This window comes from Chrysemys picta, unplaced genomic scaffold (genome assembly GCF_011386835.1).
Source record: "Chrysemys picta bellii isolate R12L10 unplaced genomic scaffold, ASM1138683v2 scaf64, whole genome shotgun sequence".
Taxonomy (NCBI): domain Eukaryota; kingdom Metazoa; phylum Chordata; order Testudines; family Emydidae; genus Chrysemys; species Chrysemys picta.
The window spans coordinates 9,001-152,214 of record NW_027052771.1 but is presented as its reverse complement, the minus strand read 5'-3'; the positions used below and the strand labels follow the sequence as shown (position 1 = coordinate 152,214).

The window sequence follows — 143,214 nt, the reverse complement described above, 5'->3', positions numbered from 1 at the left end:
ACTCAATTCGACTCCCACTGAATGGAAAACTTGTTGATGACAATGGGCATTGAGTGGGCCCAACGCTCAGGATTTATCCACTGTCAGTGGAGCCAGCTGTCCGAGTCCTGAACTCCCGACTGACTTTTCACTCACTAGTCAGAGACAGAGCTCCAGCAAAAGTCAGATTTTTGCCTGAGTAACTGATTAGGGCCACAATTTTCAGAAGAGCCTAAATTCCTTTGAATTTCAAGATGAGTTGGCACTTAAAACCAAAGGCGACTAAAGGAGTTAACTCAAGTTGGAATTTTCAAAGTGCCAAATTCTGCTCTGATACTCAAAAAGGTCCTATTGACTGCACTGGGAGCAGCACACAAGACTAGCAAGCCATTCAGTGATCTTTAGTAATGTGGGTATAAGTACAAGACATGACAGAAGTCTTGTACCATCAGCTATACACGGCAGCATTGCTAACACGAATAGTTTGATTTGTACCATCATTCTGCTTAGGAGAGGTCTTGCCTTCAGAAAAGCATAGAGTGATCTCTCCTCACAGGGATGTTCAGTGTCAAATAGTTTCAAATGCACACTATTAATGCGCCTTTGATAATTTAATTACAAAATTACAAACCAGAAGCTGAAAGCCACTGTGCAAACATCTATATTCATGAATGGGATAGAGTGTGTTACCATATTAACAAGCATAAAATAAAGTTAAAATAATCACTGAAGGAAGAAGGTCTAAAGCTTTGGGCATTCCATCTGTTAGATGCTTAGCTATATATCAATATAATATAGTATAATAAATGCCAGGAGATAGATTCTTTCAGCACACATATTTAAAACCTAATAAAGCCAGATACAAATCCCAAGTTATTGGGGAACAAAACCAGGAGAGAATGTATTTAAAAAACAAAATAAAAACCTTTTTTTTTTTTTTATTTAAAGTCAAGGGTGCAAAGACTCCACTCTGATTAGGGAATGAGAATATCAAACTCAGATAATTTGCCCCCTTGATGAGGAATTCATTCACTATACAATTTACCTGCACTAATGCTTTGGCTACTTTTAAAAAATAAAAGTATTTAGATTTTTCCAGCACCAATCCAGAAGTCTTGATGCTTTTCACTTTAAACATTTAAAGTTGGGAAAATTTGGATACCCCTACAGAATTGTTCACTGCTCAATAATTCAACCAAATAGCAGCAACTCAGGATCCAAGTGCACTATATTACCCAGCTACATGTTGGCAACTTCCGAAGAGATTTGACTTTGTTCCCCTTGTGCGCACAAAAGTCAGAGCTACATCAGTGAAAATGGAAGAATCAGGCCTTGAGGTCATGATTAGGGATTCCCCCCTCATGCAGAGAGGAAGGAAACTTTAATGTTTAGGGTATTAGCCAGGAATTTAGGAGACCGATTCAAATTCCAGCTCTGCCACAGGTGTGATCTTTGACGAACCTTAGTCTCTGTGCCCCAGGTTTCCATCTGAAAGAACTATAACAGCACTTCCCTACCTCACAGGTCTGTACCTAAGCTAGGACTGTGCTGAGGTTGTCGTACTGACTAGCTAACTTCAAACATGTGATTAAGTCCCATTGACGTCAATGGGATGTAAGCAAGTGCTTTGCAGAACCAGTATTTCACCTACCAAGTATTTATTCCCTGGTCTAGCCCAAGAAAGATTGGCAAACGTCCAGGAAAGTGGTAGGAGGGTTAGCTTCATCCTCAATGCTTCACCCCTGAAAGATGATCCCAGATCTTCAACTGGTGCTGCTCCATGGACTTCAATATGAGCAGAGTTAGGCCAATGCTGAGTGCTTCTGAAAATCCCATCCAGCATGCCCTGTAGTGGAGGAATTTGTTAAACATTTGCACAGCATGAGACCCAGTGGCTCACTGTGCCAGTGAGTGTTTTAATTGCTTTATTATTAACTGTCAATGTTGCAGTGTTTTAGAAGCTTTGCTGTCACAATTCAAAATAATGGATGAGGCACTTGTCAGAACCTACATTGCGGCTGTCATGTTTAGACTCCATTTGCTTCCAGTTGCTATTCCTCAGGGTCCAAAGTGCTTTTATTTCCTACAAGCAGGTTTTATTTTCAAATGATTCATACCATTGTCACATACAGCCTTGAAAATATAGCATCCACCTTTCCATCCTGTAAGCTAGCCCTACAGGGAATAGTGTCAAAACTATAATGGTGTTTTATTTGTTGTCACTTGAAATAGAAATCCAGAGAGAGAGAGAGAGATTAGTGCTTACTTCAGATATCCTCAGTAGCTTTCTGGACAGATTTTCACACTTAAATCACATTGACAGGAATCACGCTGTCTTTGGTTGATGTACATGTGCTGCAGAGATCACCACTACAATTGATGTAATCTCAGTTCTGTTAATATTAAGTGGACCTGCTCTGGTTTACACTAGATGAGGATTTGGCTGCTGGTTCTCATTTTTAAAGAGTAAATAATGGTTTTATTTTTTTTAAATAAAAGTGAATTTGTAACATGGTACTTTCACTCTGACTCATCCAGGGAAAGGAAATGGTCTGTCCTATCTTCCCACTGGATGTATAATGCAACAAGTACTGTGAAGCATTGTGCTATATGCTAAAGGGAATGGTTTTCTGAAGTTCTGAATGCCAGTGTTTGAAGCACTGGTGGACAATCAATGCTGTTAGAAAGTCTGGAGGCCAGATCGCCAGCTAGCATTAGTCAGCATTTCTCCCTTAAAATTAATGGAGCTATGTGGCTTTACACTAGCAAAAGGATCTGGCCTCAGGTCTCATCTTCTTGCCTATGATTAACAGGGTTCTCGCCAATTACTTTTTTTGGGGGTGGTGGGGAGAAGAAGGGAGCTAGTCATCCACTTATCCTCCATTAACATCAAAACTCCCTGAAGTCTGCTTCTCAGACAATTGGTCCCTTCATATCCCAATTATGGATGTAGACAGGAACATTTACTTGTACCATAATAGCACCTAGAGGTCCCCCAAGATCAGCACCTGATTGGGCTAGGTATTTGGTACCAAGAGGTAAGGCAACTTGAGCAAAATCACATAGGTGGTCAATGGCAGAAACAAGACTAGAATGAGTCTTGTTTGAGTTGTAGTACAGCATCCTCTCTCCCAGGATGCACCATTACTTATTGCCATTTGAGAGACCCATCTTCATTTAAACCATGTCTGAATCTCCTGCTTACATCCATCATGAAAGCAGAAGTATTCCCAGCCAGCACTGAACAAGCATACTGATTTCCTGCAGAATTGCATTAGCCCAGGCTACCAAGTTAATGAAGGCAGTGCAGTAGAGCAAGTCTTCGCACATCAGGGTTCTGCTTTTTTGGTTCCATGTGGTATATATTGTATTAGAATACTAAATTTATGACTTATTTGCATATTGAAGAGTTATTTATAAATAACCTCTGTTGAAACAGATTAACTGACCTGAATATTCTTCTGTCATCATATTCCTCAAAAATCTCCACTCTCTCTTTTCATCTAAGCACATACTAAGAAACTGGAAGTATTGAATGCGATATAATTTCAAATGAAATTAAGTGACAACATTTCCATCTAGTCCAGGGATAGGCAACCTATGGCACATGTGCCGAAGGCAGCACACGAGCTGATTTTCAGTGGCACTCACACTGCCCAGGTCCTGGCCACCAGTTCGGGGGGCTCTGCATTTTAATTTAATTTTAAATGAAGCTTCTTAAACATTTCAAAAACCTTATTTACTTTACATACAACAATAGTTTAGTTATATATTATAGACGTATAGAAAGACCTTCTAAAGATATTAAAATCATAGAATCATAGAATATCAGAGTTGGAAGGGACCTCAAGAGGTCATCTAGTCCAACCCCCTGCTCAAAGCAGGACCAATTCCCAGCTAAATCATCCCAGCCAGGGCTTTGTCAAGCCGGGCCTTAAAAACCTCCAAGGAAGGAGACTCCACCACCTCCCTAGGTAACCCATTCCAGTGTTTCACCACCCTCCTAGTGAAATAGTTTTTCCTGATATCCAACCTGGACTTCCCCCACCGCAACTTGAGACCATTGCTCCTTGTTCTGTCATCTGCCACCACTGAGAACAGCCGAGCTCCATCCTCTTTGGAACCCCCCTTCAGGTAGTTGAAGGCTGCTATCAAAATGTATGACTGGCACGTGAAACCTTACATTAGAGTGAATAAATGACGACTCGGGACACCACTTCTGAAAGATTGCCAACCCCTGATCTAGTCTATGGATGTTGTGGGAAATCAGATTACCACTGAAAATTCATTTACTGTAATTTTGCATTTAAAAACTGATCAGTGCTTTTATCTGAAAGGACAGACAGACCCTTCCCTTTTTAATGGAGGCCAAATGCAATTGAGAACGTTGTATTTCTAAGCTAGATATTCTGCACACTGCTATTTATAGCCAACAAATGTCTGATACAGGCATCAAAGATTCTCTATTTTCTGTGGTATAAATGGTCAAAGTTTTCAAAAATGTCTAGTGATTTTGGGTACCTCTGTTTTTTGGTGTCCAACCAGAAAATCTGAATGAGGCCTGATTTTCAGCGAGCAGGTGCTCAGCACTTTCTGAAAGTGGGGGTTGCCTTAAGGTGTCAAGCTGAGCACCCAAAGTTTTGGGGCACCCTAAGTCACTAGTGATTTTTGAACATTTAGCCCAGGGTGTCAATCCCATAAAGGGCTGGGTATTCCTGTTAGCTACCAAGTGCCCTCTGCTCCACCTGGAGTCCAAACTGTTGGAGGATATAAAGCTAGGAAAAAGGAACAACACTTCTCCCAACACCTGCTTCATTCCTCTGCAGAGCGACAGTATGTGTGCTTAGGCCTTACATCTCAGCTACCCAGTGGAGGGGGGAAAAAGTGACATAAGCTTAGAATATGTTCTGACCCTATTTTGAGCTACATGGTTAACAGTCCTGGAACAGAGAGGGACAGGGCAACCCTCTTTCTGGGATTACAGTCCAACACCACTGGTTGGTTTGCAGGGAGCAACTGTGTCAGTTATCACACACACAAGACTAGTCGCTAGCACAGCTCCTTCAACCCAAAGATTTTATAGCGACAAAACCCACCACCACAAGCAAGTCTTCCAAGGCTAAACACTTAGGGCAGGGCTACACTTGCAGATGTAGAGCTCTGAGTTAAACCAGCCTTCATAGAGCACAGTAGGGAAAGCGCTGCAATCTGTCCACACTGACAGCTGCAAGCGCACTGGTGTGGCGACATTAGCAGCTCTTGCAACAGCCACAGAGAGGAGTGCATTGTGGTAGCTATCCCAGCATGCAAGTGGCTACAATCTGCTTTTCAAAGAGGGGTGGAGTGTGACAGGGTGTGTTGTGTGTAGGGGGGGAGAAGAGTGGGGTTTTGGGGAGCTGAGAGAGCACACACATTCTCTCATGGTTGCTTGGTCTCGGTGCAGATAAGCATGCCGGCTGTCAGAAACTGAGCTTTCAAAGGGCATATCCACATTCCTTGGTTTCACTGAGAATTAGTCTCCAGTGTCAGGAGTGAGCGGCAATTACTTTCCCTCTAAACAGTCATCTTGCCATCTCAAGCCAGGCCCAAGGATGGCTGCTGCCACTCCATCAAGTGGTTACCTACTTGGGAGCAAAGCTCGGCCATCGCCAGACCAACTGGCTTCACCTGGAACACCCCAAACTGAAGAGCTTTCCCCACACCAACTGGCTATGAAAAAACAGTTCTGAGCCTCCTGGGGAGCAAACCCTTTGGTCCTTCGTACAGCTGTACTGGCCCTGGTGTTTGCTGCAGCTGAATGCGGAGCTGCAGGTCTGTGTGCACAGCTGCCTAGACTTTGCTTGTTGACATGGAGCTGAATTCACCCATTTGTATTACTAATGGCTGCTTGAGCTGTACCAGCCTGCTACGTGCGCTGGCACATTAGTGAACGAACTCTGCCAGACTTTTGATGAAATGCCATTGCCGTTTTGTCTGCCTGGAGATTGGATATAGATGAAACCAACCTATTCCATCTATTGACAGATGTTCTGCTCCCCAACAGGGAACATATTGGGCCAACTCAAAGGTCTGCTCATGTTCAGGGGAGGTTCCCACACCTGTATTGGGGTGTGACACTGCAGCTGGTCTCTTGATACCAATTTGCTATGGCAACTCTAGCCCTGTTTGACAATAGTGTTACTGTCCCGGACAACCAGCACTGCTAAGGAGACAGTTACATCCTTACAGAGTGGAAGCATTGGTGGGAGAGAGTAATGCTAAGTACATTCAAGAGTCCAATCACTGCACCTGCCTCCATCTCCACTTGATTTTAAATTGTGGAGCAGGCTCGGATTACTCTAGCTCAGCCATGCACCAGCTTGGTCTGGTTTCCTCTCCATGCTGCAATTGTGGGGCAGCACTACAGAAAATAACTCGTGGTGTTAGGGTGCCCAACCTGACACCTGGAGAGGTGCCTACAATGCCTCACCTCCCTTGGGACAGAGGCTGCCCTCTGGTTATGGAACCTGGACATAGAGCTCAGACATCTGCATACGAGAGGCCTCCCCAATCCATGGATTCAATTTGCAGCATAACACAAGAAACTGAATACATCTCCCATCATTGTCTTGCTGTAATAAGTATACTTCTAGAAGGGAACTGCCAGAATTGAGCCTTCCCGGCACAGTGGCATGTGTTGTCAGTCATCATGGGATAGAGATGACAGCTGCATGTGACACTGCACAAGAGGAAAGACTATTCAAGGAAATCCACTGGTGTCCATGGAAAGTGTGGTCAGCAGTGATAAGACTACTAACCTGCCTCACTATCTCCAAGCAAGCCTCCTCAAACAGAAAGGAGAGGATCTCTTGATAGTTACCCATACCCAATGAGGTGTCTGCCTTCCCACGGTTGAGGATACAAAATAACTCCTACATGTCCCGTAGTCAATTTGATCCAGAGCAGAGACTAAATAGTGGTCATAGAAGAGACACTTGCACTTGGATGCACGTTGACCTATTGATGATCCATCCTGTGTTTCAAAGTGATGTAGCCACGACATCTCATGTATCTACTGAGAGACACAGGCAATATGCACTACCCCTCCAGGAGAAGTCCCATCGAATTCCTTAGTGAGAACATAAAAGTGATCCATAACTATCAGTTGACCCCTGTCTTAGATGTGACTGCCTGCCTGTGTTTCCAGTCATACAAGACAGCTTTAGTTACTGAGGCAACAAGCTATGATGTATGCTAGCTCTCGGTGACCATCCATGACAAGACAGTGTAGAGTGCCAACTTTAATCATAGTAGACCTGACAGTACTCAGCCAAATGCTCATAGAAGGGGAATCCAGAGGGCTTGTTCCATGCTGAATACAGGAGTGGGAACCACGGGGGTTGCTTTAAGGAGGATTGGCCAAAGGTGTTTCAAACAGGGGACCTTCTGCTATACCCAAGACTTACTTCACTATGAACACTCATGCCAGAGAGATCTTTTAGCCTGCTGGCCCTGCTCCTTTGCTCACCTACTTCACTTTTTCCAGCCCCATAGCTTTTTTGCAGAGTGATCTTTCATCCACTCCAACAAAAAGCAACAAGGAACCAGAATAATCAAAAACAGTTAGAGGGTGTGAAAACCTGAAGCAACTGTACACTTGACAAAGGAGGAAGATGACTCTCCCCACAAAAAAAAAAAAAAAAAAAAAAAAAACACAAAACAAAACAAAAAAAACACACACACTAATAAAAATAAGACATTTTACCCATATGACCCTGCTCTGAGGACAATGGAAGAGGAAAAGGAGGCCTCCTCCTTTAAATAGCGCAAAGCTTGTGTAGTGCAGTAAGCACACTGGGAATGCAGAACTTCATGGGATAATGGTTCTGTGTCATGTGGTCCTGAGGTTCTCCACCCCCTTACCAAAGCTGGTAGAGAGCATTGTTATTGTTGCGTGTTGTACCTGGAAGCCCCAACAGAGTTCAGAGTGTCATTTTGCTAGGTGCTGTATAGACAGCAAGTGAGAGCCCCTGCCCCAAAGATCTTACAATCTCAACTATAGCAGCTTTGGATGAGTTGACATGTGGGGAGATGCTAAAGCACAAGGCAGCAGGATACGAAATGTGAAAAGAGAAAGGTAGCAGGTCACAGCAAGGGTAGATGGTCAAATTTTCTGATTACTGTTTCCACCAGATACAGCACAATATAAGTTTGACTCAGAAAGAAACATCCTACCCTGAATTTTATTACAAATAACATAATACACTGGAGGAATGTTATGGGGACAAAGACTAAGTTTGGCTAATTGCAGTTTTGATTAATTCAGAGAATTTGCAGTGTAGTGAAAAGACATCAGGGACATGACCCTATTATATGGAACAGGGAGTTTTGGATCCTTGAGGCTGTACTGTATCTAGTTTGAGAAACTTTATATTAAATTTGGCTGGCAATAGCTCTTATGTATAGCAAGATGTGTTGTGCTTATATTTCCTTGATCTTCCAGGCCGATACCTAAGGGACATGTATACAAAGCACATTTAGTTACGAAGAAGAGTTGCTAGAAAGGACTACATGCATCACACATCTGAGGTTCATATAGTACACCCCAGAGGAGATTTCTGGATACTGCATGGTGGTACAAAACACTGCAGTCTTCCTCAGTAAAGCAGCCCACTTCCTGAACGGGCCAAGTTACAAGGAGCACTTAGTAGTAGTCCAGACCCTCTCCACTGGCTTCCTGGCTGCTATGAGGTCCAATTCACAGTCCTGATTCTGGTCTTCAGAGACTGGCCTAACTCTTAAGTTACCTGCTTGGCGCTCCATCCTCAATGGCACAAACTGGAAATACCCAGAGGGAGTCTCGCAGGACATGGAGGCAAGGAATTGTCAGTGCTGGGTCCCAGGCAGTGGAACACCCTAATAGAGAAGATGTTTCAAGTGGGCTCTGCTCTGACCATCTTCAGAGTCAGATGCAAAACTTTCTGCATTAGCCAGCCCAATCTCAGAAGATTATGGGCCAGATCTTCAACTGGTATAAATTGGCAGAGAAGCCTTGATATCAGTACAGCTACATAAATATATCCTAGCTATGGATGGATGTAATTAGATCCAAGAGGCTGAAGTGCACTGATTATCAAATTTCATCTATCAAGCATGGCACTAATTGCAGTGTTTTGGTCTACTCCTCAGAGCGTCAGTTAGCAGAGAAACTGCCAAGGAAGGCTTCTCTTCATCTGACTAACAGAGGGATTGACTGTCATTTGTGCTGACTGCAAGGCAGGAATTCTTTTGTTGCAAGTTATTGGTCATGGAAAGTGTGGCAGCTTTCTGCTTGCCATTTTCCTGCATTGACTTTCTTAGTAGGTTTCCCAGAAGATAATATAAGTTGAAGTTACGGTTTTAAAATTTATCCGAGCTGAACCACAATTTCACAGTTCTCAGGAAATTGCAGTAAAGGTAACATGTCACATGCCATCTAAAACATAAGTATTTATCTACAGGGATTCATCCCAAGCAAAAAAAGTCCAAGCTTAAGGAACTGACAGAACATTCAAAGGAAATCTAAGATATTTGGATACCTAACTTCTTTAGGCACCTTTGAAAGATGGTGCCAAGAACTCAGCAATGGGGAAAAAACCTTTCAAAGATGACAGGTGTTAGATCTGCCATTGCCATTCTCCTTCCCTATAGAAGCTAAATATCCAGGAATGCTTTTTGAAGCTATACATGGCTTTGAAGACTTCCGCTCCTTCCCTCATGTATATGACCTGACAGGAACCCAGGCTCACTCTAGCTTTTAAAAAGTTCAGTTTCAGACTACAGTAAATATTCAGATAAAATTCATGTACATTCAGGGGCAGGGTGGAGAGAAGAGAAATCATGAACCAAAGCTACTCAGAAGTATGACAGTAACCATGATCTAAAAGCTCAATGAAGTCTTGTGAATTTTCCACCCATATAATAAGCTTTAGATCAGGCCCAATGAGAATAAGCTCACCATAACTACATTATGAAGTTTTGCTAGTTGATCCTTTAAAAAAAAAATTCAACATTCAGTTTTGGTAACAGCCACATAGTGGATTTGTCTGCTATTAGTGATGACTAGTCTAATCCCAAACATGGGTTTTCATTATCTAAAGCCAAATTTTGAAAATTGTTCTTGTCTTTATAATTAGCGAAAACCTCCATTCTGAACAACCCCAAATTTTAGGGATGGTCAAAATCAAAAGCCAGATGCAAACTTTGTAGTTGGGCTCATTTCTAGTAACCAACAGGCTACCAGTGTTACTGACCAGAAAGCCAAAAAGACAGTTCATTCTACCATCTGCAGGTGGGACTAAGTAGTGCCTATTTCAGAGCAAGCCCAGTCATTACACCTTAGTTAAGGCTGTAACATGCTAACAAACTACAGTGAAACAAAGGCATAATTCCTAAGAAAGTTAATCACTGGCTGCATTAAGCTCTGAAAGAATTATAGCAATGATTCTTCAGGTAGTATAATTTATTCTGTTTTAATTGGTACCTCAAGTGATCCCAAATAGTTTCATAAATCCTCAGCCTAAGAGGCTGTCTAGCTCTACATAGTATAATGTAGAATTTCTCATAGGAGCTTTCCACTGGACAATGGTCAGTGTGATTACTATTGATCTTGTTAAACATAGTCTTTTGTCATTTTCAGGCACAAATCTATTAAAGCTTGGATATCAATTTTTAATTGGAATCAAAGCTATGGGGACACAGCAACATTTCCCAGGTCCTGTGTGTGTGTGTATATATTTCACACTATAGCTAATTAACTGGTGAATAGACATTACTGATATCGAAACTAAACAAATTAGTTGACTAAGAGTTGAATTAGAGACAGAGTCAGCAAAAGATTTCCCTGCTAGTTTGGCTTATCAATGTCAGAATCCTGTGTGTAAGATATTGGAAAAATATTGCCACCCATTTATTTAAAAACAATGTTTTCATCTATTGTTTTTCCTAATGACCCATGTATGATCATTACATCTAATTAGCTCTAGTGAAGTGACCCATATCTTCTACACCCAACCCTGAACACTGTGGAAGAATTTAGTCAGCCTTTTTGCTGGTTGTCTATGGCTGTTTCTGCTCTAATAGAGAATTTCTCTCACCTTTTGGAATTAGAATGCTGTCTGAGTTCACCTTCTGTGTGTAATTCAGCAAGTGGGGAATTCATTTCCAGCACAGTTATAGGACTGCAAGTTCTACAAAGAGCATCTGCCAGCTGAAACATGTTTTTCATCTCTACTTTTCATCAGCTTTTAGAAAATCCCCCCTCCTAAAGTTTTACCATATTCATAGACAAACCAGCTGTGGTCACTGGTGGAAATGGCAGCTGTCCAGGACTGCTTTCAGCCACTAGCATGCCACCCCCAGTTGAAGAGGTGTTATGGTGAATCTGCCTCAGTTTCCCCTGATTCAGCCAATAGCTATTTGGCCCCAAGTCTGGTAGTTCCTTACTATGACTCCAGCCAGATAGCTGTCATAGTGGAGAAGAGTGGAGTCAATCAGGAGGCCAGAGACCGTAGAGAAGAGTCTCTCCAGCCTCTCGGCATTCAGAGGCCTTTGCTTCGCAGGCTTTTAGTGACCTCTCTGTTGGTGTTAGTAAAGGAGCCCAGGCTCACCCACTCCTCTGGATTTTAGTCCAGGGATCCCATGTGAAGCATTTGGAACCACTTTCTCCTGATTAATTTCTGCTTCCCTGGACTGCTTTCCACCAGGGCTCTCTAACTGGTTGTTAGACAGACTCAGAGTCTCTTCTGGAGGTCCAACCACCTGGGCAGCTTCCCACCAGTCTGGTGCTGAAAGACATTGATCTCAATGGTTCCTCAGCCTCTCTGGCAGCCACCTCTCCCTTCTGAGCTGCAGTCTTTTCACCTCCCCAGCTGTTGCAGGGCCACCAATCAATGCCAGCTCATCTCCTTGTTAACCCTTTCGCAGATGGGACAGCATAGGATCTGTACATGCTCTACCAACATTTCATTCTTGTTCAGTCTTCAGAGTCAGTTTTTCACACACACACACACACACACAGGCCAAAGAGTTTAGCCTCCTAAACAGAAGCCCCTACGTACTATGAGCTTCTGAAGAGTTTACATTCTATTCTCCTTACGCCCACAAGGAATGTTTTGTCCACTGTGGGCCTGGGCTGTCCACTGACCTAAATGGGCTTAAATCAGTCTTTATAACTCTGCTTTGATAGAGGTTACAGACCTCTCAGTGGAAAAGCCAAATACTTAGAATTTACTTCTTCCAGAATGCTAGAGAAATAGTTACCTATTAAACATCTATTGATATACAGAAGCCCAAGGGTAAGAGAATAGCTGCACACAAAAGAGTGGACTCACTGCAGGTGTATCCCCTTGTGGCCAGGCATGGTGTAGCCACTCACCTGCTCACCCTGTGCCACGAGAAGCTCCAGTCCTGTTGTGGTCACCTCTTCTCACAATTCAGCCTTCTGGCCAGAGCACAATTGAGTTCCATAGTCTTTTTGGGGTGCTTTACTCCCAAGTCCACATAGAACAATACCCCAAATTCCAGGCTCTTCAGCCCCTGAAGAGCCACAGGTCCTCACCCAGTATCTTCAACATCAGCTATTCAGTGTAACTAGAAATATTTGGGTGAGAGGTCCTTTGAACTCCTAGTACTTTACCAGTCTCTTGTCTCCTCCCTCCTAGTACTCCTTCAGGCTCAGGTCTGTATTAAGCTCTCTTTCAGGCCCACTGCAACAAGAATCACCATCTACTATACCCTCTGCCATGGAGCGGTCTGGGTTTTCCCTTCCTCTAGCAGCCTTCCCTAATGCCCTTAGCTTCTAGGGCTTCCTTCCCATTCTAACACCCTTCTTCCTAGAGCTCAGCCCATAGACTATAAAGTTATTTCCTGCTCTTACTTCAGCATTTCTAGGCTTCTCTCACCCACAACCCTCCAAACATGAGAGAGAAAGAAAGGAAAAAAAAAAAAAGCCCCAAAACACTCCCCTCAACACCCTCCCCATGCTCTGCTCCTTCCTTTATGAAGACAGCTCTTCCCCAGCTGGGTTTGATCATCAGTTAGTCCTAACACCCCTCCAGATGCCACAAAGTGACCTGATTGGCTTCAGGATCCCATTAAACCCTGGCTAACCTGTGTGGGCTTTATACAGCCCATCGCACTGTGGTGCTGACACAGTTAAGATACATACTTCAGAAACTATATATAATAAAAAGCCTAAATCAGTGACAACAAGTTGGACCATTATAACAATTAAATTAGTGGGCCAAACTCTACTGTCAGTTAGAATGCTAAAAATCTGGAATAACTCCTTTGGATGAAAAACTGGCCTTACTGAAATCAATGGGAGTTTTGCCTTTGACTTAATAGAGCCAGAATTTCAACTTTTTGACTTCAGTGGAGTTAAACTGGGATTCACACTGATACACCTGAGAGCAGAATTTTATCCAGTGTAAATGTAAAAGTATGAACAAACTGTTAGAAGACACTACATACCTATATTTAAAATTGCAGGAAGAAAATACAATATTACGTAGCACTATAGAAGAAATAGCGTGTAGTCATGTAATTAAACACTACTGTAGTACATACACAAAGGGGCAGAGTTAAGATTGCATATTGCACCTTAACTCCTTTATGTCCTGACTTTCAAACAAGCGTGCATCTGGGTACTTTTGTGTGTACACACAGACACTTATATCATTGACATCTTTACTTTAGTAATCTCCAGCCTAAGGTGGGGTTTTCAAAGCTATTCGATACTGGTCTAACTCTGCTTTCATTGAAAAAATGGTAACAATGTACGGGGAGATTTTGGCAAACCAGTAAAGTGCCTGAAACCACTATTGCGTATTGCTAAAAGCAGCCAACTCAGCAGACCGTAAAGTGGCCATGCAGCAGGCTTAGCTTAACCAAGGAAGGAGGGGAGGGGGTTTTGGGTGCCGCAGAAAGGGCGGCTTGACCCCCTGTGTCCTTCCTAATAAGAATTGTGTTGAAGTTCCTGATACATGCATTTTAGAAGAGCGGGATGTGCCCTCAGGAAAGCGTCTATCAGGGTCTCAAGGCTGCAAACTCTGGGAAAAAAAACACACCTGGTTAATCAATAATCAGAAGAAAACCTCTTGCTTGACTGCTTGCTTAACAAGTTTTCTTTGAGGGACATGTCATTGTATTACTATGTATAAATAAAGGGGAAAAGTTTGAGGTAGTTGGACTGGTCTCTCCCTCTGGATGCATCTTGTGTTCCCCATCGGCAGACGGGCTGCCACTGTGCCACTCGAGAGTCACACTCAGCTTTGGTAATTATCGAGGGTTGGGGGTGTTTTACTAACCTGTTGCGGACATGTGTAAGTGCTTGAGACTAAGTAAAGTTTAGCTTTAAATGAAAGCACTCTTGCGTTGTCCTGTTTGTGCCAGCCATCTATCGGTCGGACGGCCATGTCTCCCCTGATTTATTTCCTGGCACCACCTCACATAGAGTAAAAGTTACCAAGAGCTTTGGGTTGAAAGAACCCTGGGTAACAACACTTCCATTGACTTCAGTGGAAAAAAAGTTAAGTTAACACCATGGGCAGTGGGTGGAGCCCCCCTTTGGGGAGGCTAACCTCAGCTCGGCTCCTTCCGCCGCCCTCCCTCCCACGGCTGGAGCCACAAGCCTCCTCGCCCCCCCAGCCTGGAGGAGCCCTGAGCATCCCCCCACCCCCAGAGCCCCGAGCCAGCTGCACCATGCCTCCCCAGACCCCAGGCAGCCCTGGGGAAAAGCTCTCACTCTCGCGAAGAAGCTTTTGATATGCCCCATACAGGTTCTAAGGCAGCTGAGGAGGTGGTATGTGCTACTCAGCTTCCTGGGTTCATAAGTAATCTCTCTGGAATCCAGGGAGATTACTGATGAACCTAGGAAGCTGAATAGCACATACCATTTCCTCAGCTTCCCTGAAACCTGCATGGGGCATAATAAAACAAATTTCCCCCGCCAAACCCCACAGCTTGGGGTCCAGCAGCCACTGCAGTGCCAGGGGAGGCAGAGCCTCACATGCCTATTATACCTGCCACCCATGGTTAATGCTGAGACTCAGATCCTCAAAGGTATTAGATACCTAACTCCCACTGAAATTTGAACATCTGGGCTTAAGTGCTTTTGAAAATCCCATCATTAGCTTGGAGAGGAACTGTACCTATTGGGTTCCGGGAAGTGGGCGGGCGTAAGCCCGCCCACTGCTAAAGGATCCCCCCCCAGCCTAAGGGGAGGATCCACAGGGCCTGGAACTCAAATAATTACGGGGGACAACTAATGTAAAAACAGGGACAGGAGTGTGGTCAAAGGGTCAAAAGAAGAGAACCAGACGGGGACACCGAGCAGAGAACCCCGGACAGCGCCCACTGCTCCTCAAAGGCTTCAAGGGAGCCAGTGGATGCCGCCCAGAGGAACTCTGCCCGGATACGTGAACGGACAGAGGATCGGAAACAGGCCCCGCAGTCACAGGAACCTCCATCGGCCAACCTCCTCTCCCTGGTTTTATAGATGGCCTGTTTAGCCAGTGCCAAGAGGAAGTTGACCAGGAGGTCCCGCGACTTTGTGGGGCCACGGATAGGGAGTGCATAAATGAGAAGGTGAGGGGAAAAGTGTAACCAAAAACGTAACATAATATCGGTGAGGAGCCGGTGTAGGGGCTGCAACCTGGCACACTCTAAGTAAACGTGAGCCAGGGTCTCCCTCACGCCGCAGAAAGGACAGGTGTCCGGGACTAGGGTAAACCGCGCCAAGTACACGCCCGTGCTCACGGCCCCATGAAGGAGCCACCAGCTGATATCCCCGGCGGGCCTCGGGACCAGAGTGGAATAGAGGCTGGCCCACCGGGGCTTCTCACCCTCGACAGGTGGCAGGAGGTCCCGCCACTTTGTATCGGGGCGGGACACGAGGGTGAGGAAGTGAAGAGTGTGCAGCACGAGCGTGTATAGATGTTTCCTTGGCGCGGTCAGGAAACGAACCGGCTGCAAGTCGTGCAGCCGGCTCACGGAGAAGGGGCAGAGGGGCCGGTTGGGTCCACGGGGCAGGGGCCCGATGAAAAGGTCCGGAGGGCCAGGGGTGGAGGGTGGGCGGGGCGTGCCCTCATGCAGGATCCGGTCGAGGCAAACCCGAGCAGCGGGCGGCAAAGCGGCCCTCACCTCCTGAAGTACGCGCTGGGGAGTACAAGGCCTGGAGAGCCCCATGCGCCGAGCGAGCGTCAGGGGATCCAGCCAGTCTCCCCGGTCGTAGTCCAGGAGGTCTCCGACTCTAGTGACTTCTGCCAGGACCAACCTCTGGCGCACCGCGGGGGACTCCGCCACCTGCACACGGAGCTGGGGATTGTGTAGCAGGGGCTCCGCGAGGAGATCTGCCCCCTCGGTGGCCGCCACGGACCTGGTCGCTGAGAACAGTTTCCAGGTCCGGAGGAGGTCCTGGTAGAAGACCGGCAGCCCGGAGAGGTCTCGCGGAAGCCCTCTCGGATCGAGATAAAAGAGCTGGCGGTCGTATCGGAGCCCTCGGAAGCGGCGCAGGAGAGGAACTGTACCTATTGGGTTCCGGGAAGTGGGCGGGCGTAAGCCCGCCCACTGCTAAAGGATCCCCCCCCAGCCTAAGGGGAGGATCCACAGGGCCTGGAACTCAAATAATTACGGGGGACAACTAATGCAAAAACAGGAACAGGAGTGTTGTCAAAGGGTCAAAAGAAGAGAACCAGACGGGGACACCGAGCAGAGAACCCCGGACAGCGCCCACTGCTCCTCAAAGGCTTCAAGGGAGCCAGTGGATGCCGCCCAGAGGAACTCTGCCCGGATACGTGAACGGACAGAGGATCGGAAACAGGCCCCGCAGTCACAGGAACCTCCATCGGCCAACCTCCTCTCCCTGGTTTTATAGATGGCCTGTTTAGCCAGTGCCAAGAGGAAGTTGACCAGGAGGTCCCGCGACTTTGTGGGGCCACGGATAGGGAGTGCATAAATGAGAAGGTGAGGGGAAAAGTGTAACCAAAAACGTAACATAATATCGGTGAGGAGCCGGTGTAGGGGCTGCAACCTGGCACATTCTAAGTAAACGTGAGCCAGGGTCTCCCTCACGCCGCAGAAAGGACAGGTGTCCGGGACTAGGGTAAACCGCGCCAAGTACACGCCCGTGCTCACGGCCCCATGAAGGAGCCGCCAGCTGATATCCCCGGCGGGCCTCGGGACCAGAGTGGAATAGAGGCTGGCCCACCGGGGCTTCTCACCCTCGACAGGTGGCAGGAGGTCCCGCCACTTTGTATCGGGGCGGGACACGAGGGTGAGGAAGTGAAGAGTGTGCAGCACGAGCGTGTATAGATGTTTCCTTGGCGCGGTCAGGAAACGAACCGGCTGCAAGTCGTGCAGCCGGCTCACGGAGAAGGGGCGGAGGGGCCGGTTGGGTCCACGGGGCAGGGGCCCGATGAAAAGGTCCGGAGGGCCAGGGGTGGAGGGTGGGCGGGGCGTGCCCTCATGCAGGATCCGGTCGAGGCAAACCCGAGCAGCGGGCGGCAAAGCGGCCCACACCTCCTGAAGTACGCGCTGGGGAGTACAAGGCCTGGAGAGCCCCATGCGCCGAGCGAGCGTCAGGGGATCCAGCCAGTCTCCCCGGTCGTAGTCCAGGAGGTCTCCGACTCTAGTGACTTCTGCCAGGACCAACCTCTGGCGCACCGCGGGGGACTCCGCCACCTGCACACGGAGCTGGGGATTGTGTAGCAGGGGCTCCGCGAGGAGATCTGCCCCCTCGGTGGCCGCCACGGACCTGGTCGCTGAGAACAGTTTCCAGGTCTGGAGGAGGTCCTGGTAGAAGACCGGCAGCCCGGAGAGGTCTCGCGGAAGCCCTCTCGGATCGAGATAAAAGAGCTGCCGGTCGTATCGGAGCCCTCGGAAGCGGCGCAGGAGAGGAACTGTAGCAGGATGGTTACCCCACTCCTGCAGAGGGGTTTAAAACAGCCCTGGCAGAGGGCTGGGGCAAAGGGAAAAGCTACTGGGCTGATTGGGGAAGTAGCCACAGCTGGGTCATGCCCCAATCAGGCCCCAGCTGGGAGCCTGTATAAGAAGACTGGGAGCCAGGCACTCAGAAGAGTTTCTCTCTGAGTGCAGAGAGAGATGGGCCTGGCTGTAGCAAGCTAGAGATAGCATACCTGAGTAGAGCAGGGCTAGGGACAGGCTGGGGAGCTCCAGCCTGGATAGCCCCAAGCTGCGCCCTAGCGGAAGGCCAAGGGGTACTGGGGGTTGCAGAGGGCAGCCCGGAGCAAGGCCAAAGCAGCAGGTCCAAACCCTCCTTGCCAGTGATGAGTGGCCTATACTGCAGTCTGCCTCAGGGAGTAGGGGCTAGTTGGTGACTGGCAGTGGCCTAGTGCTGAGGCAAGGTGGGGATAGTGAGTGGGGATTCACCTGGGAGGGGAGACCTAGTGTGTGGGTACTGCCAGGGAGCAGCACCCAGAGCAAGGGGCACTGGGGTCCTGGGAGGGACATGGGAGCCTGAGGAAGAGGACAGGCAGATCACTGGCCTGCAGAGGGTGCTCCAGAGGCTGGAGAGCTAATTCCCTGGACAACCAGCAGGAGGTGCTGCGGGGTGAGTCTGGACATCTTACAGGAACCCAGAGGTGAAAGTCTGTGAACCTGTGATGGGGTGTACTGCTGCTGGAGGCCTTGCGGTCCTACCACCAGGGCCAATCAGAGGGGGGGGGGGGCCAGGAGGGCCATTTGGCCTGGGCCTCAAGCTCAAAGGGGGCCTCAAATTTAGACACTGGTTAATTTTTTGGCATTTGATAAATTTTGCAACTTGTTTTTATGCACATCCCTATCGGACCAAAATGTGACACACTCTCTCAGCTTAGAGCTGCAAGTTTAAGCACATCAGAGATGTGGTTTGGTAAAAGACATAATTTTTTGGTTAACAGATATAGATTTTGTCATATTCAAGAGTTAAAAATGTTCATAAATATTAATAAAAATACATCTGTTCTGATGGCACATGATTAGACCATGTGTTGTCATTTTATATTTTTATTATGGCTTGGGGCCTCAAAAGCTGGAAGGCCCAGGCCTCTCTGGACCTCTGAGAGGGCCTGCCTACCACACCCCGCCCCAGAAAGGGAGCTCAGGACCTGAGCAGGAAGCAGAAGTTTGTGAGACTCTGTAGGTGAGGAGGCCTGAGAGAGATGGTGCTCAAGCAGGAAATAAACAGAGGACTCTGAGGTAAGGGTGACGTGGAAGGGGCTATATGGGAAGTGGCCCAGGAAATAGCAATAGCAGTAATAATTACGGGAAGCAACATGTGGCTGCTATTTATAGGGTCTCTGCGTGGGGTCCGGGAGTAGTGGGAGAGCCTGAGTCTCCCCACTGGCAGGGCGGCCTATCACCTGAAAAGGGGATAAGGCTTGTTTAGAGGCCCAAGTGAAGGGCAGGACTTAGAGTCTCTGGGGAGAAACCCCTAGGGGCACTGCTCTACACCAGAGCAGGGATGGATTTAAAACTCGCCCAGAAGGGGCTGAGAACTGAGCCCAGAGACCGGGCTGCAGACATTGCCAGCGGCACAAGGATAGGCCCTCTTGGACCTTTTACCCCAGAAGGCGTTTGTTTGTTCGTGTGACTGTGTGTGACTTGGCCAGAGGGCTGAGCCACTGCAGAAGCTGATCGGGGGCACTGTGAAAAGAGAGTGCAGGTTTGTACTGTGAAAGTGAAATGAATTATATTAAAGAAATAGAATGAATTAAAGAATGCTGTATGTACCTTTAAGTAGAAATGAGAAATGCTGCAAGCCAGGGGGGCAAGAAAGCAGACATTAACTGCTTAACTTGCCACTTAAGGGCAATTGGTGAAGCATTAGTCTTAGATCGATAAGAGTTAACAAGGAAGCAGGATATGCATATTATGCTCCATGCATATTTTACAATTTTGCTCTCTCTGTCCCTTTGTTTAGTTCGCACCCTTTTATCTGTATAAATGAGACTGTTTGAATCTTGCATGGAGGCTCACATTATCTGAATGTATTAGTAGAGCGCTGTGCTAATAAAACAGAGTGGTCTGACAAACTATGAGTCCTGAGTCTAACTTTGACAATTTGGAGGTTCCACCGAGATGGCAACCGTCTTCACTGGGGCTGTGTGATTCCTGACCGTTTTTGTAGGACGACCGTGGTAGCCGGCACCTGGGCATTTGGCCCGAGCGGTGGTCCTCCTGAATGGAAGGGTGCACGATCACAGTGAGGTCTACGCCATCGAACCTGTTGGTTCCCACTCTGTTCTGGTAGGGATCCCGGGATCTGACATCAGGAATCTGGTCAGGTAATTATTTCTGTGTTTTGTCCGGACTGAGGACTGTTCTGTCTCTGTGTCTATCTGTCCTCCTGTGGAGTGTTTGAGTCTGGGTGCCATCTCCGTCCGGGGATCGGCCGACCAAGGGGTTCCTGTCCCCGCGGTCTGAGTGAGTGAAATCTGCACAATCGCAGCCGCACCGCACCTTGGGTAAAACCCTTGGTGTGATAGCAAGGGCGATTGAGTCAGTAGCCTGTGGGCTCCTTTTGTGTGTTGCACCGGGCATCGCTCTGACGAACCCGAATTTCCTTCTTGTGTGATTGATGTGTGTAAAGTCCTCCTGTATTGGTAACCAGACGTCTAAGTCGGGACAGTTCCCTAAAGGAACGCCGGCTCAGTTTTAGGAAGGGTCCGGACTCCTGTAAATTTCTGGAAAAATGGTCTAGGCTAACTCAGGGAGATCCCAAAACTCAGTGGCCACTGTTAAAACCTTGGAACAAGGACCGAGTGGACATCTTAAAAAAAACAAACTCGGTCAGCCTAAAACTAAATTGGCTAAAGGAGAGGTTAATTGTTTCATGCAGTGGTGGGAAGAGGCAAATCGTAGGTGGACAAAATCAAAACTCACCTCTCTCAAATATTCAAATAATAAATTAAAAGCTTTATTAAAAGCCTCCTCTCCCACCACCAGACTGAGCGCTCCCCTTCACCCTGTTCTCTGACAAAAAAAAAAAAAACAACAACCCCGGATCGATCCCAACTCCCTTCATACTCCCCTCTCGTTGTAAAAAGGATAAAATGCCCCTTGTTCTGTTCCCCTTCATTGTCTGCCTCAGAAACTGATTCTTTAGTGTTCCATTACCAATTCAGCAAGGAGGGTGGGCTCCTCAACTAGCCCCCACCCTTCCTGGGCCCTTTCCTTAAGCATTTCTTTCAAAATTGTGAAATGACCACAATATCACTCACAAAAATGGTTCATTGGAAAAAGCAGGATTGGGCCCAGACAAGCAGGCAAGCAACAGATAAAGAAACTTAAAAAAAAAAAAAAAAACAGGTTGGAAGCCCTAAGGGCATAGTGTCAGGAGTAAGTGCAAGTATGAACCCCTGGAACAATACTTAAAATGGTGAAATCTGAGTTGATAAAGGTATCATTTTGGGAAATAAACAAGTGATTTAAGGAAAGAGAGTGAAAAGTTCTCTCTACAGAGACTGGAGAGAATTAAACAGTTAAACTTTGTGAAAATATTAAAAAGGATCTTGTTAAAAGAATTCTTGGTTTCTTTGCAGCCATTCTAAAGGAAAAATGGGCCCTTTTCCAGAGGAATGTCTGTAAATAATCCAGGTAAAGAGACTACCTAATTAAAATCATTTGACTATGGACAATTGAGTCAAATTTGCTAAAAGAACATAGGGGGGGGGGTTCTATTGGAACTTAACTGCCCCAAATGTATAAAGGTAATGTACAGCTATGTAAAAACAAAGCAGTGTAAGAGGGATGTTAAGGGAGAGAAAATGTGTATGTATCTGTCTCTGTGGGAATATGTGAGGTTTGTAAAACTCCTGTTTTGTAAGTTTAAGATAAATTGGTTTTGTTTTGTTTATAATGCCACTAAAAATCCATTTGACTCTTTAATTCAAAGCTGCAAAACTGACAGACCTTTTTGCCAGACACAGGTAATCAGTGTTGGTTGACTTTGAGATTTGGTATTTAACCCTTAAGGGGTAACTTGATTCTTTACAAAATTTAAATCTTTTCAAATAAAGACCAAGTCATGACTGCAGCAGGACAGTCAAAATCAGAAAAATAGGGAGAGATTCTGGATTCTGTTTGTTTTTTGTAACAAAATAGCAAATGAAAGCTGTAGGAAAAGAATAAAATCAGTAAGAAGAACAGGAGGACTTGTGGCACCTTAGAGACTAACAAATTTATTAGAGCATAAGCTTTCGTGGACTACAGCCCACTTCTTCGGATGCATCCGAAGAAGTGGGCTGTAGTCCACGAAAGCTTATGCTCTAATAAATTTGTTAGTCTCTAAGGTGCCACAAGTCCTCCTGTTCTTCTTTTTGCGGATACAGACTAACACGGCTGCTACTCTGAAATAAAATCAGTGGCCCTCTGAAGCAACAGCAGGGGTGAGGTGCACAAAACAAAAAGAAGAAATGTTAGAAACACTGAGCCTTAAAATGGCTCTGTGTAATCAGACTGTCACTTTGATAAGGGTAAATAAAACTCTGTAAGAACAAAAGAAACAGTTACACTTATGTAAAAATTAATATGGCTACTGTTTTAAAAGTTAAAGTATAGAAGGAATGTGCAGACATGTGCAGTGTATATTATAGAGGGGGTAAAAGAAATGCAAACGAAACATGCTACTTAATTAAAATCCTATTAGGGCTCCAAAGGAGCCACAATAGACTGTGTGTTCTTTTTCAGATCTGTGTGTGTTTTGGAAGCAAGAGTTAAAAGTAATCAAAACTCTGGTAAAAGTTAATTGTGTTCCTTTTAAGACAGAGTCTCTGAGCTCTGCTAATGGTTTTGAATCCAAAAGCCAAGCCTGTGTGGATGCAAATTATCCAACTGATAAAGGAAGTGAGAGAACTGCCAGCACAAAGAAGTTGCAGATAAAGAACATACCTGGTCAGCAAACAAATTGTCTAAATAAAAGGCACGGTATAACAAGATACCTTTAATTAAAATAAATGTAATGTTACTACGTACCCCTGTAACAATGTATAGTGTGTATGATTTTTGAAGAAAAAAAATCCTTTATGGTAATGATGCTTTTCAGCTGTTACCTGTGAACAAACTTAAAGCTTAATACAGCAGGAAAGACATTGTAACCTTGGTCTGCTGTAAAGGGAAAACTGAGGTACACCACCTCATGGATTTAATGACTGAACAGTGGGATAATTTCCCCATAACTCTTAAAAGATAGAAGCCATTAAAACCTGGCCTGCCTATAGAACAAAAACACAGGAAAATATGGAGGTAATTCCTCTTGTTTTGCCTGCAATCAGCAAGGGTATTTGTAAAAGAAAGGAATATTTTAAGCAATAATGAATGCCACCCCAAAAGGGGTAGAAAAAATATTATTTTTGTCTTTCAGGAAAAGCTAATATCAGCTACAGGACAACCTAATAAGAAACAAATAAAAGTGGGTATACTTATCCATGCCTGTTGCTCCAAAGCCCTGTAGTAAAGACATCTCACTAGGATCCTGTATGTGGGATAAAATGAATAATGAGACCAAAGTACTGTATAATGGGCTATGTGTATGTGTTAATTCTTGGGGGGGAAAAGTGTTTTAAAAGAATGGAAGTGTTAGCAACCTTCCAATAGACTAATGTAAGTACTGTGTTTACAAAAGATAAAAAGGTAATATAGTTCCTAAAACAAACAAAAGGGCAATGTGGGAAACCAAACCATTCATATTATACATGCAAATGGCAGCATGTTAAGAATTGCCACTGCAGAAAGACATAACAGCTTACCATTGGTATAATATATTTTCTGAATGGTCTCCCACAACTACTGGCGTACTAATGTTACTAACCCTAATTGGTTTTGATTTTAAATTGTATGTGTTTAATTGTAACATTTAAAATGTGCTGTTGGATAAAACAAATGTATGCAAAGCTAGAGCCACAGGCCCAAATCACCTCCCAGTATTTTCTATTACGTGGACTAAATAAGAAGTGACACTGGCGATTAATAATCTTGGTGTCAAAAGGGGGATATGTAGGAGCAGGATCTTATAATGTCCCATAGGAATTAATGTATGATTTGATTTCATCCCTGTCAGCCACCCTTTTTGAATAGCAGAAAGGAATGACAGACCAGAACAATCCTTATGACTGATTATGGTCACCCTTTTGTTTTAGAATAAGTTATAATGTCTACTATGGTTTCCTATATGTATTACAAAGTAGGCCTCTAGTTAAATATACATTTCTTTGTTTTAAGGTTTAGTAAGTAAGAAACAGGATTCTCTATTGTGTCTATGTTAAGTAGATTAGAGGAACATTGAAGGCCTGGGTCTCAATGTAAATTGTCTTGGTTATTGATTGTAAAACTTAGCAAGGTTTAATTTGCAATGCCTTTTTTGCTCCATATAAAATACTACTGTTTGTATTCTCAATCTGTGTGAATAAGGAATGTATGCATCAGGAAAAGATAAGGTGTGAAGGCCATTGTTATAGCCAGAGTCCAGGAAGAAGAAGTAAAGAGACTTAAAGGACATCAAAAAAATCATCAGGTACTGCTTTAATCCAGATGGCTGTTAAACTGTCTGGCATCACAGCGTGCATGGCATCACAGCGTGCATACATGCTTCGCAGTGTAAGAAGGCACCCCCCAGCAAACCAATCACCTCAGGACCACGCAGAGTCAATTTTGACTCCAGAAAAAGACGTAGAGGAACAGCCTGCAATACCTTACCATCTACGCTCTCGTAAGGGTTGCCAGAAGCAGATGAGGACCTAAAGCAAGGCCCAAAAAGAAGCAGTAGTGAGCCTAGCGCCTGCTGCCTGGTGGATGTAAAACCGTGACTGCGGTTCCTTCAGTTGAGGTTGTCAGAACCGGAAGGGCCTTGCCTGCAACATGTGCCTCTGGTGGCGCCTGTTCCTCAGCTGCTGGTGTCTTAAGGTCTGGGGAGTCCACAATGACAATTCTTTTATCCAGCAGCAAGTGTGGATAGCTCAGACTCTTAATATTTCTAATTGCTGGGTCTGCAGCCACATCCAGCCCACTCTCAAGCTGGTGTTCCTGTCCTGGCAATCCCACTCAATTCCCCAGACCTCACTGGAGGACCTCGTCCATTTAACTGAACATGGAACAATAATGACACTTGGGAAGCAGTGGGAATAAATGTATCTAAATGGATAAGTGTGGTGGCGGGAAAAGGTCATTGGTGTTGGGTGTGTAATGGGACAGGGCTGGATCTGGGAAAAAGTCATTGCCTTCAGCATATTGTGGCCAATGGTGTATGGGATTATTCAAACAAAACTAAAGAGTGGTGGGCCGGGTATGGGGATATGAATTTTTTTCTCAACCTGGGATCAAACAGAAAAATCAAGCTCATGTTCCCCCTACAGTAACCTTAGTGAAAACAATACAATCTTTCAATGCCATGCAAATAACACCACTCCTCGTAAGGAGAATTACCCTGTGCCCTTCGGAGGATATTATTCCTCCTTTGTAGGCACCTATGTGACAAATGGGTGCAACCGACCCTTCCCAGCCTTAATAGGCCATCATTGGGTTTGTGGAACCAAAGCTTATACTGTGTTACCAGCTAACTGGTCAGGTATCTGTTATCCCACCCGACTCTTCCCACAATTCCGAGTGCTAGGGTCCTTCCCACGAGAACGCCTCCATAATTTCAGGCGAAGAAGAAGGGACTTATCAGATGCCCAATGGTATGTAAATAACATAAGCCCCTTGACCTGGGAAGAGGCCATTGGCGGTTCCCTTATCCCACTTGGGGGAGTAATACACCATGCAAAAAGGCTCCTAAGGTTACAAGCAGTAGTTGAAATAATGGCAAATGAAACCGGAGAGAGTTTAAAGACCCTGGCCAAAGAAACAGGGGTGATCCGACAGATGGCCCTCCAAAACCGTCAGGCATTGGACATAGTGCTGGCGGCCAAAGGAGGGACCTGTGCTCTCATTGGAAAGAATGTTGTGTGTTCATACCTGACGACACCAATGAGGTAATATTGTGCTAGTCACTTAGAACAAATTGCATATCTTCCCCATGAAGAGCCAAGTTCTTTATGGAAGTGGCTAAGTAACCTATTCAATTTCTCTGGCACAGGAAACTGGTTGTTTCAGGGAGCCCTGACTATCCTGTTTGGAATCCTAACGATTTTTGTATGTTTTCAGTTAATCTCCTGTTGTATCCAGAATTGTGTAAGGTATGCCACCCAGGTGACTACCCCGAAACAGAGTGCTAATATGATGTTAAATATCACTGATGAACGAAGAGATAAAGAACTATTAATATGTGGAACCCAGTAATTGTTGGTCTTTGCGTAAGCTTGACCAAAAGGAGGGATTGTGAAAGTGAAATGAATTATATTAAAGAAATAGAATGAATTAAAGAATGCTGTATGTACCTTTAAGTAGAAATGAGAAATGCTGCAAGCCAGGGGGGCAGGAAAGCAGACATTAACTGCTTAACTTGCCACTTAAGGGCAATTGGTGAAACATTAGTCTTAGATCGATAAGAGTTAACAAGGAAGCAGGATATGCATATTATGCTCCATGCATATTTTACAATTTTGCTCTCTCTGTCCCTTTGTTTAGTTCGCACCCTTTTATCTGTATAAATGAGACTGTTTGAATCTTGCATGGAGGCTCACATTATCTGAATGTATTAGCAGAGCGCTGTGCTAATAAAACAGAGTGGTCTGACAAACTATGAGTCCTGAGTCTAACTTTGACAGTACCCACCCAACAGGAGGGGCTCATGAGAGGTGAGTGTGCACCATCCTAGGCCCCCACTACCATTTTTGAGACATCCAGTATTCTGCTGATTGTTCTCTTCAGTGCTCTAGAACGAGTGCTAACTTTGCTTTCCCATTTGTCTTGGTGTTCCTTTCCTTCATGGAAGTGTAATCTTGAGTTATGAGGGACTCACCAATGGAGGAACCCAATGACTGAAAATAGTCAAAATGGTGTGAATGCTTAGCCAAACGGTCTCTTTCAGAGATGAAGTTAAAAGTGACACATCCTCAAGAAAGTTAAAATATTCTTAAATATGCCCTTAATCATAATCTTCAATGTCACTTTGTGACCCTAAGTGACATTTGACATTGTTCAAACACAGGTTGAATCAATGCTCTTTTGATAGTGTTTTCTTTGAGGGTCTCTTGAGACCCTGAAAGAAATGCAGTGAACTCTCTCAACCAGGCAGTGTCATTTTATTTCCTCAGAATCAGCACTGTAAACTAGGCACTTGCTTTGGGCCCAAATTTGTGGTGGTGGGGGTTTCCAAAATCATAGGCCAGTGTCTTTTTTTTTTTCTTCCTCCTGAGATTGCGACCCTAGTCCTGGCCTGGCAGGGGCTGCCTAGAGCGCAGTGATGGGTTAATCTGGCCCTGTATAATGTTAATGCTGCTACCAGAACCTGCCTGGGCACTGATAACCATTTAAAATGGTTACAAACAAAATCAAGTAGCCTCTCCTCGCTGATGATATTTGGGATGCAGCGGCTTAGTGCTGCTCTCCACGATGATGAATAGTATCAGTCTTGTAGCCTGCTTTGTGTGGCGTTCTCTGACTGATTTTCAATGTGATCTGATCTCATCTAGACTGGTGCTTTGCTCTCTGCTCTGCTGGAAGCAGTCATGCTGGTATGCTCTGTGCTTGTTCTGAGCATTAGAGCCCTGCAAATCTGCGGATATCTGCTTTATATCTGGGGATGGATGCGGATCCAAATTTTGTATCCATGCAGGGCTCTACTGACAGCGGTGGCACCAGCACTCCAAGCGCGGGCCTGGGGCGGTAAGTCTCAGAGGGCGGCCTCCCGGTTCCTGCGAGGGCGGCAGTTGGGCAGCCTTCGGCGGCATGCCTTTGGGAGGTCTGCCAGTCCTGCGGATTTGGTGGCAATTCGGCGGCGGGTACACTGAAGCTGCGGGACCGGGGACCTCCCTCAGGCATGCTGCCGAAGGCTACCTGCCTGCCATGCTTGGGGCGGCAAAAAAGCTAGAGCCGCCCCTGTCTACCGAGCATACTCTGCTACACTACTGATTTGCAACCATGTCTCCTACATGTAGTGTGGGTGCATATATTCTGTGTACCTTCTGGTAATGCCACACTGTGCCCTGCCATTTTCTAGCCAGGTCCACTTGCCTGCCAGAGCCCTCACAACTACTGGAGTTGTTTCACTACTGCCTCCTGCAATGGAGAAAGGAACATTCCACTATTTTATTCAGTGGATACTCAATACCACTGGACAATAACTGCTAAGAAACACTGCTCATCCATCTCATGCCAGGTGCTGCCTGCTATAAAAATATTGATGATCACCTTACTGTGCTAGAAACCTACTATTTGCTCTGATTCTACAGACACTACACTGCAGGTGCTCTCATTCCCTGCCAGTCACATTTTGCCCTGGTGCATTTTCCCAAATCAGGATATTGGCCACATTAGATGAGCCCCCCCACGAATCTGAATCTTGTACAGTAGGTCTGAGGCTGGTTTTAGGAGAACACATTTACTTTATTTCTGATTTCCTCTTGCTGGGGAAAAAACACATCGCTAGTGGCACTGCCTGTCTTAGTAGCTGCTTCTAGTCTGTGTGAGCAAGAAAGTATCTTTGTGAGGCAACAGAAATTATGGTGCTGTAGAGCTTCGTGTAAGATGTGTCATAACTTCTTACATTCCCTGCTTGCAGCCACTTCTTTATAGCAAAGATCATTGGAATCCAAATACCAGCCTGTTTTCTCATGCATTTTAAGAGAATAACATTTTTAAAACATCAGAAATTTGTTACTCTTGCATGTTTCAACTTTATTCATTTACAGAAATGTCCTTTCAAACCCCGCCCCCCCCCATTTACCTGATGTGTTCTTGATGCACCTCCCACCAAAAGCACTTTGCTCTGTTAATTATATTTTGTTTGTATCCCCCGCTGTGATGGTGTGTGCACCCCACACATGTAATGAAAGGGTTAACTGAAGCTGGAGTACTCAGTTAAGACACCTGGTCGCACCTGGAGGGTGGGCCAGGCCTAATTATTCAGGAACTCCATGGGGGTGGAACTGGTGGTAGTACAAAGAGAGGAAGCCCAGAGTACTGAGAGGCTACAGGGAGGGAGTTTTGTAGTCCTTGCATCCCTTTGCTCAGGGCTCTCAATCATCTTTGTCCCCTTCCCAGGAGCTGGTACAGGACCTACCCAGAGAGGGGAAGAATGGTGCAGTTCCCCTTTGGGACCTGAGACTGGGAGGGAGCCCATGGAAAGACTTGGCCCTGGGATTCTCTTCTCAGTAGAGGAGTCTGATAGGAGACCAGGAGAGGAGTGGGGCAAGCTCTGGTGGTGAGGTACCCTGAAAAAAGGGCAGGATTAGGGTTTCCCAGGAGATAGCACTGGGAGGTGCTCAGCAGAGGATCAGCGCAAGGAGAACTTAAGAGGCATGAAAGGTATCACCAGGTGGGTGGAGGTTCATTTCAGTTTACACTCATGGCTGGGGAATTATTGCCGGGGGAGAGCCCTGTGAGTCCTGGCCCTGGAAGAAGAGTCAACAGGCCAGCTAACAGACTATGGTAGGTAGCAGCAATGGAGCAGACCTTGGATGTTGGTTTTAGGGTCTCTAGATAGAAACCCAGTGTCGTGGGAGGACCTGGGCTCTTGTACCAGTCCCTGGGAAGGTGGTGTGAAGGCCCTTGGGAAGGAGCTATGGATGAATGACAGCACAGAGAGGGATGTGAGAATCACAGGCCTCAGTTGGGGCTGAAGACCTTTTGTGACAACATTGGGCTATTTGTTGGATTTTCTGTTACCTCAGAAGGGGTGGACTTAAATGTGACCTGGCCAAATCTCAGTAGAGGACAGGCCACCATGGCACTGGAATGACTGTTGGCAGAGGGTGCTAGACAGGAAAGCTGCTATGCCATGTCCACCCACAAAGGGGTGTCCGCTATGAGGAGGGAGGGTGTGTAGAAGAGTTTACTTCTTGTGTATTTTGGGGGTATCATCTTGTCACTTTCCTTTGCTCTACCAAGAGCTTCATGACCAGAACTTGATCAATATCTACATTTAAATGAAAGGCTTTGTGTATTGTGTGTGCCAATGTTGTTTAAATACTTGGTTCTGCTGTCCTTGCCATTGGAAGTACAGTGTATGGGAGTGGAGTGTGATAGGAATATGTATTTGAGGCTGATCAGAAAATAAGTATTTTCTACAGAATATTGAAAGAAAATTACACTTAAAAATCATAGAATCCTTATTTTTTCATTGAAACAAACTAATATTTTAAATTTGATTTGAACGGAAAGTTTCATTTTCATTTGAACCAGAATGAAAATAAAATTCAATAGAGGGGGTGGTTTTGTTTTTTTAACCGTTTCTCTTGTACTTCCCCGGTGTTTTCCTCCCATATGCAGAGGGGGTAAAAAAAAAAAAAAAGCCAAAAACATGAAACACAAAAACCAAAAACACAATTGAAACAGAACTTTTTAAAATTTTGAACTGAATTAAATGAATATTTTTATTTTTGTTGCATTTAGGCCGAAGAGCGAAGTCTATCCCATCGATCACTGAAAAAGCTTTCTGGTGAAAAATTAAACCAGCTCTAATTATCTTATCAGTAAAGACATGCCTGACCTGGGCATTCAGATCCAAGTCAGGGTGCTTGGTGTATGGTTCTGGTTTGGCCCAGTATAAAGATGGGAACAAGCCATAAAATCTGTACTCCTACCCAGATCTGAATTGTGACATAGTCCCTTTAAATTTGGGGTTTCTTTGGCTCTAGGATCTTGTTTTGATGTAAAGAGATGCCCCAAATTAACCTTGAACTGTAACCCTTTTGACTAAAATTCTGTTTTTAAAATATGAATGCATTGCTATACATTTACTTGAAAAATAAAGTCTGTGTACATAGCACCATCTATCAATAGACATTTGTATTGCAGGTAGCACATAAAATTACAGCATTTTAGTTTCCTGTGAAGTTCGATATGTGAAAAAACCAACGTTAACATTAGTTTGCCTGAAGTCTAATTATCTTGGGGTATTTTGGAAATCAGGTGGAGAGCAGAAGCAGAAAGACATGCTATGGCCAAAACAAACAAATCAACAAGATGGCTACGAAGAAACTCTAACCAGAACTAAGCAAGAGATTTCCTGCTCTGACAGATATATTAGTCCCTTGAAGTCAAACTAAATTTCTCACGAACAGCTATATTCGTCAATAAAGTTGAAATTCATGAACCTCAGTTTTTAACAGCACTAGGAAATGTTTTGTAACTTAGCCTATGAAATGTGAGGCTCTTTGGCAGGAGAGAAATTGGCTCTATTTCTCTCAAACTTCAAAAGTTTGGTTAGAAGACAGTGGCTTAAGGGCTTCCTAATGAGAAGTGAAGCTTTTACATCTAGTTCGCTGATTTGAATCCAGGCTGGTCGTGGCTGTATGTAGCTAACAATGGAGAGCTTTGTCATGTGCTAGCGGTCTCGGTTCAGTTTTGTTTAGCTAAGTGTCCACATAATAAAAAGTCACACTGTGATTGCTATGCAATTGCAGCCTCATTGGCACATGACTGGAGAAGACTAGGAGTAGAAATATGCTTTTCTCTAGCTAAGGAGTCAATCCACTTTCTCAGGTGAGGAAACATGCATTGCATCTGCTTGCTTACTGCTCTCTGGAAAAAACATTTTCATCTCCAGTGATGTCCATCTAGCACCTCTTGCAAGTGCTTATGGTTGGGACAGTTCATCACAACCCCCGACACCTGCCCCTGCAGTGTGCCAGGCCACAGCCCCTTTTATTGAGGTTCTGACTGTCCTTCTTCCCTCACCTATTCTTCTCTGACAATATTAGATATGCTCTATGCCCCATGAAGCTGCAAGACTTGCTCATCAACCTCCTCTTGGCACTGGCCAAAATGGCTGTCCTTCCATGGCCAGGAAGCTAAGTCAGATATCTGAGTGTGAGGCTTCATTCATGCATGCTTCCATCCAAGTTCCTCTGGGCATTGTCCCCTCTCCCCTGGGATTCCCTTTTGGAACAGTGGATGACATCAATAATCTCTACTTGGCGTCCCCTCCTGGCTCCCTTGTTTTGACCCGGTTCCTCTTTTTGCATTCTTTGTCTTCTGTGACTAGTTAAATTCTAATTTTTATGGTCCCACACTCATCTGAGGAGATGGCCTTTTGTTTTAGTCAGCTTCACCTGCAATCTCAGGATTTAGATAGGTTAGCAACTTTCATGGGGATAAATGTTCTTCCTTTCCCTTCACACCTCTATACTTCCTAGTTTCCACAGGAAGTAGAAGCAAAATAATTGAAATGCTGGATGAAAGATTCTCTTTGATGTGTTTTTTCAGCTTGACTTCACTTCTAGACATGTGGTACCAATAAATACACCAAAATATCCTAATATTTGGAAGCTTTTTTCTAACCAAACTTCTGAGCCTCTAAAACACAGCCCCTGCTTAACACTAACAGTTTGAAAGCCCTTGGCATAGCAAAGTACTGGATGTTACACATTATAACTCTTTAGCTTTGTGTTGTTATTTGAGTAGAGCTAGTGTATGAAAAATGTCCATCAAAGTTTGTTACGACCCTGAAGTTTAAATCATGTTCAGAGGCTCTCAAAACTAGCTCAAAGTTAAATTGCTGAGCTTTGGGAGAACCTAGGCCACTTTTTAGTTGCAGGCAGAAACTGTGTGAAATCATTTTGTTTGGCTTGGATTCAAAACCAGGCCCAAACTGATAATTAGCTTGAGTTTTGTAGTTCTTTAAAACTCAGTGGGGGTGAGCACACATGTGAACCAAAACAAAATGAACTGAAACCCCAACCCATGATAATAGACAAAATAATGGATCACATGAACCACTACAAATTGAATCAATAGATTAACACATAATCAGAGTTGTTTAAATGAACAATATTAATATTGTCATCTGTCTTCCTGCATAGAAGAGGAAAACATCATTTTCAATGTACAACACAGATGGTAATAACTACAACAAAAGTCATTGCTGTTCTAATCATTGTACAACTTTTGGGTGGGAATTTCCAGAGCACTCAGCATTGGTCTACCTCTGAGCTTATTGAAATCAATGGCACTTTTACCATTAGTTTCAATGGAAGCAGAGTTAGGCCTGCATTCACTTGAATGGGAGCAGGTAGACCATGCCATTTACTTTTGTAAATCCCACCCCTTACGTTTCATATTTTAAAAAGCTTCTACATAGCCAATCTGCTGTTAAGGATGCCACATGAGTCACTCTGAGTAATGCAGAACCATGACAACAGTACATATTATCAGCAGAGTCAGCAAGGTGATGTAGGAGGTGAGTTACTGCAGAGAGAAGTGGGCAGCGAACTGCAGGATAAGTGTGTTTTGTTCTCTGGTTTCCCTGAAGAATATTTCACAAAGTGGGTGGATGGTTCTGTATGGTGCATGTCATTCCTAAACATGCTTGTGGCCAATGCTTTGTGATTGGCATAATAGGTGTGTGTGGTCAGAGGGATGAGTAGGTGTGGCTGTATGCATAGATTTGAGTTTTTCATGTAGAGCCTAACTGAACAAAAATAGGCCTAATTCTCCTCATGCCAGTTTGATATCAGTGTCACTCCACTGACTTATCTCACCAGTATCAGAGTAGGATGAGGCCCAAACACATCTGGCACTGTGGAAGCCAGGAGCCAATGTTTTGTGGCCTTGAAGGTATGCCCAGGTCCACCATTCTAAAAAGCAAGCGGATGTGTTCCCAATTGGCCCCTTATCTAGGCTTATGTGTGTCAGTGTTTTCTGTATGTGAAGGTAACTGCAGGTGATGAAGGGCCCTGGAGATGATAAACAGGCCAGGGGGTGCTGAGCACATCACTGGGAATGGCTCAGTAGGAGAGGGAGATGCTCAGCCTCTTGCTGGATCAGGCCTTGGGTCTGGTAGATCCATTACTTGTTACTGTTCTCTGTTGCCATGAGGGCACTCCTGCGTGGTGATGGCCCCTCGTCTCTGCTTGAATGGTGTTGAAGTATATAAGGAGGATAAAAGGACTACCGCCTGCAAAAGGAAGGAGAAAGAAAATGACATTTGAGGAGCAAGGAGGAGAACAGGTGTTCGTGTTTAATGTAGGTTTGGAAGGACCCAGGAGCCTTCCCCCACCTTTTACCCTTCCATGGCTTATGTTGCCCAGCAACATTCAGGACTCAGAGCAATCACATCTCCTAGTCCACCACCCTCATTCCACTCTTGGGAGCAAAAAATCGAGCTGAAAACAGTGGAGAAGCATCAGGGCTATGGCCTTACCACCACCCTGCTGGCCCACTGTGCTAGCCACATGCAAAGAATGGAGCAGGCTGTCTTCTCTGAAGGGATAATGCAGCTTGACCACTTCACCGGAACACCGCAAGCCCTGGAATGGATGCGCATGGATGCAACTTTTACAGCTACAGCAGGCCCAGGCATTAACAAAATGGTGAGCTGTGGCCAAAAGCTGTCAGTTATCACCGTGGAGTTATGCCTCCCTCAGAGTCCCCAATGCAGTCACAGCAACCAGTGCCTGGCACAAAACCCTACTTTGAAGTAACTTCCCCTGAATGAGGGACATGCTGGTGCCCTAACAAGATCAGTTTGGGGTCAGGTATTTGCCATGAAATTTGGGACAAGTAGTAAGTTGCTTAGCTGTTTAGGGGAAACCGCCTTTTCCTCTGCTTCCACATGCTAGGGCCCTACAATTGAGCTACCTGGGGGCTGCAGTGGTTCAGCCACAAACAGGCAGCCAGTGGCCACAAGGAACCTTGCAGTAACTCCACTGGGAGAAGCCAAGCCCTCCCCAGCCACAGACTAACTCCTCAGTTCTGCCTCCCCCACCCTTGCCTAGAACTGTGGCCCCAGAACATCACTCAGCAGATGCTAATCATCTCACTGAGACTCCAGTTCAGCAAGGCACTTAAGCACATGCTCATCTGTAATCTCTGAATACCTTTTCCAGAGCTGAAGCAGATCTCTGTATAAGCTCAAGCTTGTCTCTTTGTAGGCAAGTGGACTCACCCCTGCAGCACCTCCTGCTGGTCTCTTCTGGGAATTAGCTTGTCCAGCCTCCGGAACACCCTCTGCAGGCCAGTGTCCCGCTGCTGCTGGGCCCCCCCCCCGTGTCCCTCCCAGACCCGGTGCCCCATTATCTGGGGTGCTGCCCCCTGGCAGTAATCCCTTTCTCTCAGGGTCTCCCCTCCCCAGGGAACCCCCAACCCTTATCCCCACCTCACCTCAGTATAAGGCTACTGCCAGTCATTGTCTAGCCCCCATGCCCTGGGGCAGACTGCAGTATCAGCCTACTCATCACTGGCAAGGTTGGGTTTGGACCTGCTGCCTTTGCCTACCTCAGGCTGCCTTCTGCAACCCCCAGTACCCCTTGGCCTTCTGCTAGGCTGCAGCCTAGGGCTTTCCAGGCTGGAGCTCTCCCCAGCTCCTCTGCCTTTCCCCAGCCCTGCTCTACTCAGGTCCTTGCAGCCAGGTCCCTCCTTCTCAGAAGCTAGAGGGAGTCTGCGGAGCACCTGGCTCACAGCCTTTTTATAGGGCCAACTGTGGCCTGATTGGGGCGTGGCCCGGCTGTGGCTATTTCCCCAATCAGCCCAGGTTTCCCCTACCATAGCCCTCGCCAAGGGCTGTTTTAAGCCCTTCAGGGCAGGAGCTGGTGACCACCCCGCTCCATTCTTTCACCAACAGAGGTTGGGCCAATAAAAGATATTAATCACCCACCTTGTGTCTCTTGTATCTTTCATCACAGTAGTCAGTCCTTAGTCTGCTTTGAGGAATAGGAGATCATTGCTGAAGACATTTAAAAGTTAGGCCTTGGCTTGAGTGTTTTGAATGAATGAGGGCCTTAATGGTACCAAAGTGAGGGGCAAAGTACAAGGACCTAAATAGAACAGAAAGGGCTAGAAACAAAAATTTGAGATTAGCCCCAACACTGAGCCTTAACAGATCCCAAATTCCTGTTGTATTGACCACTCTGTACAACTTAACAAGTGGAGCTGGAGGAAATTTGACAAACTATTTTTGGTAAAAAATGCAGATTTGGTGATACCCAACCTCACATCTTGTGAATTCATGTCAATTTCACTGAATCATTTCAGTGGTGGGAAAACAAAAAATTGCCAGTGAAATGAAAAATCCAATATTCACACAGCTCTAAGGGCAAGTAACTTCTAAGTAGTATTCAGTGCGAGAGGTCTTGCATTCAGTTTGAAACTCTCCACTCATGATGCACCTTTTGATTTCCAAATCCTGTTGTGTCACTGCCTTCCAGGAGATGTCAGCAAAGTGCTTCTGAGCTTTATTCTATTCTGCAGTCGATCTTCCAGTGACTCACTTGTTTTTGGTCTTTGTTCTAAGTGCACTGTGGGAGGTACAATTCCTTTCTCTTTTTGAAAGGTGTTTTGAATGTTCGAGAACAGAGTGATTGTCCTGGCATTTGCAACAACAATCTAATCACTGAAAAAGTCTGCATTCTTAGGTTAACACACTGTACTTGATTTCATGCAGATTTTTGGAATAATACAAAGAGGGTAATATATGCTATGGGGATATAAAATACAACATAATGACTAATAATTATGTTTATACATAGAACCTACTAAATTGCACACATACCATACTCTTTAAATACAATGGAGGAAAAAGAGGCATGATATGTATAGACTTTTTAGGCCCTGATTCAGTAAGGTACTTAAGTATATCTCTCTCTATGCATATGAGTGATCCCAATGGCACTGTTCAAATGCTTTAAATTAGGCATGTGTAGAAGAACCTTAATGACTCCGCCTCAATGCTGATCAGAATAATAGCTGGTATGTACTAAATTCCTGATCCAGCGCCCATTGAAGCCAATGGGAATCTTTCATTGACTGCAAAGGGCTCTGGATCAGGCTCCAAGAGTGGTTTTTTTTTTTTTTTCTTCTGAAATTCCTTTTAAATATATACAGTTGACGTTGAAAACTCATGAAACAGTCCCACCGAAAAATCAGAACTCCGCCTGAGCCTGGAATTGTTGAAAGCTAGGATGATAGAGGACAACACTAGGTTAAAACAAGAAAAGAAGAAACCTAAAATTACCATAAGCTTCTGCATATTTTAATTGCATACAACAGGTTTAAAATTCCATCTCTCCTGCAGAGAGGCAATGCCTATTTAACAGGAACCCAATGTTATTCAAAGGAACTCACCTTGCAGGGCAAGAAATCTTAGATAAGGAAAAGTAGTGTTTTAAGGCTCCATGAGTGTGGGTAAAACTTAACGTGCTTAAGTTGCTTTTTGAAAACGGGACTGAGGCTTGTTTGAAAAGGTTACCCTGTATCTACAAGTTTTAACTACCTTCTTTGTCTGTTCTTGGAAAACTAAACAGCCAAAATATTTTTACCTCATCAAGATTTTAAGTCTGAAGGGATCAGTGATCAAGGTCATATGATCCTGCATATCAAAAGCCCCAGAACTTCACCCAGTGACTCCTGCAGCACGTCCAGAGCTTGACACTTGTACTAACTAGAACACTTTTCAGAAAAGACATCAGGTCTGGATTTAAAGCTTTCAAGTGATTTATGACAGCTAATTTTTCTGTACTCTCATAACAATGTTCAAGTCATATGTTGGGTCACAAATATTAACCGATTTTAAACCTCACCTTCATTCCCTGAACACATCAGTTTTTACTGTAGACTATGTCTAGAGAAAAATCATTTATAACACAGGAGAAAAAAGTTTTCATTTAACATTCATCATAGCTGTCACGTTGGTCTCAGTCCCGTCATCTTTACAAGAATTCTTTTGGAGATGTCTGTAAATGTAACCTCAAAGATTTGTTTTCCAAATTTAACCTATTTCCTTATGGGTGACTCTCAGCTTTATTGACACTGTAAAGAGTTCTCATGTGGGATGGTTTGATTTGGTTTTCCTGGCTTCTGAAAACAAAAGTGTGACACATTAGCTCAGGTGTGGTGGGTCAAAGGCAAAAAGACTAAAATCTTCAGACCAGGTTTTGAGTCACACCAGTTTAGACCAGCTGAAGATCTGGCTGTTAGCTATGTGCTTCTGTACATGACCGCAGACTAGAGGATACTCAAACTGGACCAATCCAAAGGCAGTACTTTTACCAGCTGAGGGCACTGAAAGCCTCTATTGACCAATCCAGAAGGATCTGGGCTTAGCTTGTCTCTCCTGCAAGTCACTCTTTGCATCTCTTACATGACCACTCATTGGTTGGTCTGGTAAAGTACCAAATAGTAAACAGCCATAACCTACAGCCCTGACCCTTTAAGTTCTTGTGCTGCACGGGACTTCCAGCCCAATCAAGTGATTTCCATTTACATGAATTCTGTGCAGGTTGAGTACAATTGAGCACAACTGTGCTCCTGTTTTTTTAAAAAACTGGAGCAATCTCCCAGGACTACAGGAGAAATGTTAAAGTGCCAGAACTATGGCTAATTTTTTTGATCTTTCATATTTGCCAACCAGGAGGTTGCTCTGCATTTCACGTTAGCTTTGCATGGGAAGGTTCAAGTTTCCCTCAGAAATTAAGAATACCACAGTCTTTAATAAAAACTGATTCCTTAGCCTATGATTTGATCTATTATTGAACTGCATAATAGCAGACTGGAAAGAAAAATAAAAAGTTTGGTCTCACAATCTACATGCTGGGAAAACCTATTGGTTAGAATGTATGCACAACATATTCACACTGTTAACCTAAACTAGCTGTACATTCTTTGTCATGACAATCTTAAGAAATGCATTGCCTTGGTTTTGAGAGATGTACTTGGGAAGAGAAGATACCAATGCACGTCTGTCTTTTTTCAAACTGTGGCAAGAAGTTCTGAACACTAGATAGTTCACCTAACTTTTGGCCCTAAAGATTTACCCTCTAGTGCAGGGGTCGACAACCTTTCATACGTGGTGTGCCGAGTCTTCATTTATTCACTCTGATTTAAGGTTTTGTGTGCCAGTAATACATTTTAACGTTTTTAGAAGGTCTCTTTCTATAAATCTATAATATATAACTAAACTATTGTCATATGTAAAGTAAATAAGGTTTTTAAAATATTTAAGAAGCTTCATTTCAAATTAAATTAAAATGCAGAGCCCCCCGGACCAGTGGCCAGGACCCGGGCAGTGTGAGTGCCACTGAAAATCAGCTTGTGTGCCACCTTTGGCACGCGTGTCATAGGTTGTCTACCCCTGCTCTAGTGATTTAATGATATATCTTTTTAAGATCAGCTCAAGCAGAATTGATCCATTGGGACTAAATGCATATTACTTGGAGGGGCCTTATGGATGAGATTGCAACATTTAATTTATTTGTGTTCTTTTTTTTACCAGTTTTATTTCCTAAAAAAACCTGAAGAACTTTATTGACCTTTTCATCTGGAAAGGGAAGAAAGCTAAATTTTAAATAGATTTTTTTCAGTGACTTTCCTAAATCACAGGGAGGTTAGAGTTTCTGGACTTTACTGGGCAATAGTCCTGCAAATGGTCTTTATATCCTGTAGAAACCCTCCTTCAAGTCATTGGCTGAAGATGGAAAGATTTTATTTGAAGGATTTATTTCCCTTATCAATATATTAACTGTCCTATGGGGGAAACCTGAGGTGACTTTCTATTTGTGGCCAAGTTTTTGGACCAATGATCTTATTTTGAGAGAAATTCTCCCTTTTCTCTTAATGCAGTTGGACATTCTATACAAAAACAAAGCAGCTGTTATTTAATTTCTAAACTACTTAAAGCGGCCCTTGAAGCCATGTCTCAGTTATTCATTAGTAATAACTTCATGCCAGTTCAAGCTCTCCTTTAAACATTCCTAATTGCAATATTTAGTTACAATATTACCTAACCTCAGTTACAAACAGATTTTTTCTCCTAGACCTCCTAAAAGTATGAAGAAGATTCTGTAAAACCCAAACATATATTGCAGTTATCATAAACATATTTATTATTGCAGCTAGAGGACCCACCTGCCCTAGGGGGCCTATTCTGCTAAGTGCCCTACAAACACATAGGGGAAAGTCCCTGACCGAAGAACTAGCAATCAAATGCACAAGGCAGACAAAGAGTAGAAAAAGAAGAATCAGCTCCATTTTACAGCTGGGGACCTGAAGCACTAGGTCGCACAGGAAGTTTGTGGTATATGGGAATAGAACCTAGATCTCTTTCGTCTAAGTCCAAAACCTTGGAAGCAGAAGACCTACAAAATTATATAAACTATTAGTTGCTACTGTAAGTAAGCCAATATTTAATCATATAGTCCAATGGCATTTAACTATAGTTCTCCAGGAAGAGCACTCTAGTAAGATTTTTGTATGATTACAAATATTCTGAATCTTATATGGTGAGAGAAACACAAATTAAATTAGCTTTCAGATCATATTGTACCTCACATAAGTTGTCAATTTTCTCAGAATACTTTGTTTTTGTTTTGCAAGCCAGGTAGAGAGGTTAGTGTCTAATTTTCAGGCAACTGCACCTGAATCCTGCCCCCCTCCATAGTCCACTCCAGGAGCATCCAGTCTGGTCTTCAGTCTCCAGCGGACTCCTGTCTGTGGGTAGGGACTCTTGTCCCAGTCCCTTCTGACTGGTGGGTTTTAAGGTTTGCCCAGCCCCCTGCGGTACCCTGTGATATCCCCAGCAACACCCCTGAGAAGTTGGGTAGTGCTGTTATTGCCATTTCACAGCTGGAGAACTGAGGCACAGAGCGGCTAAGTGACTTGCCCAAGGTCACACAGGATGACTGTGTTGGAGCAGGGAATTGAATCCAAGTCTCCTCTGTCCCAGTCGAGCATGCAACTACTAGGCCATACTGTCTCTTACCAATACCTACCTGCTGAACAGGAATGCTGTGAATTTTAATTCATTTGTCTGGAAATGCTTTGAGAACAATGGATGGAAGGTGAGATTAGAAGCAAAGTAATATTATAGTAGGCAGCAGCTGGAATATATAACTGTTGCAGTTGTTGTTGGTGATGCGTTTACTTTGCTTCAGGAATACAGCCAGATGGCATTTCATTCAGACCTTAGAACTCTGTTCAGACAAAAAAAGTAAACTTCAGCACTTCTAGTCAGAGAGCATCTGCATGACTTACACCACTTGGTTGCAGCAAGACCCTGCTTAGCATTACTCCAACAGAATTCAGGGTCTAGGACTTTAGCAAGTACCCCTGACTAAGGCCAAGCTAGAATTCATGCCCTGCATTTGCCATGATTTTAATGACCATCGCTGGTTAGATCTCAGACTCAAAGAAGCATCTTAAAGTAAATCACAAATATCAACACAACCAAGAGGGTGTTGAGAAAGACAATGGCTCTCCCTAAAAGCAGGGAAAACTTTCCTTTAATGTCGGCTTAGGCCTTGATTTCTAGGCGCCTGATGATGATATCCCCACCCCCTAGGACAAGCTTATCTGATCTATGACTGGGTGTGGATAGGAGAAGAACATTTTCTGCTCTTTTACCTCTGCCAGGGTTAGGGGAACTTCATATCCATTTCTTATCCAGTTCCAGCAATTCCTGTTTTCATCAAATGAAAGGGCAATCAATGCCCCCCACACTGTGGATGACCACTCAGGATTATGCCCCTTCAGGACAAAGTGTAGAACTGGTGTCTTGAGCTCTATTACCAGGCAGTCACTTCCTTATGGTTCTCCTAGGGCCTTTCCAATGAGTCTTTCCATTGCCAGCAATGGGCAGTGGATCAAGCCCTTGGCTCCCTAGTGCCATTGTCTAGCATGGTTTGCCTACCAAGACAACGCCTGTTGCAAAACATTCTTTTCCTCACCCAGGCAGTATAAATGGCTTTTGGCACAAACCCACTGCAATGCAGCCAGTTTGCTGGCAGCCCATAATGCCTATTTTCTTGTTACCTAACCGACAATTTTCAGCGACTATAATTTCTTCAGACGAATAAGTGCTGAAGGATATGCTCCACTGTAAGGATTCATCTGGTGTCAAAAGTTCATCAGTGGTACAGAGGGCAGGCTTCCTGCAGAATAAATCACCCACCCAATGTGATTCCGGCTGCCCATCCAACTCTACAGTTGCCTGGCAACCAGGTGTTACAATAGGCATCTAACCAATACTTGAGAGGGCACCACAGCATTTTAGACATAAGAGTCTGTGTATGTTCACCAAGCACGCCTGTGAACATTATGCATCCCACTCAAGAAGGTTAAAATGGCAGTTGGCCCTGATTTGACCTAACAGGGATGTGTGGTCATTAGTTAACACTCACCGGGACTGGAGCATTTTGCAAATGTCGGCCATGCTCATTGATTTCTTTGGCATTATTGAAGGAAGAGGTAGAGAGAAACCCTTTGGGTTTTCTGGAGGAAAATCCTAGTCCAGTTGCCCAAATAAGTTTCCACTGCCTAGTGAGATTTCTTAGGCATGTATCAGTAGCTTTCAACTTCTTCATGTAGAAGAAGAACATGTGTTTTTTAAGAATATTGTCCTTTGAAAATGATCTGCGATGAGCTGAACATGTCTGACACCCCAGGCCATGCCACTTAAAAGCTTGCCTGCCCTACACTGAAGAGGGGAATATGGGGCATCTGTTTTACAGGTACTCAGGGCTTCTCTACAGCAGAAAATTTTGCCACTTTAACTATACTGGTATCGTTAATGCTGCAAACTCTCCTCCTATTGTAGATGCAATTATACCAGTATAAAAGTACAACTTAGTCTGGTTTGGGACACACCTTCATACTAGTATAACTGTATCCACACCAGGCTGTATGCCAGTATAGCTGTATCAGTAAAAATCACACCCCTAACTGGTAGAGCGATATCACAGGAGCTGTAGGTAGACCAGGCCTTACTCTACACTCTGAAGAACTGCCATGCTGTTTCCCGTTCAGTCTGTTCTTAAAATCCTACTGACTCAATGCTGTGTCACCTGACTTAGTTCTATAAAGAACATTGAAAAGGGACATCAGCTTGTCTAATATAGAGAAGCCATCCATGGCAATCCCCTTCAGAATTGGAAGCCTTTATGTGATATGGTCTGTAGATGGGGTAGTGGTTCCTTAATGTCAAAATGTTAAATTCCAAGGGATCATTTATCTGTACAGCACACTGAATCTTTAAGTGGTCAAATATCTTTAAGGGGGTGTTGAATTTTGGGTGACTTGCCTGAACTGAACACACCCTCTGAGTCTGAGCTGGTAAAAGATGCTATCTTATGAGCAATGAACACCTGAAGAATGAGCATAGTTAATAAACAGTGTATTATCTAACAGAACTGGCAGGATCCCAGAAAAATTGATTAGTTGAATCAATTTTACATCAGGAATTGGCAATATTTTTTGACATATGAATTAAATGACTAGGATCTGATCAGCTTTAGGATGGGGTTTCCAAAAGCACCTGACTTAAGAGAACAAGTTAATGGGACTTGTGCTCCTGGGTCACTTAGGGACAGTTTTAGAGTGGGAGTTAGGAACACTTGCAAATCCCACTAGATGCCTATTTGCATCTTTAGGCACCAAAATACCTTAAGTCTGGCCCGTAGGCACTTTTGAATATTCCTGCCTATCGTGTCTAAGCATTATTTTATATTGCCTCCTAGGACTTTCATCACCCAATGCAAACACAGTTGGAAAAAGAGACCCATGGCTCCCAGATTGACCAAACTTCCCCCCCCCCATCTTATAAACTCTTTGTATGAAGGTTTAATTACTAGAAATCAGGGGTGCTGGAACAATTTTTATAGTTGGGGTGCTGATGATGGAAACATTATTACTACTACAGGCCAGGGCATGCAGCAGCACCACTAGTAGAAGTAGGTTCGTATAATCCAATAGCAGACTTGTGAAAAAATGTACGTTTGTAATTTGAAATGTAAAGTTGCCTTAAGTGATCTTTCAGATCTTGTAACCTAGAGGTGAATACGTGGGTGAATACGTGAATCCCTACGTGTGCTTTAACATTGAATTACCATTTGCTACAGAATGGAAGTGATCCCCAAATTAAACCCTGGTTACTAGTGTTAGGTTACACAATGTTTTATCAATGTGAACTGCAAAAATATCCATATACTTGCTGTGGGTATTGATTGGTCTGTCTGCAATAGTGACACGTTTCATCTCTTCACTTCCCGTTTATACTGCTGACTGGCTTTATATCTTCACATAATGTGATTACATTTTGGCAGTGTTGTGAAAAGGGATGCTTCTGATTCTACAGGATACATTGCCTTTTGATTCCCGTAGGCCAGCATGCATGCAAAAATAAGATGATATTGTGCTTTGGGCAATATTAACTGTCTGGAGTTCAGTTCAAAATGCAACAGCTGAGTTTAATAACAATTCATTTGAGCTTGTCAGAAAATTCTCTGAGCTTCAACAGAATCCAATAGAATTATAATAATAAGGATTTTAAAAATAACCAAGAGTTTTGGAAGGGATGTAAAACCCCATGCTTCAGGGCATAAAACAGCCTCTAACTAAGCAGGTCAGGAGGGAAATTTCATTGGGAAAAGTTGTTTTAGGGTTCTTACACTTTCCTCTGAAGCATCTGGTGCTGGCCACTGTTGGATACAGGACACTGAATGAGACCAGTGGTCCCTCTCGTCCAATCTGGCAATTCCTAAAACTCTCCAGAAGCATATTGAATGACAGCATGCTCAACCAAAGAAACACTAAGTTAGATACATTACATCATCAGATCAAACTTTCATTGGCTGATCCTACTAAGAACGCTGTTCCTTACGGCTTCTGAAAGCTGTTCCCCCCCCCCCCCCCTCTGCTCCAGAATATATCCTTTTCATGGTTGTTGCAAATCCCAGAGCCATATCTCACCAGCCAGCAAGACTAGGGCTCACTTATCTATCATACATCTTTCTCTCCACCATATAAGAAAATCAAGAGTGACCCTACATAACACAGCAAGTTGTTCTATTCAGGAGTGCTTCAGTGAAGTACAGATGAGATTATCTACACTGTACTACTAATGCATGCCAGTCTGACCTTGGGTGAGCTGCTGCTTCAGAGAAGGGAGAAAAATCAGTCTCCATGTTAATTCAGTCCTGAATTTCAACAACCTCCTCAAAACAATGATAAAGGTGGGGATTTGTGCTGGCCTTCTGCACAGGGGTGAATTTCACCCTGCCAGAATATCCAAGGACAGAATTTAGCCCATGTCACTCAATATAAAACATTACTGGAGTAATTGTTTGAGAATAGTCATCCTTCCATCAAAGCCAGCATGTAATGCTGATAAAGCTAGTGAAATCCCAAGTTATCTGCTGTGTAACTGTCAGTCATGCAAGTTAAAATGACCTTGTCTGTGTAGCTATGGTTTTGTGAGTACATCTACATTTTGTGTTGATGAATGAATGCACTGGCTGCTCATCTGGACCTGATCCTCCCACTTTTCTATTCCCCCCCCCCCATACACACACATCACACACACTTCTTTTTGGACGTTCTCATCCCTTGCTGTGTCATAGACGTTGTACGTTGACTTCTGCTGTGGCTGAATGGAGATTTTATGCAAATGAGACAAGAGGGAAGCTGAGTTCAATCATTTTTCCATCTCATTTATGCTAAGAAAAAAATGTAGTGGGCTTTAACTAGGTGCAGATTAGAGTCCTTTGGGCCCATTTTCCCCTCTCAACTAGACTGGTGTAAAATCCAGAGCCATATCACTTTCTTCAGTGGAATTATACCAGCATAAATGAGAGCAGAAATTGGCCTGTTATCTCTAAATAATAGTCCAGGGAGACTAGGTAATTTATATTATATTTAAGGCAAGAAGTGGCAGTTATAACACCAGTAGATATGTGTTCCAAGGACCCCCTTTTTTTTTTAAGATGGGGAGAATTTACTGGGGAACTTACCCTGGTCAAAAAGACCCCATCACAATAATGCAGATTTCCATAATTGTTATTCAAGCTACAATAATTTCAAATTTCTATATCTACAGCTTTTAATTAAAATAATTAGTGCATTTCTTTAGGACTCGTATTTATATATTAACCACAGTAGTTTCCTTGATATACAAGTTCAAGAATGTGTGTCAGTCAAAATGTTTTTAGAAGAAATAAATTAGACGTCTAGGGGGTGGTAGCATGGTCTAGTGATAGGGCACTGGCCCGGGAGTGAGGAGAGCTGATTTCTAATTCTGCCTTTCCCATTAAAATGCTGTCTGAGACCTTGGGCAAGTCACTTTACCTCTCTGCCTCTGTTTTCCTTCCTGGCCTTTGTCTGTTTTGTCTACTTAGATGGTAAACTCTTCAGGGCAGGAAGTATATCTTACAATATGTATGTACAGTGCCCCAGCACAATGCAGCCCCAGTCTTGGTTGGGGGCCTTCAAATGCTACCATATCACAAATTATTATTATAATAATGAATTTTCACAAATCGGAGCAGGGGTTTTAACTGTGACTGCCATTATGTCAACAGGACCTGCACACCATACTGAACATGTATCAATTTCGCGATCTACTTACTGCAAAGTGAGTCGAGTCAATATACATACTGCCTACTATTGTGATAGGAACTATTTAAAATTAGTCTATATGATGTGTTTTGTTAGAGCTGATCAAAAAACCAGAAATTCTGTCCCATAAGAAATTCTGACACTCGTTTCATCCTCAGTTGGGCAAAAAGTCAAAATATTGAAATACATCATGGAACAAAGTTTCAAAACATTTTTATTTGGAAAGGTTTAATTTCAGTGGTTTTGATCAAAACTAAAAATTTCTACATCCTGGAATTGACACATTTCATTTTGGTCTCTCTCTCTTTAATGAGGAGCTGTGGCAGCTCAACCATTGGGATAGACAGTGGTGCACCAAGGGAAATGTAGTCTGCATGGCAAGCAGGGACCATTGGGGTTAATGGATGTATGCGGACTACAAGTCCTTGAGGCACTCTGTTCCAGGCAGACATAGAGAAATAAAGTTGATTCAAAACAAAATGTTTTGTTTAGATGTTGCTGACAGAAAATCCAGCCAAAATCTATCTTTTCCTATGGAAAATTTAAATTTCAGGAAAACATTCCATGTGAAATTTTTTGACCAGGCCTATTTATATAATTTCTGGGGTAAGAATGCAGAGAGTGAATTTGCTCTGGTTTCTTATTATTCAGTGAATGTGTCTCATGGCTTTACTATCTATAATCGCCATCAATTACAGCCTTAAATCAGGGGTTCCCAGACTTGTTCCAAAAGTTTAGACCGTATCTCATCTTCATGAACAGACTGTCTCATGCATGCGTCTCCTTCCACTCATGAGTGCAGAGACTGCTTACTTGTGTTCAAGTAGCGTCCCCATGGCAAACCGTGGTTGCTCACTTGGGAAAGGAACATGAAGAAAGTATTTATGTATTTTCAACTGTCTTTAATGTGATTCAGCAACTTGAAGCAAGGAGGGCCAGGTGGAGCGTTGTCATTTTGGCAGGTTCTGCATGGAATAAGATCTTAAGCAGAGTTTTGCCAGGCCACTCGAGACGTCTCATGAAAGTTTGCAGGTGTGGCTGGTCAGTCACTCAGAGTGACAGCTAGCTGGAGTTACTACCTTTCAATGCAGTAGGGACTAAAATCAACTCCCTGGCTACAATCATTCTGAGTCATGTAAGACAATGTAGGCAGGAATTAATGGGGACCTGCCACCGGGAAAAAAATAGCTCCTGAAAGGGCTTCTTTGTTTCCTTAAAACGCAAGAGTATTTTTGTTTACATTACAAATTTGGGTCTTGTGAATGCTGGAAGACTCTATGGATGGCCAGAGACATGATAGGTTTCACTTGATGTCATAATCCTGACTGACTAACTGACAGAGGAAAGGATCATCTTATCCTAATTGTTTAAAATTCTCTGGGCCAGATCCTCAGCTGGTGTAAACTGGCACAACTCTGAAATTACATTGATTTATAACATCTCAGGATCTGACCCTGAGTTAATTCTTTATTTTTGTTAATAACCATCCTGGTCATGTGGCGCATATGTTAAAAAGAAGACTCAAATGCCATGTGAATATCTGTGGGGTAGAAGGGAAAGAGTCCATGTCTGCTACCTTTGCAATCCGGGGCTGAGAGAGCTCAAAAATAAATATACTGTGACATTATTAATGTCTGTAGATTTCCTTTCAAAATGACAGATACCAAAAATGAAAACTTTCAGTGAAGTAGAACGGGCGTGTGTTACCTCCTACTAACACACAGCATCAATGGATGGGGGAGCACTGTTTTCAGACCTATAAGCTATATATATGTAATTTTATGAGACTATTCTAACACCAACAAAAAAGTAACAGTTTGAAAATAGTCTGGAATGCTGCCCAGTTTCTTCATTTGATTTCCTAAGTGTTCTCTAGCCCTGTCACTTCTCAGCCTGTTTTTGCTCTCACTTAGCAATGGAGTTGTGCCTATAAAAATGTATTTAATGCATGCTATATAAATATTAAATGTAGAAGATAGGAGCTAATAGGTGATACAAGGTACCTCGTTAAACTCCAGTTAAGAACACTATGGCCTAGCGGGTAGCACCTTGGATTACAATTCAGGAGACTTGGATTCTAGTCCTAGCTCTACTACTGGCTGACTTTGGGCAAATCACTTTACTTTGCTGTGCCTTAGTTTTCCCATCTGTAAAATGGGGATAATGATACTGACCCTGCTTTGTGACCTACTACTGAAAAGTACTATACAAGAGCTAGATATTACTTTGTATGGTGGTGTCTACATGTTGATCACATCTCACATTTGATTTTGTTCCTTTGTATTTGCTGCGTCAGAAAAAGGAGATGGTCCAAAATTAATTAAATCTGCTGATTGCTTTCAATAAACACATAACTGACATGTTATTGCATTGGGATTCTTTGTGCTGACTTACACCATTTCCTGTAGGGCTTTCTGTGAGAGTTGGACAGCTCTGCTAGCCATTTTCCTTTGTTTGTCGGCCTTATTGCTATTTAACAGAGCACCTGAAAATACTCGCTGGGATTAATTTTGCTGTAATACCAAACTTCATTCTCTAAAAGCCTCACAAATGGTGGGATTGTTATTTTCTTGCTCTTCGTTTTGGAGGCACACAAATAGATCAGCCCACTTACTAACAGCTTCAGCGCCGACACCCCGGTTTCCATGGCAACACACCAGCCTGCGCAAGCATCCAAAGACTTTTTAAAAAAATCATAAGTACTCACATAGCACTAGGCAGTCACTTCAGACAAGGTGTATATATGTCATAGCCATTTGAGATACGTCTAACTCCACCAGACTCACTGATTTCACACCACGGCTTCTCCTATGTGCCTACAGCTTGGGAGCATAGGGCCCCTGGCAGAATTAATTCATGCTTCAATTTATGCACACACACTCTTTTCCCATGTAGTTTACAGGAATTAGCATCCGATGTTTCCTTGTTGGCTCTTTTTCCCATACCAGTTTTTTAAACAATCGGAGTCCAATTACCAGATGAGCAAGTGGCAACCAGCACAGAAATGTATTAAATGCATAATGTGTGTGGCTGTATGACTGCTAGGGTGACTAATGGTGTTGTCACTTGTTTTAATAATGTTGCATGAAATACTTATTTCTACAGTGAAAATGGATTTGATGAGCTCTGATTAAGAATTATTTTTCTCTTTATAATAGACCATTGGCCTGCTAACAGGGGAGAAACTGCCTTAATCTCTTTAGAAAATGACAGCCAACAGTTTCTTCAGTCTGCTTTCGAAAAATAATCCTCTGGCCACATTTCCAGAGCTACAGTAGGTGTACCTTCTATTTGTGAACATGCATGTTTACTTGCAAACATCTGTATTTGCACCCACAAACTGGGTAACTGCACAAACAAGTACCAGTTTGCACATTCAAATATTCACTTTGCACACACAAAGGAATATGCCTGCATGACAATGATAGTTTGCATGTGCTACTAGTGTGTGCACATAACCCACACTAGGACACTGTGGATCTTTGTCCACCTCTACCAGCTGATTCACATAAGAAAATAAGTCTTCCACAGCTACCAGTTCATTAAAGTCTTTTAATGCTGAAAGTGCCAGGTTCAAACTCTCCTCATGGCCCATGGTAGGGAGCTGTTATAAATATGGCACACCGAAAGGGGGCTTGAACTCTGGTAGGCCTCAGATACTCAACACAAGCTTTCCCAGGCAGGGAAAGTATTTAATGCACGTTAAGTCATTGTGGGTCTATGTTCTTCCCTAGTGGCTAGTTAGGGTGACCAGACAGCAAGTGTAAAAAATCGGGACGGGGGTGGAGGGTAATAGGTGCCTATATAAGAAAAAGCCCCCAAAATCGGGACTGTCCCTATAAAATCGGGACATCTAGTCACCCTATGGCTAGTCCACATAAGAAGCTGAGCGTCTACTGCAGCTGCCAGCTAATGGAGTTAATGCTATAGCTCAAGTAGTACAGCCTCATGCTTTTAGGACTGCAGCTCCTGGGGTCAAATTCAGCCATCAGCCCAAGTAGAGTCATAATTTGTACATTTTTGGGGTGCATCTTTGTGCCTTTTTAAAATTTGACACAGTCTTCAGTGCTCCAACCCCCTCCAACAGCACATTTTCCACAAAAAAGTTGCCTCCTGTGCTGAAAAATGTAGTTACATTTACATGCGTGAATATTTTTCAATAATAATATGGATGCATTAAAAAGTAAAGGATCTTATTAAAATTTCACATTAATAAAACAAGTTATAAGTATGTCAGCAGGCCAAACAAAAAGTCTGCCTTATATAGGCATCTTAGAATAATAATTCCAAACTCTTCAACTAAGGGGCAAGAAAAAGACATATGTTCAATAGATGTCAGTGTGAAATTTCACAAATGTCCAGGTTTCTTTTCCCATCTTTTGACCAGCTCTAATGGATAATAGTTTTTTATGTTAGACTCACATCTAGAAAAGCAACTCTTTTCATATCTTTTGTTCATCAACTGATATGATGGGTATACAGAATTTATTACTAAGCCTTGATGCTTATTCTACCAATCCTCTACTTGGCCTCTGATATAGATAATTACATGATTCCTTGTAGAAGACCCAGTGGAAGATCTATCCAGACTAGAGGGTGCAGCATTATAATGGCTCCAATTATTCCTCTTAAAGTAGAGTGGTGATTGGCAGCTGCTTGCGATATCTCAGACCCCTCCAATGCTGAGTTCCAGAAGGATCAATACTATACTTCTGTTCTGTTGACTATCTATACGACACCTCTTGGAAAGTTTGTGAAATGCCATAGCCACACTGTTGCCAACAATACACTGACATCTAGCTTTGTATCTCCTCAGCAAAGACAACCAACACCAACACGCCACAAGGTGTCATCCAGGTTCTAGATTAGAGTCTAGAAGAGTAGCTGCCGTAAACTGAACACACTCCGGACTGAATGATGCTGGTAGGAAAAGAACAACATGGTGACCTCTCCCTTTTCAAACCCACCTGCCTTCCATTTGCCAAGGTAGTATGAAATCTAGGGATCTCAATGGATGTATACCTGATCCTGATTTCAAGTCACTGGCGTGAGAAATGTCTTCCAAACATAGCTTGCTTGGAAACTATGTCCATTCCTCCTCACACGTGGATCTAGGTCCAGTCAGCTACATGTTCAATACATCTAGACTGGACTATTGTAACTTGCTGATCTGAAGGTGAAAGCAACATAGCAACTCCAATGTGTACAGGATGTAACAGCCTGCCTCATCCCGGGAAAACCACCAAGAGCACATCACACCAGTATGCCACACCCCATTCTGCTCTCAAGTCACTTCGAGTACCAATGAAATGTCTTGCTTTTGAGCTCTAAGGCCTGGTCTACACTGGGGGGAGGGATCGATCTAAGATACGCAACTTCAGCTACGAGAATAGCATAGCTGAAGTCAACGTATTTTAGATTGAATTAAAATTACTTACTTCGCGTCCTTGCAGCGCGGGATCGACGGCCGCTGCTCCCCCGTCAACTTTGCTTCCACCTCTCGCCGAGCTGTTCAGCAGTCAATGGGTTAGCGATCGGGGATCAATTTATCATGTCTACACTACACACGATAAATCGACCCCCGATAGATCGATCGCTACCTGCCAATCCGGCAGGCAGTGTAGATGTACCCTAAGGCCCTCGGCTAGTTGGGGCCCTGCTTTACCAGAGCCGACTCTTCACTTGCAACTCACAGACATGCCTATGCTCCCCCTGGAAAATGCAGCTTTTGAGAGACAGAGGCATGGTCTCAATTGTGGCAAGACTTGGCAGAAGAGAGAAGATTGAGGCTAGGCATAGCTGATTTCAGAGTCTGCTGCAAGTCTCACCTGTGTGCAACAGCCTTTCCCGCAATGACCAGAAATAAACACAGGAGCAAGCAACATCCCTCAAATAAATAATCTGCAGTAAGTAAACGCTGCCAAACGAGGGAGATATAAAAGGAAGAGTCCATTGTGAAAATCTTTATGGCAAGCTTACAGTGTTTGGCACTTAGATACAGATAAACATTTGAGCCTGTTAAATCCACTTGGGAACAAGTTGTGAAAATTTGTAACCACTTTGTAAAGCCAATGATAAATGTTTGAGTAACACTTCCAGTAGATGTTTTTGTTTTGCTTTTCAATAGAAGAGATCATTTAGGGCCCTATCCAGCTCAGATGTTCCTCTATAGCCCCAGATTGATAGGGTCATAGATTATAAGGGTCTATTGTGATCTAGTCTGACATCCTGTACAAAGCAGACCAGAGGACTTCCCTGAATTAATTCCTGTTTGAACTAGAGCAGATCTTTCAGAACAAACATCCAATTTTGATTTTAAAATGGCCAGTGATGGAGAATCCACCATAACCCTTGGTAAACTGTTCCAATGTGTAATTATCCTGACTGTTTTAAAAAAATGAAATTTATTTCTAGTCTGAATTTATCTAATTTCAGCTTCCAACCATTGGATCTTGTTATACCTGCCAATACAAAGAGCCCTCTATCAAACTTGTGTTCCCTATATAGGTCCTTATAGACTGGATGTGCAGTAGGGCCACTATAGGAGGACTTACCAGAAGCAGCAGAATAATACTGATTCTCACCTTTCACAGTCACCTTAGCCTAGATGCTTCTCAAGTTAGAATGGCAAAAACTCGGCAACCCAATTGTTATATATGCACACAGATTGCAAAAGAGGCTAGTAGGAAAGTGCTTAGCATATGTCATAGAAATAGTTTACATGTATTTAAAATTCCTTCTAATGTTTGTAACCTTCTAATCTAATCATCTAATTATCAGCTGCCTCTGACTTGACTATTGTGTTCATACATCCAAATTAAATGTGGACTCGTGTATTGCTTATTTAGGAAATGAAATGTTTTCTTCCCCTTTTGAAGTTTGAATCCAAATATCTATGTGGCCAAAACGTATACTTCTAAGAACTGATAGAATAATAGAAGAATGTAGTCTTCATTCATCAGTATCCTGGCATTGTAGCTGTATATCCAAAGGGGAAAAAAATGTATTGACAAGTTCTCCTTCGAATGATACATCTCCAAATAACTGTTTGAAATTAGTCTGTTTTTAAAAAGTTTATAGACCAGGCCTTTTTTCCAATATACAGTCCAAGCAGAACTCCTCGTTATGTGGCTGCTCAGATCTTCTTACACTGGCAATTTTGGATCTCTGTATCAGATCTTTACCTAATTCTTGATTTCCTGTGAGGTTCCAAAGATGTGCTTTTCCTATGCATCAATCCTACCCTCCCCCCTGCACACATATACACTCTGGAGTATCACCTTCTGGTCCTTGCATGTCTTCCTAACAAAGCCTCCTACAAGCCTCTCTAAAATAAATGACAAACATTTCCTGTCTTAATGCATTTAGTAACAGTAGCTTAGTTGACCATTTAATTTATGAAGGGCATAATAGAATTTTCCCACACAATTTTCCCAAGGAAAGTGGTGGGTCTCCTATTACTAGAGGCATTCATGTTAATACTTGATAAAACACTCTATCCAGTAGAGAACAATCCTCCAGCGGAAAGGGCTCCTGATTTGGTTGGATCTGATGAGCTAAGTAGTATTTTCCATCTATAATTTCTAAGGTTCTGTGATAATTTTTGAGTGACAACTGCAGATGAATGACTAACTTTCAAGATTCACCTTCTGTCTACATGCTGAAAATGGCATGGCCTCCACATTATTGCACCTGAATTGGATGTATTGAATTCTCCATGACAACCATGCTGCAGTTATGCTGCTGTAGCATCATAGGGTAGACACGTCCTACATTGCTGGAAGGGGTTTTTCCATTTATGTCGATAATCCACTTTTCTGAGAGGCAGTAGCTGGATTGACGGAAGAATCCTTATGTCATACCTAGCCGCACCTACATAGGGGATTAGGTCATCCTAACCATGGCGCTCAGGGCAAGACATTTTTCCTAGTCCCGAGCAACATAGCTAGGTCAACCTAAGTTTTAGATGTTGACCAGGTCTTGGAGACAGTAACTGATACCTTAGGGGAAGTGGAGGAAAGTTCAGTTTGGGAAATTAGTGAAAGTTGTCAAGGTAATGAGATACCTTTTCTTGTTTTCAATCCAGCCAAAATCCAGGAAATAGAACTTCTGTAGAATTATCGATATTGGCTCGACTGCTCACAAGCATTCAGTCTGTATTCCGTTTCTGACCTGCACAAACAGCACTGCTTATACTGTGTTCTTTCTGCCTCAAAACTATTCTTCTCCTTAAAAAGGTACAGCCTGATAAAGCTGAGATCTGCATCCTTGGAACATCCAAATGATGCCATATAAGTGATGTTGAGGTACCTTCCCAGGATGCATTTCTATAATCATTGGGGATGATTCCTAGAATAGGTACAAGGAGGGGGCAGGGGTAAGCTGTCAGAAGTTCAGTGGAGATGAATGACAGCCAGGCTGCATTGAGTGTAATAATACTTAACATTTATAAAGCACTTTTCAAAATATCATTATATCCATTTTGCACTTTAGGGAAACAGATAGAGAGCTGAAGACTTGGGCCAACACTTTCAAACCTGGGTGATAACCACCAGTCCTTAAAGCAGGGGATTTGCAGACCCAGCCAGAAAAAAAGCTGGGTCACTCTGGAATGCACATTAAGCCCTGTTTTACCAAAGCTGCTGCTCAGAGACTGACAGCCCTCTTATCTTTTTTTCCCCCAGACCATTTTAAGCACTGCCCACAGCTCGGCATGTGAATCCATATTTAGTTACATAAACAGAAGGGGCATGTTCCCTCAATGGTGCTCAGCTTTACTGTTTAGTATCGCTGAAAACAGTTGACTATTTTGAATTTTCTGGGCTTTTGGGGCTTGTCACTTGCACCAACTGATCCCTGGACTAAAAGGGGGCAATTGTTTGTTTTCGGCCACAGTTCATTGGAGGCATCTTCCCCTCTCTCTGTGTCATCCTGATCTGTTCCCTGCCGCCCCACCCTCACCTGATCTGCCATCTTCCTTCCCCTGGTCTGCACCTCCATTACCCCTGTGAATCTCCAATTTGTCCCCCTCATTCTGCTGCCCACCCCTTACACACTGTCCCCCCATTCCTTGCATCCCCATTTTGCTCCTCATTCTCATGCTCTCCCATCTGTTTCTGCTTCCCCATTCCTTGTACCCCCACTGGACTCCGCCATACCCACTTCTGTTCCCAAATCCCTTGCACATCCCCCTGCTGCACATCCCGTACCAGGGCCGGCTCTAGGGTTTTTGCCGCCCCAAGCAAAAACAATTTTGGCCGCCCCCCACCCCGTTTTTTTTCTTACCCCACCCCCGGCCCCACCTCAACTCCGCCCCTTCCCCAAATCCCCAGCCCTGCCTCCTCCCCGCAGGCTTTCAAGCCTAGGAGGGGGGGAGAGGGAGAAGCAGCGCGTGCGCTGCGGCCACTCGGGGTCTCCCCCTCCCTCCCGGGTTTGAGAGCCTGGGAGGGAGGGGGAGCAGCGGGCTCGAGTGGCAGCAGCGGAGGTGAGTTAGGGCAGCCGGGGCACATTTTTAGGGCGGCATGGCCCGCGCCAGAATGCCGCCCCTAAAAATGTGCCGCCCCAAGCACCAGCTTGTTTTGCTGGTGCCTAGAGCCGGCCCTGTCCCGTACACTCTGCTCTGCCCTGTGCATATCTACTCTGCTTCCCCATCCCTGTACACACCCACTCTGCTTCCTATCCCTTTCACACCCACTCTACTCTGCCCTGTGCATGCCCACTCTGCTCCCCATCCCTGTGCACACCCGCTCTGCCCTATACACGCCCACTCTGCTCCCCATCCCTATGCACACCCACTCTGCTCCCCATCCCTGTGCAAACTCTCTCTGCTCTCTCCTGAACACGTCCACTCTGCTCTCCATCTGCACATCCCCTGCTCCCCATCCTGTACACTCTACTCTGCCCTGTGTACATCTACTCTGCTTCCCCATCCCTGTGCACACCCGCTCTGCCCTATACACGCCCACTCTGCTCCCCATCCCTATGCACACCCACTCTGCTCTGCCCTGTGCACACCCACTCTGTGCTCCCCCATCCCTTGCACATCCCCCCGCCCCCCATCCCGTACACTCTACGCTGCTCTGTGCATATCTACTCTGCTTCCCCATCCCTGTGCACACCCGCTCTGCCCAATACACAGCCTCTCTGCTCCCCCATCCCTTGCACACCCACTCTGCTCTGCCCTGTGCACACCTACTCTGCTCCCCATCCTTTGCACGCCCACTCTACTCTGCCCTGTGCATGCCCACTCTGCTCCCCATCCCTGTGCACACCCTCTCTGCTCTCTCCTGAACACGTCCACTCTGCTCTCCATCCTTTGCACATCCCCTGCTCCCCATCCCGTATACTCTACTCTGCCCTGTGTACATCTACTCTGCTTCCCCATCCCTGTGCACACCCACTCTGTTCATGGCAACAATGACATAACTGCTGCAGTGTGACCTCACAATGCTGTGATTTGAACACTGGGTCAGTTGGCCCTCAGTGTCAGTTGCTTTTACTTGGACTGAAGGAGAGGCTGGGTATTGTGCTGTCTAAAGTCGATTTCAGATCCAAGATCTAATCTATTACGGAGGGGAAAAAAGTAAGTGGGCTTTCTTACTCCCCATGGCTGTCCTACCTCTGACCAACAGAGACCCACTTTGCTTAAATTCTGTTTGAAAGGGGTCACCAAATTAAATTCGTTTTTTTGGCCCAGAACCTCAAAGATATTTAGGCACTTAACTCCCACTGAAATCCATGGGAGTTAGGAGCCTAACTCCCTGACTGAGTAAAGGTCAGAGTAAAGGTTAATCCATACTGGTTAACCACCTGCTCATAGGGAAAAGCAGGAACTTATGCCCCATTTTAGACAAAACCTTAACCTTAACTGGAGTCGCCACCAGGCACCTCCATAATACTTTATGTTGCTTATATGGTTAACAACCCTTGGTCCTTCCTTTATTACCCGCCCGTGTTCATGGCAACAATGACATAAGTGCTGCAGTGTGACCTCACAATGCTGTGATTTGAACACTGGGTCAGTTGGCCCTCAGTGTCAGTTGCTTTTACTTGGACTGAAGGAGAGGCTGGGTATTGTGCTGGCTAAAGTCGATTTCAGATCCAAGATCTAATCTATTACGGAGGGGAAAAAAGTAAGTGGGCTTTCTTACTCCCCATGGCTGTCCTATCTCTGACCAACAGAGACCCACTTTGCTTAAATTCTGTTTGAAAAGGGTCACCAAATTAAATTCGTTTTTTTGGCCCAGAACCTCAAAGGTATTTAGGCACTTAACTCCCACTGAAATCCATGGGAGTTAGGAGCCTAAATACCTTTGAGAATCTGGGCCTTTGTTCCATTTTATGTCTCTCTCGCTCTGGCATGAAAAGTGCCATCCTAACAGAATCCAGGAGGGAATCCAGCTGTCTGATCAGGGGCTACTTGTGCCCTACCTCTCTCTTACACTCAATTCTTTAGTTCAGCTGTAAAAATTGAGGCAGATAGGGAATAACTCCAGAGTTGATAAGGCTGCATGGTAAGGTTATATTTCATTAACCCAGCAGGGACTTCTGGAGATCACTGAGATCCCTAGAAAGACTTGCCCCCTCTGGGAGTCTCTTCCGCTGATCCCTCTCTGGGACCCTGTTCTAGGATCTCACACAGGGCCCTTGTCTCTGAAGTGGAGAATGAAAGGAAGTGGGTTCTGTTCCAGGCCTCCATTCATCTGTAGACGAGCTCCATACGCACAGACCCCAGAGGACACAATCAGGGGAATCGCCCACTAACTTCAATGGGCTTGGATCAGGCCCAGATATAGGCCCAATAAAAAGATGGCTCCTGCTGTCCCTGCAGCAGAGTGTGGAAAGGAGAGGCTCTTTGCTATGGCATTATTTCCTCCAGGTGCAGAATGGACAGTAGGGGATTTCCACTTCAGTTCCTGGAGATTTAGGGAAGCTGATCCCCATTCTGTGGCCTCATCCTCACAGCTGGCATGAGAGGCAGCAATTGGGCTCGAGACATGGTCCTTAAAATCTGCCTTCAAGTTGATTCTCCATAATTCTCCATCTTGGATGAAGAATAACATTTCCTTTCCCCACTATGGCAGATCATTTTGGTTTTGCGCTGCCCATTTCAGTGTTTAAAATTTTCCAGGATTAGGATGGAATGAGGAGATACATAAACATGCTCTTTAATGCTTTTGGGGGTGTGTCAAGGCTGCTTCCCCACTTGGAACTTTAGGGTACAAATGTGGGGGCCTGCATGAAGACTTCTAAGCTTAACTACCAGCTTAGATCTGGTCCACTGTCACCATTCCCAAATGGATTCCCTTCCCTGGGAAGCCTTGAGAAACTCTTCACCAATTCCCTGGTGAATACAGATCCAAACCCCTTGGATCTTAAGGCAGGGAGAAATGAACCATTCCCCCTCCTTCTCCCACCAACTCCTGGTGAATACAGTTCCAACCCCCCTGGGATCTTAAAACAAGGAGAAATGAACCATTCCCCCTCCTTCTCCCACCAACTCCTGGTGAATACAGATCCAACCCCCTTGGATCTAAAAACAAGGAAAAATCAATCAGGTTCTTAAAAAGAAGGCTTTTAATGAAAGAAAAAGGTAAAAATCATCTCTGTAAAATCAGTATGGAAAATAACTTTACAGGGTAATCAAACTTAAAGAGCTCAGAGGACCTCCCTCTAGCCTCAGGTTCAAAGTATAGCAAACAAAGATAAACACTCTAGTAAAAGGTACATTTACAAGTTGAGAAAACAAAGGAAAACTAACACGCCTTGCCTGGCTATTTACTTACAAGTTTGAAATAGGAGAGACTTGTTTAGAAAGATGTGGAGAACCTGGATTGGTGTCTGGTCCCTCTCAGTTCCAAGAGCGAACAACTTCCCAAACAAAGAGCACAAACAAAAGCCTCCCACCCCCCAAGATTTGAAAGTATCTTGTCCCCTTATTGGTCCTTTGGGTCAGATGCCAGCCAGGTTACCTGAGCTTCTTAACCCTTTACAGGGAAAAGGATTTTGGAGTCTCTGGCCAGGAGGGATTTTATAGTACTGTACACAGGACAGCTGTTACCCTTCCCTTTATAGTTATGACAGGGTGCAATTCTTCTCCGGGCTGAGGGTCAGCAAAAAATCATGTACCTCTTACATCTCACTAAAATCCAGAGCCTTGGAGAGTGCAATGAAATTTTGCAATGAATGTGAAGAGCTGTAATTTTTCCTGCTGTCTCCAGTGGAGCACAAGCAGCGGCGGCTCCAGGCACCAGCGCTCCAAGCACGTACCTGGGGCGGCAAGCCGCGGGGGGTGCCCTGCCGGTCGCTGCGAGGGCGGCAGTCAGGCTGCCTTCGGCGGCACGCCTGTGGGAGGTCCGCCGGTCCCGTGGATTCGGCGGTAATTCGGCAGCGGGTACGCCGAATCTGCGGGACCGGCGGACCTCCCGCAGGCGCATCGCCGAAGGCAGCCTGCCTGCCGTGCTTAGGGTGGCAAAAAAGCTAGAGCCTCCCCTGAGCGCAAGCATGTAGATTAAAAGTTAAATCTTTGACAGAGGATTTAAGTAATATTGGAGCACAATGTGATATTTTGAATACAGCTAAACTTTGTGTTGCCCACTAGACTAAGAAGTATATTGTGATATTGATTGATGACCATCAAGCCTGTAATCTTAGCTTTGTGAACTTCTTTCTCCATCTTTGTTCATAGCTCAAGTATTGGAGGAAACCAATGATTGTGAAATTAGTTAAGAGTCCCAACTTCTAAAGCAAGTAAACTTCGGGCTTAAAATGTGTTGGGTTTTATGGGCCAGATCTTCAGCTGCTATAAATGGACAGCTCCATTGACTTGAATGAAGTATTCTGATTTCCAGCGGCTGCGGATCTGACTCAACAAATGTATTATTCAAATGAAACGCGTATGTGATGGACAGTGTTCAATGTGGGTTTTTTTAGAAGCACCATAACTGAATTTTGGGTTGGCAAATATTGTGATACATATATATTTGTTTGGATTTTTAGGTGCTTTATAATTCCACTCTTGGTGCCGTCATTGTGTCAGGTTAGTTTTGTCGCCTCTTTTCTCTTTGCAAACATTAACTAAGTAACCTTCCTCATCCCTGGGAGGTACAGAAAGGTCAGTATCATCCCTTTTTGGTACATGGGGAAACTGAGGCACGGGGCGGAGACGTGAGTTGCCCAGCATGACACAGTGAGTGAGTGGCAAAGCCAGGATGAGAAATCTATTTCTGGTTTCCAGTCCCATACTCAAACCATTAGACCACACTGCTTATCCTTTGCATAGTTTTGAGTATATTTATTGACTTTATTAAAACAACAAAGTTCCAGAAGGAACCTCCAAACCTTTGCTAATATACAATTTGAGTCGAGGATTTATTTCTGTAATTAAAAGAACTAGATTCATTACAGCTGAGCATTTACATGCTAAAAAGGAAGGCAATTCTCAACTGAGGTTCTGGCACCAACCTTTCATCTGGCCCCAGCTACTTCTCATTTTGTAGAATCACAGAACTGTGGGGCTGGACGGCTCCTCATGAAATCATCAAGTCCAGCCCCCTACGCTGAGGCAGGACCAAGCAGGGTGCGATTCCCTGCTTGAGGAGACATCCCTGCGCTAGCTGTCATCAAGCTAGCGTGTTAAATAGCAGCGTGGCTGCGACAGTTCAGGCAGTGGCTTCGGCTAGCCGCCGGAGAACATACTCATAGGGTCCGGGTGGGGTTGTACTCGGGGTGGCTAGCCCCTCTCACCGCTGTCCATGCTATCCTTGCTACAGTGCTATTTTAGCAAGCCAGTGCGAATATGTGTATGCGAGCTGGGTATCACACCCCCAACTGCAAGTGTAGAGATACACTTGGTGGGGGGATTGGCAGGGGGTGCAGGGTCCCAGGCCCAGATTCTCAGAGGTATTTAAGCTCCTAACTGCCATGGATTTCCATGAAAGTTAGGAAACTCCATACCTTTGAGGCTCTGGGCCCCAGTTCTCGGGCTCTGCTGTCTGTGGCTCACATTTTTAGCCGGAGGACGACGCACACATTCTCACTAGCTTCAGGCTGGAAATTGTCCCGCAGACAATAAGATCGACTGAAACAAAACTGGCCACCCTTCCTGACTTGTTGCAGAATGGACGTGCACAGCTTGCCAAGGGAGGAGAAGGAGGAGGACGCGGCTGCTGAGGGCACGTCCACCTTGGGAAGAGAGGAACATTCCAGTGGGAGTCAGCGTGAGCCGGAGCTGGCTCGAGAAGATACTCAAGATGGCCCAGCCAAGATGGTTCCTAAGCAGAGTGGGCCCATCCTAAGGTGTCTAAAGCGAATCTGCCAAAAAGTGAAGAGAGGCAAGATGCGATATCCCCGAACTGTCACTACAGGTAAAAGGAAAGGCTAAGGATGCGCTAAGGGGTGGGAATGAAGGGAGGCAAACTCAGTCTCAACCCCCATGTGTTCAAAGATTTGCAGTGATCCCAAAGGCTCTTGGGTTTGTGTTCCACTTAGGGGAAACTGAAGACAAGGCACAGAGAGGGGGGGGGGGGGGGAAACATGGAAAAAGTGGAGGAGGGGAGAACAAATAGATGTGGCCGCATGGCTTTGCTAGTGGGTGGACGGTGCTCTTCCATGGCTGAGTCTGCATGCAGCTCGAGGGCAGCCCTCTGTTCTGCACGGGGGCAGAGTTCACTGCTGGAGCTTGGCAAATAAATAATGAGCTAGCAGTAATCAGTCCCAGTAGTAATCATCCCGGAATCTCCCAGAGACTGGAATGACAGGAGACAGTGTTCCTGAATCAGGACCAGTTTGGTAAATGCTGGATCTCCGTGAGGTCCTTCCATCCCCAGTGTGAACACAATACTTACAAGCCCTGATACAAACACTAGACCCGGGTGACGGTCAGACCCCTGTATTTCTAAGGCTCCAGCACTGGTGGAGGTGATGATGCCCCCAGAGCCTGTATTTCTCTGGGAATATCTGGCTGCTGGAAGAGGAAGGGCAGTTTCTATTTCTCTCCACCACACACTGCTCTCCCTTCTCTTTCTTACCCTTGTAGTGAAGTCATTGCTTGGAGCAGGCAGAACAATACAACACTAGGGATGACTGACTAGCCCAATACCTGGGTTGGAATGGGAGTCCTATTTCTGGATCCTAGAGCCTGGTTCTCATTACACTAAGGCCTCTTTCCACTGCTCTGGCAGGTACATCTCTCTCAGGAACCATAAGGAGGAATGGGGAGGGAGTAAAATGGGGCCTAGGTGTGGCCACGCCTCTGCACCCAGAAGTGTGCAAAGGAGACACCCCCACACACACTCTGGGCCCAGCTGGTGCCTCTCCACAATAGGGCCCTGCTCTTGGAGAGCCCGTAGGCATTACTGTACTAAAAATCTTAAATAACAGCTAGAGACTTACATTGTTTCTAAATGAAAGCTTAGATGCTGCAGAACAAAAAGGCATTAGAAAAAAGAAGCCAATATGCCAGGCCACCGCGGCCCATCCCACGCTGAGCCCTGGTTTAGTCCAGTCTAGTTTTAAATGTCTTTAGCCAATGTTTCTCAAACAGTGGGTCTTGACCCCAGATGATTACACAGAGCAATCAAGGGAGTCAGGAGGCATTGAAAATTGTATTATAACCTAAAGCAAAAATAATCTTGCTCCCCCACTCCCTGCACACCTTTACCCTTCAAGGTCAAATATTCTTGGCCAACCTCTCACAAAACACGTGCAGGTGAATTCTGTAGGGCTAACGTTGTTAGCAATGACACATTTCTAACTCTTATAGTGAGTGTAAAGGCGAAATTCTTTGACTTTGAATAAGTGGCCAACCTGAAAACCACAGACTTAAGCAATGGGGCTTCCACCACTTCCCTTGGGAGGATGTTATCCTGGCTGTTCCACCCATCACGAGCTCCTAGCTGCTTTCCCATGCTGCTGACGGCGGCAAAGCAGGATATGTGAACTGAATCCTAATTGCAAGAGCATCAGCCAGTCCTATTCAGCCATATTTGGCTGGCTAATGTTCATGCTGTCGGACAAATCTATTATTTGGTTGGCCCTATACAGTACAGCGAGTCCTGGTATTTCTTTGGGTCTGTGCTCATTCATGTCCAATCGGAGAGCACAAGATATTTATTGCGTAATGAATCAATAACATTTATCCAAGAAATAAAGGGGGCAGAGGATGTGACTGGAGTCAGGAGAACTATCTTCTATTCCCAGCATTGCCAGTGACCTGCTGTTTGACTGAGCCAGTCACTTCACCTCCCTGTGCCATGGTTTCTCCGGCCATAAAAATGGTGGTAATAATACCGGCCCACCTTTAAAAGCCATTTGGAGATCCTCCACTGAAAAACTCCATAGAAGTGCAAAGGAGTCTCATTCTGGGTCTCTCTTATTTTGTTTTTGTTTTTTAAGGAATCCCCAATTTGATTCTGATTTTGATCACCCCAATCTCTCTTGCTTTGAGAGTCAGTGGCTTATTTCACCAGCATCACAGTTTCCTTCACTTCTCCCCTGCTCAAGCAGGATATAGATGTCTAGCCCTATTCAAAACAAACGGTAGGAATCAAACCAATCAAGCCAACAAACAAAAGATAACCCTACCCAGAGCAGAGATAGCTTACCCCAAAAAGGGAGATGTGCCAGTGACGCCAAGCTTTCCACTAGGAACTTCGCTATTGCTCATTGATTTTAGCTGGAAGGAGCCCAGATACCACGGTGATGGGCAGCAGTATACAACCCCAAGACAGACAGACCATGTCCTTTCTTTGGTTTAAATGAACTGTCTTTTGGGCACCAATCAGTCCATGAATGACACCTCAGGGCGCGTTCGTTCCCCTTTAACCAGCAATGGCAGTAATTTCTTTCTTTCTGTCATTCCTTCTTTCTTATTAGTCCCAGATATCTCGTGCATGGAGACTATTTGGGAGGCGGATGAAAGTGGACGTGAGCAGCATGGCTGTGCTACGGAGGGAGCCATGCTCCTGCTGGAATCATGGAGAAACACTGTTGACTACTTCAATTGTAACAAAGAGGTATAAACCTTCTCCATCTAATCTGTAAACTAGTGTCCCCTCACGCTGTCCGTCCCACCTGACCCAGCCTGGGACATCCCAGAAGGTTTATCACATAGGGTCTGACTTCTCTTCAAACCCTTTGCCTACAGCACTCAACCTTTCTTCTTTCACTTACTCCAGACAATCCAGCCTCTGGATGCTTTTCTCCTATTATACATATTAGGTGCCTTCTCCAGATACATCCCACAAACTCTTTGGTGATCTCATGCCCCGTTTGTCGGTGGTATCCTTGATTTGCAGGGATTTCCCACCACTCTGTGCTAGTTTCAGTAGATTCTTGCCCGGCTACTCCCCTGCCTCACATTATCCGTTGGACTCAAGGACGAGACATTTCCACCCAAGGTCTCCCCTGGCGACTGCTCCTCTCTCAGGGCTGGTCTACACTGGGGGGGGATCGATCTAAGATATGCAACTTCAGCTACGAGAATAGAGTAGCTGAAGTCGACATATCTTAGATCGATTTACCTCGGGTCCTCACAGCGCGGGATCGACGGCCGCGGCTCCCCCGTCGACTCTGCTTCCGCCTCTCGCTCTGGTGGAGTTCCGGAGTCGACAGAGAGCGCATTCGGGGATCGATTTATCGCGTCTAGATGAGACACGATAAATCGATCCTCGATAGATCGATTACTACCCGCCGATCCGGCAGGTAGTGAAGACGTACCCTTAGACCTTCACTGACAAAACAAATGGGTCCAGCTTTGTCGCTTATACACATGGTGTCAAGGCTGAATCCCTACTCTGGCACGTCGAGTGCAGAAAGTGGAGGCTTGCAAGAATTTAAAAAATCAATACTTGCCACTCCAGGATTGTATTACACTCCCAAGGTTACAGCTTTTCTCTGACCTTGTCTTGGTAAACGCTGCCACCACCCAAATGCAAAAAAAACCCTTGGATCCAGGAAGGAGCACTTGGGAATTCTTCCCTGTGGGGTATCCTCAAGCCCTTTCAAATCCCGCCCCCCCCCCCCCGCCCCTCCCGGGGAAGAGCTGAGAAAGAAAACAAAGGAAATCTGCTGTTGCCACCAGCTAATTAAACAACACGCACAAACCTCTTAGGACACCAAAAATCCAATTCTGTTCTTAAAAAAGGTAAATTTTGTTAAAAACAAAAAGGAAGAAAGTACATCTGGAACTTAGGCTTTTTGCTAGATCTTAAAAGAAAACAATTACAAAAATTAAGCATCAAGATAGCTCTCTTGAGGTTCAGCTTCAAGGTTACAAGCAAAACAAAAGTATCTGGGGTTAGCACAGAGGAGATCCACAAGCCAAAATAAAGAAATAAACCTGATCGCGTCTAGTTAAACATTCCCTGTCCAATGATTTTTCTCGGTATGGAAGATGAATTTTCATACCTGGTTCCAGCCTTACACAGAATTGCTGCTCCGTGTCCCGTCTCCAGAGAACAGACACAGACAAAGAGAAGTTTTTTCCCCATTTTAAAAAGTTTTAACCCTCCCATTGGATCTTTTGGTCAGGTGCCCACTCCTTTTCCTTTAGCTGGGGAACTCTGTTAACCCTTTACAGGTAAAGCAAGCAGAGAACAGCCACCAAGAGGGACTTTATAGCTAACTGGCTGGCTGGGTGTTCATAAAAGGGAGCCCCCCCCTTCATTTATTACACATGGTCACGCTACATCTGGCTACTTGTCCTACAGAAAACAGACCCTGTGTGGAGTCCTCCACATGGAGTCCCATTGCTGTTCTGCTTGTTCTCCTTGATCCAACCCTTCTCTGAACAAGTAGCTCACACAGTCAGGTCCTACACAATCCAACATTCTGCTGGAAGCCATCAGAACCCTTCTTAGACTGTCAATTCTTGGGAGCTGGGCCTGTGTCTTCCTTTGTTTGCAGACAGAGCCCAGTATATTGTAGGTGCTGCCCGGATACATCATCATCCTCAACTCACCACGATTTCTGATCCTGACTATTCATTGCTCTGCAACATTGTTAATTTATCTACCAGGTGTTCCGTGTGGAGGGGTTTTGAATGAAGGTAGAAGATTCTACCCGATGATGTTCTCTATCTAAATCCCTTTCACCCTGATATATATTTTTTCTCATTTTGGTTTAGGATTTCATTATGAAAAAAAGTTTCTTAAGACTCTTGTTTGTTCTCAGCAAGAGCATCGACTGGCATAACATGCCTGACTTTTTTATTTACAACTTTGCATCAGACACTGCAGGAGCCATAGTGGTGAGTCAATAATATACACAGGGTCCGTGTTGTTGGTTGGAAAAGATTGATGAACTGTGGAGAATACTTAGCTGCTAAACCCACGCTAGGGTCCATGGAATCTGGAGAGTTGTAAAGAACTTTGTTGTATACACTGAAGCAATTATTTCAGTGTGTAAAATTGAGGTCTGGAGAGTTGTAAAGAACTTTGTTGTATACACTGAAGCAATTATTTCAGTGTGTAAAATTGAGGTCAGTGCTGATTGACTGGAAATATTAGTGTGAATGGACAGAGAGAGGATGCTAGTTGGTGGGAAGTAGGAGATGAGTGAACAGAGATGGATGAGGAAATGAGTGAGTGAATTTGTGGCTGGGTAGAAACAGATGAGATCCCTTTGGACAACGCCACTGGCTGAGCAGCTTCATGATCTGGGAGCTCTTCCATCAGAAAGGAAGATCCTGGGGTTTGGCTGGGCTCCTTGTTACTTTTGGAATATCTGATGTTCTTTTAGCTGGGGATTTATTGGAGACTCCGGAGAAGCCTGTGGCTAATTTTGCCTTTTTTAAGGCCTCCAGAGTTAGCTGTGATGCCAGGGCTTTGTATAACCTCCTCAATGAATGTGTGAGGGAGTAGGACTGATGCTGGGAGCACTTGTGTCTCATTTACTATGTTTGCCCCTTTGGGACTTACAGGAGATGATTAAGAAAGAACCCCGGGACTCTCTCTCCAGCACCATACGGCTCCAGGCCATGGCCATCATTATCGAGCTGAGGTAACGTGACTTCTAATTTAACTGCCCAGCCTTCACACCTGGCTTCTCACTCCATGCTTGGTGGGACCAGAGTTGCCAATAGCAGTCCCTCACTTCGTGCCTTTTTCTCTTTAGATGCTGAGGACTCTTTGGGGAGGAGGTGGGGGACTATTGCATGGCTGACTGATGATTTTCTACCCAGTAACATTGTAATCCTCTTTACTCCACATGTGATTCAAAGCCAAGAGTCTCTGCAGACATTTTGAGATGATTTTCTTTCTGGAGGTGTCAGCTGAGTCATTTCCTTCACTCTCTTCTGTAGCATTTCTGAGCCGGATTTACTATTCGGGTCACCAATCCCTGCCCTCCCGTGCTTTTCCTGTATTCTGTTAATCTTTGCCAGTGTCTTACTCTCCTACATTGTTACTGTTCACATGATCTTGTTCTCTTGTATAGTCCAGATGTCTCTTAGTCTCACGCTCCTTCAGCATAACCCTCAGTTCATGTCCTCACCATCTGATGCCTCCGTTACGCTTCAGCACCTCAAAGTCCAATCCAGGCTTCTTCCTTTTACTAGCAAAAAGCATGTGGTGAAGGCCATGGGCTCCCACCAGAGATGGGTCCTGCTGAGAACATTCCTCAAGAGCGTGTTTTCCCTGCCACTTCTAGTGACATTGCAGGTGCAAGGAGTAATCAGGAATATAAGCGGCCAGTACACAAAGGTAACTCAAGAATGGTTTCCTGTTACTTACTTTGGGCCCATATTGGGGATATGTGACTACACTGTCAGCGAAATTTCTCATGGAACACCATTGTGGAGTAGCAGTTGGGGACTTTAGCCCCGGTGACGTGGCCCTGATCATTCGTCCCATGCATACAGCAAGTAGCTGCCACATTCCCAATTATGAAAATGATCCATCCGTTTTCAATTTACTAGGGAACTACTGGGGATCCCAATCTGGGTGGTGAAGCTAGAATGAGGCATGTGGAATGAGGAAAACGTACTTAGTGCTTGCCCCAGAAATGGGGCTGGCTATTGTTTGATCACTGACCGGGTATTTCTGGTGTGTGGCACCTCCCACAGCTAGGTCCTCTTGCATGAAGGAGCTGAATAAAGTTGGGGTCCTGCGGCACTCGATACAGCCACATTTTCAGCCTGAACTTTACTTTAGTCCCTACTTTTGACCTGCAATTATTTGCAGTTACACCTTAGCTCACGTGGGCACCTGAAATACCTGATTTCACACCTAAATCCAGTACTTTGGCATCGAAGTGATCAACTTGACGGGTGAAAAGACCAGTAGGAGCAAAGCTGCGCCTGCAAATTGTGGGTGTAAATATGGTGGCAAATCTTTAACCATCTGACCCGTACTGTCAGAGTTGCTAAAGCTTTCATTGCCTGCGCTTTTTTAATTCTGAAAAGCCATTTATGGCCCTAAAGTTGAGGGGAGAGAAATTACAGACACTGGACCAAATTCACTACCAAAGTCAATAGAATTTAGAACACTTAATTTGCCTCACATCCCGCATGCTCACATATGCTCTCTCTAACCAAATCATTGGAGTGAATAGTATCTAAGACCCAGAGGAGTAAAGGGCAAAGACACAGGGCCGGCGCAACCCATTAGACGGTCGCCTAGGGCGCTACAATTTGGGGGGTGGCGACCACAGCGGTATTTCGGTGGCAGGACCTTCCGCCGCCTCTGTGGGGGGCGGCATTTCAGGGCGGGACCTTCCGCCGCCTAGGGCAGCAGAAAAGCTGGCGGCACTCCTGCAAAGACAAGGTGATATATTTATTAAAGTGATATTTATTTCTAATGTTAAAAAATCTCATTTCAATGTAGGACTTTCTTTTGCTATAACATTTTCCTTACTCTCTGATAAGGGCTTTGCTGCATGTTATCTTCCCAAGGGAGGCATTGATGAATTCATTACATCAGGTTTGGGGAATGATTTGGAAGATCAATTATAAGAAAAGGGTCATTTATACCGCAGATGTCTTTCTGTTCTCAGTTTCCTTTGGTTTATAATGGAAATGAGGCAGGGATATAACGATGCATCTGGCTTTCTGGGTGATTGTCAAGAGCACAGCTTTGAATCACGGCAGGCCAATATCAGTTGAAACATGAGGCTAGTTTTCTCGAGATTCCTGAAGGATTCACTGCCCAGAACAAATCTAAATACGGTTTCTCTTGCGCTCAGGGCACCCACATTATTGAATAAGTGAAGTAGCTAATTATTTAGCAACTATTGTGTACAAGAAGTATGGGCCAGACCCTTCGCTGGTATGAATCCGTGTAGCTTCACGCCCGCTGATGGAGCTATGTCAATATGCACTCATTGAGGATCTGGCCTTATTTTTATAGACCTTGTCTTAGGACAAGGTCTGAACTATAAATTCTATTGGTTTATGACTTGGAAGCCAGAAAGGACCATTAGATCATCTAACCCAGGGGTGGCCAACCTGAGCCTGAGAAGGAGCCAGAATTTACCAATGGACATTGCTGAAGATCCACAGTAATATGTCAGCAGCCCCTCATCAGCTCCCCCACCCCACTCCCAGCGCCTCCCGCCCTCTGGCATCCCCGCTGATCAGCGCCTCCCCCTCCCTCTCCGCACGTCCCGATCAGCTGTTTCGTGGCATGCAGGAGGCTCTGGAGGGGAGGAGCAATGGCACGGCAGGCTCAGGGGATGAGGCGGGAAGGGGTGGAGTGGGGGCAGAGCCTGTGGCAGAGCCAGGGGTTGAGCAGTAAGCACCAGTAGCGTAGCTAGGGTGGAAGCGGGGCAGCGGCCGCTCCCCCACCGAGCACAAGTGGCGCCTTTTTCATTTTACTCACCTGAGAGCAGGAAAAAAAAAGGCGCCACCTGCTGCGGCGCTTTTACTGACGGGGCGGCGCTCCGGGTCTTGACGGTACTTCGGCGGCGGGACCTTCACTAGCTCCGGGTGTCTTCGGCGGCACTGAAGCTTCATCGTCGAAATGACGCCGAAGACCTGCAGAGCGAGTGAAGGTCCCGCCGCCGAGGTGCCACCGAAGACCCACAGAGCGAGTGAAGGTCCCGCCACCGAGGTGCTGCCGAAGACCCACAGAGCGAGTGAAGGTCCCACTGCCGAGGTGCCGCCGAAGACCCGCAGAGCGAGTGAAGGTCCCGCCGCCGAGGTGCCGCCGAAGACCCGCAGAGCGAGTGAAGGTCCCGCCGCCGAGGTGCCACCGAAAACCCGCAGAGCGAGTGAAGGTCCCGCCGCCGAGGTGCCACCGAAGACCCGCAGAGCGAGTGAAGGTCCCGCCTCCGAGGTGCCACCGAAGACCCGCAGAGCGAGTGAAGGTCCCGCCGCCGAGGTGCCACCGAAAACCCGCAGAGCGAGTGAAGGTCCCGCCGCCGAGGTGCCGCCGAAGACCCGGAGCGCCGCCCTGTCAGTAAAAGCGCCGCAGCGGGTGGCGCCTTTTTTTTCCCACTGCCCCTGTTCCCTGCACCTGGCTACGCCCCTGATGAGCACCCTCGGGCAGATTGGAACGTTGGCGCCTGTAGCTCCAGTCCCGGAGTCGGTGCCTTTACAAGGAGCCGCATATTAACTTCTGAAGAGCCGCATATGGCTCCGGAGCCACAGGCTGGCCACCCCTGATCTAGCCTGATTTCTTGTATAATACAGGCCAAAGAATTTCACCCTGTGATTCTTGCCTCAAGCCCATAAGATAAATTATTTGTATAATCCACAGCTCTGTGGCGCTGAGCATAACGGTTCCCCCTCCTTTCAGGTTCTCTTCATTGAAACATTGCAGACCCTCAACGAGATGCTCCAGAGTCTGATTTTAGAAAATCCAGTTCCGTCTGAGCTAGAGAGGATCTTGCAGGTAAACAGGATCTGGAGATGCCGGTTGGAGGATGGTAAGGTAGGGAAGAGGAACAGGAAAATCTTGTCAAGAGCTTGTGAGGGAAAGGAGAGTTAAGGAAAGAACGGAGTGCCCCATCTCCACAGGGTTCTCCTATTAGGGCATATGTGACAAGGTTCATGTAGCACGGGGGAGTCTTCTATTTCCATCGGTGAGGTCTGACAATCTCCTCCATTGTTACCCTCAGTTTCTTTCCTGTCTCCAGGTGGCCCTTACATCACAGTGTCCTTTCCAAATGAGGACGTTATTCCCTTTACTGCCCATCATTGCCACTCCTGATTCAATTGGAGGGGTCGCTGCCAGGACTCTAGTCCCCCGTGAGGGCTGGCACCTGGCCTCCACAGAACTCCCAGCTCCAGCTGTCCCACAGTGAGAACCAATGGGTGCAATGGGAACCAAGACTGCCGCTAACTACAGAGCATGAGGGCTGGCCCAAAGTCTGCAATCATGAAAGAATAGAAGTTTTCCTCCAGCTGCTCTTATTTTGCTGAATGAAATGCTGGATTGTGTGGCTTGTCCAGAGAAGACTTGGCCCTTCCCTTCCTTACATAGGACCCAATCCTGCATCCATTAAAGTCTCGATCCAATGCTCATTGAAATCAAATGGGGACCTTTCCGTTGACTTCAATGGGCATTGGATCGGTCCTTAGATCAATGTCAAAACTTTCATTGACTTCAGCGGGTGTGTGACTGGGCCCTCAGAGAGAAATGCACTTTGCTTTCGTTCAAAGAGAAGAATTCCATGTGTATTTTGAGTCTGCACAAAGCAGACGCTGCCTGTATCTGTAAGAGTGAGATGATTCAGCCAGAATAAAGATATCCTTTGGGGATCACTTGTATACACCCTTTCCCCCTGTTATTTTTAACCTCTCTTGTTTTTCCTGCAGCTCATGGACTCCTGGATGCAGTCCAGGGAAGCTTGCCGGCGGGAGAGGGCTGTATGGAGCAGCATACTGCTCCTAAACTTCGTGGCCACAGAAGTCAAACTGGATGTGAGTAACTCTTGACTTCTAGTGACCTGATTGCAAACTAGACCTACAGGGCACTCTCCCATGCCAGAGAAACTTCCTGCTTAGAAGTATGTTGAGGGGCCCCACCGTGCAATGCTCCCTAATAGGCGGAGGAAAAACCGATTTTGTTGCTCGTCCATCATCCTGACTGAGATGGGTTGGCGTCTGATACACTTGGAAAATAAATCCAGTGCCCTGGAGGAATAGGCCACCTCTTTCCAATGCAGGAAAGGCAGCTAACAAGGGGCACAGGAAAAACGGGTTTTTCTATGGTTGGATCTAATGAATTTCAGAGAAAAGAGATTTCAAAATCCTAGAGACTGAAGACATTTCATCCCCAGCTGGTTCCCTGTTTGCCTCCATTCCTCATCCTAGTACCATGGGATACTTTCCTCTTGTGGAGCTGCAGGAAGAGGCCTCTCCATTCCAGCCCACCTCAGCCGTTACAGATCATTATGATCCTGATCTTGCTCCCACTGACGTCTGTGGCAAAACTCCAGTGGACGTCTGTGGTGCGGGATCGAGCCCTATATTCTTCTTCTGGCTCCCAAGCCTCTTCTGAAGAGGGAGAGCTGAGGATCACGCCCCATTATAGAAAGGGACTGTGTGGATATAGACTCCTTGCCTAGGAGACACAGCCCACTTTACCTGCAGTGGTAATGGATTCCTCCTCTCCTCTTTTGTACAATTAGGAAGCGTCTCCATTCACCAGGCTCGGACACCTGGTTGCAGTGCTGGGGATCCGCTGTGGGGATCCCGTCAAGGCGATCAGCTCAAAGGCAGCAGGGGCTGTTCATTACCTCGTCTCTATTGCGTGGCGCCAAAAGAGTAAGAGAAGCACTGATGAGCATCTGAATCCCCCTCCTGGGAGCTAAATGCTAGAGACTTTCCTCAGGCAAAGCTCCCGTTCAGGATAGTGCCTGAGGAAGAAGTAGAGCCTCTGGCTCGGTATTTGTTCCTTTGAACAGAGTGCTGGTTTTTTTGTGGATCTAGAAACAAGCGTCTGATAGTCATCCCGTAATTCTAGCCCTGACTTTCAAAGAGAGGAAAGGGGAGGGGGGGAATACAGAGAAAGGCAACACACGTTATCGCAAACTGAGACTGGTAGAGCTCATTCCATCAGTGGGAATGGGAAGGGTCAGTGGGACATGATGATAGGGGATTCAACGCCATCAGACCAATTAGTTCAGTTCGAGATGCCTGTACCCCGAACGCCCCAGAACTTTGATGGCTGTTGGAAATCTGGATCCAAATCTGGGGCTCGATTCATGACTGTGTTAATCCACTTCTATGCCACTGAAGTGTTTTGGCTAGATTCCAGTCACCATTTGATAGAGCCACTTTACTCTGGGGGTCAAGGCCCTGATCCAGCACAACATTTACGCACATCTGTAACTTTCATCAGGCGAGTAGTCCCACGGAAGTCCCTGGGATTATTCATCTGCTTAGAATAATGTACGTGCTTAAATGCTTTCCTGGATCAGAGCCAAACAAAGGGCTTTGTTCAGTAAAGAGGGATGAGAGCAGAAGTCAGGAAGCAGAATGGAAAGTTAAGAGTGTTATTAACATGTATTTCAGTTGCACAGTTGGACAGAAAGAATGTGGAATGGACTGAACAGAGGAACAAGGAATTTCTGGCTGCTTGGAGCCCCACTGTGGTTTACAACAGCCCCTCCAGGATCGCAGAGGTAATCACATCCTGGCACTAATGACCATTCTACATTGGTGTCAGTACAATACGGTATCGCACAGCTCCAAACTACTTCCTGTCCCTGGATCGCCCATCTCTATTGTGTATGGCTTACCCAAGAATTACAGCTCCTGCCCTTACTCATGGCTAGAAATGACATGCTCAGAAAGAAACAAGATGGGTGAGGTCCAATTTTTTTATTGGATCAACTTCTGTGGGTGAAAGAGACAAACTTTTGAGCCATACAGAGCTCTTCTTCAGACAGAGACAGAAGAGCTCTGTGTAGCTCAAAAGCTGGTCTCTCTCACTACCAGAAGTTGGTTCAATAAAAGATATAACCTCACCCACCTTGTGTCTCTAATATCCTGGGACCGACACGGCTACAACAGTGAAGACAACAAATGCTCATAAAGAGTGATCTACTCTGCAGCAAGTGGTTCTCAACCTTTCCAGACTATTGTACCTGATTTCAGTCCCAGGGGGCGGGGTTCGGGCTTCAGCTTCAGCCCTGGGCGGTGGTAAGGTGGCCGGGTGCCCGGTTTTCGACCAGTAAATCTGGTTGAAAAGGGGATCTGATAGTGTCCGATCAGATCTACTGACTGGACACCCAAAGTCCAGTTACTGCGGGTGAGGGAGGTGGGGAGGTGCCAGGTCATCACCCGCACCAGCCCCTACTCAACCGGGGCCGCCACCTACCCACATCATGCGGCTGCAGCTCCCAGCAGGCAAATTGCTCCTGACCTGGGCGGGGAAGAGGGGAAGAGCAGTGAGAAACAGTGGAAGGGGAGAAGAGGACCAAATGCGGGGCAGGGCCTCGCGGGGAAGAGGCAGGGCAGAAGAGGTCCAGCACTCCTGCATGAGTATCCGGTTTTTAAATATTACAAAGTTGGCAAACCTAGGCAGTGGGCTTGGCTTGGGCTTCAGCTTCTGCATGTATCTTAGATTTGCAGGGGCCCTGCTTGCCACCCCCAATGGCGACCCTAAACTTGTGACCCCCCTAAACCCATCCCATGACCCCCCTGGGGGTTGCCACCCCCAGATGGAGAAACACTGATATAGTAGATAGTATAAACAAGTCATTGTCTGTATGAAATGTTAGTTTGGACTGACTTTGCTAGTGCTTTTTATGTAGTCTGTTGTAAAACTAAGCAAATATCTAGATGAATTGATGTACCCCCTGTATCCCCAGGGACGGCAAGTTATGTGGGCCCATAGTGCCCGGGCTTGAGAAAATTCAGGGCCCAGGGGACCCGGCTCCACCAATATTCGGGGCCGGGTCTCTCTCCCGGCCCCGCCTGCCGCCCCCACGCACCTCTCCCAGCCCGCACTCAAACTTCCTCCCAGAGCCTGCACCCCAAACCCCTCCCACACACAGACTCCCTCCCAGAGCCCGCAGCCCCTGCTGCACCCCAGCCCCCTGCCTCAACCCAGACCCTGCACCCAGCACCCAAACTCCATCTCAGAGCCTGCACCCCTCCCGCACTCAAACTTCCTCCCAGAGCCTGCACCCCAAACTCCCTCCCGCACCCAGACTCCCTCCCAGAGCCCGCACTCAAACTTCCTCCCAGAGCCTGCACCCCAAACCTCTCCCACACCCAGACTCCCTCCCAGAGCCCGCAGCCCCTGCTGCACCCCAGCCCCCTGCCTCAACCCAGAGCCTGCACCCAGCACCCAAACTCCATCTCAGAGCCTGCACCCCTCCCGCACTCAAACTTCCTCCCAGAGCCTGCACCCCAAACCCCCTCCCGCACCCAGACTCCCTCCCAGAGCCCGCAATCAAACTTCCTCCCAGAGCCTGCACCCCAAATCCCCTCCCGCACCCAGACTCCCTCCCAGAGCCTGCACTCAAACTTCCTCCCAGAGCCTGCACCCCAAACCCCCTCCCGCACCCAGACTCCCTCCCAGAGCCTGTGCTCAAACTTCCTCCCAGAGCCTGCACCCCAAACCCCCTCCCGCACCCAGACTCCCTCCCAGAGCCTTAGGCAGGTGTAGGGGGAGGCGGGACTTGGACACATTCTGAGCAATGCCAAAAATTATACAAACCTGCCACCCCTGTGTGTACCCCCAGGGGTATGCGTATCCCTGATTGAGAACCACTGCTCTAGGAGATGGGTTCCCAATCTGGGGGGCATAGCCACCCTGCCCTTTCCTTATTGCCAAATGGGACAGGGTCTTGGCTAGTTTGGAAGGGGACTCTGGGTGGGTCCTAGTATAGGAAAGGGAGTGTCCATATGGGGAAGGTTGAATGCCTGCTGCTCTAGTACTTTGGGTTGTTAGAAGCTGTCACAACGAGGTCTATACTATATAGGCTTGATCCAAAACCTATTGAAGCCAATGGAAGTCTTTCCATTGATTTCAATGGTCTTTGGGTCAGGCTGCAAGCCAGGAAGTATGGTGATGGTGTCGTAATCAGGATTTGGGTGCTGTATTTCTGCTGGGATGTGTTGTAGGAGGGTATCACATACAGTCACAGTCAAAGACCGAGTACTGTAACAGTCATTACTAATATTACTACATGGATCCCGCAACTGCTGATCTTTTAATGGTGACCCTTGCACCTCGGATGCCTGAGAAGTAGGTGTCTGACACCACTAAATGCACATCCTGACGTGCACGGCAGCACTCCTAGGTTGGCCACTGTAATGGTTTAACTAGTCCTCTTGCCTCACTGTGAGTGATATGGTTTCGCAGCAGAAGCCTCATCAGCCACTGGGGCCCTGTAATAGAAAGGAGTAAAACAGAGCCCCTGAGAAGCTGGAGAGGACCTGCAACCCCCAGACAGGGCTTTCTCTGGGCTCCAGTAGTTATCAGCCCCCCATGGAATCAGGACGAGGCCTTTTGTAAATTACACTTTTCCCTGTATGCTTCAGCTCTTTGGAGTCTATTTCAACCCAAGAGAGAGGACAGATTTCATTCTGACTGTTATGGATGGCCTGACGAATCACTGCAACAATAACTGCCAGCCAACTGCAGAGGGATTGCTGTCTGCCATGGTGAACAGCGGTGGGACTAAGGTGGAGAAGGTATGGGGCGCTGCTGCTGAGATGGACGGAAACTAGAATTCCCTGTGCTGGGAACAGTCATACGTTCAGAGAGTTTAAGGCCAGAAGGAACCATCAGATCTTCTAGTCTGATTCCTGTATATTGGAAAACATAATCCCAACTATACATACAAACGGAGGGGGTCTAAATCAGCTGTTACCACTCAAGGGTGGAGTCATCATGGACAATTCTCTGAAAACATCCACTCAGTGTGCAATGGCAGTCAAAAAGGCTACCAGAATGTTAGGAAGCATTAGGAAAGGGATAGATAATAAGACAGAAAATATCATATTGCCTCTGTATAAATCCATGGGATGCCCACACCTATAAATTCATGAATGGTGTGGAGAAAGTAAATAGGGAAGTTTTATTTATCCTTTCACACACACACACACACACAGACAGACACACACACACAAACCTGGGTTAATACAAACCTAAGGAAATATTTCTTCACACAACACAACTCGTAACTCATTGCCAGGAGATGTCGTGAAGGCCAAAAGTATAACCAGGTTCAAAAAAGAATTAGAGAAGTTCCTGGAGGACAGGTCCATCAATGGCTATTAGCCAAGGTGGTCAGGGGTGCAACACTGTGCACAGGGTGTCCCTACGCCTTCTGATTGAAACTGGGAGTGGGTGACAGGGGATGGATCACTCGATAAATTGCCCTGTTCTGTTCATTTCTTCTGAAGCATCTGGCACCAGCAGAAGACAGGATACTGGGCTAGATGGACAATTGGTCTGACCCAGTATGGCCATTCTTATGTTACCCCTGTATTGTGCCTAGATAGGACTCATCTCCTTTGAGCCATTGATATGTGGTCTTTGCGACAATGCACCTTGTAAGGCTCTGAAATGAGCCCTGCCAATAATATAGGAAATTGTGACTTTTAGGCAAAACCTAGAGGCTAACTCTGATTCTCCAGGGATGCTGAGGTTCCCTCTTGCCCCAGCTGCAGGATGGGATGAGAGTCTTGTCCCGTCTCATCTGGTTCCCTCTCTCTCAGGCAGCAGACCTTGTGGCTGGGGTTTGCAGCCGGTTGGATTCAGTCCAGCAGCCCAGCTCCAGGACCCTGATGAAGAAGTTAGTGGCCCTGCTGGCTGGCGAGGCGGAGCATCTGGACACAGTGATCGCATGCCTTCTGGACTACTCCTTCCCTACAGACAGGTACGAAATGCCTCCACTCTTCAGGCCTCGCGTGATCCTTTGAGGCCCTATATGAGAACCTCACCACTGAGCACATTGTTTGGTCTTACTAAGGCAAAGTATAAAGCACTGACTGTTGAGGACTGAATCTCCCCCCTCTACATGGGACAAATTACCTGCCCTCTCCTCCTGATGGCTCTTCTCTTTTCAGCCACAAACCACAGCGAGCGAAATCCGCCTGTCAGAGATTCCTCTCCCCCATTCCCTGAATGTGTCTCCCCATGTGCAAGGCAGGAGCTCTCATTCCCAGTCCCCCTCTCCCGGCCCCTGGGACTTGTTAGAGATCTGCCTATGGGAGAGGTTCTCAAAAGCACAGCCCCCCACACCTACGGTCAGTGCTCATGGGTCCTGGAGCAGGGGGTGGATTTAAGTCTGTGTTCTTGAGTTCACTATCCCTTTGCTACTCCGGCTGGCAAGCGCAGAGCTCATTCCGCCGTTCTCCTTCATCTGAACGTACAGATAGTGAGCCTAGGTGGAACGTTTGCTGTCTGAAGCACATTTGTGTTTGGGCAGGAAAAGTTGAGCAACAGTGATTACGCAAAGCGTGGTTTTATGATGGATGATCCCAAGCGGTGAGTTCCAAAAACAATCCATATCAGCAGGGCCGGCTCCAGGCACCAGCAAAACAAGCAGGTGCTTGGGGCGGCACATTTCTAGGGGCGGCATTCTGGAACCGGCCATCATAGGTGCTGACTCCGGGGCATGGGGAAAAAGTGCCCCCGCCACCCCAGCTCGCCGCCCCAGCTCGCCTCCGATCCGCCTCCACCTGCTTCCCTGAGCGCACCGCCGCCGCTCCGCTTCTCCCCCCTCCCTCCCAGGCTTGCTGGGCACAAAACAGCTGTTTCGCGCAGCAAGTCTGGGAGGGAGGAGAAGCCGAGCAGCAGGGCGCTCGGGGGAGGCGGCGGTAGTGGAGTGGAGGTGAGCTGGAGTGGGGAGCGGTTCCTCTACCCCCCTTTACTTCCTGCGCCCCCCCCACCCTAGCTCACCTCCGCTCCGTCTGCTCCCCTGAACGCGCCGCTGCTCCGCTTCTCCCCCCTCCTTCGCCTGAGAGGGAGGGGGGAGAAGCAGAGCGGCAGCGCACCCGGGGGAGCAGGCGGAGCGGAGGTGAGCTAGGGTGGGAGGTCGTGGGGGCCCCCAGGAAGCAATGGGGGGGGAAATGTGGCACGCCCGGGGGAGGAGGTGGGGCTGGGGATTTGGGGAAGGGGTTTGGAAGGGGTGGAGTTGGGGCGGGGCTGGGGGAGGGAGGCATGAAAAAAAAAGTGGGGGCGGCCAAAATTTTTTTTGCTTGAGGCGGCAAAAATCCTAGAGCCAGCCCTGCATATCAGAGGACTCCACTGAAACCCTCCCTCACACAGTTGTTGGCTGAGCGCTGCAGAGATCTGAGCCACGCTGCTGCATGCCCGCTCCCCTTTTTTTTTAAAGGGAATTTAATGCTGGTGAAAGGTGCCCCATTGACACCCTTGGATAATGAAAAGCTCAGCTGCAGCCCAGGAAGTGACGATGAAGCTTCCTCCACACTGCCCCTAACAACACTCTGAGCTCATAGCTGGAGGGGCTGCCGACTAGGCAAGAAAGGCTCATTCAGCCTCCATGTCCCGTTCAATCCCTGAACCTACCAACAAGGGCCAAGTATGGTGGTTGACTCTGTAATGTGGACAGCGCGCACTGGGCACTGGTCCGAGACCCTTAGTTCATTTCGTATAGGACATCTGCTGCCAGAGAAGCTGTATTAGCCATTAGCCATCAGCCAGTAACAGGTCGTGACCAATTGAGGCCAGATTCACACTGGCAGCCTTGAGCTGAAATGCTCCATATCCTGTGCCAGTGATTCTCAATCTGAGGTCCATGGAGTCCTTGTTCATGCTCCACATTGAATTGCACAAGCTCTGGGGACTGGACTGCTGGGCAGGGCGTTGGCTCCACAGGAGGATTTCTCTTACAAAGAGATTACATTGGTGAAGAGGTTTAATAGCTTTTCTCCTAAGCCATCCAGTCCCTCATGTTGCCGTATTTCTGAATTTCTAGCAATGCGGCCGAGCTATGGCAGTTCCTATCTGCTGACCCGGCCCTCGGAGGACAGGTGATGGAGAACCTGGTTGTGAAGCTGCAGAGTCACCACAGCTCTGAGCACCAAGCCTCTCACACGTCTGCTGCCGTAAGTCACTGTTCGAACATCCATAGCCCCATACAGTTAAATCTATCCTATGTCTCTGTCACAAGGCACACTCACCGCCAACGCGCCTCCTCATGCCAGGACATGATGTTGCAGGGCTTATTCCACACTGGTGCCCCCTTGTCCAGCCTCCTGGTTCTGCAACACTCCGCAGGTTCCATGGTCTGGCCCTCTGGCCACGTCACCTCTTCCAGGGTTAACAGAAAAGTCCAATATGGGAAAACCCAACATGTAGTGGCCTCTGTGCCAGGCCCTCAGCCCCCATCTGAGCCTCATCATTCTTGGTCTCTTAGTCCTGAGGTCAGTACTTTGCCTCTTGCTGGGGAACCCAGACCTGACCTCTGCTCTGGGTTCCAGCCCACGGACCCCATGATAGGCTGCTAAGGACTGTTCCTTCAATCCCTCACCACTTCCCTGAGCTGCTCCTCCCTTTTTCCTGCTTGTTAGCAACTCCCATGGGTCTGCAGCTTCTGCTTTTCCTGCCCTGGATTTGTGACTCCTTGTGACTTCTTCCCACCCAACTTCTGAGGAGCTTCCTCAAAGCTGTTCCCAGCCTCCCTGGCAGCAGCTGGGCTGTGTTTCAAACAGTCCTTCTGGTTTCCCTCCATAAGATAGGAGTCCCTGCCCCCTAGCCTTCCTCCTGGAGGTGGCATTTACTTCAGGCAGTCCCTCCACCTCTCCTGCAGGCAGGACTCCCCCAGTCTCCTCCTTTATGCTGGGTTGTAAGTTAGCCAACTGTGGGGCCTTAGCCAGATTCTCCTGGTGGCCCTTTTTCCCCAGTCAGTCCTCAGGCTCAGAAGGTTCAGGCATAGGTGCTGGAACTGGGGGAACGGGGGTGCTGTAGCACCCCCTGGCTTGAAGCAGTTTCCATCATATACAGGGTTTACAGTTTGGTTCAATGGCTCTCAGCACCCCCACTACACAACGTGTGCCAGCACCCCTGGGTTCAGCCTTCTCCTGCTGGTGTTTTCTCTGCTAGGAGGGAGGAGGCTGATCCCCTTCCTAAAGCTCATCCCAATTCACTGGGAGAGAGGGGAGTCCTGGCCCTCCCATTTTGCAAGGCTCCTGGTCCCAGGTCCTTACAGAAACATAACAGGAGTTCCTCCTGAACACGACTTATTCCTTGGACCACTTCTTCCCTACCAGTATTTCCCAGCTCCTTACGTATATCAGACATCTCAAAATCTGACAGGGCCACGCCACGTGACAAGGGTGGGCTGAGCCCTAGCACCGCTACCTTTACAGGGACAGACTATCCCCTCCATTTTGGGGCTACTCCATAATGTCCTGACAAACCCTTGGGGGAGGGTTCCATTCATCGCATCCATGTTGGAGCTCTGAGAAACCCCTGTGACACTGCCTGCCCTTGTGCCAGCTCAGGATAGGGTTGCAGGCTAATTCACTCAGATGCTAACAGAAATCAAAGAAGTCAAAAGCTATTGTAGTGTAATCAGGCAGTTCACCTGTGTGTTTGTTTAGTTCAAAGGAAAAGTTAAAGGAAACACTTATCTTTATAACCTGTTGATTGCTATTGTATTGTGTATATCCCTGTAATTAGTTAAACCTAGATCAAAAGCGTGCGTTGGTGTTAAAAGATGAGAATGAACTTGATGTGTAAAGTTTATGAAAACTAATGAAGGATTCTTGTTTGCTATTACATTACATTGGCATCGTGTATATCCCTGTAATTAAATTACCCATCAAACACAATTGGAGCCTTGGAAATGTAAATGAGGAAGACTGCTAACTTCAAAGCAAGGGCTACTGTGTTTGACAACGGGAATTCACAGACTAAGTCTGAATTTCCTACTCATCAGAACCCACTTGGGTAAAGACACTGTTCAGATTGGTTTCTGGAAAAGCTATAAAATAGATGTCAAGGAATGATCCTGTATCTCTGACTGTTTGGACTCTTACAGGGAAGATGCCAAATGCAAAATGGAGATCCCCAGAAACATCTGGGTTCCTGAAAAGACTTTTAGGAAACCAAGAGATTACTACATCTCCGCTATCATTTGGGATTTACAAAGTTTGACTCACCTGTTAATGTATTTTACCTGCTTTAACCTCTCAATAACTCTCATTTATTTTTCCTAGCTAATAAATCTTTAGTTAGTTTACTAGAGAATTGGCTGCCAGTGTTGTTTTTGGTGTGAGATCCAGAGTACCAATTGACCTAGGGTAAGTGACTGACCCTTTGGGGTTGGGAGTAACCTGATGTGGTGTGATTTTTGGTTTTAATAACCTTTAATCACAAAGTTCAGTTTGTCTGGGTGGCAAGATAGGCTGGAATGTCTAAGGGGACTGTCTGTGGTAAGACTGTCCTTGGTAAAACTGGTACTGTGATCCAGGAATGCACAATTGTTACTGGCTTTGTGAAATCCAATTATAGAATATACTACTAGTTTGGGGTGCCTGCCCTGTTTTATGACAGTATGATCTAAGATTGGCATTCACAGTTGTGAACCACTCCAGAGAGCGTGACAATTGGCGTAGTCAGCACAGGAGTCACATGCCACAGGTCAATTGGGCTTAAAGATCATAACCCAACACTATTTAAAGTTTAAATTTGATATGGAGAGTTTTAAGGGTTAAAGATGAGTTACAATGGGTGAATCACAATCCTATGAGAGTCTTGACTCAAAAGAACTTGAAAAAGTATGTAAAGAAAGGGGGCTATCTGTTAAGAAGAAAGCCGCAGAACACGAACTGAGAGATTTGCTCATGGACTTTGACCAAAAAGCAGGGTCTCAGCCCCCCTAGACCCCAGATGCAGAAGAAAAGGCCCCATTGAGGCACTTGGAAGCCAAGAAACAATGCAAGCATGAAAGAATGACGGTGGAAGTCCAAATGAGGGAGAAGAAAGATGCCGAGGAAGCTGATGAAAGAGCCACTCTTCTCTTCATTAATTTATTCTCTCCCATTCTTAGTCCCATGAGGCATTACCCCCACCCCAAGCATGCTGTCTCTGCAGCCCCTGCAGGTCAGGAAGCTCTGCGAGATCCGAAATCAAAGCTAGGTCCCCTGTGTGGCAATGCAGCCTAGTGTCATCAGACTCCACAAGGCAAAGCCTTCAACCTGCCAGTGCCCGGCTTCCCCCGCCCTGCTGCTCAGGGCAGTTTAACTCGGTTTGTTTCTCCATGAATCAGGGGAGTTTCATAGCACAGAAGCAGGAAGTCCTGAGAACTGACGCAGGAGGGAGTAGGATTTCCAAGTAAGCTTGTGTCTGTCTTGTTCCCTCTTCAGGCTACATGCGCCCTCTATGAGATGATCTCGGTGAGCAAGTCCAGAGATGCCACAACCCGCCTCTATCCTCAGCTGCTAATGGCGCTTCTTGTTGAAATCCATTTCAGCCTGGGACAGAGCATACCAGGGGATAAAGTCTCTGGAAGGGAAAGCAGCCGGCAGAGCCTCCACACCAGGTACTGCGCCTACTGGAAAGTCAACGGTCTAATTACATGGACAGTCATAGAGAAGTCATAGTTCTCTTCTCCAGCTCTCATGTGGCCCCTGCAGGTTTTCCATAACTCTCTAATTCTGAGGGAGTTAGCAGGCAGGGCTTAGGTTGCAAGGGTGTCTCTCAGTGGTAAATGACATACCGACCAATGCACTGCAGAGGAAGTAGAAAGACTATCCCAGCAGCTATGGGGAGAAATTAGTGGGAGCCAATTTGCCAGTGTGTCAAAGGAATGTGGGTCCGACACTAAAGGGCGGAACTTCTCCTGTTCTGTGACATTGACATGCCCTAGTGCTGATGTGCAATTGTCTGTAGGATTTGCTCAGAACTCTTTCTCTTTCTTCATATTATTAAATTGTATTACTATAGTGCCTAGGAACCCCAGTCACGAACCTGTGCCTTCCTAAGCTCTATTTAAACCATTGGTGTGTCTTTCCACACACAAGTGAATCCGTCACTCCCTGACAGACCTACCATGAGGGGGCTCCTGGCACTCAGTCACGCTGGTGTGTTGTTTGAATCTAGCTCTGCAGTGGAGGCTATAAAGATGCTGCTTCTCTGTGTTGGCTGCCGTTCCGAGCTGACTGTTATGGAGAAGGAGCAAGGCTGGATCCTCCTACAAAGCCCCCAAGATCACCTCCATGGGGTGAGCCTGCTGGCCAGGTAATACACAAGCATTTTCCATGCAGTCAGTCCTGCTAGTGGGGGCAATTCCAAAATGAAACATTCCTCACTTCGGGCTGCCATGTGGTCCCAAGCTGACCCCTCACCCCCTTGTTGCAGAACGTGCTTCTTCCCTTACTATCAAAGGTATTTCTGCTTTGTGTCACAGAGCCATGGTGCACTATGCTTGCCCTGAGACCACAAGGATGCTGCTGGACCTAGTGATCCCGCTCCTCGACAGAGGTGATAAGAAACACAGGCTGACCATGATGGCCTTCTTTGTAGAAGTAAGTTTCATTAGCTGATGAGAGCAATTGGGTCTTGTGTCCTAGATTAGTGAGCAACTCCTTAAATCAAGCCTTTGAGACTCATTATTGCGCTACATAAACGATGAGCTTTATTGGTCATGTCCACATTGCCAGGTGTCCATGCAGCACTGACTAGCTCCCCCAGTCCTGTCCCAGCACGCTCAGTGTAAAATCTGAGATGGATCCTTTAGGGGATCATTGGTTGCTCCAAAGTTGTAATCAGGAGCCTGATGAGAATATCCAAGAAACTAAGGTTCTGTAGAACAGCATCAGCCTGGACTCTCCCGAAGGGCAGCTGGGTCTCCTGTCGGCATCAGCCTTTCTGCAGGTCCATGAAAGGTTCCTCCCTGCGAAGTCACTAAGGAAAAGCAAAGAGGGGCATTGAGAGTGGGTATGGAGGAGAGAGGATCATGGTAAAAGCTCCCCCAGATGCAGGATCATTAGCTCTGAATGTGGCGAGCAATCTTTAACCTTCTCTATTGGATGGGTTAGTTAGAGGCACATCACCAGGAATGAGGTGGCTCTATAGTCCATCGCTAGGTTGTCCTCCCCATTTCCACGGGTTCTGTCTGGCTAGTTCCTATTGACAGTTTTCAGGGATTGTCTCCTCATCTAACTCATTAAGGGATGGGGTTTAATTCTCTCCTCACCAGGAGTCCAATCCTGGGCCCATTGAGATCAAAGGCAAAACTTCCACTGACTTCAGTGGGGTCAGGATTTCAACTCAGGGGTTTGATTTCTCAGTCCCAGCTTTCGCGTTATCTCAGAGCGGCTTGTTCTGCTTCACAGGGTCACCACGAGGGGTTCGGCTGCTCTTGGCAAACCCCCAGATGCACAAGAGTCCGCCATACAAATGGTCACTGAACATTTTGTTGCCCTACATGTTCTCCTGGAGGGTAGAGCAGCTCTGCCAGCGCCTATGGCTGAGTCTAGTGCTAACGGCCAGGAAGTCAGTGGGAGGACTGGGTGTCACACACAAAGTGGGGCTGATGTATAGCAATGGACAGTACAACATGGAGGTTATGATGCTCTCCAGAGAACCGACACACAAAGTTTTCCAGTAAGCACCCTGCTGCTGATTCGCTCTGTGTTGTTTTCAGCTTCTGCGTTACGAAGAGGCCAAGAATCCAGACACTTTGGACCGTCTCGAGGAGTGGACAAAACACCCCAGCCCAGTTTTCCGTTCACTTGGTCTAAGAGGACTCGGCATCCTGGCAACCCAACCAGGGAAGGTGAGAGCCCAGGCTTGGTTAACTGGAAAACGACGAGGTGGCTGTGACCCAGTGGACTGAGTTCTGGGCAGGCAGTGAGGCACAGTGTTCTGAGCCCACCTCTGCTGCTGGCTTGCTGACCCTCTCGGTGCCTCCATTTCCCCAGCAGGAACGGGGATCACAACGGCCTCTCAATGCAGATCTTTCCTCGGAGAGTATTTTAGATGGGATTTTACTGCTTGGATTTCAGGTGGACGTTATCATTCTCCTAGGGCTACCACACGTCCGGGTTTCCCCGGACATGTCCGGCTTTTCGCTCTTTAAATAGCCGTCCGGGGGGGATTTCTAAAAATCTAAAAATGTCCGGAATTTCCCCCCAGTCGGCTATTTATCGACCGAAAAGCGGCTGACAGGGCGTCCGAGCGCTGCTCGCATTGGGGCTTCGGCAGCCAAAGCCCCTTCCCTGCCCCCCCCCCCCCCCCGCATCCCTTGCAGCCTTAGCACGCCGCCTGGCAGCGCTGGGGGGCGGGGCTGTGCGCCTGTGAGGGAACGCGGCGGCAGGGCTGGCAGCGGCGGCCAGAGACCCTCCCCCGCTTCCCCCCCTCCTCCACAGCCACAGCACGCCGCTCGGCAGCGCTCGGGCGGGGCGCTCCTTGGGGCGTGGAGCCAGACACCTGCTCTAAGCTGAGTGGCACGGTAAGGGGGCCAGGGAGTTGGAGAAGGGGGGCAGTCAGGGGACAGGGAGCGGGGGGGGGTTAGATGGGTTGGGGGTTCTGGGGGGGCTGTCAGGGGGCGGGAAGTGGGAGGGAGTGGCTAGGGGGCAGGGCTACCCCCCCAATGGAGTGTCCTCTCTTTGAAAGTTCAGATATGGTAACCCTAATTCTCCCCCATGCAAATTACCCCAGCAGCATTCCTGTTCCTTCTTGGAGAGACCATTCCTGGTGCTGTCACAAAGGAAGACCTTGATTGGTCTAAAGACCTTAGCGAGCACACAGGGCCCTGTCTCATAGCCCCCTCCAGTGGCAAGACCCAACATTGCAGCACTGCCTCAGTTTTCCCCTCCTCGGCTTGACTTCACAAATACCTCGTTCAATAACACCCTTATTCAGGCTCATTTATTAAGACAAACAAGCCTTTGAAGGCCAAAGATAAAACCCTCAGAATCAAACCTGACAGTGTCCAATGGACTAAAAATCAGAAACAGGATCTTCTGCCATTACCACATCTCCTCTTCTGAGCTCACTCAACAAAGGTTCCACCCTGTCCTTAGTAAACATAAGAAAACTTAACTTTGGCCCCCTTCCTGGGCACCCCTTCTGCAAGCTTTTTGCCCCCAGGCTCTGCGGAGTTCTTTGTTCTCTTGGGGGAGGACTGCTTCCCAAGGCTTCCTCCCTGGAGGCCCTTTTCCCTCATCAGATTCCCCCTGCCTTCCCTCCCAGGGTACTCTAGGAGCCACTCCCCCCTGCTCCTGCTTCCCCTTCCTTCCTGACAGCCCAAAATAGTTCTCTCCTCCTCCGCTGCATCTGATTAATGCATGGAGCTGGCTGGCCCCAAAGTCTCTGGCCCTGAGAGAGGCAGAGCACTCTCTTAAAGAGTGTTTGTGACCCTGCCCCCAAATGATATTTCAATGCCTTGCACTATCAGGTCCAAGTTTCTCAAACTTTGCAGAGGGTTCAGCTCTCACCTAGGACACCCCATGGGCCAGGTTTGATTTTTTCCCCAAGTTTCACCATTTGGGGGATTGTCTGCATGGGAAAAGAAGGTGGCTAGAAGTTTTCGTTTGTTTGTTTGTAAGTGGAAAAACTGTCCTACAGCTCAGAGACACAATCACCCCAGGAAAAAATCACAATTGACTGGGGAGACAGCATGGAACATTTCCATCCAAAAAGGGAATGTTTTTAGGAGCGTATCAAAAGGAGCAACTAAAATGGAAACTGTGTACCAGCCTTAACTATGGAGATTGCTGCCAGCATCTGCTATAATAATAATTAATAGCACGTAGAAAAGAGAGAAAAGCCCCGAAGCAAACCACAACTTTGCCCACCCTACACCAGAACGACCCGGGACGGGGTTAGGATTCACTGATTGCCTCGTCAGGCATCCCCATCGATTCTAAAGCACCACGCCTCCAACTGTGGAGACGGAGCTTCTCTCTGACTTGGTGCCATGGGGTAGAATAAACACAGCCCTGGCACTGTGGCGTGTACTCACTGGAGGGCTGGGAGATCTGATGAGCCCCCCCATGTGTGTGTGTGTAGGTGGAACAAGTCAAGGCCCTGCTGCCTGCCATCCTTTGGGGCTCGGATGAGATGGACGATGGGAGTATTCTGGAGGCCATCTCAGCTGTTCAGAACCTTCTGCAGAGCCTGGATGGGAGTGAGCTCACCAGCGTGGCCAGGAAGCTAATCCCCTTACTCGATGCTGTAAGTCAGGGGCTCTTGACCTGCCCATCCCCAGCCAGGCAGTGTTGTGACTCTGGAGTCGTAGTGGTGGCATATCTGACCTGATCAGTTCCGAGCCATTGCCTGGGCCTCAGGCATTGGTGACACCTTGGTCTCTCGTGTTCTGTGTGTGGCATGCAACCGTTTGGTCTCCTGAGGACTGATATGCTTTAATCTAACTCAAGTTAACATGCTCAATTTAGTGGTCATGGGGTGAAATGTAATGTCCTGTGCTTTGGAGTCTAGATGAATGAATGACCCTTAAATGCTATGAAACTATGAAAGTGTTGAACCCATTAAAGAAACCCTCCAAAGAGCCCTTCACTGTGGATGGAGCAGCACTTACAGGAGGCCTCCAGGGAAATTTAGGAACCACTGTCCTAACCTGTGTTGTCTGCCCCTCCACCCAAACCTTTCTGCAAATGGGTGCCCTCTTGGTGGGCAGACCATGGAGTTATTAGTCAGACTGGCCCCTATCTGTGGTTTGCATTGTGCCGAGCTCACCGTGTAAGGAGAGTGTGAAGCTCCCTCGGTGAGATCCCCTCATGGTTGTGTGTCCATCACAGGTGAGACCCCAGGTGCGCTCTGCTGCCATCATGCTCTTTACAGAGTTGCTTAACACAGTGAAGAGGAGGCAGAAGCCCCTGCTGCAGGAGGAAGTGACCCGCAGCCTGGTCCCACTGCTCCTTCACTTACAGGACGAGGACCCTGACGTGGGCAAGGTGAGTCCCGTTGCCATATGCTCCCTGGTGCAGCAGGCCCTGACTGCTCCAGCTCTCCTGCTAGGTCTGTCTCCAGAGCCGCCTCCCAAAAGTGAAAAATCTCAGCCCTACCCGCTTACCCAAGCAAGTTCCCTGGCCTTCAATGGACACACAAGTGGAGATGTTTTATGGCTCCCAGCAGCCACTTCCTAAGTCACTGAACTGCAGCCACCATGAAGATCAAACTCCAGGAGCCTCCACTAATAGGAACAAAGAGACACCAAGGGTCAGCAGGATACCATGTGACCCCCACATTCCTTTCCCTCATTGATCATTTCAGCTGGCTTTTCACTGCAGAGTGACCACAGATTCCAGCTCTTCTCATGATGCAAACTCTCCTTGTCCCATCTTGTGTTGCAGAGGTGTCAGAAAGCCTTGGCTGGGTGTTTTCAGCTCCTGGGATGGTCTTGTCCTAAGCAGATTAACAGCAAGAAGGCTTGGCACACCCATCCCCGGGTGGTGGACAAGATCTGCCAGCACTCTGTAAGTGAACAATCGGCTTCTCGTGAGTGCTGCTTCTAGATGTGGGACCGGAAACGTGTTCCCTCACTCACTGCTCTGATTGCATGTCTAGTACTAGCATACTGCACTCTGGCTTCCTCTTAGAAGCACCCAGCTCCCCCACTCCTCCCAGTGCCTGTCAGATCTGAACAGCCAGACCTGGCCAGGAGTTCAGTACGGAGGTGAAAGCTCACAACATAAAGAATCAGTTGATGGCAAAAATGCCTTCCGAATCCTGCAGGAAACTGGATGTCCCCATTTTTCACCTTACCCCAGCCCATTGGCCACTTCTGCACCGTATTTCCTATGCTCTGCACCCTCTCTAATGTCCTCCCCAGATGAAGCCCATACAACCGGGCTTCAGTGTTCTCTAGTGCCAGGCTCCAGCCCTGCAGTGCCAGCAGCTCAGACACCAGCAATGTGTCTGGTGATACTTTGAAATGGTCATTTAATGACTCCCTGGCATGTAGATGGTCGCCCCCAGGATACATGGAGATGGGAGCTGCATTCTTCCCACCCCTCCAAGCCAAGCAGCTACCTGGAGATGAAATCTCTCTTCTCCTCACCCTGCGGCCCCAGCAACGAGAAGCTTCTTTGGTTTCTATTCCTAGGTGCTGAAGCTCAAGAGCGTATCTGACATCTTGCTCCAATGTCTGGATCACCTCCAAAGCCCCCAGGCTCCAATACGACGGGCAGCAGCCATCTTTATCGGTAACCACGACTTTTCTTAAGCAACTTCTATCTGAGAGGTTGTCCCGTGTTCTGCTTGGAGGGCACTAGCAGCAAGAATTAACCCCCTAGGATCCCAGTGTCTAGATTTCCTGTCCTTGAGGCAGTTGGGCTGGGGATTATATCAAAAGGCCTGGAGCAAATTACAACCCTACCCTCTAGCTCCACCGACTGGAATCCCTGCGGGACTGCAGCAATACCATAGCCATTGGCAATCAGGCTCTCTGTATCTTCCAAGACATGAGCCTCTTTGTCTTGGAGCTTGTGGACTTGTCTGATTATCCCAGGGACCACTTGAAAGCTGTTTTGCTTGTTGGAAAGACTGACATTTTTTAAAAGGTAGCCCCAGGGGAGGTGAAAACTCCTGCAAGATTCATTTCCATTGTACGTTCCAGGTTGCACTGTTCAAAGCTCGGAGCCCGCCACGGTCAGGCAAGAGAAGGAGCTGATACTTCAGTGTAAGTAGTTGCCACATGGCTGTGTTTGCATGTGGAAGGAGAGCTCATGCTCCTTGTAGAATATCAGGGTTGGAAGGGACCTCAGGAGATCATCTAATCCAACCCCCTGCTCAAAGCAGGACCAATCCCCAGATAGTGTTTGTTTGTTTTTTAAACCCCAGGTCCCTAAATGGCCCCCTCAAGGATTGAACTCACAACCCTGGGTTTAGCAGGCCAATGCTCAAACCACTGAGCTATCCCTCCCACTTGTGAACCAGTCTAGGAAAAAGTGCAACTCCCCCGCCATGCTGCTGCATTGAGTTCAATTTAGACGTGGCCAGAGGTAGCTGTTGAGAGAGCCTGGACATCAGTCCCAGCTTTGTTTTCTCTGATGTCAGGCGTCACTTCCATCTCCAGGTGCCAGAAGGTTTTACCAGGAGAAAGTAAATGCCAGGCAGGGTGAGAGGCCCTGGCATGTGTCAGGGAGATGGTGCTAAGGAGGTGGATGCCCCAGAATGCAGTGGAAGATGGTGCTGCCAAGGGCAGATGTCCCTGAGGACTTAAGCGGTTATCAGATGGCGATGACACTGATAGCCCTGGTGGGTCCAGAGCATCTGGGAGGAGTTAGTTGCTGTGGAAGTTCAGGGGCGGCTCCAGGCACCAGTGCAGCAAGTGCGTACCTGGGACGGAAAGCCACGGGGGGCGGCGTGCCGGTCGCCGTGAGGGCGGCAGTCAGGCAGCCTTCGGCGGCATGCCTGCGGGAGGACCGCCGGTCCCGCAGCTTCGGCGGCAATTCGGCGGCAGGTACGCTGAAGGCGCGGGACCGGCAGATCACCGACAGAAACGCCGCTGAATCCGCGTGACCAGCGGACCGCCCATAAGCATGCCACCAAAGGCCGCCTGACTGCCGTGCTTGGGGTGGCAAAAAACATAGAGCCGCCCCTGTGGAAGATACAGAGGCCCATGGTGCAGGTGCTAGGGCATGCTAATACGATATGTGTTTTGACCTGAGCTTCCTCTCTCTGCCTCAGCTCTCAGTGGCCTGCAGCAAGATCCGGATTCCTCTGTCCGTCTCAGTGTCTCACGGGCCATTCAGCAAGTTCGGGATGGTGGCAGAAACCAGTCACCTCAGACCCTAGGAGCTAGATTCAGGAAGCTGTTCTGCTGCTTGACTGGCCAGGAGGAGAGGGAAAATGCTCCTGACAGAGATCTCTTGGGTGGCCCGGACCCTTCCCAAAGCCACCGATGGGACTCAGGAGGGCCCTGAGTTTCAATTTCATTTTGAAAACTTTCACTGCTGCACACATTTGAAAGATAAGTTGATTTTTTCCCTGAAGTTGAATGTTGAGATCATTCAGGTGTGCTGTAATATCACAAAAGAAAAAGAGATCTTGATTCCAGGACTCATTTTCAAGCTCTAGGAATTTTATTGGCCCATTTTCTAGGAATTTTGCTACCTCCTCTTTCAAAGCAACGAAACGCTGGAGCACTCTTCCTCGACTCAATCACCTCATTTCTGTATGGTAGTTTAAGTCATTGCACTCGGTGTCTACCCCTTCAAGAAAGGCTCAAAATGTCCTATGTTTTAGTCCTCTAGAACGGATGTAGTTTACAATGGAAACTACCACTGACATTACATGCTCAAATTTTAAGACTTTGCCTGCTGATGTATAATGCAGTGATGTTTGGTTATTTCTCTCCCGATAAATTCTTCAAGAAGAGTAACTGCTCCAACATTTTTTTGGCACATAGCTGGAGCACCATCAGTACAAATGGCCACCAAGTTTGTGAAATCTAATCCCGACTTATCATTCATGCACTTTATCACTTCACTGGAGATTTCTTTTCCGGTTGTGCGACCCGTCATGGAGCACATGCCAGCAAGTTCTTCAGTAATTTCAAAGTTTTTATCACTACCTCAATAAAAATAAGAAGTTGGGCAGTGTCTTTTAAATCAGTGCTTTCATCCATAGCTAGGGAGTAAAAGCAGAATTCACTGACTCTCTGCTTTAACTGATCACTTAAATTGGTAGAAATGTCAGCTATTCTTCTCCGTACAGTCATGCGTGATAGACTGACATTCTCAAATATTCCCCTCTTTTCTGGACATAACTCAGATATAGCAATCAACATACACTTTTTTAATAACTCGCCTTCTGTGAAGCATTTCCCAGCAGCAGCAATTTCCTTAGAAATTTTAAAGCTTACTTTAGTAACTGTATCGTTCTCAGTGCTCACTTTCTTGAAAATTTGCTAACTAAGCTGTTCTGCTGCTTGACTGGCCAGGAGGAAAGGGAAAATGCTCCTGACAGAGATCTCTTGGGTGGCCCGGACCCTTCCCAAAGCCACCGATGGGTCTCAGGAGGGCCCTGAGTTCCCACAGAGAAGTTGGTGACTGGAGGAGGTCAGCTGAGCCACCACCCCAGCGCCGAAGCCAGTGCCTGCATGATCCTGTGGTAATTACCTGCATTGTTCCCCATGAGATGTAGGCAGCTGGGGATGAGTTTAAGTGACCCCAGTACTGAGCAGAATGATGGCTACTGGCTCCAGCTAAACAAAAAGGTGACAAGACTGTTAGTGTAAAACCAAGGGCATTTGCTCTCACGTCTCTGTCTTCCTTCCATAATGGAACGAGTTGCAAGAGAGCTGGTTCATTACATCAGCCACGGCATTAATGACCTTTTCCCTTTCTTCTGATTAGCCTCCGATCTCTGATACAGTCTTTGTGACCTTGTAGGAAGAGATGGAATCTGGATGATGGGGATGGATCACTTGATAAATTGCCCTGTTCTGTTCATTCCTTCTGAAGCATCTGGCACTGGCCACTGTCAGAAGATGGAATGCTGGGCTAGATGGACCACTGGTCTGATCCAATATGGCTGTTCGTATGATCCAGGCCTCTAGTTCCCCTTGGACAGTTAAATAAAACCCTTCATCTCTCCATCCATTGACATTATATAATCTCACTTTTCTTTAGACACTTGGGCCAACACTTTCAAACATGGATGTCAAAAGTTAGATACCTAAATCCATACTTCTTCTTCAACGCTTAGCCGAACGGTCGGCCGTAGCAGTTGTTCACCATTGATCCGTTCCTGTGCTTGACGGGCCGAGAGCCCAACGTCGGAATAAACTTGAGGCACCCATGTAATAGGGGGCCTGCCTTTGGGCTGCCTGCACCCCTTGATTGGTGGAATTGTCTCTCGGATGTTACGAGCCACTCAGAACGGCGTCTGCGGACAATGGCCCCAGTAGTCTGTAGACCGGAGCGACCATAAACATCTGCTTTGCAAATGAAGTCATTCCACTCTATGCCCAATATACAACGTTGGCATTTTATGTGGAAAGCCTCCAGCTTTGCCCACTCTGAGTGGCGCAGTCCCAATGTTTCTTTTGTGATATTACAGCACACCTGAATGATCTCAACATTCAACTTCAGGGAAAAAATCAACTTATCTTTCAAATGTGTGCAGCAGTGAAAGCTTTCAAAATGAAATTGAAACTTTTCAGAAGTCAGCTGTCAAAAGGTGAAATGTGTCACTTTCCCACTTGTGCACAGCGTATCCCTCAGCACAAACACGCCGAGTTAGGAGAAAAATATGCAAAGCACATCATTCTTTTGATTGAAGAATTTGACAGAAGACTTACTTTGTCTAAAGAAGAAGACGTCCAATTGAAGCTGATTGAAGATCCCTTTTCTGTGGATCCAGAGGAAGTGCCACTAGATTTGCAGTTGGAGGTTATTGAACTTCAGTGTTCGGCAGTTTACCGAAATAAGCACAGAGAAAGCAGCTTGCGGCACTTCTACAAAAGTCTGGACAATGAAGTTGCACTGAAAACATTCAGCATTTTTGGACGCACTTACATATGTGAACAAACATTTTCCATCATGAACATGAATAAAAACAAGCAACATTCTTCTCTGACTGACGACCATTTGGAAGACATTATGAAAATATCCACTTCAAATATGACCCCCGAATGCGACAAGCTTGTTGCCAAAAAGAGATGTAATATTTCTCAATAAATTTGCAAGGTAATTATGAAAAGTACAAATGTTTTCTTTCAACGGAACAGATGTTTTTCATTTTTCCATGATTAATAAAAATATTAAAATAATTTTAAAAATTGTTTGATTTAATTGAAAAATTCTTAATAAAGTATCACACACCCCTCCCCCCCAAACCTTAGCTGTTTCGGCGGGGCGGTGCTGGGGAAGGAGGGTTTGTTTCCGCGGGGCTGGGTGACGCTGGGGGGGGGGGTTCTGCGGGGCCGGGGGGTTTTGGCCCTCAGCTGTTTTCTTTGGAGTAATATGGCCCTCGCCGCTTTACGAATTGTGCAGGCCTGTTTTAAAGCTTACTTTAGTAACTGTATCGTTCTCAGTGCTCACTTTCTTGAAAATTTGCTGTTCTCTACTAAGGTTTTTCGCTAAACTGGCTGCTTTAATTATTTTTTCATTTGGGCTCAATTTGGCGAGATTGAGTTGCTTAGTTTCAAAGTGCCACCGAACATTGTATTCTTTCAGAACGACTAACGTTTCGCGACACACGAGGCACAGTATTTTGTCTTTGGAAATAGTACATAAGTATTTATTCGTCCATTCAATGTTGAAAACTCTGTGCTCTGATTCTGTTTTTCTCTTTTTCTTTTCACTCATGGTATCCATTATGAAGCTCAAGATTTTGTTGAATAAATTCACACACAAGGGAAACACTCACAGTCACACACAAAGAGAAGAGATATCTCACGGCGCATGGCACACTAACAAGGCACTGACGGTGTGTGGAAGCCTGTAGGTCCAGGGGTCACTATATTACTGCACACAGCAGTCAATCAATGCAGTTGTAGATAACTCTCTGCATTATGCATTTTTGTATAACTTTTATATGACTTTGTATTGAACCTTGGTACTATGTTATAGCGGGCTCCTAAGATAGTATAATTAAGGTAAAAGAAAAATTTCTTCTGTGCAAATTTTTGAAGCAGAGTTCAAATTTGTGTGCCATGAGGCAAATGCGCCCAAGTGAGTAAAATGCTTATACATTTAAAAAGTTTTAATTTGCAATTTGTGTCAATTTATATGGGTTTTCCCTCCCTCCCAGTGCCCTTCCCCACAGCCCCACCACCACAACTAAGCAATGCCCCACACAGACCCGCAGTGCCCTGACACACACAGATCTTTGAGTGGGAGTTCCATTGGAGGAGAAGGTACCTGTATTTGCGTCTGTCTTTGTATTGCTTGTATGTGTAGAGGCCTGTAGGGGCAGCGTGCTGGGCGGGCAGCTGAGCCTTGTTTGGATGCGGAGCTTGGCTGAGGAGAGGGCCTATAAAAGCGGCCACCCAGTCAGGCAGCGGCAACAGCTGCGAGCAGCGGCACAGGAGGCAGCGAACAGGGCTGCTAACGGGAGTTTGAGTGGGAGTTCCATTGGAGGAGGTGGAAGGGGAGGCAAGAGGGCATGGTGCCCTGTGTGCTGTGTTTCCCCAGGTGCAGAGGGCACAGCTGAGCAGGTGGGCCCAGGCAACAGCAGCCATGAGCCAAGCCGCAGGTGACACAATGCAGATGATTGCATGCGGCAGCTGCGGTATGTACATGGTCCTAGCAGCGGTACCTGAACAGAGGTATGTGTGCATGAAATGCCGCCTAATAGAACTGCTGGAAGAAAAGATCCAAGGCTTGGAGATGCAGGTAGATACCTTGATAGAGTTTAGAAGGGGGTTCGAGCACCTGATGGAGCAAAGGCAAGTGGGGGCTGAAGGGGAATGCTCAGGGGCACAGGTGGTAGCAGGGGCTAAGACCTGTGAGGGGGGAATGCCGGGGGGAGAACAAGGGCAGTGGAAGCATGTGACTGTGAGAAGCAGGCAAAGGAAAAGGAGGGCCAGTGAAGGAGAAATAGAGCTCAGGAACAGGTTTGGGTGTTTGGAGAACGAGGAAGGGGTGCAGCAGGTGGTAACTGAAGGGGGCAGGGTGAGGAAAAAGAGATGAGCAGCTAGTCCCATAGAAAGAGGGGAGGAGTTGATGGAGACAGCACCAATTCTGGGCCCCGGGAGGATACAGGATGACGTAAGGGGGACTATAAGGGAAAATAGGAATGGACAGGGGTTGCAACTAGAGGGAACAGGGGATAGATTAGTAGATCGCACTGCCACCAGGCAAAGGCAAGTGCATGTGATTGGGGACTCCTTACTGAGGAGGTTGGACAGGCCTGTAACCAGGGCGGACCCAGAGAACAGAAGGGTGTGCTGTCTCCCGGGCTCTAAGATACGGGATGTGGACTTGTGGCTGAAAAGGATCCTAAAAGGAGCAGGTAAGAACCCCTTGATCATCCTTCACGTAGGAACAAATGATACGGCTAGGTTCTCGCTAGAGAGAATCAAGGGAGATTATGCCAGGCTGGGGAAGACACTTAAGGAATTCGAGGCTCAGATCATCTTCAGTGGGATTCTGCCTGTTCCTAGAGAAGGGCAGTAAAAGGGTGAAAGGATTGTGATGACAAATAGTTGGCGAAGGGAGTGGTGCTATAAAGAGGGCTTTGGGATGTATGGCCACTGGGAGGCTTTTGGGGACAGAAAACTGTTCTCACGGGACAGACTTCACCTGAGTAGGGAAGGAAATAGACATCTGGGAGGGAGACTGGCTCATCTCATCAAAAGAGCTTTAAACTAGGAATTTGGGGGAGACGGTTGGGAGATGTCCAGTTAATCTCCACACCAGATTATAACATTGAGAGGGAGGACAATGAGATAAGAACAGATACAGCCAGGGGGAAGAGATTGGACATAAGGAGGGGGGGTGGATACCAGACTAGTGGGTCATACTAGCAGTACGGTGTCCATATCAAATGGGAGAACGAATGTGAGAGAGGCCAAAAGGCATAAATTAAGATGTTTATACACCAATGCGAGAAGCCTAGGTAACAAAATGGAGGAATTTTGGAGGAGCTCCTGGTCCGAGAAATGAAACCGGATATCGTAGGAATAACTGAAACGTGGTGGAACAGTAGTCATGACTGGAGTACAGGTATGGAAGGGTATGTGCTGTTTAGGAAAGACCGGATCAAAGGTAAAGGTGGGGGAGTAGCATTGTATGTCAATAATGAGGTAAACTGTAAAGAAATAATAAGCAATGGAATGGATAAGACGGAGTCTGTCTGGGCATTACTCACATTGGGTAAAAGAACTACTAGAGCCTCCCCTGGGATAGTGCTTGGGGTGTGCTATAGACCGCCGGGATCTAGCCTGGATATGGACAGAGAACTTATTAACGTTTTTAGGGAAGTAAATACTAATAGGAACTGTGTAATCATGGGAGACTTTAACTTCCCAGATATAGATTGGGGAACAAATGCTAGTAACAATAATAGGGCTCAGATTTTCCTAGACATAATAGCTGATGAATTCCTTCATCAAGTAGTTGCTGAACCGACGAGGGGGGATGCCATTTTAGATTTGGTGCTGGTGAGTAGTGAGGACCTCGTTGAGGAAATGGTTGTAGGGGATAACCTTGGCTCAAGTGATCATGAGCTAATTCAGTTTGAACTAAATGGAAAGATTAACAGAATTAAATCGGAGACTAAGGTTTACGATTTCAAAAGGGCTAACTTTAATAAATTAAGGAGACTGGTTAGGGAAGTGGATTGGACTAACATATTTAGGGATCTAAAGGTGGAAGGGGCCTGGGATTATTTCAAGTTGAAGTTGCAGGAGCTGTCAGAGGCATGTATCCCAAGAAAGGGAAAACGGTTCATAGGCAGGAGGTTTAGACCGAGCTGGATGAGCAAGCATCTCAGAGGGGTCATTAAGAAAAAACAGGAAGCGTACAGGGAGTGGAAAAGGGGAGGATCAGCAAAGAAACCTACCTTATTGAGGTCAGAGCATGTAGAGATGGAGTGAGAAAAGCAAAAAGCCGAGTAGAGTTGGACCTTGCGAGGGGAATTAAAACCAATAGTAAGAGCTTTTATAGCCATATAAATAGGAAGAAAACAAAGAAAGAAGAAGTGGAACCGCTTAAGACTGTAGATGGAGTGGAGATTAAGGATAATCTAGGCATGGCACAATATCTAAATGAATATTTTGCATCGGTATTTAATGACGCTAATGAAAGGCTGAGGAATAGTAGAAGCGAGACGGATGGGAATAAAGGAGTGGGGATTGACATTACCGTATCCGAGGTAGAAGCCAAACTCGAACAGCTTAACGGGACTAAATCGGGCGGACCGGATGATCTTCATCCGAGAATATTAAAAGAACTGAAGCGGGAAATTGCAAGCCCGTTAGCGATAATTTTTAATGAATCCATACACTCGGGGATGGTACCGTTTGACTGGAGAATAGCTAATGTGGTTCCTATTTTCAAGAAGGGGAAAAAAAGTGACCCGGATAACTACAGGCCTGTTAGTCTAACATCTGTAATATGCAAGGTCTTGGAAAAAATTTTGAAGGAGAAAGTAGTTAAGGACCTTGAGGTCAATGCCAATTGGGACAAATTACAACACGGTTTTCCGAAAGGTAGATCGTGCCAAACCAACCTGATCTCCTTCTTTGAGAAAGTAACAGATTTTTTAGATAAAGGAAATGCGGTGGATCTAATATACCTCGATTTCAGTAAAGCGTTTGATACGGTACCGCATGAGGAATTATTGGTTAAATTGGAAAAGATGGGGATCGATATGAAAATCCAGAGGTGGATAAGGAACTGGTTAAAGGGGAGACTGCAGCGGGTCGTACTAAAAGGTGAACTGTCAGGTTGGAGGGAGGTTACCAGTGGAGTTCCTCAAGGTTCGGTTTTGGGTCCAATTTTATTTAATCTATTCATTACTGACCTCGGAACCAAATGTAGGAGTGGGCTGATAAAGTTTGTGGATGACACAAAGTTGGGAGGTATTGCCAATTCGGAGAAGGATCGGAATATCCTGCAGGGAGATTTGGATGACCTTGTAAACTGGAGTAATAGTAATAAGATGAAATTTAATAGTGAGAAGTGTAAGGTTATGCATTTAGGGATAACTAACAAGAATTTTAGTTATAAGCTGGGGACGCATCAGTTGGATGTAACGGAAGAGGAGAAGGACCTCGGAGTCCTGGTTGATCGCAGTATGATTATGAGTCGGCAATGTGACGTGGCCATGAAAAAAGCTAATGCTGTCTTGGGATGCATTAGGTGAGGTATTTCTAGTTGGGATAAGGAGGTGCTGGTTTCGTTATACAAGGCACTGGTGAGACCTCATTTGGAGTACTGTGTGCAGTTCTGGTCTCCCATGTTTAAAAAGGATGAAATCAAACTGGAACGGGTACAAAGAAGGGCCACTAGGATGATCCGAGGAATGGAAAATCTGTCGTATGAAAGGAGACTCGAGGAGCTCGGTTTGTTTACCTTAACCAAAAGAAGGCTGAGGGGGGATATGATTGCTCTCTTTAAATATATCAGAGGCATAAATACCAGGGAGGGAGAGGAATTATTTCAGCTCAGTACTAATGTGGACACTAGAACGAATGGATATAAACTGGCCGTCGGGAAGTTTAGGCTTGAAATTAGACGACGGTTTCTAACCATCAGAGGGGTGAAGTTTTGGAACAGCCTTCCAAGGGAAACAGTGGGGGCGAAAGACCTCTCTGGCTTTAAGATTAAGCTTGATAAGTTTATGGAGGGGATGGTTTGATGGGATACAGTGATTTTAGTCAATAGGTCCATAACAATGGTCAATGATGGGATATTAAAAGTTACTACAGAGAACTTTTCCAGGAGGACTGGCTAGAGAATCTTGCCCGCATGGTCGGGGTTCAGCTGATCGCCATATTTGGGGTCAGGAAGGAATTTTCCTCCAGGGTAGATTGGTAGAGGCCCTGGAGGTTTTTCACCTTCCTCCGCAGCATGGGGCAGGGGTCGCTTGCTGGAGGATTCTCAGCGACTTGAAGTCTTTAAATAATGATTTGGGGAGTTCAACAGCTAAGTCAAGGGAGAGAATTCTTCCAGGAGTGGGTGGGTCAGGTTTTGTGGCCCGCATCATGCGGGAGGTCAGACTAGATGATCATAATGGTCCCTTCTGACCTTAGAGTCTATGAGTCTATGAGATCTCCCTCACTGCCCAGCACCCCCCAACAGGCCCCCACTGCCTAGCACCCCAAAACACACAAACCTCCCCCCACTGCCCAGCGCCCTCCACACCCTCACAGCCCAGCACCCCCCGCACACCTCTGTCGGAGAAAAACAGAGTTCTCACTATTTGTTTAGGTATAGCAAGTCAGATGCTTTATTAACTCTCACAATTGCGCAGAGGGAGAGAGCTAAGCAGGTCTCTCAACAGATAAACAATTACAGCAAGCATTTATACCTTTTGTTACAGACAATAATGAGCAACAGTTGCATTTTGTTTATACATAGGTCATTCTGATATCTTGTTTTGCTCACTAATGTAGACTCTTAGTCTACATTCCATATTATCTACACAAGGTCGCAGCAACTTCTCACACAGTTCTTTCCCACTTGCCTCACACATTCCACGCTTCTACAAATCTCGCGTTATTAGGGTTACAGTTAGCCTAACTCTTGCTAACTAACTGTCATGCATTGCATCCCCTTCCTGTCAGTTCTTTCTCTGCTTCCACAACCCCCCCTTTTGTACTACTAGTACAACAAACATTTTCAAATCTCTATTTGCATTAAATCTCGGAATTCAGATTCTACATCAGATGCTTCAACCTTAGGGGTTTTGATTGGATGTAATGACAATGCATGATGAGCATGGACGTGAAAGGTATTACTATTATTACGTCCTTTACAACAACAATAACATACTCCTGCACAACACAAGCAATAACATTCCCATAGCGATAATATGATGGGGTTGTTGTACAATCTTAGTCATATAACACAATACATCATACTTAGTACATAAGGTGGATACTCTATAAGCTGTCTGAAAGGCATACTTTTTAACTTGATACATATTTTGAAGCATGTGAATTTGCCCTTGTACTTCAGAGATTTTCTGAACCTCTGGTAACAGTGAAAGCAAATTTTGAAATCGATCAGGTACTAAACTAGTCCAATTAAAGGGTATCTGGAACCTAAGGACTACTTGCAAAATTCTATCTGCAGGCCAGTAAATAATATGATTGCCTGCAGTGGTAATGAGATTAAAATGTATGTCTTGCAATGTGGTGGCTTTAACATACACACAGCTATCATTAGCTTAAAAAAATAAGTGTCCTGTCAGGGTAGTTCCTTGTCCCCTACCCTCCCAGCAAACGTAGTCATGAAGAGTAACAACTTCTCCTGGCTTCAGTTTACGGATACACTGAAGCTGTGGGGGTTGTAACGGCCAAAATGTCCATTGACTCCCTAACCCCATCCAAATGTCAGATGTAATCCCAGGAGCACTGACTAAAAATCGATTGGGCATACCAGGAGGTCTAATTTCCCAGATGTCTCGGTGAATTACCCAATCCCACATGCATCCTCCCCATGGACCCGGCAGGATTCGGTATGTGGGAGCCCACACCCCCTGAACCGGTCCATATACTTGGAAGGAGCACTGAGAATGTCTGCACTTCCACCCAGAAAGTTTCCAAGTATGTCTCCATGGCCACAGATCAGATGGTACTCCTGATGTGTCTGTAAGGGCAGTGGGCCAAGCCTGATGCTCTAGATCATTCCAAATGGCCATTAGCTGGTCATTCAAGAAATCCTGAATCTCTGAGCATGCTAGATCCCACTGCAATGCCTTCCCAGCCTCAGTGATATTCAATACCATCTCTGTCAGCAACTTCTGGGTCATTGAACTAAGGGCGGAAATAACATGTAACTCATCAACTCCAGCCTGTACCTGGGTTAGTTGTGCTCCAGAAACAAGGCCAATGGCCTTCTCTAGTTGCCCCAATTTCTCATCATGTTCTTGGTTCTTAAAAATATTCCAAACTGCTGCTGCATTATTGGCCCCATCCCAAAGGGATCCGGTCAAGTCTCTCTTCTTTCTAGAGGAAATAACCCAAGCCCTCTGTTGTGCTAATCTAATGGCAGCCCCCTGTGAGCAATTATAAATTCTTGGGGTTCACTGGTAGTGATATCATATACTTTTATCTCCACTGATCCATTCAATTGTTCGCTTATATGGGATATCCTGAACCTTAAAAATATATTTTTTCAAACAATATTTAAATAAATCACTAAAGTGTGAAGGCCTTAGTCATTGGTTTTTATCAAATATATGGCATTGTCTGTATTTGGATGTGTTACAGGGGTAATAGTGTAATGGAGGAGATGGCAGGGGCAATGGCAACAAGGTGCCTTTGGTACTTATTTAAAATCCAATTAGGGAGGGCAATACATGCTGAAGGACTTATCCAAAACACAGGGCGCAGCCTGTAGAATAAACCCCAAAATCCAATCAATACCACGTTCCCAAGCATGGGTTTCACAAGTTTCTTCCTGCCAGTGTATAATTCTTTGTTTCTTCACCAGGGTCAGTTCTTAATGTCTCTTGTAGTCAGGAATCCCTGGACTTTGTGGTTTCAATTAAGCAAGTGTTCCTTCTTCTCTTTTCCTGAAACAGTGTGGTTTAGCATCATACAGGGGAGAGGTTACTAGCACATCACCCTGTAATGGTTTTGCTTCTTCTAGAAAAATCCAGAGGCACAGTAGGTCTGTCAGTGGACAAGGGAGAGGTTACTAGCACTTCACCTTGTCTTTTTTCTTTCTTTCTTTCTTTTTCCTGCTGTCCAGAAGACACAGCAGAGCTAGAAGGAGAAATAGGCTTATCATCAGTCGGAGAGTCCTCCCGAGGTGGAGGGGTCTTTTTACAGTGAGAAGCATGGGTCTAGGCAGGTAGTCCTTGGCACTTCACAGCAGTGTTGGTGGTTAACAGGACTTGGAAAGGGCCTTTCCAGTGTGGAGCCAAAGCAGTCTTTCGTTGATGGACTTTACGTAGACTCAGTCTCCTTGTTTCAATGAATGGCAGGGCTGCTAGGGTCTTTGGGTAGCACTTCTTTTATCTGTGAGAAAAGAAACCTAACACATTTCATTAATGCCTGGCAGTGTTTTGCAGATCTCATAGTTGCTTGGGCACATTCAGGCCCCCCTTTTCTTGGCTATCAGCCAAGTCTTAGCTGTGGGCAGTGTCCTTGGATGGTGCCAGCATCTTATCTTTGGACTGAGCTTGCTAGCTATTTTTCCTCAGTTAACTCGTTCTGTTCTTTTTCCTTCTCCCCTTCTTGGCTTCTTTTAACCTACAAAGGAAACTTCCACTTTTCACTCATACACCTTTTCCCAACAATGAACACATACACATTGCCATTATACAGTACATTAGTCTTATTATTCAATGTATGCCATGTACACCCTTCCAGTAAAATAACTTTATTACAGAGCTTTGGAGCAACAAACCAGGACAAGCACACCCACTTTTGAGGAGTCCACTTGGTACAACCTCAGGTGTCCAATAGCTTTCCTCCCTCCCCAGCCCTCTGGCTAGAAATCTGAAGTAGCCAGAAGGATCCCATGGGCAATATGGGGAGTGGGTTAACCTTCCATGTCCTTGCTTCCAAAGACTGTTGGTATGCAAATTTTAACAACAATTTTTTTCAATTAAAAAAAATCTGGCCAATGAAGTTTCTTTTTCTTACTTAAGCAACTGTATTAGACTTTAGTATATCACATTTTCCTGATTTATCCAAACACTTTTTGTATTCCAAGTTGAATAAAACAAGTATCTGCTTTTTTGATTTAACCCTTCTATTTAATTTTGAACTAGACTGTCTTATGAAAATATTAAACCCAACAATTTTGGCCACAAGACAAACACCACAAGACAGGACAAAGAACACAAAAATAATTCCTATTGTACCAGTAAATGCATGGTACATTGAATGCTGTTCAGCTGGCATCCATTTTCTCTGATGATCTGAAAGACAAAAGAACAGAGGTCTACCCCTTCTGGGTAGTCAGTCATTGCTTAAAATATTTCCTTTATATACACACATACTCTTGTTGATTTTAGACAAAACAGAGGAATTACCCCATATTTCCTTGTATTTGTTTCATAGGCAGCCCAGGTTTCAGTGGCTTCTACCTTATTAGTTAGAAAATTGCATTAATACAGATGCTTTCTGGCTTGCTTCCAGATTCAAAGCTATCCACAGCTTAAAAATTCTTATGTAAAAAGGGACACAATTAACTTTCCCAGACTTTTGATTGCCTTTTACTTCTAACTCCTGCTTTCAAACACCCAGTGATCTGAAAAGAGACAACACAACCTATATTGGTAGGTTTGCATTTCTTTTACCTCTGCTACAATATACACTGCACATGTTCTGGGGAAAATGCACATCCTATCCACAATTCAATTTCCACAACACTAGCCACATCAATTTCTACACAAGGTGTAACTGTTTCTTTTGTGCTTACAAAATCTCCATGCACCCCTAGTAAAGTGACAGCTCGACCACACAGAGCCAGGGGCACTGTCCTTCTCTCTCTTTTTACCAGATCTTTTATCTGCTATTTTGTTACCCAAAAACAAATTCAAATCTTTATTCTTTCCTGAACACTGGGTAAAAGCCATTTATTTAACATATAATTCAAAGGGCTATCCTTAGAGGGTTTTACCAGAGACCCACCCATCTGCCTGCTGATACTCTAACAGAGAATTACACAGAGAACAGAGGGAATTATGGCCTAATAGGATCCTATTACAGGAATTTCTACTAATACTGACCGCTACAGGGGACGGGACAGAAGGATCCCAATTCAACCTCAGAGCTTCATTGCACGCGATGGCTTCCACTCTGAGGAATTACAAATGAGAGGCTCAGTTCCATCCACACACCTAACACCTAAATGTATAAGACAGAAATTCATTAACCGGAGTCGCCAGTAACTGTCACCAAAATATCGGGTCCACCTAGCTGAGAGCCAATAACAGCCAGACAGGGATAAGGAAGAGTTGCTTTATTCAGCAGAAGAAAGGAGAGCCTTGCACCTTGGTACAAAGACTCTGTCTTACACACATTTTACCGTTTCAATTATTATCCTGGGGATTTGAAATCCCCATGCTTATAATTACTTACTCCTTTCCTTCCACTATGCCCTCAAAGTTTCCAACCTGTTCTCCAATCTCTCTATCTATTGCCTGCCCGCTTGGGCCCGATCCTGCTTTTCTCGCTGAACCGTCCCTTCCATGGGCACCAGCTTTTTCACTACCAATTTAGATAGGAGGGTGGGCTTCTCAACTAGCCCCCACCCTTCCTGGTCTCTTCTCTTAAACATTCTTACTCACAAGGCTACCCGAGTCCTCCCTCGTGAGGCTTGCCACTTGGGCAAAACGCATGACCCATTGGCGTTTAACTATTCAATTTTCTCTTGTGGCAAACACACTGCTCTTACAGCATATGCAAACACAAATGGTTAAATTCTGACAAGTCCCTGAAGGACCGGTACTTGCTTAGCCAGTGCTTCCTTTTCTGCCTGGAAGTCCTGTCTCAAGGCTTGCAACTTGCCCTGGGCGTAGGTTTGAGTTGCTGCCTGGTTCATGATCTATGCTCTTAATTGCTCAATTCTAGTTATCAAGTACACAACTCTTCTCTTTTCTCCAACTTCTCTATTGCCCAGTCCTGCTACGACTGGGGTAGATCCACCTGACACCCTTCCCGGTCAGCCGGGGTGGAAAGAGGAATGCTAAATCCCTCTCCGGTTCTCAGACTTACTGCAGCTGAGAGTAGGCACACTTTCATACTCACACACGTACGTCCAGACTGGCCACGTCTGTGTATAATGTTCAGAGAAGGTGCTGTGCAATCTCCAACTTGCTTCCTCTCTTGGGAGGGCAGTTCTTTTACACCCTGAGGTCTCCTGGGGCGTCTTTTCAGTGATTCCAGTAAAGGCCGTCTGCCTGTGGCTTCTTCAGCGTCCCCAAACCACGCCGGCTCCAGGGTCGCAAAGGCAGACTGTTGGATCTCACTGGACAGTTAAGCTTTGCAAATGTAATCTCAGCACTGTAACTTGTATTGCCTTTGGTTTGACTATGTCTATATTTTTTCACAGTCAGCTGGGGCCGAAAGCAGTTTTTCTTTGTACTTAGCCTGGTCTGCATTGATTCTTGACCTTGAACGCAGATTAACTTTCTCTTTATCTCTGGACCAAGCTGAATTTCAAATTAACCCGTTCCTTTCCTCAATAGACAAATTGCTCCCATTGTGTGTCAGAGGCTTTTTTTGTGATTAAAAGCTCCTCTGAGATGTATGATCTTATCTAGATTGAAGGTAGCTTCTAGTGGGCATTGTTTAGACGAATTTTCACGCGTGTAATGATTCCAATTCTCTAAATACCTGCAGGTTTTAGTACCATAATGTACGTACATGAAATAAGCTGGGGTACCCTTAGTGGGTGAGAGGGAATCCTTAGACTGTCCCCCACCCATTTTCCAATCACACACACAGGGAGGAGGATGCCCTGTCCGCGCTAGCGGCACATAAACTAAGGATCTCTCCCTACAGGGTATTCACACAGGAGAGACTAACAAGGATGGCCACGACCCTCCTACACCTCCCTTCAGCAAAGAGCGTCGGCTAGTCTCAGAGAGACGGCGCCGCTTACTCTGTTGCATCCAGTGAGATGATCAGACTGTCAGTGGCTCACACGGAGAGGAAAAGGGGAGGGAAGATGGGTTCACACACTCCTAGACCCAGGTAGCCTCCTCGCCGGACGATGCCAGGCCGAGTTAGCCCACCGTGGGTCGGATCTCCTAAAAGATCCTCTAGTTACCGGGCTTGCGTTAGAGTATTTCTGGTCACGAGCCAAAAGGCTTCGCAGAGTACTCTGGGCGTCTTCCGGTAACACTCAATTCACACTGGTGTACACACACACACACACACACACACACACACACCAAGGCCTTATTCCGGGTACTATTCCCAAGTACCTCCAGGTACTATTCCCAAGTACCTCGATGCATCACTCGAGGCGGTAAAAACCCCTCCTGAGGCGGTAACAACCCCTCAACACCGGTGCATACCTATGCACCTCGCATATGCATACAGGGGGCGGCAACAATTCCCCTAAGCCGCTCAGCATCTGACCTTGCTGCACAGTCAATAAGTTCGGATGGCGTGAGCCCAACAGGGACAGACGGCCCCACGGACAGTCCTCCTCCGACACCCCAATAGAGATTTCAAAAGGTCTCCTACCTCTATTGTGGCGCCATGGGGTTCAAAGGGGAACGATCCGTAGCAGCTGCCGGTGCCTCTGCGGGCGTTGCCATCCCGGACGAGCCCCCAAATTGTCGGAGAAAAACAGAGTTCTCACTATTTGTTTAGGTATAGCAAGTCAGATGCTTTATTAACTCTCACAATTGCGCAGAGGGAGAGAGCTAAGCAGGTCTCTCAACAGATAAACAATTACAGCAAGCATTTATACCTTTTGTTACAGACAATAATGAGCAACAGTTGCATTTTGTTTATACATAGGTCATTCTGATATCTTGTTTTGCTCACTAATGTAGACTCTTAGTCTACATTCCATATTATCTACACAAGGTCGCAGCAACTTCTCACACAGTTCTTTCCCACTTGCCTCACACATTCCTCGCTTCTACAAATCTCGCGTTATTAGGGTTACAGTTAGCCTAACTCTTGCTAACTAACTGTCATGCATTGCATCCCCTTCCTGTCAGTTCTTTCTCTGCTTCCACACCTCCTAGACACTCACTCCACCACACCCTTCCCCCTTCCCTGGCCGCACTCACCAGCCCTGCTGGGAGGTCTCTGGCTCCTAGGGTGAGAGCAGCAAGGGGAGTCTCCAGTGGTGAGCGGGAGCCGGTTCACGGGAACCGGTTGTTAAATTTAGAAGCCCTTTTAGAACCAGTTGTCCTGCGCGGGACCGGTTCTAAAAGGGCTTCTAAATTTAACAACCGGTAAGTTGAAGTGACCAGGACCGTAGCTGGGGGGGGAGCAGAGGGAGCGGCTGCTCCCCCTGAGCACATTATCCAAAAATGGCGCCTTAGGAGCCGACCCCATGGGTGCTCCAGCTCTCCACCCCGCTCCCCGGCCCCAGCTCACCTCCGCTCCGCCTCCGCCTCTGAACACTCTGCCCCGCTTCTCCCCCTCCCCCCCCGCTTCCCGCGATCAGCTGCTCGCGCGGGAAGCCTGGGAGGGCAGAGAAGCAAGTGGCGGCTTCGCGCTCAAGCCCAGGGAGGCGGAGACGGAGCGGAGGTGAGCTGGGGTGGGGGGAGCCGTCCGCACCACAGCAGGTAACCCGGGGGGAGGGGCGCGCAGGGGAACCGCTCCCCGCCCCAGCTCACCTCCGCTCCGCCTCCCTGGGCCTGAGCGCGAAGCCGCTGCTTGCTTCTCAGCCCTCCCAGGCTTCCTGCGCGAACAGCTGATTCACGGGAAGCGGGGGGGCTGCAAGCTCAGACTGACTCGGTGCTCCAGGCACTGCGCAGTGGCAGTGTGGCCTGGCTCCAGCCGAGCGGCGCGGCTGTAGCACCGCCAGCCACCTCCAGGCAGCGCGGTAAGGGAGCAGGGACGGGATGTTGGATAGAGGGCAGGGGAGTTCAGGGAGGTGGGGGGGTGGATAGGCGTCGGGGCGGTCAGATGGCAGGGAACAGGGGGATTGAATGGGGGCAAGGGTCCCGGGGGGCAGTCAGGAAGGAGCAGGGGTTGGATGGGGTGGTGGGAGGCAGTCAGGGGCAGGGGTTCCAAGGGTGGTCAGGGGACAGGGAGAAGGGGTGTTTGGATGGGGAATCAGGAGAGGAGTTGGATGGGGCAGCGGAGGGCAGTCAGGGGACAGGGAAGGGGGTGGATGGGGCAGGGGTCCCGGGGTGGGCATCAAGGAACGCGGGGGGTTGGATGGGGCAGGAGTCCCGGGGGGGGTGGGCCAAAAAGCGCTCAGGACGGGGGCGGTGGCTGAGCCCTGTGTCCCGCTGGGGGGGGGGGGAGCGAGCGCTCCGTGCCCGTGTCCCGCTTGGGGCAGTGGGGAGGGGCAGCAACGCGCGCGGGCTCCGTGTCCCGCTTGGGGTCGGTGGGGGGGGGCGGGTGGAGGCGCGGCGGCGCACGAGGGCTCCATCCCCGTGCCCGTGTCCCGCATTGCTGGCTCCTGTCGGCGGGCAGGCACGCCACCAGGAGCTGCCCCAGGAAGCGCCGCCACGCCAGCCTCGGGACTTTGTGTGCGTGGGGTTTAGAATCCCCCCGCGGGCCGCACAGTGAGCCCCCACACGCCGCATGCGGCCCGCGGGCCGTATGTTGTGCAGGCCTGGTCTTGTGGCATACTCGCGACATGTCTGAAAAGCATAAAATGCCATCTGCGGACAATGGCCCCAGTAGTCTGTAGACCGGAGCGACCATAAACATCTGCTTTACAAATGAAGTCCTTCCACTCTATGCCCAATATACAACGTTGGCATTTTATGTGGAAAGCCTCCAGCTTTGCCCACTCTGAGTGGTGCAGTCCCAATGTTTCGCAACCGTACAGCAGTACAGAGAGGATACAGCTCGATTAGATCCTGAACTTGGTTGTCGTGCCGAGATGATGTTGATTCCGTATTCATTGTAAACGACCCATAGCAGCGGCTGCAGTGCCACACTCAGGCACCTAAATAAATGGCCTGACCTTTCTCAAATGCTGAATACCAAGAACTTCTCACTCGAATCTGCCGAAGCCGTGGCTGTTCAGCTCCTCTGAAAATCAGTCCACTCGTCTAGATGCCTGAATATGAATGTTAGTGCCAGACTTTGGACAGTGACATAGGAAGACATTGGCCTGAGCCTATGCATGGACTCTCATCCTACAATCCAGCCCCTCAACAGATACATCCCAGCTTCTGACTGTGAACCATTCAGCTACAATGGGGAGGCCTAGATGCTGTAAGTGAATTAACATGTAATGATAGATAGACAGATAGATAGATAGTATAAGCTATTCTTTCTACCATCTGCCGTACAGATTTGCTCTGTAGAGCTTGCTGTCCCTGTTACTCATGGGTATTTATGTTGCAGAGCCCCACATGAGAGAGGGAAGGATTTCAGGCCCAAGGCCCAAGTGGGGCAGGAAGAAGCACACGCTCACCTCAGTTGCCTTCTTTGCTGAGGTAAGTTTTGTTGACTTGTTGAACTGAGATTGCAGAGCGTTGCTCAGTCCCATATTCTCACAACTGGCAGTGCCCCATATGTATGTCTGGGGCACCTTGCATCCTCATTTCTTGACCTGTAAGTGGGCTGGCCTGGGGTTTATGTAAAAGGCAGGGATTGTGTTGAAACCATAATCATCCAGATACTTCTGAGGAAATCCCTCTGGAACAGTGGAAATAGTGCAGCATTTGGCCATCAGTCCCTCGGTAATTTCCCAGATTGTGACTGCATTTGATTTCCCGTGAGACGTCTTGAAAACTGCTCTCTTTGTTGAGAGGCTGAACCTCTGAAAGTTCGCCCTGGAGAATGTAAGCATTGACAGGAGAGCCGTTGTGTTGATTCCCTAGGGCGCACTGTCCAGCACGCCGGCAGACAGACCCAGATCAGAAGGCCTGGACTTGGTACGTGAACGTAAGTAATATCCTTAGGTTAGTGCAGTGAGGAAGCAGAGGTCCCAGGGTGTGGGTCAAGGAGATGGCAATGGGGACGCAGAGGCCCTGTCATGGCACCAATGGGGTCTAATTTGTACTGTGTGCTTTGGTCATCCACTGTGTGATCATCCTCTTCTGTAATGGGCGCCATCGGCCTGTTGTAATGGCTCCAACACCACCCTCCTCCCAGCCTCAGGAGAGGGAGGTGTTCCCAAGGGAGAGGGGGCATGGCTGCGGCATCCCCGAGGCTTCTCTGCTTTATGCTGGGGGCTGGCCCAGTGACCAGATGGCTTCCAAGTTGGTGGGGGTGGTGCACAAAAGCGGCTTTCAGGCACATTCCCACGCAGCTGCCAGGATCTGCACTGAGCCTAGGATCTGCAGAACCATATCACAGGCTGGGCCTCAAGGCTGGCAGGTTGGCAGATGCTGCACTGAGCAGCAGAGTTACTCTGTATCCTGAGTCAGGAAGCTTTTCTGCTGCTTCGCTGATCAGAGGAGCCTGGTAGTTAAATGAGGCAGGAAGATACACTTGGTTAATGCAAAGACACAGATGGAGCCCTGGAAGCCCGTATTTCCTGGTGGTTAGTCAAAGAAGATCAGGCCAGGGCAATATGACTTGACAGTCCTCAGCAAGGACTCATCAGAGAGACCCTCAGATGTAAAGAGGGAGGAGGTGGGGGATATTGGGTACAAACTCCCCAGATCCAGTTCCTTAGTCCGGGATCTGAGTGAGGGTGAGACCAGCCCGTCAGTCAAAGGAAATAGTGGACAGTGAGATGGTTATAGGCTAAGCCTAGAGACGCAGGAATGAGTCCAACCCCTCTTTGTTCATAGTAGCCTGATCCAAACAAAGCTCACGGAAGTCAGTCTCTCTGTTGTCTTTAATGGGCTTTGGCCCAGGCCCATGGAGAAGAGAATGTGTTCTTTGAGCCCTACAAAGGACAGAGCAGAGACCATTTCCGTCATTAATAGTGTGATGATTGAGCTGGAATAAAGCTAATCCAGGGTTCCCCTTTCTCTGCTGTTGCTAAACTTCTTTTTTCCTTGTTGATCCCCCAACACACGAACTGCTGGGCACCGCCAAATTCCACAAAGAGGAGAAAAGAGGGAGGAGCAGCATCCGCCTGCTAAAATTCATGGCTGAGGACGGACCAAATAACCTTTGACCCTGACTAGCTCATTATGCGTTCCACAGGGGACCCTTATTACATAACAGTACAGTGATTGGCCAGCCCCAGGCTGGCAGGATAAACCCAGAGCACAGCAACCTCTGTCCTCATGACTGAAATGGGCTAGTGCCACTAGACTGGGCCATGCCTCCTTCACCTCTATTACGCAGCAGTAAGGGTGTGAATCACAGCAAGGAGATCAAAGCTCTGTAGAGTTAGAGACAAGCTCTCTCCTCGCCACCTTTCATATGGCAATTCTCACCCCTCCCCCACCCCCACCCTCACCCCTCCCCCCACCCTCCCACACACACACACACATTTACAGAGGAGACTGTAGACAAAATACAGCAAAGTGCAAAATAACTGGTCCCTGGACTGTGGGAGGAGAGTTATGGGCAGGGAGTGAGGGAGCTGACAGCAAGGAGAAGGCTCCGGGGGAGTGTGGTCACGGTGATCAGCGAGCCTATGGGAGTTATTCACATTCTCAGGAGGCCAGGACAATTGCTTAAAAGTAAGACAGGAAAGCTGGAGGCAAGACCACGCTAACCATGAAAGCAGGTTTGCCTGGCACGGGAACAGTCCAGCTCGCAGCGTAGTTCTCCTACAGTCGCTCTGGACTGACTCTGGCTCTTGTCCCCACTGAGTCTCCCACCCCAGCCACCATGCACACATGAGCCCAGGGCGATTCTGAGGAGATCCCTATTTTCTGAACAACGGCTTCAGGAAGGACCTGGCTGGCTGGGAAAGCGCAGAGCACTACAGAGCCGGCTGGGCCCTTCATTTTTTTTCAGCCTGTCAGCATATTGGATTCAGACTAATTCTCAGGCTGAACTCTATTTAGAACAGGTACCTTTGTTCCTTCCTGTGGTAACGTCACTCCGCTTTGGGGGAGAATAAGGACAGAGGCCTATTAGAGATCTGTAGAAAGCCCATCTGGGAGACAGATTCTTCCACAGCTGCTTCTGTGAGATTCTGACAGCTTCCTCTGAACCATCGGGTGCTGGCTGCTGTCAGAGATGGGGTCCTAGACTGGGTGGAACTCAAGTTTTGATTCAGTCTGCTAATGGCTATAGCTAGTCCTTCACTAGTCAGTACCAGGCTCCAAGAACCAGCTCCTCGGATGGTGCAAATTGGCTTAGCGCTATGGACGGCAATGGAGCTCTGCAAATTCCCACCAGCTGAGGATCTTTAGCCCTGCAGCATCAGTGACTCAGGACACTGGAGTGTGTTGGCTGAGGCTTTGAAATGATCATGGCAGTGAGAGATGGGCTCAGACTGGAAACCCCAAACCCAGCACTGGTGGACTTGGGGACGCTGAGATCTGGATCCGGAGCCAGAGCTGAATGATGTGGCTTGGGGCAGTCGCTGATTACAATAACCCCTGGTGTGTAGCTAGGCTGTGTGCACTGCACACTGGGTTCCCAACTGCAGGATTTGACTAGTAGCCTTTTAAAAAAAAAGTTTTGAGGTGCAGAAGGACAAGGAAAAATGTGACACTCTGTCCCAGACCCTGAGCTATTTCTGTAGTACAGGGGTCCCTTTACGAACACAGCAGCCATCTCCATACAGCAGCCAACAAAAAAAAAAGCTTCCATGATCCTTAAATCCTGACCCTGTCCCTCTTCCATCCTGCGCTGTCCTTTATTACACAAACGCCTTGTCTACATTTACGTCCGCACGTAGGGTGCGTGTAGCTACACATGAAAGGCTGTGGTAGGGAGGGCAGCCAGGCTCAGCTTGGGGAGCTGCCGGTGCCATTCCGCACTGCCCCCCCCCCCCCAGAGCCTTTCCCCACTGGAATCTTTCACTGCTGTGGGGAAAGGCTCTGGCAGCGGGGAAGGGGCAGGACTCTACCCTACTAAATATAGCAGCGTAGACACGAGAGGCCCTGCATGGGCATGTAGGGTGCGTAGCCATAGGGTTCAAGTGTCCCTTTACTTGCCTTAGCCAGGCCTCACCGTCTACACTGCTGTTACACCCGTGCTAGCAGGGTCAAAATAGCCCCAAATGTAGACCTACCCAAAGCAACCACCTCTGTTCCTGGAGTCCTAATTGACTGCGCTTGAAGAGGCTTGGGGATTGCAAAGGAAGGCAGGGTCCAAGTTAACACCCTAGCCCAGCAGCAGCCCCTCTGGTGGGAATTCGTCCTGGGCTCACTGCAAGGAAACAGTTCCCCCTTAGTTAGGACTTTGTATTGTTCTTCCAAAAAAGTAAGGCAGAAACTAGTCATGTAAGCCACTCACCACAGGGTGGCGCTGATGCTCTGCCTCCCCTACAAAAACAACAAGGAGTCTGGTGGCACCTTAAAGACTAACAGATTTATTTGGGCATAAGCTTTCGTGAGTAAAAACCTCACTTCTTCGGATGCAACTCAGGTTTTTACTCACGAAAGCTTATGCCCAAATAAATCTGTTAGTCTTTAAGGTGCCACCAGACTCCTTGTTGTTTTTGTAGATACAGACTAACACGGCTACCCCCTGATACCTGCCTCCCCTACGTTTTTCTCCTCTTAGGTTCCTTTGCAGCGAATCAGATTATGTCCGGTCTCTGTGCCCATTGATGCAGTCTGAGTAGCAGGAGCCCTTCAGCCCCACGGTGACATGGGCTGTTATGTGTTTGAATGATTAATCCTTCCTCTTCCTATTCCAGGCCAGAAGGGCTGAGGTGCTGTTTCCCGAGGAGCTGTTCCAGGACTAGCGAGGTAAGCACAGACACAGGCCGTGCACTACAGCTCAAGGTACACCCAGGAGCGCCGCCAGCGTTTTTGCTGCCCTAGTTGGCGGAAGGTCCCGCCCCCGAAATGCCGCCCCCGACAGGCGGCAGAAGGTCCCGCCCCCGAAATACCAACGACAACGGGGGCAGCCGAAGATCCGGCCGCCGCGGTCGCCGCCCCCCAAATGTTAGCGCCCAAGGCAACCGCCTAGGTTGCCTAATGGGTTGTGCCGGCCCTGGGTACACCCCTGTAACCCTAGAGGGGCAGGAAACGTGGTCCTTTCAGGTGGAAACGATGGTTGTTTTAATATGAGTGTCGAGTGTTTAGATGCAAGCTGGATGGCTAGAAACAGAGAGTTTGGAAGATCAATATATAGCTGAAGATCATTGCTTTTTTTGTGTTTTTTTCCCCTCTCATAGGAGCCTTTCCAAGCGTCACAGAAGTACGGGCCAGAGTTAACACGGCATTGTGTTGTTTGTTGCATAATAAAGCTGCTGCTGATTTCCAAGTGTGTGCGGCCAACTTTCCTCACTGTGCACTAGGCCGCGTGTAGCCATGTGACTGAGATGTCGGCCTTCTCTTTTCTGGGCACTGCACCTTTAATAGTAGAGGAATCTTGCTGGCTGCAAGCATCCTGGCTAGGGTTGCCAGGTGTCCGGTTTTCGACCGGAACACCCGCTCGAAAAGGGACCCTGGCGGCTCCGGTCAGCACTGCTGACTGGGCTGTCAAAAGTCCGGTTGGCGTGGGGCTGGCAGGCTCCCTACCTGGCTCCGCGCGTCTCCCCGCAAGCAGCGACATATCCCTCGGCTCCTAGATGGAGGGACGGCCGCAGCCCCATGCACAGCCCCCACCCCGAGGGCTGGCTCCGCATCTCCCATTGCCTGGGTGGAGACAGCGTGCAGAGCTGCCTGACTGCGCCTCCGCCTAGGAGCCAAGGGACATGTCGCCCTTTCCCTGGAACCGGCTGAGGTAAACACCACCCGGAGCCCGCACTCCAAAACCCCTCCTGCACCCCAACCCCCTGACCCAGCTCTGAGCCCCCTCCTGCACCCAAGCTTGGGGATTGGTCCTGCTTTGAGCAGGGGGTTGGACTAGATGACCTCCTGAGGTCTCTTCCAACCCTGATATTCTATGACTCTATGATTCCCTCCCAGAGTCTGCACCCCCCCAACACCCTACCCCAGCCCTGAGCCTCCCCTGCACCCCAAGCCCCTCATCCCCAGCCCCACCCCAGAGCCCGCACCCCAGGCCGGAGCCCTCACCTCCCCCCACCGCATTCCAACTGCCTGCCCCAGCACTGAACCCCTTCCCCCACCCGTCATCCCCAGCCCCACCCCAGAGCCCACACCCCCAGCTGGAGCCCTAACCTCCTCCCGCACCCCAACTCTCTGCCCCAGCCTGGATCCACCTCCCACACCCGGAACCCCTCATTTCTGGCCCCAGTCCAGAACCTGCACCCCCACCCCAAAGCCCATGTCCCCTCCCACACCCCAACCCTCTGCCTCAGCCCAGACCCCTCCCACACTCCGAACCTCTCATCCCTGGCCCCACCCCAGAGCCCACACCCCCAGCCGAAGCCCTCACCCCCTCCCACTCCCCAACCACCTGCCCCAGCCCGGTGAAAATGAAGGAGTGGAGTGAGGGTGGGGGAGAGCGAGCGACAGAGGGCGGGGGGAATGGAGTGAGCGGGGGTGGGGCCTCGGAGACGGGGCGGGGCAGGGCCTCGGTGATGGGGTGGCAATGGAACGTGCCTTGGAGAAGGGTTAGGGCAGGGGTGTTCGGTTTTGTGTGATTAGAAAGTCAGCAGCCCTAACGCTGACTTTCGGGGGCAGGGGGCAAAGCCGGGGGGCCTGCTGTAGTCTGATCAATGGTTGGAGTTCCAAGTGGTGCCTGTTGGCTCACAGTGGAGCAAGTTCAGCCTTTCCTTTCGAAAACTCAGCCGGGCATTTTGAAGGAGAATCTCAGCTTTCTTCTTCCTTTCTTTCAAGTGAGTCGCTCTAGATTTTATGGCTGTGGGTAAATATTTGAAAATGTGAACTCCAAAGGCTCAAAAACCAGAGAGCAAATCATTTATTGATTTATTAACCTCATGATTTGGGGGGACATGACATGATTTTTTAACATGGGGTGTTGGCCCTACTGCCTCTGCGTCTAACCCTTGGCAGGGGGAAAGGTACGTCCTCCTCGTGGGTTGCCAATTTAGGTTGGACGTATTCCTGAAGGTTTCATAACATGACATAATCCTTAATTAAAGATTAATCTTGAATTCATGGAGACATCAAGCCAATCCTGGAGGCTTGGCAACCCTACCTGCAGCACAAGCCACCTTCTCTCAAGAAGAAACACCTACAAGCGACGTCCCCCAGCTCTGCCCATTCTGTTTTCTTGCTCCATTTTATCATTCTGTCTTCATCACAAATCACCCTTTCCCCTGCCCTGTGGGTCATTCTATCTGTTCCTCTTCCTTGCGAGTCTCTCTCCCTCCATCTTTGTTCCTCGTTCTCTGGTCCCACCTGTTTCCTCCCTCCCTTGTTCTCTATCTCATCTTCTGCTTTGCCCACCCTTGATTCATCTCCTACCTAGAAATTTAGCCAGGAGAGTGGGGGTAACCCCCCAATTCTGGCAAAAAGTGGTGTGGGATCTTCAGCAACGACCCCTGATTGGGATCTCAGTTTTACGGCTCCTCCGGCAGGTGGTCCAGCAGCAGAGCGCCCCCTAGCCCCACTGGCTCAGTATTGACACAAAGGACCTCCAGCTCCTGCATTCCAAGCAGTGCAGGCTGGAAGATTCATAGTTGGCCAGGGGGAAATCAGACCAAATCTGAGTGACATTTGATGAAGAGGTAAACAATCATGAGTTAAAAGGTCTTGCAAAAACAAATCCTCAGGTGCCCGCAGATACTCCTACACATTGGCATTCTCTGACATCACGGCCTGCTCCTGTTCCTCCTCCTGGTCATGTGTAGATAAAAGCCTGAAACACTTGGAGAGCTTTAATTTTCTCTGCCCCATGCAGAGGTAACAGGATAAATGATCCACACCTCTGCTTACTTCTCTGTGGGGAAAACACACCTATTCTGTATTGCTCGAGCCACAGGGTGACTCATGGGAATGCAAACATTCTCACTGACCTCCCGAGAGCCACATCAAACACGGAGCCGTGGCAGGAAACAAACCTACCAGACTGTAGGTCACGGCAAGTTCGGCTCTGGACTGTATTTCACCTGCAAACTGTTAACAATACAGGCAGCTCCAGAGGGAGTGCCACCAAAACACCCCCGGTTCAGCTTTGTGTTGACAAGAGCAGCTAAGGACACGGACAGTAACAGACCCAGAGCTAGGTTCTTGACACCACTGGTTCCCTAGGGCATAGGTTTCTGGCCCTATGCCCAGTGCAATTCAAATCTGTTGTTGTTATTATTTATTTGGATTTCAGTAGGACCTAACGGCCCCAGTCCATTGTGCCAGGTGCTGTATATGTGTTTGTTATTTATATTACCATACGATTTAGGCACCCCAGTCATGGACTAGGCCCCATTGTGCCAGGTGCTGCACAAACACAACACAAAAGACAATCCCTGCCATGAAGAGCTGACAATCTATCAATGGGATCAATCTTCACACTGCACAGTCTCTTCACAAGCGCACAGTCAACCTGTGGAACTCCTTGCCAGAGGATGTTGTGAAGGCCAAAACTATAACAGGGTTCAAAAAAGAACTAGATAAATTCATGGAGGATTAGGGTTGCCACCCGGCCAGTTCGCATTCCGGCTTGTGTGTCCAGGTGCCATTTGACAAGACCTGATATCTGGGTTTTTTGGATCTGGAGTGGAAAAGGTGGATCAGAGGGTGTGGTCTGGGAGAGGGGTTTATCTCACGGTGACACTAACACTTTTGACTGACTGGCCAGGAAGTACCACCCCCTCATATCTGAGGACTTCCTGAAACAATCAGAAACACAGATGGACTGGGGCTGCAATTGCTCTCCAACAGTCCCACCTCTGGGACCCACTTCTGGGATTCACAGCATGGCAGTCAGCACGTCCCAGAGCACATGTGGTGTCCAGAGCCAGGGGGCTGGAATTCCACTCTTGCCCATCATAAATGCCAGCTGCCACGCTGCCGCTGGAGGGATTAGAAGCATTAGATCCCAGGCTGTGATTAGGTCACTGACGTTCCTTGGTACAGACTAACACCTTTCACCTGGGATTCGGGGCAGGACTGCTAAGGGCGCAGCCGCAGAATGCGCCTGGTCCAGTGAAGCTGCATGCAGAAAAGAGCATCTGAGTGGCAAGGAATGGCTTAACTGGGCAGGGTAAGGACGCGACAGGTGAAGCCTCTGGTATGGCACTCGAGGTGTATATGTTCTGTATGCGGCTCCTCCAATACATTACGGAAAGAAGAACCCCACGGACTAGACAGTGCCATATAGGCACAACCCTGCGCAGGGCAAATCCACTGCCCATAGGAGTATGAGGCCCAAAGCTTGCAGAGCTCCCCAGCCTGGGCACACGGCTGTGCCCCACAGGAGGGTGCAGGGTGCCCTCCCCTCTGCTGCTCACCAGCTTTGTCTCTCCACTCCAGTCCTTTCACCACGGTGGCCAGTGTCCACAAGGCTACTAGCCGGGAGCAGACCCTGCACCCTCCAGCAGGCCTGTTTCAGGACGGCATCAATGTGCATTAGGTACCTTTAATTCCCACCAGCGGGGTCTACACGGGCTGGCTAGAGTGCGACGTGCGAGTGCTGCACAACTCATACCCCCATAGAGCGGACTGTGGCGCCGTGTAGAGTCTCACGGGGTGGGGGTGGGGATAGGAGTCAGGGGACGGGAAACAGGGGGGGTTGGATAGGTGTGGGGTCCCAGGGGGCCTGTCAGGGGGCGGGAGTGTGGATAGGGGGCGGGGCAGTCAGGGGACTGGAAGCAGGGGGGTTGGATAGGGGGCAGGGGTCCCGGGAGGGGGCGGTCAGGGGACAAGGAGCAGGGGGGGTTGGATGGGTGGAGAGTTCTGAGGGGGGCAGTCAGGGGGTGGGAAGTGGGAGGGGGTGGATAGGGGGCGGGGGCCAGGCTGTTTGGGGAGGCACAGCCTTCCCTACCCAGCCCTCCTTATCATTTTGTAACCCCGATGTGGCCCTCGGGCCAAAAGGTTTGCCCACCCCTGGTGTAGCAGAACATCGTGGTGTGGTTATTAGTCATCACATGGCAACGCCCTCTCTCCTTCCCTCGCATCACTGGTACCCCATGTCCCAGCACTCAGGGGTCACAAGAGCCGAGGGACGACCGACAGAGGGGGCTCAGCGCCTGCATTCGATCAGTGACCGGACAAAGGAAGGAACTGCCGAGCCCAGGCAGAGGTGGGACGCAGACAGTAGAGAAAGGGGAGGATGTCATGCAGCCAGGGCTCCTGAGGACTTGTTCCCTCTGCTTCCCCTGCCCCAGAGCTCAGCACCATCTGCACCATGCGTCCAACGTGCATCCACCAGCATCAATGGGAATCTGTCCTTCTCCCAGGCTGGCTAACATTTCAGCTCATCCCTTACACGCAGACCAGAGACAATAAACACAGCTTGGGCTAACCATGCCCTGGCCTTGCAACAGCTGGTCAGCTCCCACTTAAAGGCTGGCTAAAGACATACTCTTTCCAAATAATCCATTTCACTGGATCCCATAAGTATTTAATGATGGTATTTTATTACAGATCACCTGGCGGGGCTGGCCCAAGGAGGCACTACAGGAATTCACAGGGCCTCATAATGCATTAACCAATGAGACGAATTACAGCATATTAAAGTCCATTTACAAATACAGCAGCAATGTCTATTATTAACGTAACAAGCCCCTAATAAGCAGCGACAGGTCAGTCCTGTTAGAAACAGGGGCAGGCAAACCCTGGATCTGGATTTTGCATTTGGCCAGGAGGTTCCAGCTGCAAACAGCAGCCCCATTGCTGGAGCAGGAGATTAGGCCTCAGTTTGCCCCTGACTCTGGTCCCATTGCCAAGGAAGGGAACCGAGCTGGCCCATAAGTTGTAAGCATGTGCAGGGCCCCCAAGCCGCTCTTATGCTTAAGGTCCTCTCTGATCAATGCACTCACAGGGAGACAGACCCATCCACAGCAAGTGTCACTAATTATACTAGTGAATGCCCCTGCCCCGCCTGTTTGCTGAGGTGACACATCACATCTCTTTTACAAAGCGAGACCCAGGCACAAAGAGGCACTTGCCGCAGGTCAGAGACAGGGCATGGCACCCAGGAGCACTATGGTAGCAACAGACCTTCTCCACATTGCCGTCACGGAGCTTAAACCAGGGTCAACGTCCTTTGTTTGTCTCGACCCAGCTGCCTTTAGAAGCACGTGTCCCACCCTGCCAAGGAACTGCCCCGCAGCAGTGCCGGTCAGATGGGCTCAGCTGAGCCCCCTTGGCGGTCTAAGGCACTCAAGAGATGAAGGAGCGAAGCAGGAGGGGAGCAGTAGGGGGTTGCCAGGGGAGATGATCCACTCCAGGAAGTTTCACACCATCTGCATAATGAAGAAGCTGGAGAAGCCCTGGCCCAGGGGTTCCTATTCTAGTTTGGTAGCAATATTATTGCTTCCTGCGGGCTGCTGGTTTGCACCGACCCTGCAGGGAGGGAGCATTTGCCACAGTACCAGCTAACCCCTAATCTCTTTTGAAAAGCTCCATGTAAAAGGTCACTTCTCCCTGGCCAGCCTTCAGAGATGGGCAGAAGAGACCTTGGTTTAACATCTCATCGGAAGCATGCCATCTCTAAGGGCTTGACTACATGGGGAAACTTACTGGCATAATCATACCTCTACAGTTATACCCGTGAGCCATTTTTAAAAGACTCGCGCTGGTGAAAGGGGTCATACGGCCCCTTCTGTAGATGGACGTTTGCTGCCCACAATAGAGGTAGCAGTAGAGCAACAATCCTTACACCATCCACCTGTAACCCCAGAACCAACTCGGCCCCGGACCTGCCGTGGCTGGGAGAGGGGCAGCCCAAACCCAGTCCCGGCTCAGACCTGCCGCGGCCGCGGGGGACACCTATCCCACGGCCCCAGCCCCGGAGCTGCGGCGGGGAGAGGCACCTCTCCCCACAGCCCAGGTGCTGCAGTGGGGAGAGAGAGCTGGGGGGAGTTCTCTCTCCACGCCGTAGCCCCGGAGCACCCTTCTGCACCCAAAACCCCTCATCCCCGGTCCCACCCCAGAGTCCACACCCCCAGATGGAGCCTCCATCTCCTGCACCCAACCCTCTGCCCCAGCCCTGAGCCCCTCATCCCTGGCCCCACCTCAGAGCCCGCACCCCCAACCCACAGCCCTCACGCCCCAGCATCCCAACCCTCTGCCCCAGCCCGTAGCCCTCTCCTACACTCCAAACCCCTCGGCCCCACCCCACCAGATGAATTTTGTTATGTGCACCTATATGAAGATGATGTGTCACACATCACCTCCATATTGGTGCACGTAACAAAATTCATTCCGCACATGGGTGGGAAAAATTAGAGGTAACACTGGCTCTGTGTATAGAACCAATTTGGAGTTTGTGCCTGGCTCATAACAGACTGAGGTTGGTACTCGAGCTCTTAAGACACTGCAGGACAGCTTGACACAGAGGCCACAGGCTCAAGCCCTGCTGCTGCTCACACGCTCGGGGTATCACGTGATAAGTGGTGGCCCTTACAGGAAGCTCAGCTGGGCAGAGCTCTCAGCTCAGGATGAGCGTCCCCAGAGGGGGAAGTCTCTTAGCTCAAAGCCAGAGGCAATGTCAGAATTCTCTGTGGTCCAGCCGCTAGAGGGAGAGAGCCACACTCAGTGGTTTGAGCATTACCCCCCTAAACCCAGGGTTGTGAGTTCAATCCTTGAGGGGGGCCACTTAGGGATTGGGGGCAAAAATCAGTATTTGGTCCTGCTAGTGAAGGCAGGGGGCTGGACTCAATGACCTTTCGAGGTCCCTTCCAGCTCTGTGAGATAGGTATATCTCCATATATTATTATATTACTAAGCAAGCATGGACTGATGACATACTCATGTGCCCCAGCCACACCCTAGAGGAACCACCAATCTCCCCACTGGGGGAAAGAGGACCAAGTTAGCCCCTGACTTCTTGGGGTGGTTGTTGTGGCCTAGACCAAGGCCAAGTTTATTTCATAGCTGGCTGAGTAAGGCATCAGATGGTAACAACCATCAGCCAACTCCCAACACAGGCTGGGTTTGAACTGCTGCCCTAGAGCTGGGAGAAGCTGCAATTCACGACCAATCCCACAAGCTAACGAGTTCCCAGCTACACCTCTCTGAAAGGACAACAAGGCTGTGTAGTGACAACAGGGCTGGTCCACCTGAGCTTCCTGCCCGGGCCAGACACTGGCTTCTGCAGCTCTCCCAACAAAGGAAAGGATAATTGTCCCTATTATTCAGGGTCCTGCCTGGGGGCGGAGTTAAATACCTGCCCATGTCTCTCATGAATGCAGCAATTGTTCTGTCAGAGGGTAAACTGATATCTTGGGTTGTCAACGGCTTAGTCACCTGCTAAGGAGCTGTATCTATACACTTGTCAGGCCTATTGTTGCAATCCCCTTTCTAATGCCTCAGTCAAAGTGAGGCCTGGTCTACACTACAGGGGTAGGTCACCGTAAGCTGCCTTGCGTCCACCGAGCTGTGGAAGTGTCTTCACTTAAATTCGGCTCCCGTTGATGTAAAGTGCCTCCCTACACCGATTTAGTAATGTCACCTCCCCGAGTGGTGTAGAGTCATGGTCAATGTCATTAGGTCGACACAGTGTCAGCGTAGAGCTGCCTAGGAAGGAGTACTGCGGAAAGGGATCTGGGCATCATAGTGGATCACAAGCTGAGTCAACAGTGTAGCACTGTTGCAAAAAAAGAAAACATCATTCTGGGATGTATTAGCATAAGTGTTGTAAGCAAGACACGAGAAGTAATTATTCCGCTCTGATTAGGCCTCAACTGGAGTATTGTGTCCAGTTCTGAGCACCACATTTCAGGGAGGATGTGGACAAATTGGAAAGAGTCCAGAGAAGAGGAACAAAAATTATGAAAGGTCTAGAAAACATGACCTATGACGGAAGATTGGAAAAATTGGGTTTGTTTAATCTGGAAAAGAGAAGACTGAAGCAATGGGCTTAAATTGCAGAAACGGCAGTTTAGGTTGGATATTAGGAAAAACTTCTTAACTGTCAGGGTGGTTAAGCAAATTGCCTAGTGAGGCTGTGGAATCTCCATCATTGGAGATTTTTAAGAGCAGGTTAGACAAACACCTGTCAGGAATGGTCTAGATAATTAGTCCTGCCACGAGTGCAGGGGATGGACTAGATGACCTCTCAAGGTCCCTTCCAGTTCTGTGATTCTTCAGGTCTTGGAAAAGTTTACGGGGAGAAATCATTAGCTGGTTGCAGGGTACAGGATAAAAACCCAATCGGATGTCCTGCTCTTCTTTGCATGGAACCATTTCAACTAAATGTTTGCTCGCTTCATCTTGAAAGCCCTTATTTCAGTGGATCTTGAATCTCCTACTTCATATGAACAGCCATAGTGGGCCAGACCAATGGTCTATCTAGCCCAGTGTCTTGCCTCTGACAGTGGCCAGTGCCAGGAATGAACAGAACAGGGCAATTATTGAGTGATCCATTCCCTGTTGTCCAGTCTCAGCTTCTGGCAGTTGGACGTTTAGGGACATCCAGAACATGGGGCTGCATCCCTGATCATCTTGGCTAATAGCCATTGATGGGCCTATCCTCCAGGAACTTCTTTAATTCTTTTTTTAACCCAATTATACTTTTGGCCTTTACAATGTCCCCTGGAGGGAAGGAAAGGGGCTTTCAGAGGATGGATCTACGAGAGAGTTGTGGGTCCCACTTGACATAAGTAATAAAACATGGGGGAAGCCTTATTTCTTGGGAGACAGGATTAGGGAGGTAAATGAATCAGCAGGCTGGAAACAGAACATCTGGACTAGCTAAGATAAGGGGGACACCCAGGAAACCATTTATAATGGGCAAGATAATGGATAAGCTAAGCCTGGAACATAAGATGGGGTACAGAGTAAGTTGTGCATGGACAGTGCACACTGTACAGAGATTGGTTTCTGGAAAGTGACCGTGCCAATCCCAAAATGTGTGATTCAACATACAGTAAATGCCATATAACGTGTAATTATATATAAAGGAAGAGATTTGCTATGTAACTTTGGATGTGTGGTACTCCCTATACACACCCCCTACGCTTGAGTCTGAACAACTCAGCCTAGCTGGGCCGTATGCCAAATAAAGGAACCAGAGTGACAAGACTGGAGTCAAACTGAGTTCTTGGGGAATCAAGGGGAAGAGGTCTCAGGGAAAACCCAACAAAGTGGTGCCATGACACAGATCCGCTCGTCTGGAGCAGGTAATGTATACACCCCTTAGAGTAAGGGTCGCGACCCAGGGTTAAAGGAAATGGCATTGGAAGGGTTTAAGGATTTAAACAAAGTTCGCACCACACTGGAAAAGGAGGTTAAATCTAAGGGACTCCCCAGAAGTATTACAGGGAAACTAGGATTGGGTGAAAAAAGGAACTCCAGAGAGTGGTACCGGAGAGGAAAAAAAGAATGCGTGGCAGAGCACAGGAGAGGTCTTCTGAAAGCCACAGAAATGTTCAAAAATTCTGGAAAGGGCAGGAGGAAAACAATGTCTATTATCTATTTACATAAATCCAAAGTAAAAAGCAGCTGCCCTTCCAGGACTATATTTAGAGAATACAGTTTTGCGGCAAAGTGTACGAAGTTAAAAAACGAGTGCAAAAAACAAACAATAAGCTTAGCGCCCCGAAAAAAAATGTCACTTTCAAAAATAAATCGTTAAAAAAAACCCTTAAAAGTTAAAAAAGGCTTTTGGACAAATAAACCCTGCTGAGTTGAGAGGGAATTAAACAGTTGGGGGTTGTGAAAATGTTGAAAAGGATGTTAAGGTGTTAAAGAAGAGAATGCTCGGTTTAATAATGAAACCCAGTTATGGCAGTAAAACTCTGTGCAGTCACATCCGGCGACACCCTTAGTAATAAAACCAATTATGCAACAGGGAGGTCAAGTGGTGACAACTACTACCACTATATGCTCTTTCCCCCGAAACACCTTTACAACCATTTTGAAGGAAATGGGCCCTTCCCGATGAATGTGTCTGGCAATAATTAATTGCGCCAGATGCTGCAGGCAGAGTGGCAATCTCATTTGAGTTTCTGGACTATAATAATTCAGTCAAAATCTCTAAAAAGAAAATAGGGATTTCAATATGGTTTCACTGCTTCCAGATATACTAGTGAAAATGTAACACAATCTGACATCAAAATATAATTAAGAGCAGCGCAAAGGGCATTAATCAGCTCAAACCACAGACTGTAAAAAGGGGAGAAAACACCTAGTCAGTGAAAAAAATACCGCCCATCCCAAAAAAATAAATGTAAGCGTAACAGTCAGGTTACTAATGCATCACTCCTTCCACTCTGCCAACAACGCCAGCCTGAAAAGTTTCTGCTACCACTGGCTGGAATTATTATTATTCTTTTTTTTTTTTTTGGCTGATTTTCAACCACATTACAGAGCTGGGCAAATTTTGGCGAAAATGAAAATGTTGATGAAAAATATTCAGCCCGATTCCAGCTGCTACTTTCTGCTCCTTCAAAACCTTCCTTAAGACCCACCCGCACTGCAATGCCTGTAAGAAGCATATGCGGGTTAATGGTAGATCCAGGAGGAGAACCCAGACTGTGAGTCAAGCAATCTGGGTTCTCCTCCGCTGCCACTAACCTGATATGGGACCTTAGGCAAGTAACTCCACCTATCCGTGCCTCTAGGACCACCTCTCGCTAAGTGTTTGTACACAGCCTGGCGCTAGGAGGCTGGTTGGATACTACGGCTATGTCAGGTGGTAACTGGGTTGTCAGCGTATGGAATGTAAGGTGAGGCTAGATGTAATTGTGCAGCTCTAAAATGCTGGACTCGAGCCACAGGAGCGGGGGGTTGTTATGAGAAACTGAATAACGATTGCTACAAAAAATGGGGTGGCTTTCCTGCAAACTCTGATTCTGCAGTGGGAAGAAATACCTGCATACCCTGTCCTGTTGCCAGCTCAGTGGCTGCCAGGAAGTCCCACCCTCTTTCAGACAGAGAACTGTAACCCCAGAGCCCTTATCATAATATATTTAAAACCTCCCATAAAATTCCAGGGCTGATCCTTCTAGCCTGGACTATGCTGGCAGAAATCAAGCATGGAATTCCACAGTGCCCCAGCTCCACGGGCAGGAGCAAGGAAGGAAGCCATAGTGGAGACAGGGCTCAGGCATTTTTCTCCCTGTATGATGTCTGCGGGTGTTAGACAGCAGAGTGGTTAGGAACAGCTGAGCCCTGCCCAGGGAAGCGCTTTCACCATTATTACCATCTATGGATCTACACCACCAGGGAACCGTGGGGTTTATTTTTGCCAACCCAGAGGCAGCCTCTGTTAAACTCTGCCTCAGTGATGACCCCACATCGGTCCTAGAGCTTCACTTCCGCAGGAGTTTGACAGAAACACCGGAAAGATCCACATCCTCCCCCATTCTCCCAGTGGAAATTCAATTTAGCATCTGTCCTCGTATGGTGATTTCCACTCCCCAAACCCTCGATTTAGGAGAGGTGGGTGGACTCGCCCTCCCGCTCCCGGGAGACGCTGTGTGTTGCCAATCCCCCTTGACGAACACATTTTACTGGAGGTCCTCACCACACAGGCAAGTGGTTCCCATCCCAGCTCACATGGCCGCTTTCTCCCCTCGCTTCCTTTCCTGCTGGTGTCTAGCCATAGTTCCTTTCCACCACCCTCCTCTAGCAGAGGGGACCAGCAGGGCACCAGCAGGTGGCTCTCTCCCAGATTGCTGCTGAGGGCTAGACCTTGCAAGGACTTGCGACATTTGGATTTTTAACACTCCCAAACATCACAGGGGTTTGAAGGCTGGGATTTTGGTTAAACCACTCGCTAATGCATGTGATGTCAGGCTTTACATGTACGTGAGCATTTAATCATTGAAATACACAGTTCATTTCAAGGGGTAGCGACCCACATAGGGGTAGGTACCTGCACAATCACCTTCAGTAACCCACAAGTCAGTCTTTGTCCCCTGCAGCAAAAGGACAGGGGCTGGGGCACAGGGATGTGGGTTGGGAGGGATTTGGGGACAGGGGTGAGGGGGACAGGTGAGGGACCCTGGGTCAAGGAGTAGGTAGTAGGTGATGTCTGAAGACAGGTGGTAAGGGCTCTTTGGGGGAATGTGCAGGGGGTTTGGAGGTCCCCTGGGACAGGGGATAGGAGCTCCATGGGGAAAGTGTGGGGGGAGAGTCAGGGCCTCCTGGGACAGTGGGGGGGGGATCGGGGATCCCCTGGGGAAGGAGGGAGAGTCAAATATCCCCTGGGACACCAGATGGGGGCTCCCTGGGGAAGGTGAATGGAGGCTCGGGGTGGGGGGGGGTCCCGTAGGACTTGGTATGGGGGCTCCCTGGGAAAGATGAATGGCGGTTTGGGGTTCCCTGGGTGGGTCAGGGGTCCCCGGGGCAGTGGATTGAGGATCCCTGGGGGTGGGATCAGGGGTCCCCAGGGAACGGGAAGGGGGAGCCCTGGGGGAGATCGGGGGTCCCCGGGGCAGGGCATGGGGGCTCCCTAGGGGGGGAATTCGGGGGGTCTCCAGGGAGGGGCTTCAGAGCTCCCTGGGGAAGACCCGGGGATCCTGTGGCACCTCTCGAGCCCCCGGGCCGTGGCAGGGGCAGTGAGCCCTGGCTCCCCGCAGCGCCGTCCCGCTCCCCGCCCGCACTCACCCGCCGCTCGCTCCCTGCCGGCTGTGGCTGCAGCACGTGGGGGCCGTGCTCGGAGCCGCTGCCCCTGTCCCAGCCCCGCCCCGCCCAGGCTGGGAGGGGAGCACAGCGCAGCGTCCCCCGGCTGCGGCCATCAGCACCGCCAGTCCCGGGGCAGGGCCACCTGCTGCTGCTGCCCCACACTGCCGCCGGGGGGAGCCTCTGCCCCAGCTCGGGGCCCGGGGCCCCTCTCCCCTGATCGAGAGGATAAATACGTATGGCAACATTGTATGTAAAGTTATAAAGATTCTACTGTATGACTTTACTGAGACATGCTCCAAGTTTAGAAAAGCAGGCACAAACCAGTTCCTCAGAAACAAAAGGCAAACTGATGCCTCAGCCAAGTATCAGCATAATCAAATGGACTATCGCCTGGGTAAGTGTCCATTTTGTGGCAGGAAGAAGGGTGTGAGCAAGAAATTTACATCTTGGCAATAGGAACAGCTGGAGATTCCCATGCAAACAGGCTGGCTGCCACCAGAACCCCAACTGGAGATGATTCTCAGAGGAGGAAGAGGCATAAAAATGAGGAACAGAGGCCCCAAATCACCCCTCTCCTCCCTTTCTCTCTACCCATGACACCCATGACTAATGGACAAGAAAAGGAATGGAACATTGGATTGGGGGAGGGGTCCAACACTGCAAAAGAACATGTGGTGAGAGACTTTTGTTTTGAATTCACTTTGCTTGTTAAGTTAGGTATTTGTTCGTGTTTTATCTTTTATTTATTTGTAACCAATTCTGATTTTTTATGTCTCATTACTTGTAATCACTTAAAATATTTCTTTCTGTAGTTATTAACATTATTTTATCTAAACATGTGTGTGTTTGAAGTGTGTGGGAAGCTCCATTTGAGATACCAAGGTATGTGCATATTGTTTTCTATTAATGAAATGATGGACTTTCTATGAGCTTGTATTGTTCAGGAAGATACTGGGCAGTACAAGCAGCACATTTCTGAGGACAAATTTAGGACTGGGAATTTTCTGGTGTCACTCTGAAATATAATTCAGGAGTGGCTGGTTAAAAGCACTCCTATAACTCAGCTAGAATAATTTACATGCTAGAGACTGGGTGTGAGAAGGCCAGAAGTGGTTGTTCTCACAGCAAAGCAGTATAAATGGCACCCCAGGTTGTAGAGTTGAGGGGACATCGCTGTCCATCAGTCCAGATTGTACCCTGGGGAATGTCACAGCAATGAATATCATAGGATGAATGAAGGTAGGAGTTGACATTTGTGATGAATGAGAAATGATAGATAGGGTGAGGATAGGCCTTGAAAGTGAAGACAAGTAGCTTATGTTTGATAGGCAAGGAGGAGCTTGTTGAGGGGGACGGGGCACTTCCTTAAGAGTCTTCTACAGACAATCCCAAAGAAAACTATAGCGGCCTTAACCTGCATGCACTAGATTCACACTAAAAATACATATGCTGTTAGATCTTTCCTTCCAGCTGTGTCAGGTTGAGTTAAACAGTCTGAATAACAATCACTCCCCCACTTCGTTAACCAGGTTTCATTTGTATGGCAGCCGATACCTATCTAGGCACTTAGGCGGCCCGTATCACCGTAGTACCCAAGTGTAGAGCCCTGCAAGTCTGCCGATATCTGCATCCCATGTTTGCGGATTGTGGATTGGATGAGAATACAAATTTTGTATCCATGCAGGGCTGAGCACTTCACAGTCATCAATAGATTTTATCCTCACAACACCCCTGTGAGGTAGGAAAGTATTATCCTCATTGCACAGATGGGGAACTGAGAATGGAGAGGCTAAGGGGGGATATTTGCAAAGGCCTGAATCAGTTATGTACCCAACTCCCAGTGACTTTCAATGAGCATTCGGTGCCTAACTGTCCTCTGTGCCTTTGGAAATCTCTCCCAAGTAAGCACAAAGAAAATATGTGGCTGACCCAAACACACATCTCCTGAGTCGCAGTCCTGTGCCGAGTCCCCTAGACAACACTTCCTCCCGTTTTTTGATTTCAGGATTTTGATAATCTTGTCACTTTCCCAGTTGTCCAAGTCTTCCGGGCCGGGAGAGACCTAAGGTCCCCATCCTGCAAGGGTTCACTACATGGACAGAGCAGTGTGATTGTATGGAGACCCAGTAGAGTCATGGGAGTTCTGCACTGCGGTCCACCTGAGCAGAGGTTATTGCAAGATGAGGCCCCAGGCATTGTAAATGCCAGAAGGGAATTCACTAAAAGAAATAGTTTAATGAGGTTATTAATAAATAACTACTTGGTTCAATTCCATTACACGCTCCTGGTATCCTTCTTCTTGGGGAAGAAGACAACCTGGGGAACTATAGACCAGTCAGCCTAATTTCCATACCTGGAAAGATACTCGAACCATCAATATTAAATGGCCAATTTGTAAGCACCTAAATGATCAGGGGGTGGGACAGAGGGATAGCTCAGTGGTTTGAGCATTGGCCTGCTAAACCCAGGGTTGTGAGTTCAATCCTTGAGGAGGCCACTTAGAAATCTGGGGCAAAATCAGTACTTGGTCCTGCTAGTGAAGGCAGGGGGCTGGACTCAATGACCTTTCAAGGTCCCTTCCAGTTCTAGGAGATGGGATATCTCCATTAATTTAATTTTAATTTTTTTTAATCATAGGCTTCTAAGGAATAGCCAGCATGGATTTTTCAAGAACAAACCATGCCAACCAACCTAATTTCCTTCTTTGACAGGGTTACAAGCCTAGCAGATAGGAAGGAAGCAGTAGATGTGATATACGGTTATTTTAGTAAGGCTTCTGAGACAGTCCCATGTGACATTCTCATAAGCAAACTAGGGAAATGTGGTGTAGATGAAATAATATAACATGGGTGCACAGCTGACTGAAAGACTGAACTCAGAGAGTAGTTCTTAAGGGTTCACTGTGAAACCAGAGCATATCTAGTGGGATCCCACAGGGGTCACTCCTGGGTCCAGTATTAGTCAATATTTTCATTACTGACTTGGATAATGGAGTGGAAAGCATGCTTATAAAATCTGAGAATGACACCAAGCTGAGAGGGACAGAAGCACTTTGGAGGACAGGATTAGAATTCAAAATGACCCTGACAAATTAAAGAATTAGTCTGACCAGTCAGACCAATCAGCTTAATTTTGTTACCGGGAAAGATAATGGAGCAAATAATCAAAAAATCAATTTGTAAGCACCTAGAAGATAGGTGATATGTAACAGTCAACATGGATTAGTCAAAGAACAAATCATGTTAAACCAACTTAATATCCTTCTTTGACAGGATAACAAGCCTTGTAATATAACTCGACTTTAGCCTAAGGCTTTTGATACCATCTCACATGACCTGCTCATAAACAAACTAGGGAACTATCGCTTAGATGAACCTACTATAAGGTGGGTGCATAACTGGTTGGAAAAGCATACTCAAAGAGCCATTATCAACGCTTCACAGTCAAGCTGGAAGGGGATATTAAGTGGGGTCCCACAGGAATCTGTCCAGGGTCCAGGTCTGCTCAATATCTTCATAAATGATTTGTATAATGGCATGGAGAATACACTTATAAATCTGCAGATGATACCAAGCTGGGAGGGGTTGCAAGCACTTTAGAAGACAGGATTAGAATTCAAAATGATCTTGACAAACTGGTAAAATGGTCTGAAATAAATGCAATGAAATTCAGTAAGGACAAATGCAAAGTACTATACTTAGGAAGGAATAATCAGTTGCACAAATACATAGTGGGAAATAACCGCCTAGGCAGGAGTACTGCAGAAATGGATCTGGCTGTTAGCATGAATCACAAACTAGACATGAGTCACACAGCCCTTCCTGTTTTAATTTCAAACTTACTTCTCCGGGGAAGCTCAGCTCAGACGCAGCATCTAGTTTGTCAATGAAATTCCTGGGCTTTATCCCCATTTATGCTATGACCCCTTCACACTGCTCTGGCAGTATATTGGGGACTTTAAGTGGGAGTAAATTACACCTGCACCCACTTCAAAGCATTGTACCACCACCAAAATGGTGTAAAGGGGGTTTAGTGTAAAGGAAAATTAAACCTCTTTTGTTTTTTTTGTCCTGTTTTGTATGTCATTTGGTCATTACGACAAAGAGATCGAGGTGGCCAAGATCAGTGTCAGAATGCAATGTATACTTAAAGACACATTTCAGAGTGGTAGCCGTGTTAGTCTGTATCAGCAAAAACAACGAGGAGTCCTTGTGGCACCTTAGAGATTAAATTTATTTGGGCCTAAGCTTTTGTGGTCTAAAACCCACTTCATCAAATGCATGGAGTGGAAAATACATTAGGCAAGTATATATACACAGTACATGAAAAGATGGGAGTTGCCTTACCAAGTGGGGGGTCAGTGCTAACGAGACAATTCAATTAAAGTGATATGCCACATTTTTATGGCTGACTTAGAACAACGCTTCCTCAGCTCTCGTCCCCTAACGCCCCTACTCTACTTGCACTACATTGATGACATCTTCATCATCTGGACCCATGGAAAAGAAGCCCTTGAGGAATTCCACCAAGATTTCAACAATTTCCACCACACCATCAACCTCAGCCTGGACCAGTCCACACAAGAGATCCCCTTCCTGGACACTACAGTGCAAATAAGCGATGGTCACATAAACACCACCCAATACCGGAAACCTACTGATCGCTATACTTACCTACATGCCTCCAGCTTTCATCCAGACCACATTACACGATCCGTTGTCTACAGCCAAGCTCTAAGATACAACCGCATTTGCGCCAATCCCTCAGACAGAGACAAACACCTACAGAAACTCTATCAAGCATTCTTAAAACTACAATACCTACCTGCTGAAGTGAAGAAACAGATTGACAGAGCCAGAAGGGTACCCAGAAGTCACCTACTACAGGACAGGCCCAACAAAGAAAGTAACAGAACGTCACTAGCCGTCACCTTCAGCCCCCAACTAAAACCTCTCCAGCGCATCAACAAGGATCTGCAACCTATCCTGAAGGATGATCCCTCACTCTCACAGACCTTGGGAGACAGTCCAGTCCTCGCTTACAGACAGCCCCCCAACCTGAAGAAAATACTCACCAGCAACTACACACCACACAACAAAAAACACGAACCCAGGAACCTATCCCTGCAACAAACCCTGTTGCCAACTTTGTCCGCATATCTATTCAAGGGACACCATCATAGGACCTAACCACATCAGCCACACCATCAGAGGCTCGTTCACCTGCACATCTACCAATGTGATATATGCCATCATGTGCCAGCAATGCCCCGCTGCCATGTACATTGGCCAAACTGCAGAGTCTCTACACAAAAGAATAAATGGACACAAATCAGATGTCGAGAATTATAACATTCAAAAACCAGTAGGAGAGCACTTCAATCTCCCTGGACACTCAATAACAGACTTAAAAGTGGCAATTCTTCAACAAAAAAACTTCAAACACAGACTCCAATGAAAAACTGCAGAACTGGAATTAATTTGCAAACTGGACACTATCAAATTAGGCCTGAATAAAGACTGGGAGTGGATGGGTCACTACAAAAACTAATTTCCCCCTACTGTTACTCACACCTTCTTGTCAACTGTTTGAAAAGGGCCACCCTGATTACATTGGCCTCGTTACCACTATAAAAGTGATTTTTCCTCCCTTGGTATCCTACTGTTGAGAATAGCCCACTTCCACTTTAATTGAATTGTCTTGTTAGCACTGACCCCCCACTTGGTAAGGCAGCTCCCATCTTTTCATGTACTGTGTATATATACCTGCCTACTGTATTTTCCACTCCATGCATCTGATGAAGTGGGTTTAAGCCCATGAAAGCTTATGCCCAAATAAATTTGTTAGTCTCTAAGGTGCCACAAGTACTCCTCGTTGTTTTTTTTAAAGACCCATGTATACTTAAAGACACAGCAGCTCATTTTTACAAAAGCAAGAAATATGTTTCAAATGCGAGGAGTACAGTTTGTTACCCGTATTTAATTGCTAATAGGAAGATGGAACAAGCAAGCTGGATTTCTGGTAACACCATGAAAGCACCAAAGAAATATTCACATTTGCACAGGTAAGTGAGGCACTCGGAGCTCTTTATCCGATAGATTCCTCATGGGAAGTTAGGGTGCACTGAAACACTTCTTCAAAAGCGTCCAGAAAAGGCTCAGTGATTTCATCAACTGTGACATGTCTCTGGAGTTCTTCGCTCAGGGAGGTGACACCCATCCCTTCGAGTCCACAAGGAACAATGTGATTAAACCACGTAAGATCTGTGCAGCAGTTCAGCGCCAGCCCATGAGAGGTTATATGCCTTCCACAATGGACACCTGAAAAGCAAAACATACATGTCACCTCGTTCAGTGCTATGTACCACACACCACCCCTCCCCCAAAGTCATCTTAAATGTCAGATCCCAAGGCCAGAAAGGACCATCGTGATCATCTAGCCTGACCTGTAAAACACAAGCTACAGAACTTCCCCCAAATAACCCCTAGAGCAGATCTTTCAGAAAAACATCCAATCCTGATTTAAAAATTACCAGCCCTTGGCAAGTTGTTCCAATGGTTAAATATCCCCTTCACACTAAGACTCCTATCCACCTTACCACATAAGTTGCCCAGCTGATGAGGCACCAATGCTGTAGTGCTTATCAGCAGTGAGGGCGCTGAGACCATAGCTTATCACGTTCACCAATACGGTCTCAATGTTTCCTTGTACTCCCCCACCATCTGTTATCTCATCTTACACTTCAACTGTAAGTTCTTTGGGGGCAGAGACCTGCCTGTCTGCACTGTATTTGTGACTGGGGTTCCCAGGCTCTAATATAATACAAATCTAGCCCAGGGCACTGGGTTCATTGTTATTGCAGAGACATGCAGGCATGGTGTGCAGTCCCTCATGAGGAAGTGAAATTCTTGTAAATATCTGCTTGTTAACCAGGCAAATCCTGCCTATTAGCAGGATTGGCTCTGGTAGCGAATGAGGACAAAGGACAGCATGATGTGCATGTTCGCAGTCATACATAGTAGATCCCTGATTTTCCTGCTTTGCACTGCACAACAGGAGAGCTGGGATTCTACACTACTGTACTGTGACCATTGTTTTTAGAGAATCATAGAGCTTTTCAGTAGCAGAAAATTTCCAGGAATTATTAAGGCCCACGTCCTGAAAGATTTACACATGTGCACAATTTTAGTCAGAGGAGTAATCCAATGAGATTACACACATGAGTAATGGTACACACGTGCAGAAATCTTTCCAGGACTGAGGCATAAAAATGTAGTTCCTAGTGATTTACAAGTAACCCCTAAGATTATTAGAATTGAGATTAGCGTGCGGGGGGGATCTCTATTATTTCAGTATGTGGACTGCCTTTAGCCACACTCCATGTATAATCAGGTCACACTCTACCTGCTATTTTCCATGGATCTTTCACACAGCAGCACATGAAAGGAGAAGCAGTTTAATAAAGGCTACGCTACGGCCTTGTCTCTGCTAGAAAAGGATCTGCCAGTGTAACTATACCAGCAAACCATCTTAGTGGAGGTGCCGTTTGTACCAGGAAGAGTGCATTTGCTTGTATAACTTATATCAGTTCCCTAAATGAAATAAACGATATCAGCAAAAGCATGGTTTTGCTTGTATAACTGCATCTACACTTGTGCTTTTGCCAACACCATCAGGTCAGTTATGGGGTGTGATTTTTTCCACGCTTGATAACATAGCTACACTGGCAAAAATTTTAAGGGTAGACCAGGTCTACGCTAGGAGCTATACTGTCAAAAACCTCTAGTGTGGACATATTTATATTGGTATAGAAGTGCTTATTGGATTTCCCTGACCAGGATGAACGATACCAGTATAAACACCGTTATAACTGTGTCTATACTACCGCTTTACTGGCATATCTACGTTAGTAAAAATCACACCCCAAACCAACACAACAATGCCAGTAAGACTCATTAGAGCAGACCAGGCGAAGCAGAAAAGCATGGCCTTGATCCTGCACTGAAAACCCCATGGGTGGATCCCTACATCCGTGCTGAGCCCCACTGGAGTCTGTGCGGTTCATTGCAGCATCAGGGCTTGTGATCATAAAACCACAAACACTGGTGGGGCACTTGGGCGGGTGCAAAACCTGAAACTACTCTTAACTCACTCAAGGACGCTCAGCCCCATCTCCTGCCAACTTCCCAGGAGCTCCCCAAGTCTCCACTTGTCCCCTAATCCTCTACCTCTCTGCTGCCCCCCATGACCTCCTGCCTTCTCCTCAGGGACCCCCTGAACCCCTGCATCCCCCGACTGCTACCCCCATTTCCCCTGCACCCCTCTTCCTGTCTCCTCCCCAGGGACCCTGAGCCCCCAACATACCCCAACCCCCACCTCTCTCCTGCCCCCCATTTTGCCCCCACCCTCTTCCTGTCTCCTCCCCAGGGACCCTGAGCCTCCCACATACCCGAACCCCCACCTCTCTCCTGCCCCCCATTTTACCCCCACTCCTCTTCCTGTCTCCTCCCCAGGGACCCTGAGCCCCCCACATACCCCAACCCCCACCTCTCTCCTGCCCCCCATTTTACCCCCACTCCTCTTCCTGCCTCCTCCCCAGGGACCCGGAGCCAACTACATCACCCAACCCCCACCTCTCTCCTGCCCCCCATTTCCCCTGCACCCCTCTTCTTGCCTCCTCCCCAGGGACCCCGAGCCCCCCCCATTTCCCCCTCACTCCCTTCCTGCCCCGGGACCCCCCGCACTTCTCCCAGCCCCCCGCCTCCCCCCGGAACCCGGCCCGGCGCAGAGCTCGCGGCCCCGCAGCCACACGCCGGTGGAGGGCGGCGGCACGGCGCACGGGGCGGGCAGGCCCAGGCGCGCAGCGAGAGGCCGAGGCGCCGCGGGTCCAGCACCGGGTAAGCCAGCAGCTGGCCCGGGCCGTGGAAGGTGAGCAGCGCCCAGCGCCCGCAGCCGCCGCTCCTCGCCCGCCGGGTCGGGGCTGCCCTGCAGCCCGCGCGTGTACACGGGCCCCGCCGGCTCGGAGAGCAGCAGCCAGCCCGCCGCGCCTGGCCCCACGCAGCGCTCCTGCGCCGCCAGCAACTCCGCGTAGGGCAGCCGGCCGGGCCCGCATCGCCCCGCCGCTGCCGGCCAGAATGCCTGCCTGGCTGCCTGGGGGAGCGCGGGGCGGGGGGCGACTCGAGGCGGGGCTGGGAGTGGGGTAGGGCAGGGTGGGGTAGGGCTCAGAGGCGGGGGAAGGCAGGGTGGGGTAGGGGTCAGAGATGGCACTGGGGTGGAGGCTGGGGGAAGGCAGGGTGAGGTAGGGGTCAGAGGTGGGGTAGGGGAGGCAGTGTGGGGTAGGGCTCAGAGGCGGGGGAAGGCAGGGTGGGGTAGGGGTCAGAGGTGGGGTAGTGGAAGGCAGGGTGGGGTAGGGGTCAGAGGTGGGGGAATTAGGGTGGGGTAGGGGTCAGAGATGGCACTGGGGTGGAGGCGGGGGAAAGGCAGGGTGAGGTAGGGGTCAGAGGTGGGGTAGGGGAGGCAGCGTGGGGTAGGGCTCAGAGGCGGGGGAAGGTAGGGTGGGGTAGGGGTCAGAGATGGCCCTGGGGTGGAGGCGGGGGGAAGGCAGGGTGAGGTAGGGATCAGAGGTGGGGTAGGGGAAGGTAGGGTGGGGTAGAGGTCAGAGATGGCACTGGGGTGGAGGCGGGGGGAAGGCAGGGTGAGGTAGGGGTCAGAGGTGGGGTAAGGGAGGCAGGCTGGGGTAGGGCTCAGAGGCGGGGGAAGGTAGGGTGAGGTAGGGGTCAGAGATGGGGTAGGGGAAGGTAGGGTGGGGTAGGGGTCAGAGATGGCACTGGGGTGGAGGCGGGGGAAGGCAGGGTGGGATGGGGTCAGAGGTGGGGTAGTGGAAGGCAGGGTGGGGTAGGGTCAGGTGGATCTGGGGGTGGAGTCAGAAGCAGGGGAAGGTAGGTTGGGGTAGTGTTCAGAGATGGCGCTGAGGTGGAGTCAGGGGTGGGGTAGGGGGCAGGGGGTGGAGCTGAGGTTAGGCTGGGATGGGCTGTGAGTTGGGTCAGGTGGGTGAGGGGTTGGGGTGGGGTGTGGGATGCGGTAGGGGACAGAGGAAGGGTAGGGTGAGAGTAGAGGTTAGGTGAAGCTGGGGATAGGGTGGGATGGGGAATCAACGTTGGGGTTGTGTGATGAAGTGGGGGAATTGTCTTGTTTTTTTCTTGTTTTTCCAATGGTTTGCATGCAGAGGGGGCGGGACTCAGTTTCCCTGGGTGTTACTGGTTTAACGAGGTGATGGGAGAGGGAGTTTGTTGTTACAGAGGACCAGCTAGGGAACTTGGGACACCAGCCAATGGCCTGGAGAATGGATACCCCAGCGACTGGCGACCTGGTGACCCAGAGGTCCAGCTCAGGAGTCGCAGCCAGTTCTGGCCAGTGGGAGGACAATGAGCTGTAAAGAGAGGACCCCCGGTGACCTAACAAGCCGGTTCCAGCCAGAGGGGGCCAGAGGACGGAAGAGAGGAGAGGAGGCCCAGGCGACCCTGTTTACCTGGAGAGAAGACAATGGACAGAGGCAGGGCTTGAGGGTGGTGATATCAGATGCCCATCTGGGAAGCAGGAGGGCTCTGGGCTGGAGAGGGAGAGCAGGCAGAGCCCACCTGGATGCAGGGGAGACTTGGATGTGCTGTGCTGAGGGAAGCCAGGCTCGAGGGCCCTAAGAGTTTCCTGTGCTATGTTCAGACGCTCAATAAACCTTCTTGTTTTACACTGGCTGAGTGTCACTCCAGTCTAGAGAACAGGGTTACATTATTCCCTTTGGGGAGTGGAGGCCCTGGGGGTCCAGAGCGAGTGGACTCCCTGAGGGGGCCACGGCGAGAAACAGGTGTGCTAAGGCTCCGAGGGGTGCGGCTCCAGGAGGTGGAGGGGCTTAACCCCCAAGAGAGAGTGGACCCCCGACAAGGGCTGGCACACTGAAGGGGGTTCCTCCCAGGGACCGCACAGGGCCAAGAGTGGGCACGATCTGTGAGTCCGTGACAGGTTGATTTCACATAGAATAGGGATCTGATGCATAAGGAGGGCAGGGGTGGGAGTCTGGGGGTGGAGCAGGAGGTGGGGGGAGCAGGAGGTGGGGTGGGGTGAAGTTAGGTAAAATGTAGTTGGTTATTCTGTGCTCTTAGCCCCATGCCTATATGCCAAGTGTGTGACCCATCAACAGATGAAGCTTTGCTTTCCCCACCATTGCATCACCTCTCTTATTATTTAATTTAAGTGGAATTGATGCTTTCCAGTGGTTTACATGTAATGTCCTTTTAACTGACTCTGGTGAGTTAGAGTCATAGAGATTAAGGCCAGAAGAGACCATCAGATCATCTAGTGTGACCCCCCTGTATATCACAGGCCACCAACACCACCCAGCATGCGTATACTAACCCAACAACCCAAATTAGACCGAAGTATTCCAGCCCACTGGAGACTAGACTGTTATGTGCCACAGGGAGACAATACAAGGGACCAAGATGCATCAGTGCCTGAGGCCCCTGCAATGGCAGGGACATGATTAAGTGAGATAGACCCAGATATAACTTTGGCAAGTGACCCTCATTCCACGCTGCAGAGGAAGGTGAAAACCCCCCAAGGTCACTGCCAGACTGACCTGTGGAAAAATTCCTTCCCTATCCCACGTATGGCAATCAGTCCCTGAGCATGTGAGCAAGAATAGCACCTGAGAGAGCGTGCTTGGTGCCGCCCACCTCAGAGCCCTGGCCCTCCTTATCCAGTGTCCATTTCCAGCCCAGGCCATCTCTGGTGCTTCAGAGGAAGGAGACAAAAACAAATAAACAAAACAATAAAAAAAAACCCAAAACAGAATACATTGGGTGGGGGAGAAAAATAATCCCCTTTTGATCCCTACAGGTGGCTGGCTGAAACCCTGATGAAGGAAACATAAGCTGGAAGTGAGCCCTGCCCCTTACCATTAGAAGCAACCCTGTCAGACAATTGCACTCATAAATTTGTCCAGCTCTGTCTTAAAATTCATGAAGTTCCACAACTCCTACTGGGAGCGAGCTGCCCTGGAGATTCTTATACAGTGCACAGCCCCTGTTCTGTGCTCCATTGCACATTAGAACAGTACAGAGAATGGCCAGCAAATCCTAAAAGCAATCCCAGCAGACACAACTAGTGGGTGCATGGCACATGTGTCAGGTTATCACCATGCTAGCCGCACAGACTGCTGTTGGCACAGTGCAGGGCCTGTGACTTGTGCAATTGTAAGCCCCGTGGTAGGTTTCATTAGGGTTACCATATTTTGTGCCTCCTAATGGAGGACACTCCCGGGGGCCCCGGCCCCGCCCCCAGCCCCGCCCCCCGCCCCAACTCCGCCCCCTCCCAAAGTCTCCGCCCCCTCCCCTGCTTCCCGCGAACATTTAATTCGCGGGAAGCCTGAAGCAGGTAAGGGGGGGGGTGTGGGGGGGAGGAGGCGCGGCCCCGGCCGACCACCCCCGGCTCCCGGCTCCCAGCCCCGCGGGCCCGGCTCCCCGACCCCGGCCCGGCTCCCAGCCCCGCGGGCCCGGCCCGGCTCCCAGCCCCGCGGGCCCGGCCCGGCTCCCCGACCCCGGCCCGGCTCCCAGCCCCGCGGGCCCGGCCCGGCTCCCCGACCCCGGCCCGGCTCCCAGCCCCGCGGGCCCGGCCCGGCTCCCCGACCCCGGCCCGGCTCCCAGCCCCGCGGGCCCGGCCCGGCTCCCCGACCCCGGCCCAGCTCCCCGAGCCCGGCTCCCAGCCCCTCGGGCCCGGCCCAGCTCCCCGGCCCCGCGGGCCCGGCCCGGCTCCCCGAGCCCGGCTCCCAGCCCCGCGGGCCCGGCTCCCAGCCCCGCGGGCCCGGCCCGGCTCCCCGGCCCCGCGGGACTGGCCCGGCACTGCGACCCTGGCCCGGCCTGGCCCCCGGCCCGGCACCGCGCGCCCGGCCCGGCTCCCGGCCCCGCAACCCCGGCCCCGCACAAAGAGGCCCCGGCCGAGCCTCCCGATTTTCCCGGACATGCCCGGCTTTTGGGGATTTCCCCCCGGACGGGGATTTGAGCCCCCAAAAGCCGGACATGTCCGGGAAAATCCGGACGTATGGTAACCCTAGTTTCATTTCAGGCAGAAGTAAGGAAAGGAGCTTCCCAGCCTGAGAGGGGATATTCCCCACATGACATTTAGTATAGCTTAGTTCATGTTTTTTTTTTTTAGAAGGCAGCAAAATATATTGTTTGAGTTTTTTCTTAAACAAAAACAAAACTGCAAGCAGCTCATCTCACAGCAACAACTCTACAGCAAAACTCCAGTGTTCCCCTTACCCAGCATTCACAAGCACGCTCCAGGAACATAGCAACCTGTGATGAGTAACCCTACCATAATAAAACCAGAGCAAAACTCCCCAGCACTCATGAGCAGCCTTATAATAACAAACCCATTTGTACAAAATGGAGCTAAAGAATTTTAATAACAAAATAAAGTCTAGAATTATATTGTATTTAAACTTACAAATGATTATTGTGAATCATAGAAGATTAGGATTGGAAGAGACCTCAGGAGGTCATCTAGTCCAACCCCCTGCTCAAAGCAGGACCAACACCAACTAAATCATCCCAGCCAGGGCTTTGTCAAGACGGGCCTTAAAAACCTCTAAGGATGGAGATTCCACCACCTCCCTAGGTAACCCATTCCAGTGCTTCACCACCCTCCTAGTGAAATAATGCTTCCTAATATCCAACCTAGACCTCCCCCACTGCAACTCCATCCTCCTTGTAACCCCACTTCAGGTAGTTGAAGGCTATCAAATCCCCCCTCACTCTTCTCTTCTGCAGACTAAACAACCCCAGTTCTCTTCCTCGTAAGTCATGTGCCTCAGCCCCCCTGATAATTTTCGTTGCCCTCCGCTGGACTCTCTCCAGTTTGTCCACATCCTTTCTGTAGTGGAGGGCCCAAAACTGGATGCAGTACTCCAGATGTGGCCTCACCAGTGCCGAATAGAGGGGAATAATCACTTCCCTTGATCTGCTGGCAGTGC

The 143,214-nt window shown here is 47.7% G+C and overlaps 3 protein-coding genes and 3 long non-coding RNA genes across 6 annotated transcripts; 5 read left to right on the top strand and 1 right to left on the bottom strand.

Moving 5' to 3' along the window:
• Positions 1 to 66,542: 66,542 nt before the first annotated feature.
• On the top strand, positions 66,543 to 82,025 carry LOC135977887 (protein MROH8-like). Its single transcript, XM_065579044.1, has 10 exons — positions 66,543 to 66,661; positions 67,334 to 67,413; positions 67,970 to 68,114; positions 71,148 to 71,243; positions 72,170 to 72,274; positions 72,985 to 73,120; positions 73,871 to 73,980; positions 76,853 to 77,005; positions 78,035 to 78,154; positions 81,966 to 82,025. The coding sequence occupies exons 1-10, from the start codon at positions 66,548 to 66,550 to the stop codon at positions 82,023 to 82,025; spliced, it is 1,119 nt and encodes a 372-aa protein (XP_065435116.1). The 5' UTR covers positions 66,543 to 66,547.
• A 1,640-nt stretch (positions 82,026 to 83,665) lies between these two features.
• Positions 83,666 to 84,860, top strand: LOC135977890 (maestro heat-like repeat-containing protein family member 7). Its single transcript, XM_065579046.1, has 3 exons — positions 83,666 to 83,829; positions 84,390 to 84,527; positions 84,697 to 84,860. The coding sequence occupies exons 1-3, from the start codon at positions 83,675 to 83,677 to the stop codon at positions 84,830 to 84,832; spliced, it is 429 nt and encodes a 142-aa protein (XP_065435118.1). The 5' UTR covers positions 83,666 to 83,674; the 3' UTR covers positions 84,833 to 84,860.
• A 777-nt stretch (positions 84,861 to 85,637) lies between these two features.
• Positions 85,638 to 91,030, top strand: LOC135977889 (maestro heat-like repeat-containing protein family member 7). Its single transcript, XM_065579045.1, has 6 exons — positions 85,638 to 86,067; positions 88,305 to 88,469; positions 89,054 to 89,209; positions 89,609 to 89,731; positions 90,361 to 90,460; positions 90,874 to 91,030. The coding sequence occupies exons 2-6, from the start codon at positions 88,356 to 88,358 to the stop codon at positions 90,942 to 90,944; spliced, it is 564 nt and encodes a 187-aa protein (XP_065435117.1). The 5' UTR covers positions 85,638 to 86,067; positions 88,305 to 88,355; the 3' UTR covers positions 90,945 to 91,030.
• Positions 91,031 to 101,134: 10,104 nt separating this feature from the next.
• Positions 101,135 to 104,892, bottom strand: LOC135977886 (uncharacterized). The gene is made up of 2 exons (XR_010595326.1): positions 104,754 to 104,892; positions 101,135 to 103,902 (listed from the first exon to the last, which is right to left on the bottom strand). It is a non-coding gene; the product is annotated as an uncharacterized LOC135977886 (long non-coding RNA).
• A 5,249-nt stretch (positions 104,893 to 110,141) lies between these two features.
• LOC135977891 (uncharacterized) lies at positions 110,142 to 113,777 on the top strand. Its single transcript, XR_010595328.1, has 3 exons — positions 110,142 to 110,763; positions 110,896 to 110,987; positions 111,375 to 113,777. It is a non-coding gene; the product is annotated as an uncharacterized LOC135977891 (long non-coding RNA).
• Positions 113,778 to 137,921: 24,144 nt separating this feature from the next.
• On the top strand, positions 137,922 to 139,937 carry LOC135977888 (uncharacterized). The gene is made up of 2 exons (XR_010595327.1): positions 137,922 to 138,116; positions 139,487 to 139,937. It is a non-coding gene; the product is annotated as an uncharacterized LOC135977888 (long non-coding RNA).
• Positions 139,938 to 143,214: the final 3,277 nt, after the last annotated feature.

Excerpts from the sequence above, each read along its gene's own strand:
- LOC135977887 (XM_065579044.1), top strand. The coding sequence starts at position 66,548 with ATGAAAAAAAGTTTCTTAAGACTCTTGTTTGTTCTCAGCAAGAGCATC. Across the intron at positions 66,662-67,333 it reads ACACTGCAGGAGCCATAGTG|GAGATGATTAAGAAAGAACC; the intron begins GTGAGTCAATAA and ends TGGGACTTACAG. Across the intron at positions 77,006-78,034 it reads GTGGGACTAAGGTGGAGAAG|GCAGCAGACCTTGTGGCTGG; the intron begins GTATGGGGCGCT and ends CCTCTCTCTCAG.
- LOC135977890 (XM_065579046.1), top strand. The coding sequence starts at position 83,675 with ATGATCTCGGTGAGCAAGTCCAGAGATGCCACAACCCGCCTCTATCCT. Across the intron at positions 83,830-84,389 it reads CGGCAGAGCCTCCACACCAG|CTCTGCAGTGGAGGCTATAA; the intron begins GTACTGCGCCTA and ends GTTTGAATCTAG. Across the intron at positions 84,528-84,696 it reads GGGGTGAGCCTGCTGGCCAG|AGCCATGGTGCACTATGCTT; the intron begins GTAATACACAAG and ends TTTGTGTCACAG.
- LOC135977889 (XM_065579045.1), top strand. The coding sequence starts at position 88,356 with ATGGACGATGGGAGTATTCTGGAGGCCATCTCAGCTGTTCAGAACCTT. Across the intron at positions 89,732-90,360 it reads ACAAGATCTGCCAGCACTCT|GTGCTGAAGCTCAAGAGCGT; the intron begins GTAAGTGAACAA and ends TTCTATTCCTAG. Across the intron at positions 90,461-90,873 it reads GGCAGCAGCCATCTTTATCG|GTTGCACTGTTCAAAGCTCG; the intron begins GTAACCACGACT and ends TGTACGTTCCAG.